At 32.2% G+C, this 144,179-nt stretch overlaps 3 protein-coding genes across 5 annotated transcripts; all 3 read left to right on the top strand.

Annotated features, from left to right (window-relative positions):
• Positions 1–8,647: 8,647 nt before the first annotated feature.
• Positions 8,648–10,210, top strand: LOC149957343 (uncharacterized). The gene has a single exon (XM_090166981.1). It carries the CDS (start codon positions 8,648–8,650, stop codon positions 10,208–10,210), a length of 1,563 nt encoding a protein of 520 aa, XP_090023107.1.
• Positions 10,211–10,311: 101 nt separating this feature from the next.
• LOC149957342 (uncharacterized) lies at positions 10,312–12,130 on the top strand. Its single transcript, XM_090166980.1, has 3 exons — positions 10,312–10,502; positions 10,551–11,057; positions 11,116–12,130. The coding sequence occupies exons 1-3, from the start codon at positions 10,312–10,314 to the stop codon at positions 12,128–12,130; spliced, it is 1,713 nt and encodes a 570-aa protein (XP_090023106.1).
• A 37,629-nt stretch (positions 12,131–49,759) lies between these two features.
• Positions 49,760–126,498, top strand: LOC149957341 (secreted frizzled-related protein 5-like). Of its 3 annotated transcripts, none has more exons than XM_090165523.1 (4): positions 49,760–50,151; positions 80,496–81,159; positions 121,918–121,989; positions 123,141–126,498. In XM_090165523.1, exons 2-4 carry the CDS (start codon positions 80,565–80,567, stop codon positions 123,659–123,661), a joined length of 1,188 nt encoding a protein of 395 aa, XP_090021649.1. In that variant the 5' UTR covers positions 49,760–50,151; positions 80,496–80,564; the 3' UTR covers positions 123,662–126,498. The 3 variants fall into 3 exon arrangements, with proteins under 3 accessions (XP_090021649.1, XP_090021650.1, XP_090021651.1); XM_090165524.1 differs by lacking the exon at positions 49,760–50,151 and adding an exon at positions 60,090–60,149; XM_090165525.1 differs by lacking the exon at positions 49,760–50,151 and adding an exon at positions 77,031–77,114.
• The last annotated feature ends 17,681 nt before the right edge of the window (positions 126,499–144,179 follow it).

The following is a 144,179-nucleotide window of genomic DNA, read 5'->3' as shown; positions in this document are numbered from 1 at the left end:
CGGGCGGTGCCTACTTCGGGACGGGCGGTGCCTACTTCGGGACGGGCGGTGCCTACTTCGGGACGGGCGGTGCCTACTTCGGGACGGGCGGTGCCTACTTCGGGACGGGCGGTGCCTACTTCGGGACGGGCGGTGCCTACTTCGGGACGGGCGGTGCCTACTTCGGGACGGGCGGTGCCTACTTCGGGACGGGCGGTGCCTACTTCGGGACGGGCGGTGCCTACTTCGGGACGGGCGGTGCCTACTTCGGGACGGGCGGTGCCTACTTCGGGACGGGCGGTGCCTACTTCGGGACGGGCGGTGCCTACTTCGGGACGGGCGGTGCCTACTTCGGGACGGGCGGTGCCTACTTCGGGACGGGCGGTGCCTACTTCGGGACGGGCGGTGCCTACTTCGGGACGGGCGGTGCCTACTTCGGGACGGGCGGTGCCTACTTCGGGACGGGCGGTGCCTACTTCGGGACGGGCGGTGCCTACTTCGGGACGGGCGGTGCCTACTTCGGGACGGGCGGTGCCTACTTCGGGACGGGCGGTGCCTACTTCGGGACGGGCGGTGCCTACTTCGGGACGGGCGGTGCCTACTTCGGGACGGGCGGTGCCTACTTCGGGACGGGCGGTGCCTACTTCGGGACGGGCGGTGCCTACTTCGGGACGGGCGGTGCCTACTTCGGGACGGGCGGTGCCTACTTCGGGACGGGCGGTGCCTACTTCGGGACGGGCGGTGCCTACTTCGGGACGGGCGGTGCCTACTTCGGGACGGGCGGTGCCTACTTCGGGACGGGCGGTGCCTACTTCGGGACGGGCGGTGCCTACTTCGGGACGGGCGGTGCCTACTTCGGGACGGGCGGTGCCTACTTCGGGACGGGCGGTGCCTACTTCGGGACGGGCGGTGCCTACTTCGGGACGGGCGGTGCCTACTTCGGGACGGGCGGTGCCTACTTCGGGACGGGCGGTGCCTACTTCGGGACGGGCGGTGCCTACTTCGGGACGGGCGGTGCCTACTTCGGGACGGGCGGTGCCTACTTCGGGACGGGCGGTGCCTACTTCGGGACGGGCGGTGCCTACTTCGGGACGGGCGGTGCCTACTTCGGGACGGGCGGTGCCTACTTCGGGACGGGCGGTGCCTACTTCGGGACGGGCGGTGCCTACTTCGGGACGGGCGGTGCCTACTTCGGGACGGGCGGTGCCTACTTCGGGACGGGCGGTGCCTACTTCGGGACGGGCGGTGCCTACTTCGGGACGGGCGGTGCCTACTTCGGGACGGGCGGTGCCTACTTCGGGACGGGCGGTGCCTACTTCGGGACGGGCGGTGCCTACTTCGGGACGGGCGGTGCCTACTTCGGGACGGGCGGTGCCTACTTCGGGACGGGCGGTGCCTACTTCGGGACGGGCGGTGCCTACTTTATTTTTTTCTCAGGGAAGAAACCACTTTAATGAATGAACCTTTGGATACACTAGTGACGGATAGTCGATTTAGTCGACGTTGGTTAAGAACTTTTATTTTGAAATATAACCGCGAAGTTCCAATTTTTATGCTAAATTCGAGGAAATTCATACTAATTTAAAAATTTCGATCGGCGCCCCTGTATCGATTAAGGAGCTCGCACCCTAATAGATTTCGTAATATAATAAACATCGGCGGTTATTAGCTTAAATTGTTAAACAAAAACACTAATATAATATTACCTTGAAAAATAAATAGTTTCTGTCTGGGGTCAACCATGGCGGGTATAATGTAAAACGGATCGGACAAGTGACTACTGAACCTAGATTCCAGTTCCTCCAACAAATGTGATCGCAGTCTTTCAAATTTGGTGGTGGTATTCTCGTATATAGTTTCGAACGTTTCCAATAATTTCATAACGACCAATGAAATTTGCGGACCATCGCCTTGAAGGCAATCTGTGGCATTTCGTAAAGGAGACAGCAAACCTTGAATATCCCTTATTTTATTGAACAAACCAGGCGAAGGTGCAGTTGTTATTCCACGTTGGGCCAATGAAGTTTCTTTAGCGTTTATAGCTTCCATTATTACCTTCGTAATGGCACATTTCATGTCGGGCTTCGTGACAATATACAAAAATGTAACATCGTACAACCGTACTAGTGGGTAAAAACGTTTGATCCTTTAGATTTTGCAATTGAATTTTGGACTGCTAACCTTAAAGGACATACGTTCAAACAGTGGCGTAGCCAGAAATTCGTCAAGGGGGGTACAAGTATGTGAATATTAAGAGGTGGGTCAAGAAGGGGGCGGGAATTTACTGCAGTCAAAGGTAAGCCCAAGGGAGGGGTTCTGACACGGAAACCCCCTTGTCTACGCCACTGCATTTAAACACCTTAAGAGTCAGAACTTAAAAAAATATATTACCAACACGTTGGTGGCATTTCTATAATTTCTATATAACCATTTCGAGAAACCCAAAGCTTTAATTTAATACTGCCCCTAATAATAATATCAATATTGTCGCTACCATTGGGTTCCATGTTTGGCCAGTTCCGCCTTTGACTAAGTGTGTTTTTTCTTGTAAGGAAATTGGTGGTCACCCCATAAAAAGCGCTTTGGAAGTAATGTTCCCATTAAAAAATCGGGTCATTCCATGTCAAATCGAAAGGTTGGGAGGCAACACCTCACCAACTTGTAAATTGATTGTTTGTGTGAAAGAAGGCATGAAATAATGACTAAAATTTGATCCCTCTAGCGGTAAAAGTGGCCGTTTTATGAATAATTGAAATTTAGTCCCACCAAATGCTCCGAGCACCTAAAACGTTGAATTTTTGACCAACGCTTCCATTTAAATAACTTTTCACTGCGACAAATTTATTTACTAGACCTACTTTTGACGAGGAATTAGAATTTGGTTTCAAAATTCACCTCCGACTCCTGGATTGGGAGATATTTGAGATTCCAGGGGGTTCAACTGACCCCCAAAAATCGGATATGACGTCACTTTAGATTTTTTTTAATTTTTCAATATGTTAGAACTATTGACCAAACAGGCATATTCTGAATTCTTCAACAAAGAGTCTGGTTAATTTTTTAAAAAAAAAATCGAATTGATTTGGAATTTCTAAATCTATTAGTCATAGAAATCATTAGTGAATGACCTTGAAAAAACCTTCAAGGTCATCAAATACTATCATTTTCGTAGGAAAAATTTAAATGGTCAGTTTGTCCGAAAAGTTTAATCTCAGTTGCACCTTTAGTTTCAGATTTATAACATCTGAAATGTATGTTCTTAGACATTTGTATTTTTATAGTTTTTAATATAAAGTTTTTAAACTGCACATTTCTCGCTTTATCTTAGAGACAACGCTAAAGAAGTCACACTTCAAGGGCAATACTTTTAAACCTCAGGGAAACCTTAACGATATATTAACCATTTAAAGGTGTATAGGATAATAAATTGTGGAGGACCTTGAACATCTTTTTCAAGGTCATTTTTCATTTGTTCTTTGGTCAACAGATTTGGAAATTTAGTTTCCATTCTAAATTCTGTTAAGAATTGTTAACTAAATGTTTCACATTGATGAAAATCTAAGCATATGCTTCTTGGTTCAATAGCACTAACATATTAAAAAATGAAAAAAAAACGAAGGTGACGTGATATCAGATTTTTGGGGGTTGATTGTACTCACCGAATCTCAAATATCTCCAAAATCCAGGAATCGGAGGTAAATTTTGAAATCGGATTAAAATTTCTCGTCAAAAGTAGGTATAGGAAAGTAATTTGTGGCAGTAAAAGATATTTAATTGGAAGCTATGGTCAAAAAGTCTAATTTTTGGGCCTTTGGTGGAGCTCAATTTCAATTAAATATAAAACGAACAATTATACGGCTAGAAGGACCAAATTTTGGGAATAGCCATTATTTTAAGCCAACTTTAACACAAACCATCAATTTACAAATCGGGAAGGTGGTACCTACCAGCCTCTCGATTTGACATGAAATGACCCAATCGCCACTTTCCTATTTAATTGAGTGGCTGTCCTCTCTTTTCAAATTCGACGGGTTGATCGAAAGTTTCACCAAGTTTTGATAAATGAAATAGAATGCCTCCATATTTTGGGGGTTATTCCAAATAGTTTGACTCATTTAATTTTGATAAAATGAAATAATTACCATTAAGAAACTCTCCATGGCAAAGCATAACGAATTCCACCGGGTTTTTACAGGACAAACCAAATCCAACCCGTTCGTTAAAGCGCGTAGTTTTTCCGTCCATTTCGTAGACTTGCGAAAAAACATTACGACCCCAGTGACGTATTGGCAAACTATTTTCGATGATTCGTCTTTTTTTAGGCTGTCGACTACTACCAACTGCAGCGTATGGGCGACACACCCTAATCTATTCCACTTATCGCTTGAAATTGTGCTTTGAATCAGCATCCAACTTTCATCGTTCCACGCTAAATAAACGATATGAATTACTTATTTTGAAATAAGTCTGGCGTTAACCGATCATGAATGTATTTTTGCTGGGGTTAAAGATTTATGTGACTTCAATAATAATACCACGTTTCAAAGAATGATTTTAACAAAATGCAGACTCACTGCTATTTACCAGTATCTAATTGATCGTCAGCGTCAGACTCGTCAGCAGAATCCTCAACCTCCCAAGGTTCCGAGTATACTGCTTGAAGGTTGAAGGCTTTAACCATGTTGCTGGCGTTATCAGCACAAACTGTGACAATCTACTTAAGTAAATGTTTGATAATTATTTTTAAAAGAGCATATAGATAATTAAGTACCTGCGTTGACATCACGCCTAAGTTGAGCAGAATCTGTTCAAGTTTTGCCAGAATGTTTTCCCCTGTATGTGCTTCTTCGAAATGTGTGAATGCAAGTGTGCGATTTACCAGTTCGAACTCATTATTTATAAATTGGAATTTTACACCTAGAACGGCTTCCCTCGATCGTGCGCTCCATATGTCGAGCGTCAGGTGTAAATACGACTGGTTTTGAAGCAAATCTTTTAATTTCGGTGTTATTTCATTGGAAACAACCATTTTTAAGTCCCTCGTTACGGTTCGACGACATTGAATGTTGATTTGAGGTAAGAACATCGTAATGAACGCTTGAAAAGCTTTTCCTTCGATAAAGCTGAGAGGAAGGCCATCGACAGCCACTAAATCCACCATCGACTGTTTGAAAAACAATTGCTGGGCTGATGTCAATTTAATTTTTTGAACTTGCTTGCGTGGTAACCCATGACATTGTAAGAGCTCATGGCCATTTTCCAAGCTGCCACGTGGTACGAGTGCAACGTCTTTGTGTTTGGCCTAAAATATCCAATGAAACATTACATAACATCAGGTCTACCCACCTCGACGAAATTCTACCAACCTCGACGAAATTCTACGGTAATAGTTAGTGTTGGGAGCTGTCGGCTAGCTCGCCTGGCATGAAGGGCTTGCCCCCACCCTCCTACGCATTTTAAGATGACATAAGCATGTGGTGGTGCCTAGCTAATTTTACTATTATTATTATTCTACGGAATTATACCCAATTCTACGGTTGGTCGCGTGCATCAATTTCGTTTCGTAAATCGCTTGTATCAGAGTAATGAAAGAACATTAAGGTCTATTTAAAATTCGGACAACGTACCTGAATGTGCCGTTCAAAGTTTGATGCTCCGTCCCCTCTCTTGTTTTCGTTACATAGTTTGCAAGTTAACACTTTGTTTGATCCTGGGGTATTTGTACCAGTAATTTCAATAGAACCTTTATAATCAAAGTACTTATGGATATTGAACTGCCTGAAATTCCCTGTATCGAATTTATCGATAAAAACTGGACATTTTATTAACTTAGGAGCTTGATTTTGTTGGTCAGCGTTACTCGTGGTAGCTCGATTTAATTCGTTGTCTTCGTTCATCGTCGACTATCAATAATTGAGGATGCTTACTAATCGCAAACCTTCCACCTTCATTGACACGAATAATGTAATAGCCGAATAGAAGGTCTACTAATCTTTTCAAGGAGCAGTAAACACTCGCCACACGATACTAAATTAAAAGTTAGATAATATTATTTTAAAAAAAATACCTATCTGGTCCTTTTTTATCTCGAACTCAAGACGTGTTTCGGTATTTATTTTTTACAAGAATGTAAATTATTTAATGTCCAGATATATTATCGTACGGTTTACTGGTGATTAAATATTTATTTGTCAGATAACAGCGGTAATTTTGGTGTTCGAAACCAATATTAATATTTTCACGTCGTGATCGCCGGTAAAAATTATTCAAATAATAATTCACGACCGTAATTTTGCCTATAAGTCGTAATTAATATATTCTAAAATGATCAATCTGAAAACTGACTATTCAATAACAAATCTTAGGTAGATATAGAGCTAAAGGTCATTTTACGAAGTGATATCCGTAAAACTATTTAATAAGTGTGATATCTAATAACATTCACTCAATTATATGACAAAACATAATTTTGGTAAGAAATAGTACTTTATTTGGGAATGTAATATTTCGTTCTCTGATCTCGGTTTTCTTTGGTTCGTGAACAAAACGTGCCCATCTTTGGTTTTGTGGTAAAAATTAGCCTCGCGCTAATGACTTTTGTTGAGGCAGCAGTGCTTCCACTTTGAGGGTATTTTACCCTTTTTCGCGTAAAATGGACCTCGAGAGGGATTTTGTTTCGAGATTGAGGGTAATGGGTAAAATGAGGGTATTTTGAACATTTCATGGGAAATTTAAGGGTATTTAAAAATTTTGAAAATAATCTACCATGAAATATAATTTCCCTTTTTGACAAAGTGTAACTAAGTTGGCCGTAAGTAAAAAACTGTTTTTGCTTATGTCGAGACCTTTTTAGGTTCTTTCTCTGTTGTCAGCTTTGCCGATTGGAGCAGACAAAAATATTGTTTTCGTCCCTAATATAGCGAATTGCATACCTACCATTAATATTAGTGTCTTTTTCTTTGTAAAAATTAAAGAAAAAAACTGTGATAATTAAACTACATTTTTTAAATCGGTGTTTTTTATGGGAATTTTAATGGTATTTTTAAATTAAAAATGGGTATCAGTGGGTATTTTATTGTTTGATTCTTGTGGGAATTTTAAGGGTATTTTGGAAATTTGGAAAGGGTAAAAGTGGGTATTTTTCAGCTTATGTCTGGGTAAAATTATCTTTTTGAAGTGGAAGCACTGTGAGGCAGTTATATTTTAAAAGGTGTAAGAAGCGGCGTTTCAAAAAATGTCTTAGCTACCTTTATTTTGCGCGTTTTGTTAGGTAGTTTTGGTTTTCGGTATTGGAAATAAATGCTTTGTGTTGCTTTAAATGTGTGGTGTTTATCATTTGGATTTCTTGATCATCAAGTAACTAGTCTCTCGTTTTTCAGTCGGCGATTGACTTTGCGCGGATCTTATAACTAATTGCTCTCCCACCTTAGTGTTAAAGCTTTTCGCATCATTTTTTGGTGCCGAAACCCGGGAACGGTGATCAAGAAACTGAGTGGTGAGTCGAACGTGCAGTTAAATTAATTTGTTGGAGCGGTATTAACAATAAATAGAATTATGACGAGTGAAGAAAAGAAACTAGCGCGCCTAGTTAGCCAGCGGGGCTCGGTAAAGGCGTGGGTAACAAAAACCATAGAAAAAATCGAGGCGAGTTTGAAATTAGCGGATCCGGACTTAAACTTGCTAGAAGATTGGGTCGGATTTTGGACGCGAAAGAAAAGGATCTTCTAGCCTACGACAAGGAAATCCAGGAATTCTTCGAAGTCGAGAAGCTGGAATTGGAATTAGAAGCAGCAATGGTATACAACGAGCGGCTTATCATCGTGCTGAATCGAGCTAGACGGTACCAGCAGCGTCACCAACCGTTACACCAGTCGGCAGACCAGCGAGGACCCCCGGATCTCAGGCGCGAGGAAGACAATCAGGCTATGGCGAGCTTGACGACGGCGAGCGTGATGACGGCGGCCGTACCTACAGTGCGCCTCCCAAAATTGGAAATACCACGGTACGACGGAAACTACCTTAAGTGGCAAACCTTCTGGGGACAATTCAAGACAGCGATCCACTCCAGAAAGGACATTGGAAAATTGGATAAGTTTGTTTTTCTTAGAAGTTATTTAGAAGGGAAGGCCGCTAGGGCCATAGCTGGCTTAGCTACCTCGGAGGAAAATTATGACGCGGCCATCGAGCTCATTCAGGATAGATTCGGGAGACCGGAGCTTATTATCGGTAAACATAAGAACAATCTCATACAATTAAAACCAGTTTCGAACTCTAATGACATTCAGGCTTTAAAAGATCTGTATGATTCTTGCGAGGTAGAAGTACGAAGCCTAGAGGCATTGGATGTAAATGTTGAGAATTACGGTAGTTTCTTAGTGCATCTTATCGGCGGGTTACTACCGGAAGACATTGTATTAGCTTTTGGTAGAAGTCAGGTTCATAAGCGATCAGAATAGGAATACAGAAATTTATTAAGTTATGTCCAAACCGAAATTGCATGTATGGAAAGAGCGCGCTCCCTTAAAGAACTGATCCTCAATCTAGAAATGTCCGGGATAGACCAAATTATCAAAATAGTAACTATGGCCCTAGATCCGTAAGATTGAATAACAATAATAAGAGCGGCTTGCCTACGGCAGCGTCCTTGAGGGTAGGGGTCGACCATAAAATGTCTAATGTCAGAAATTGCCCATTTTGTGAAAGCGCGGATCATCTCCCACACCTGTGCGACAAAAGTGTTACGGAGCGCAGGGATGTTATTTTGAACAAGCGGCTATGTTTTATATGTTTAAAGGGTGGTCATATGGCGGGAAATTGCCATCAAAGATGGCGTAAATGTAGATTTGGCGGTAGGAAACACCACCCGGCGGTATGCGTCAGCAACCAAAATAGTGCCCCTAAACCGCCGATCAACCCCACGGGAGGAACGGCCGTAACCAGCGCGTGCGTCGAACGGCCCAAGAAAGAGGTACTACTACAAACAGCGCGAGTGTTAGTAACCGATACGAGAGGAGAAACATTAAAGTCACGCGTGTTTTTTGACAGCGGTAGTCAAGTTAGTTTCATCGGCGAAAGTCTGTCGCGAAGGCTTAATCTCGAGGTCCTCGGCGAAGAGACCGTAGACGTGCATCGGTTCGAAGGCGGGTCACCTATTCGGTACAGGCGTAAAATCATGCGGGTAAATTTGAGCAACATCCGTTTTCCGGAAAAGCGGCATTCCATCGTCGCGTTGGAAGCGCGAAACATCTGTAACGCCAAATTTAATTCGCCGCCATCAGATGTTATCGAAGAAATGACCAAGCGCGGTCTACAACTCTCGGATGCGGACGTATCAGCGCTCGGGGTTCAGGAAGACACCCCCATCGAAATTTTAATCGGTACGGATTACCTGTGGTACATCATCAATGACCAGGAGACGGAAAGATTAGGACCGGGTCTCGTCGCTTCGAATTCGCTCTTCGGGTGGACCATCAACGGCCCGACTAACTCCACAGCGCCTTCTATCGGGGTCAATTGCGTAACGGTAATGCGGATAAGCATTGACGAAGGGCAACTCTCCTCTCAATTGCGCTCGTTCTGGGAGCTGGACGCACTCGGTATTGAAGACAAGTCCACCAATCAATCGGAAGAAAATGAACAAACGATGCTGGCTTTCGAGAACTCAATCACCCAGAAAGATGGTAGATATCAAGTGGCGCTGCCCTGGAAGGACAACGTTGGAAAAATGGGCGACAACTTCGAAGTAGCCAGTCGTCGAACGCGGAATCTACTCACGAAACTGAAAGCGAACCCCAGCGTATTCAAAAATTACAATAAGGTCATGACGGAGCAGATCAAAACTGGAATCGTGGAAAAGGTTCCAGAAAGCGAAGTAATTCCTCCAGCGGGGAGGCCAGTTTATTACCTTCCTAACAGAGCGGTACTACGGGAGGGAAGCCTTACAACCAAGCTCCGGATTGTTTATGACCCGTCCTGCTTTGCAAAAGGTACATTGCCATTAAACGATTGCGTAAAATCGGGACCGAATCTCTTACCAAAAATGTTCGAAATCTTGGTCAGGTTTCGAGAGAAGAAAATTGCGGTAATAGCCGATGTCGAAAAGGCTTTCTATCAAATAAGCATCGCGCCGGAAGATCGGGACGCGCTCCGATTTTTGTGGATTACATTGGAACCGAATCAGGGAAAACAAGAGCTTGAGATCTATCGACTAAAGAGAGTGCATTCGGGGTAAATGCGAGCCCCTTTCTGCTTTCAGCGACCATCAGGCATCACGTTCAAGGCTACAAGGAGAAATATCCTATCACCAGCGAAGCAATTCTCCGAGAAATATACATGGACGATTTTCTATCGGGTTCGGACAACGTCGAGAACGCCTATAAACTGTCAAACGAAGCGGGAACTATTTTTTCGGAAGCTGGTATGACGCTACGGAAGTGGAGGAGTAACTCCGCGGAGTTACTAGAGCGCCTTGGGGTTAGTAACGATGAAAGCCAGGGCTCCCAGGAAAAATCAACCAAAGTTTTGTGACTCTCTTGGAACGAAGATAATGACGTTTTGCATTTTGATCACAGCGCATTAACGGAGTTTTTAGTCGATCGGAAGAATACCAAAAGGTGGGTCTTGAAAGCGGTAGCGAGGGTGTTCGACCCTTTGGGCTTCCTGGCGCCTTTCGTTATGAAGGCTAAATTTATCATTCAAGAACTTTGGGCAGAAAAGAGCGAAGGGGATAAAAAACAGAAGCAGATCATCGCGTGGGATGACGAACTGCTACCGGAATTGTCCGAAAGATACAATAATTGGTGCGAGGACCTCCAAAATTTTCGACTAATTAAAATTCGTCGACACATTTTTGATGGAAAGCTGGAAGAAGTAGCCCCAGAGCTACACGTATTTGTTGACGCGAGCGAGAAAGGTTACGCCGCGGTCACCTACGTCCGGTACCGGGAGCATGGCGGGAGAGTTCGTACTGCCCTCATCGCATCGAAGGGCCGAGTTGCGCCATTGGAAAAGAAATTAACCTTACCTAGGCTTGAATTGATGGGCGCCCTTATCGGATCTCGTCTCGCAAACGTTTTCCGGTAAATTCGAGCATATACGGTTTTACACGGATTCGACGATTGTACTGAGATGGATCAGGGTAAAAGAAATTCATCAATTAACGGATCCTCTGAATTGGAGACATTGCGAAGGGAAAACCAACCCGGCAGACTTGCCGACAAGAGGGAAATCGCTATTGGAGTTATCTAAAAGTCAACTATGGTGGTTCGGGCCAGATTGGTTTGTAAGCGGTGGAGAACTCACTTCGGGAATTCAGAGCGGAAAAATGGATACCAAATTAGCGGAAAAGGAGTTAAGGGCGACCTACAGGGAAGCAATCCAAGCCGTTTGCCTCATTCAAAATTCTATTGGTCCAGTACTGGAGCTGGTCCGATACAGCGCGTTAAAGGTTGTTTTAAGAATCACGGCTTGGATAAGAAGATTTGTAAAAATTGCTACGAAGAAGCGACCGAGAGGACCTCTGTCGCCGATCGAAGCGGAGGAGACGATAGAGGTGGAGGAATATTGGGTCCGAGTCGTCCAAGAGCAATCGTACGCGGATGAAATGGCTAATTTAACAAATCAAAAACCAGTCCGGAGGGAGTCGTCTCTTTTAACTCTCCAGCCACAGCTAGACGAAAAGGGAATCATGCGCCTAGGAGGGCGCTTGACAGGAGACAATTTCACCGACAGGGAGAAGCATCCTCGTATTGTAGCGCCCAATCATCGTTTCTCAGAGCTATTGGTCAAGCACCATCACGAGCGGTTGATGCACGGCGGAGTAAATGACACCTTGGTCGAAATAAGAGAAAATTATTGGATTCCCCGAGCGAGGCAACTGACTAAAAGGGTCATACGTGATTGTCCCGTCTGCAAGAAGTTCAAGTCCAAGCCTTCCAGCGTCGTCATAGCGCCCCTACCTACCACACGGACTACTCCGGGGCCACCATTTGAATTTACGGGAACAGATTTCGCGGGTCCCCTCTACTCGAAGGACACGAACAAATGTTACGTGGCGCTTTTCACGTGCGGGGTAACGCGCGCTATACATTTAGAGCTGGTGTCGGATTTATTTCATTTCACGGCGCGGAATAATTCGGGTTATGTACAGTGATAACACGATGACCTTCAAAAGAGCGGACGCCGACTTAGCCAAATTGTTTGAAAATATCCGGAGTCCGGAAGTTTTGAATTTTTTCGGTGCTCACAAAATTTCGTGGCGGTACATCGCTGATCGCGCCGCCTGGTGGGGTGGTTTTTGGAAGCGTCTCGTGCGCTCTGTTAAGGTAGCTCTCAGAAATGTGCTCGGAAAATCTAGATTGAACTTTGAAGAAATTCCAACTGTACTAACTGAAATTGAAGCGACTATTAATTCTCGCCCACTCACCTTTGTTTACGGGGACGCTAATGAGCCAATACCTTTAACCCCCGCCCATTTCTTAGTGGGTCGTAGGTTGACCGTTCTACCTTCTCAGGTTTTCCGGAAAAACGAACATTTAAACCCCAAAGAGGAACAATTAAAAATTCGGTTAAAACACCGTCAAAGTTTGTCAGATCAATTTTGGGCTAAATGGAAACATAATTATTTGTTAGAGCTGCCTTCCGCGCACAATATTGGAAAATGTAAACCTACAAAAGAGTTAAAAATTGGTGATTTTGTTTTAATTGAGGAGCCTAAGCTACCTCGTCTAATGTGGAGATATGGTTTAGTTGATGAGTTTGGTAAAGGGATTAGATCATGCATGGTCAGGTTACCAAATGGAACTAGGATTAAACGGCCTGTTCATATGTTGTACCATATCGAGTATTAGTCTTTAATTTTTTGTTTTTATATTATCTTGGCCATTCTGGTCAAGGGCGGGAGTCTGTTAAAAATTAATTTCATGCCCCACTTCTTGTAAATAAAAATTAATTAACCCATTGTTTAATTGCATTACGTTTAAGTGTATATAATTGTCAGTGTGTAAATTTTGTCATTTGTATTTCATTCTTGTAATTGCATTTTAGTTTTATATTTTTCAAGTTTCATTTCATTGGTGTAATTTTGTATTTTTGTTAACTGTATTTTTTCACGTTGGAAATCCGTTTCAGAAGACCTCGGATTTTCCATCGCGTCAGGCTATTGTTGGGGTCCCAATCCTTTTTCGACGTCTCGGTTTCGGAATGTTGGGAAACATTTCTATGGATCTTGACCAATGGGAGCGCGGAGTAGCCTCGCTGCCCAAAATTCCGTTTTGTTGTAAAAATTAGCCTCGCGCTAATGACTTTTGTTGAGGCAGTTATATTTTAAAAGGTGTAAGAAGCGGCGGTTTAAAAATTTCTTAGCTACCTTTATTTTGCGCGTTTTGTTAGGTAGTTTTGGTGCTTTGTGTTGCTTTAAATGGGTGGTGTTTATCATTTGGATTTCTTGATCATCAAGTAACTAGTCTCTCGTTTTTCAGTCGGCGATTGACTTTGCGCGGATCTTATAACTAATTGCTCTCACACCTTAGTGTTAAAGCTTTTCGCATCACCACAGTCTTCATACGCCTACGCCAGATGTTGAATCTTTTTGCGTACAACGATATCTTCATCGAGGGCGAGTGTTGAAGAAAATTGGAAGCGATAAACATATGCGATGTGTAAACAAAAAATATATTTTTATTGTGTAAATATATTTTTTAAGCATATTCTATTTGTCGCACCGATAACGTTTTATTCTTCAATGTTTTTTAATAGTTAAATTTTCAGTATAAAAACCGCCAAGCAACTCAGCAACGTGGTCTGCAAACCTAGGCTTAGCCGTGTTTTGTTTTTGATAGAGGTCAGTGGAACTGTGGAACGCGGTAGCTGCAGCTAAAAGTAAATAAATTTAAACCTTTTTAACTATTCTTACCAGACCATTTATGTATGAAAGAACAGAGAAATACTTAAGTTTTATTAGAATTAGAAAATATACAAATTACTTAATGGAGCTACTTAAGATATATGAAACCCAGATAAAAATATTTAGGCCTGCAGTAGCAAAGAATATGGGAAGACCAAAGAAACAGAAGGCTACGGAAGAAGAAGAAACTGATATAAACCACGAGAAAATAATTAGTAGAAATAAGCAATAGAAATGATGATTTCGTTTACGAGTAAGGCTACCTTTACGTTGCTATTCAGTTTTATATTTCAAATAAAACAAGTACAATTATTTTAACAAAATAATACAAATATTTATTGTTTATAATTCTTAACGTAGTCAAGTTAGTCTAGTTTTTATTAGTCGTTAACTGGGCTTCATTAATTAATAACAACTGATTACGATGATATTTGTTTGAACTATTCTTTCCTTGGACGTTGCTTCTTCCATTGACACTTCTTCAATGGGAGTTAGGTCGATTTCAATTATCTTCATTGAGTGAATTACACAAAAATGAAAATTTCCGAATATTCTTCTGAAGTTTCATAACGTGTTACTGCGCTTGCAATATTGTAAAACGGTGTCATTGTTTTACCTTTAAATATTTACACAAATAATTATTGTACGACATTTGATATATTTAACTTAAATTAATAAATTTAATTTGATATATTTAACTTAAATTAATATATTTAATTTGATATATTTAACTTAAATTAATATAATAATTTGATATATTTAACTTAAATGAATATTTTTAATTTGATATATTTAACTTAAATTAATATATTTAATTTTGATATATTTCTCTTAATTCAATATATTAATTTTGATATATTTCTCTTAATTCAATATATTAATTTTGATATATTTCTCTTAATTCAATATATTAATTTTGATATTTTTCTCTTAATTCAATATATTAATTTTGATATATTTCTCTAAATTCAATATATTAATTTTTATATATTTCTCTTAATTCAATATATTAATTTTTATATATTTCTCTTAATTCAATATATTAATTTTTATATATTTCTCTTAATTCAATATATTAATTTTTATATATTTCTCTTAATTCAATATATTAATTTTTATATATTTCTCTTAATTCAATATATTAATTTTTATATATTTCTCTTAATTCAATATATTAATATATAATATATATATATATATATATATATATATATATATATATATAATATTCTTCCATAAGTTTGTCACTTTGGGGAATATTTTACTGCGAGCTAGTAACAAAGTGACGTCATCACCAGAACAAAACTTCCCCTCTAGCGAGGCGCTTTCAAAGGCTACGTGTCTTGTGAATAGCTCTCAATAAAACCTTGAATGTGAAGCATAGGAAGTGTCACACTTAATTTCCAATATTATACACTTATGATTTCACATAAATTAATAAATTAAATTTTAAATATTTCCCTAAATAAATTAAATTTAAGATATTTCATAAATAAATTAAATTTAAAATATTTCCATAAATAAATTAAATTTAAAATATTTCCATAAATAAATTAAATTTAAAATATTTAAATAAATAAATAAAATTTAAAATATTTCCATAAATAAATTAAATTTAAAATATTTCCATAAATAAATTAAATTTAAACTATTTCCATAAATAAATTAAATTTTAAATATTTCCATAAACAAATTAAATTTAAAATATTTCCATAAATAAATTAAATTTAAAATATTTCCATAAATAAATTAAATTTAAACTATTTCCATAAATAAATTAAATTTAAAATATTTCCATAATTAAATTAAATTTAAAATATTTCCATAAATAAATTAAATTTAAACTATTTCCATAAATAAATTAAATTTAAAATATTTCCATAATTAAATTAAATTTAAAATATTTCCATAAATAAATTAAATTTAAAATATTTCCATAAATAAATTAAATTTAAAATATTTAAATAAATAAATAAAATTTAAAATATTTCCATAAATAAATAAAATTTAAAATATTTCCATAAATAAATTAAATTTAAACTATTTCCATAAATAAATTAAATTTTAAATATTTCCATAAACAAATTAAATTTAAAATATTTCCATAAATAAATTAAATTTAAAATATTTCCATAAATAAATTAAATTTAAACTATTTCCATAAATAAATTAAATTTAAAATATTTCCATAATTAAATTAAATTTAAAATATTTCCATAAATAAATTAAATTTAAAATATTTCCATAAATAAATTAAATTTAAAATATTTCCATAAATAAATTAAATATAAAATATTTCCATAAATAAATTAAATTTAAAATATTTCCATAAATAAATTAAATTTAAAATATTTCCATAAATCAATTAAATTTAAAATGTTTCCAGTAATTTAAAATATTTTATTTGATATATTCATCTTAATTTAATATATTTAATTAGATATATTTTTCTCAATTTATATATTTCCATTAGTTTAATATATTTCATTTGATATATTTCTCTTAATTTAATATATTTAATTAGATATATTTTTCTCAATTTATATATTTCCATTAGTTTAATATATTTCATTTGATATATTTCTCTTAATTTAATATATTTAATTAGATATATTTTTCTCAATTTATATATTTCCATTAGTTTAATATATTTCATTTGATATATTTCTCTTAATTTAATATATTTAATTAGATATATTTTTCTCAATTTATATATTTCCATTAGTTTAATATATTTCATTTGATATATTTCTCTTAATTTAATATATTTAATTAGATATATTTTTCTCAATTTATATATTTCCATTAGTTTAATATATTTCATTTGATATATTTCTGTTAATTTAATATACTTAATATAAAATATTTCCATTAATTTAATATACTTAATATAAAATATTTCCAGTAATTTAATATACTTAATATAAAATATTTCCATTAATTTAATATATTTCACTTAATTCAATATATTAATTTTGATATATTTCACTTAATTCAATATATTAATTTTGATGTATTTCTCTTAATTCAATATATTAATTTTGATATATTTCACCATATCTATAATATTCTTCCATAAGTTTGTCACTTTGGGGAATATTTTACTGCGAGCTAGTAACAAAGTGACGTCATCACCAGAACAAAACTTCCCCTCTAGCGAGGCGCTTTCAAAGGCTACGTGTCTTGTGAATAGCTCTCAATAAAACCTTGAATGTGAAGCATAGGAAGTGTCACACTTAATTTCCAATATTATACACTTATGATTTCACTTAAATTAATAAATTAAATTTTAAATATTTCCCTAAATAAATTAAATTTAAGATATTTCATAAATAAATTAAATTTAAAATATTTCCATAAATAAATTAAATTTAAAATATTTCCATAAATAAATTAAATTTAAAATATTTAAATAAATAAATAAAATTTAAAATATTTCCATAAATAAATAAAATTTAAAATATTTCCATAAATAAATTAAATTTAAACTATTTCCATAAATAAATTAAATTTTAAATATTTCCATAAACAAATTAAATTTAAAATATTTCCATAAATAAATTAAATTTAAAATATTTCCATAAATAAATTAAATTTAAAATATTTCCATAAATCAATTAAATTTAAAATGTTTCCAGTAATTTAAAATATTTTATTTGATATATTCATCTTAATTTAATATATTTAATTAGATATATTTTTCTCAATTTATATATTTCCATTAGTTTAATATATTTCATTTGATATATTTCTCTTAATTTAATATATTTAATTAGATATATTTTTCTCAATTTATATATTTCCATTAGTTTAATATATTTCATTTGATATATTTCTCTTAATTTAATATATTTAATTAGATATATTTTTCTCAATTTATATATTTCCATTAGTTTAATATATTTCATTTGATATATTTCTCTTAATTTAATATATTTAATTAGATATATTTTTCTCAATTTATATATTTCCATTAGTTTAATATATTTCATTTGATATATTTCTCTTAATTTAATATATTTAATTAGATATATTTTTCTCAATTTATATATTTCCATTAGTTTAATATATTTCATTTGATATATTTCTGTTAATTTAATATACTTAATATAAAATATTTCCATTAATTTAATATACTTAATATAAAATATTTCCAGTAATTTAATATACTTAATATAAAATATTTCCATTAATTTAATATATTTCACTTAATTCAATATATTAATTTTGATATATTTCACTTAATTCAATATATTAATTTTGATGTATTTCTCTTAATTCAATATATTAATTTTGATATATTTCACCATATCTATAATATTCTTCCATAAGTTTGTCACTTTGGGGAATATTTTACTGCGAGCTAGTAACAAAGTGACGTCATCACCAGAACAAAACTTCCCCTCTAGCGAGGCGCTTTCAAAGGCTACGTGTCTTGTGAATAGCTCTCAATAAAACCTTGAATGTGAAGCATAGGAAGTGTCACACTTAATTTCCAATATTATACACTTATGATTTCACTTAAATTAATAAATTAAATTTTAAATATTTCCCTAAATAAATTAAATTTAAGATATTTCATAAATAAATTAAATTTAAAATATTTCCATAAATAAATTAAATTTAAAATATTTCCATAAATAAATTAAATTTAAAATATTTAAATAAATAAATAAAATTTAAAATATTTCCATAAATAAATAAAATTTAAAATATTTCCATAAATAAATTAAATTTAAACTATTTCCATAAATAAATTAAATTTTAAATATTTCCATAAACAAATTAAATTTAAAATATTTCCATAAATAAATTAAATTTAAAATATTTCCATAAATAAATTAAATTTAAACTATTTCCATAAATAAATTAAATTTAAAATATTTCCATAATTAAATTAAATTTAAAATATTTCCATAAATAAATTAAATTTAAAATATTTCCATAAATAAATTAAATTTAAAATATTTCCATAAATAAATTAAATATAAAATATTTCCATAAATAAATTAAATTTAAAATATTTCCATAAATAAATTAAATTTAAAATATTTCCATAAATCAATTAAATTTAAAATGTTTCCAGTAATTTAAAATATTTTATTTGATATATTCATCTTAATTTAATATATTTAATTAGATATATTTTTCTCAATTTATATATTTCCATTAGTTTAATATATTTCATTTGATATATTTCTCTTAATTTAATATATTTAATTAGATATATTTTTCTCAATTTATATATTTCCATTAGTTTAATATATTTCATTTGATATATTTCTCTTAATTTAATATATTTAATTAGATATATTTTTCTCAATTTATATATTTCCATTAGTTTAATATATTTCATTTGATATATTTCTCTTAATTTAATATATTTAATTAGATATATTTTTCTCAATTTATATATTTCCATTAGTTTAATATATTTCATTTGATATATTTCTCTTAATTTAATTTATTTAATTAGATATATTTTTCTCAATTTATATATTTCCATTAGTTTAATATATTTCATTTGATATATTTCTGTTAATTTAATATACTTAATATAAAATATTTCCATTAATTTAATATACTTAATATAAAATATTTCCAGTAATTTAATATACTTAATATAAAATATTTCCATTAATTTAATATATTTCACTTAATTCAATATATTAATTTTGATGTATTTCTCTTAATTCAATATATTAATTTTGATATATTTCACCATATCTATAATATTCTTCCATAAGTTTGTCACTTTGGGGAATATTTTACTGCGAGCTAGTAACAAAGTGACGTCATCACCAGAAGAAAACTTCCCCTCTAGCGAGGCGCTTTCAAAGGCTACATGTCCTGTGAATAGCTCTCAGTAAAACCTTTGCATGTGAAGCATAGGAAGTGTCACACTTAATTTCCAATATTATACACTTATGATTTCACTTAAATTAATAAATTAAATTTTAAATATTTCCCTAAATAAATTAAATTTAAGATATTTCATAAATAAATTAAATTTAAAATATTTCCATAAATAAATTAATTTTAAAATATTTCCATAAATAAATTAAATTTAAAATATTTAAATAAATAAATAAAATTTAAAATATTTCCATAAATAAATAAAATTTAAAATATTTCCATAAATAAATTAAATTTAAACTATTTCCATAAATAAATTAAATTTAAAATATTTCCATAATTAAATTAAATTTAAAATATTTCCATAAATAAATTAAATTTAAAATATTTAAATAAATAAATAAAATTTAAAATATTTCCATAAATAAATAAAATTTAAAATATTTCCATAAATAAATTAAATTTAAACTATTTCCATAAATAAATTAAATTTAAAATATTTCCATAATTAAATTAAATTTAAAATATTTCCATAAATAAATTAAATTTAAAATATTTCCATAAATAAAAGAAATTTAAAATATTTCCATAAATAAATTAAATATAAAATATTTCCATAAATAAATTAAATTTAAAATATTTCCATAAATAAATTAAATTTAAAATATTTTCATAAATAAATTAAATTTAAAATATTTCCATAAATAAATTACATTTAAAATATTTCCATAAATAAATTAAATTTAAAATATGACCATAAATAAACTAAATTTAAAATATTTCCAGAAATAATATAAATTTAAAATATTTCCATAAATAAATGAAATTTAAAATATTTCCATAAATAAATTAAATTTAAAATATTTCCATAAATAAATTAAATTTAAAATATGACCATAAATAAACTAAATTTAAAATATTTCCAGAAATAATATAAATTTAAAATATTTCCAGAAATAATATAAATTTAAAATATTTCCATAAATAAATGAAATTTAAAATATTTCCATAAATAAATTAAATATAAAATATTTCCATAAATAAATTAAATTTAAAATATTTACATAAATAAATTAAATTTAAAATATTTCCATAAATAAATGAAATTTAAAATATTTCCATAAATAAATTAAATATAAAATATTTCCATAAATAAATTAAATTTAAAATATTTCCATAAATAAATTAAATTTAAAATATTTTCATAAATAAATTAAATTTAAAATATTTCCATAAATAAATTACATTTAAAATATTTCCATAAATAAATTAAATTTAAAATATTTCCATAAATAAATTAAATATAAAATATTTCCATAAATAAATTAAAATTAAAATATTTCCATAAATAAATTAAATATAAAATATTTCCATAAATAAATTAAATATAAAATATTTCCATAAATAAGTTAAATTTAAAATATTTCCATAAATAAATTAAATTTAAAATATTTTCATTAATAAATTAAATTTAAAATATTTCCATAAATAAATTACATTTAAAATATTTCCATAAATAAATTAAATTTAAAATATTTCCATAAATAAATTAAATATAAAATATTTCCATAAATAAATTAAAATTAAAATATTTCCATAAATAAATTAAAATTAAAATATTTCCATAAATAAATTAAATTTAAAATATTTCCATAAATAAATTAAATTTAAACTATTTCCATAAATAAATTAAATTTAAAATATTTCCATAAATAAATTAAATTTAAAATATTTCCATAAATAAATTAAAATTAAAATATTTCCATAAATAAATTAAAATTAAAATATTTCCATAACCAAATAAAATTTAAAATATTTCCATAAATAAATTAAATTTAAAATATTTCCATAAATAAATTAAATTTAAAATATTTCCAGAAATAAATTAAATTTAAAATATTTCCATGAATAAATTAAATTTTAACTATTTCCATAAATAAATTAAATTTAAAATATTTCCATAAATAAATTAATTTTAAAATATTTCCATAAATAAATTAAAATTAAAATATTTCCATAAATAAATTAAATTTAAAATATTTCCATAAATAAATTAAATTTAAAATATTTCTATAAATAAATTAAATTTAAAATATTTCTATAAATAAATTAAATTTAAAATATTTCCATAAATAAATTAAATTTAAAATATTTCCATAAATAAATTAAATATAAAATATTTCCATAAATAAATTAAAATTAAAATATTTCCATAAATAAATTAAATTTAAAATATTTCCATAAATAAATTAAATTTAAAATATTTCCATGAATAAATTAAATTTAAACTATTTCCATAAATAAATTAAATTTAAAATATTTCCATAAATAAATTAAATTTAAAATATTTCCATAAATAAATTAAATTTAAAATATGACCATAAATAAACTAAATTTAAAATATTTCCATAAATAAATTAAATTTAAAATATTTCCATAAATAAATTAAATTTAAAATATTTCTATAAATAAATTAAATTTAAAATATTTCTATAAATAAATTAAATTTAAAATATTTCCATAAATAAATTAAATTTAAAATATTTCCATAAATAAATTAAATTTAAAATATTTCCATAAATAAATTAATTTTAAAATATTTCCATAAATAAATTAAAATTAAAATATTTCCATAAATAAATTAAATTTAAAATATTTCCATAAATAAATTAAATTTAAAATATTTCTATAAATAAATTAAATTTAAAATATTTCTATAAATAAATTAAATTTAAAATATTTCCATAAATAAATTAAATTTAAAATATTTCCATAAATAAATTAAATTTAAAATATTTCCATAAATAAATTAAATTTAAAATATTTCCATAAATAAATTAAATTTAAAATATTTCCATAAATAAATTAAATTTAAAATATTTCCATAAATAAATTAAATTTAAAATATTTCCATAAATAAATTAAATATAAAATATTTCCATAAATAAATTAAATTTAAAATATTTCCATAAATAAATTAAATTTAAAATATTTTCATAAATAAATTAAATTTAAAATATTTCCATAAATAAATTACATTTAAAATATTTCCATAAATAAATTAAATTTAAAATATTTCCATAAATAAATTAAATATAAAATATTTCCATAAATAAATTAAAATTAAAATATTTCCATAAATAAATTAAATTTAAAATATTTCCATAAATAAATTAAATTTAAAATATTTCCATGAATAAATTAAATTTAAACTATTTCCATAAATAAATTAAATTTAAAATATTTCCATAAATAAATTAAATTTAAAATATTTCCATAAATAAATTAAATTTAAAATATGACCATAAATAAACTAAATTTAAAATATTTCCATAAATAAATTAAATTTAAAATATTTCCATAAATAAATTAAATTTAAAATATTTCTATAAATAAATTAAATTTAAAATATTTCTATAAATAAATTAAATTTAAAATATTTCCATAAATAAATTAAATTTAAAATATTTCCATAAATAAATTAAATTTAAAATATTTCCATAAATAAATTAAATTTAAAATATGACCGTAAATAAACTAAATTTAAAATATTTCGATAAATAATATAAATTTAAAATATTTCCATAAATAAATGAAATTTAAAATATTTCCATAAATAAATTAAATTTAAAATATTTTCATAAATAAATTAAATTTAAAATATTTCCATAAATAAATTACATTTAAAATATTTCCATAAATAAATTAAATTTAAAATATGACCATAAATAAACTAAATTTAAAATATTTCCAGAAATAATATAAATTTAAAATATTTCCATAAATAAATGAAATTTAAAATATTTCCATAAATAAATTAAATATAAAATATTTCCATAAATAAATTAAATTTAAAATATTTCCATAAATAAATTAAATTTAAAATATTTTCATAAATAAATTAAATTTAAAATATTTCCATAAATAAATTAAATATAAAATATTTCCATAAATAAATTAAAATTAAAATATTTCCATAAATAAATTAAATATAAAATATTTCCATAAATAAATTAAATATAAAATATTTCCATAAATAAGTTAAATTTAAAATATTTCCATAAATAAATTAAATTTAAAATATTTTCATAAATAAATTAAATTTAAAATATTTCCATAAATAAATTACATTTAAAATATTTCCATAAATAAATTAAATTTAAAATATTTCCATAAATAAATTAAATATAAAATATTTCCATAAATAAATTAAAATTAAAATATTTCCATAAATAAATTAAATTTAAAATATTTCCATAAATAAATTAAATTTCAAATATTTCCATGAATAAATTAAATTTAAACTATTTCCATAAATAAATTAAATTTAAAATATTTCCATAAATAAATTAAATTTAAAATATTTCCATAAATAAATTAAAATTAAAATATTTCCATAAATAAATAAAAATTAAAATATTTCCATAACCAAATTAAATTTAAAATATTTCCATAAATAAATTAAATTTAAAATATTTCCATAAATAAATTAAATTTAAAATATTTCCAGAAATAAATTAAATTTAAAATATTTCCATGAATAAATTAAATTTTAACTATTTCCATAAATAAATTAAATATAAAATATTTCCATAAATAAATTAAATATAAAATATTTCCATAAATAAATTAAAATTAAAATATTTCCATAAATAAATTAAATTTAAAATATTTCCATAAATAAATTAAATTTAAAATATGACCATAAATAAACTAAATTTAAAATATTTCCATAAATAAATTAAATTTAAAATATTTCCATAAATAAATTAAATTTAAAATATTTCTATAAATAAATTAAATTTAAAATATTTCTATAAATAAATTAAATTTAAAATATTTCCATAAATAAATTAAATTTAAAATATTTCCATAAATAAATTAAATTTAAAATATTTCCATAAATAAATTAAATTTAAAATATGACCGTAAATAAACTAAATTTAAAATATTTCGATAAATAATATAAATTTAAAATATTTCCATAAATAAATGAAATTTAAAATATTTCCATAAATAAATTAAATTTAAAATATTTCCATAAATAAATTAAATTTAAAATATTTCCCTAAATAAATTAAATTTAAAATATTTCCATAAATAAATTAAATTTAAAATATTTCCAGAAATAAATTAAATTTAAAATATTTCTATAAATAAATTAAATTTTAAATATTTCCATAAATAAATTAAATTTAAAATATTTCCATAAATAAATTAAATTTAAAATATTTCCATAAATAAATTAAATTTAAAATATGACCATAAATAAATTAAATTTAAAATATGACCATAAATAAATTAAATTTAAAATATTTCCCTAAATAAATTAAATTTAAAATATTTCCATAAATAAATTAAATTTAAAATATTTCCAGAAATAAATTAAATTTAAAATATTTCTATAAATAAATTAAATTTTAAATATTTCCATAAATAAATTAAATTTAAAATATTTCCATAAATAAATTAAATTTAAAATATTTCCATAAATAAATTAAATTTAAAATATGACCATAAATAAACTAAATTTAAAATATTTTTAGAAATAATATAAATTTAAAATATTTCCATAAATAAATGAAATTTAAAATATTTCCATAAATATATTAAATTTAAAATATTTCCATAAATAAATTAAATTTAAAATATTTCCATAAATAAATTAAATTTAAAATATTTCCATAAATAAATTAAATTTAAAATATTTCCATAAATAAATTAAAATTAAAATATTTCCATTAATAAATTAAATTTGAAATATTTCCATAAATAAATTAAATTTAAAATATTTCCATAAATAAATTAAATTAAAAATATTTCCATAAATAAATTAAATTTAAAATATTTCCATAAATAAATTAAATTTAAAATATTTCCATAAATAAATTAAATTTAAAATATTTCCATAAATAAATTAAATTTAAAATATTTCCATAAATAAATTAAATTTAAAATATTTCCATAAATAAATTTAATTTAAAATATTTCATTAAATAAATTTAATTTAAAATATTTCATTAAATAAATTAAATTTAAAATATTTCCATAAATAATATAAATTTAAAATATTTCCATAAATAAAATAAATTTAAAATATTTCCATAAACAAATTAAATTTAAAATGTTTCCAGTAATTTAATATTTTATTTGATATATGTCTCTTGATTTAATATACTTAATATAAAATATTTCCATTAATTTAATATACTTAATATAAAATATTTCCATTAATTTAATATATTTCATATAAATAATTTAAAATATTTTCATTAATTTAATATATTTCCTATAAATAATTTAAAATATTTCCATTAATTTAATATATTTCATATAAATAATTTAAAATATTTCCATTAATTTAATATATTTCATATAAATAATTTAATATATTTCATATAAATAATTTAATATATTTCCATTAATTTAATATATTTCATATAAATAATTTAATATATTTCATATAAATAATTTAAAATATTTCCATTAATTTAATATATTTCTTATAAATAATTTAAAATATTTCCATTAATTTAATATATTTCATATAAATAATTTAAAATATTTCTATTAATTAAATATATTTCATATAAATAATTTAAAATATCTTAATATATTTCATATAAATAATTTAAAATATTTCCATTAGTTTAATATAAATAATTTAAAATATTTCCATAAATAAATTAAATATAAATAATTTAAAATATTTCCATAAATAAATTAAATATAAAATATTTCCATAAATAAATTAAAATTAAAATATTTCCATAAATAAATTAAATTTAAAATATTTCCATAAATAAATTAAATTTAAAATATTTCCATGAATAAATTAAATTTAAACTATTTCCATAAATAAATTAAATTTAAAATATTTCCATAAATAAATTAAATTTAAAATATTTTCATAAATAAATTAAATTTAAAATATTTCCATAAATAAATTACATTTAAAATATTTCCATAAATAAATTAAATTTAAAATATTTCCATAAATAAATTAAATATAAAATATTTCCATAAATAAATTAAAATTAAAATATTTCCATAAATAAATTAAATTTAAAATATTTCCATAAATAAATTAAATTTAAAATATTTCCATGAATAAATTAAATTTAAACTATTTCCATAAATAAATTAAATTTAAAATATTTCCATAAATAAATTAAATTTAAAATATTTCCATAAATAAATTAAATTTAAAATATGACCATAAATAAACTAAATTTAAAATATTTCCATAAATAAATTAAATTTAAAATATTTCCATAAATAAATTAAATTTAAAATATTTCTATAAATAAATTAAATTTAAAATATTTCTATAAATAAATTAAATTTAAAATATTTCCATAAATAAATTAAATTTAAAATATTTCCATAAATAAATTAAATTTAAAATATTTCCATAAATAAATTAAATTTAAAATATGACCGTAAATAAACTAAATTTAAAATATTTCGATAAATAATATAAATTTAAATTATTTCCATAAATAAATGAAATTTAAAATATTTCCATAAATAAATTAAATTTAAAATATTTCCATAAACAAATTAAATTTAAAATATTTCCATAAATAAATTAAATTTAAAATATTTCCATAAATAAATTAAATTTAAAATATTTCCAGAAATAAATTAAATTTAAAATATTTCTATAAATAAATTAAATTTTAAATATTTCCATAAATAAATTAAATTTAAAATATTTCCATAAATAAATTAAATTTAAAATATTTCCATAAATAAATTAAATTTAAAATATGACCATAAATAAACTAAATTTAAAATATTTTTAGAAATAATATAAATTTAAAATATTTCCATAAATAAATGAAATTTAAAATATTTCCATAAATATATTAAATTTAAAATATTTCCATAAATAAATTAAATTTAAAATATTTCCATAAATAAATTAAATTTAAAATATTTCCATAAATAAATTAAATTTAAAATATTTCCATAAATAAATTAAATTTAAAATATTTCCATAAATAAATTAAAATTAAAATATTTCCATAAATAAATTAAATTTGAAATATTTCCATAAATAAATTAAATTTAAAATATTTCCATAAATAAATTAAATTAAAAATATTTCCATAAATAAATTAAATTTAAAATATTTCCATAAATAAATTAAATTTAAAATATTTCCATAAATAAATTAAATTTAAAATATTTCCATAAATAAATTAAATTTAAAATATTTCCATAAATAAATTTAATTTAAAATATTTCATTAAATAAATTAAATTTAAAATATTTCATTAAATAAATTAAATTTAAAATATTTCCATAAATAATATAAATTTAAAATATTTCCATAAATAAAATAAATTTAAAATATTTCCATAAACAAATTAAATTTAAAATGTTTCCAGTAATTTAATATTTTATTTGATATATGTCTCTTGATTTAATATACTTAATATAAAATATTTCCATTAATTTAATATACTTAATATAAAATATTTCCATTAATTTAATATATTTCATATAAATAATTTAAAATATTTTCATTAATTTAATATATTTCCTATAAATAATTTAAAATATTTCCATTAATTTAATATATTTCATATAAATAATTTAAAATATTTCCATTAATTTAATATATTTCATATAAATAATTTAATATATTTCATATAAATAATTTAATATATTTCCATTAATTTAATATATTTCATATAAATAATTTAATATATTTCATATAAATAATTTAAAATATTTCCATTAATTTAATATATTTCATATAAATAATTTAAAATATTTCCATTAATTTAATATATTTCATATAAATAATTTAAAATATTTCTATTAATTAAATATATTTCATATAAATAATTTAAAATATCTTAATATATTTCATATAAATAATTTAAAATATTTCCATTAGTTTAATATAAATAATTTAAAATATTTCCATAAATAAATTAAATATAAAATATTTCCATAAATAAATTAAAATTAAAATATTTCCATAAATAAATTAAATTTAAAATATTTCCATAAATAAATTAAATTTAAAATATTTCCATGAATAAATTAAATTTAAACTATTTCCATAAATAAATTAAATTTAAAATATTTCCATAAATAAATTAAATTTAAAATATTTCCATAAATAAATTAAATTTAAAATATGACCATAAATAAACTAAATTTAAAATATTTCCATAAATAAATTAAATTTAAAATATTTCCATAAATAAATTAAAATTAAAATATTTCCATAAATAAATTAAATTTAAAATATTTCCATAAATAAACTAAATTTAAAATATTTTTAGAAATAATATAAATTTAAAATATTTCCATAAATAAATGAAATTTAAAATATGACCATAAATAAACTAAATTTAAAATATTTCCATAAATAAATTAAAATTAAAATATTTCCATAAATAAATTAAATTTAAAATATGACCATAAATAAACTAAATTTAAAATATTTTTAGAAATAATATAAATTTAAAATATTTCCATAAATAAATGAAATTTAAAATATTTCCATAAATATATTAAATTTAAAATATTTCCATAAATAAATTAAATTTAAAATATTTCCATAAATAAATTAAATTTAAAATATTTCCATAAATAAATTAAATTTAAAATATTTCCATAAATAAATTAAATTTAAAATATTTCCATAAATAAATTAAAATTAAAATATTTCCATAAATAAATTAAATTTGAAATATTTCCATAAATAAATTAAATTTAAAATATTTCCATAAATAAATTAAATTAAAAATATTTCCATAAATAAATTAAATTTAAAATATTTCCATAAATAAATTAAATTTAAAATATTTCCATAAATAAATTAAATTTAAAATATTTCCATAAATAAATTAAATTTAAAATATTTCCATAAATAAATTTAATTTAAAATATTTCATTAAATAAATTTAATTTAAAATATTTCATTAAATAAATTAAATTTAAAATATTTCCATAAATAATATAAATTTAAAATATTTCCATAAATAAAATAAATTTAAAATATTTCCATAAACAAATTAAATTTAAAATGTTTCCAGTAATTTAATATTTTATTTGATATATGTCTCTTGATTTAATATACTTAATATAAAATATTTCCATTAATTTAATATACTTAATATAAAATATTTCCATTAATTTAATATATTTCATATAAATAATTTAAAATATTTTCATTAATTTAATATATTTCCTATAAATAATTTAAAATATTTCCATTAATTTAATATATTTCATATAAATAATTTAAAATATTTCCATTAATTTAATATATTTCATATAAATAATTTAATATATTTCATATAAATAATTTAATATATTTCCATTAATTTAATATATTTCATATAAATAATTTAATATATTTCATATAAATAATTTAAAATATTTCCATTAATTTAATATATTTCATATAAATAATTTAAAATATTTCCATTAATTTAATATATTTCATATAAATAATTTAAAATATTTCTATTAATTAAATATATTTCATATAAATAATTTAAAATATCTTAATATATTTCATATAAATAATTTAAAATATTTCCATTAGTTTAATATAAATAATTTAAAATATTTCCATAAATAAATTAAATATAAAATATTTCCATAAATAAATTAAAATTAAAATATTTCCATAAATAAATTAAATTTAAAATATTTCCATAAATAAATTAAATTTAAAATATTTCCATGAATAAATTAAATTTAAACTATTTCCATAAATAAATTAAATTTAAAATATTTCCATAAATAAATTAAATTTAAAATATTTCCATAAATAAATTAAATTTAAAATATGACCATAAATAAACTAAATTTAAAATATTTCCATAAATAAATTAAATTTAAAATATTTCCATAAATAAATTAAAATTAAAATATTTCCATAAATAAATTAAATTTAAAATATTTCCATAAATAAATTAAATTTAAAATATTTCCATAAATAAATTAAATTTAAAATATTTCTATAAATAAATTAAATTTAAAATATTTCTATAAATAAATTAAATTTAAAATATTTCCATAAATAAATTAAATTTAAAATATTTCCATAAATAAATTAAATTTAAAATATTTCCATAAATAAATTAAATTTAAAATATGACCGTAAATAAACTAAATTTAAAATATTTCGATAAATAATATAAATTTAAAATATTTCCATAAATAAATGAAATTTAAAATATTTCCATAAATAAATTCAATTTAAAATATTTCCATAAATAAATTAAATTTAAAATATTTCCATAAATAAATTCAATTTAAAATATTTCCATAAATAAATTAAATTTAAAATATTTCCATAAACAAATTAAATTTAAAATGTTTCCAGTAATTTAATATTTTATTTGATATATGTCTCTTGATTTAATATACTTAATATAAAATATTTCCATTAATTTAATATACTTAATATAAAATATTTTCATTAATTTAATATATTTCATATAAATAATTTAAAATATTTTCATTAATTTAATATATTTCCTATAAATAATTTAAAATATTTCCATTAATTTAATATATTTCATATAAATAATTTAAAATATTTCCATTAATTTAATATATTTCATATAAATAATTTAATATATTTCATATAAATAATTTAATATATTTCCATTAATTTAATATATTTCATATAAATAATTTAATATATTTCATATAAATAATTTAAAATATTTCCATTAATTTAATATATTTCATATAAATAATTTAAAATATTTCCATTAATTTAATATATTTCATATAAATAATTTAAAATATTTCTATTAATTAAATATATTTCATATAAATAATTTAAAATATCTTAATATATTTCATATAAATAATTTAAAATATTTCCATTAGTTTAATATAAATAATTTAAAATATTTCCATAAATAAATTAAATATAAAATATTTCCATAAATAAATTAAAATTAAAATATTTCCATAAATAAATTAAATTTAAAATATTTCCATAAATAAATTAAATTTAAAATATTTCCATGAATAAATTAAATTTAAACTATTTCCATAAATAAATTAAATTTAAAATATTTCCATAAATAAATTAAATTTAAAATATTTCCATAAATAAATTAAATTTAAAATATGACCATAAATAAACTAAATTTAAAATATTTCCATAAATAAATTAAATTTAAAATATTTCCATAAATAAATTAAAATTAAAATATTTCCATAAATAAATTAAATTTAAAATATTTCCATAAATAAATTAAATTTAAAATATTTCCATAAATAAATTAAATTTAAAATATTTCTATAAATAAATTAAATTTAAAATATTTCTATAAATAAATTAAATTTAAAATATTTCCATAAATAAATTAAATTTAAAATATTTCCATAAATAAATTAAATTTAAAATATTTCCATAAATAAATTAAATTTAAAATATGACCGTAAATAAACTAAATTTAAAATATTTCGATAAATAATATAAATTTAAAATATTTCCATAAATAAATGAAATTTAAAATATTTCCATAAATAAATTCAATTTAAAATATTTCCATAAATAAATTAAATTTAAAATATTTCCATAAATAAATTCAATTTAAAATATTTCCATAAATAAATTAAATTTAAAATATTTCCATAAACAAATTAAATTTAAAATGTTTCCAGTAATTTAATATTTTATTTGATATATGTCTCTTGATTTAATATACTTAATATAAAATATTTCCATTAATTTAATATACTTAATATAAAATATTTTCATTAATTTAATATATTTCATATAAATAATTTAAAATATTTTCATTAATTTAATATATTTCCTATAAATAATTTAAAATATTTCCATTAATTTAATATATTTCATATAAATAATTTAAAATATTTCCATTAATTTAATATATTTCATATAAATAATTTAATATATTTCATATAAATAATTTAATATATTTCCATTAATTTAATATATTTCATATAAATAATTTAATATATTTCATATAAATAATTTAAAATATTTCCATTAATTTAATATATTTCATATAAATAATTTAAAATATTTCCATTAATTTAATATATTTCATATAAATAATTTAAAATATTTCTATTAATTAAATATATTTCATATAAATAATTTAAAATATCTTAATATATTTCATATAAATAATTTAAAATATTTCCATTAGTTTAATATAAATAATTTAAAATATTTCCATAAATAAATTAAATATAAAATATTTCCATAAATAAATTAAAATTAAAATATTTCCATAAATAAATTAAATTTAAAATATTTCCATAAATAAATTAAATTTAAAATATTTCCATGAATAAATTAAATTTAAACTATTTCCATAAATAAATTAAATTTAAAATATTTCCATAAATAAATTAAATTTAAAATATTTCCATAAATAAATTAAATTTAAAATATGACCATAAATAAACTAAATTTAAAATATTTCCATAAATAAATTAAATTTAAAATATTTCCATAAATAAATTAAAATTAAAATATTTCCATAAATAAATTAAATTTAAAATATTTCCATAAATAAATTAAATTTAAAATATTTCCATAAATAAATTAAATTTAAAATATTTCTATAAATAAATTAAATTTAAAATATTTCTATAAATAAATTAAATTTAAAATATTTCCATAAATAAATTAAATTTAAAATATTTCCATAAATAAATTAAATTTAAAATATTTCCATAAATAAATTAAATTTAAAATATGACCGTAAATAAACTAAATTTAAAATATTTCGATAAATAATATAAATTTAAAATATTTCCATAAATAAATGAAATTTAAAATATTTCCATAAATAAATTCAATTTAAAATATTTCCATAAATAAATTAAATTTAAAATATTTCCATAAATAAATTCAATTTAAAATATTTCCATAAATAAATTAAATTTAAAATATTTCCATAAATAAATTAAATTTAAAATATTTCCATAAATAAATTAAATATAAAATATTTCCATAAATAAATTAAATTTAAAATATTTATATAAATAAATTAAATTTAAAATATTTTCATAAATAAATTAAATTTAAAATATTTCCATAAATAAATTTCATTTAAAATATTTCCATAAATAAATTAAATATAAAATATTTCCATAAATAAATTAAAATTAAAATATTTCCATAAATAAATTAAATTTAAAATATTTCCATAAATAAATTAAATTTAAAATATTTCCATGAATAAATTAAATTTAAACTATTTCCATAAATAAATTAAATTTAAAATATTTCCATAAATAAATTAAATTTAAAATATGACCATAAATAAACTAAATTTAAAATATTTCCATAAATAAATTAAAATTAAAATATTTCCATAAATAAATTAAATTAAAAATATTTCCTTAAATAAATTAAATTTAAAATATTTCCAGAAATAAATTAAATTTAAAATATTTCCATAAATAAATTAAATTTAAAATATTTCCATAAATAAATTAAATTTAAAATATTTCAATAAATAAATTAAATTTAAAATATTTTCATAAATAAATTAAATTTAAAATATTTCCATAAATAAATTAAATTTAAAATATTTCCATAAATAAATTTAATTTAAAATATTTCATTAAATAAATTTAATTTAAAATATTTCATTAAATAAATTAAATTTAAAATATTTCCATAAATAATATAAATTTAAAATATTTCCATAAATAAAATAAATTTAAAATATTTCCATAAACAAATTAAATTTATAATGTTTCCAGTAATTTAATATTTTATTTGATATATGTCTCTTGATTTAATATACTTAATATAAAATATTTCCATTAATTTAATATACTTAATATAAAATATTTCCATTAATTTAATATATTTCATATAAATAATTTAAAATATTTTCATTAATTTAATATATTTCCTATAAATAATTTAAAATATTTCCATTAATTTAATATATTTCATATAAATAATTTAAAATATTTCCATTAATTTAATATATTTCATATAAATAATTTAATATATTTCATATAAATAATTTAATATATTTCCATTAATTTAATATATTTCATATAAATAATTTAATATATTTCATATAAATAATTTAAAATATTTCCATTAATTTAATATATTTCATATAAATAATTTAAAATATTTCTATTAATTTAATATATTTCATATAAATAATTTAAAATATCTTAATATATTTCATATAAATAATTTAAAATATTTCCATTAGTTTAATATAAATAATTTAAAATATTTCCATTAATTTAATATAAATAATTTAAAATATTTCCATTAATGTAATATATTTAATATATTTAATTTTAAATGTTTCCATTAATTTATTATATTTAATTATTAATGTTTCCATTAATTTAAAATAATTAATTTAATTTAATTTAATATTATTAATTTAATATAATATTATTAATTTAATTTAATATATTTAATTTAATATTATTAATTTAATATAATATTATTAATTTAATTTAATATTATTGATTTAATTTAATATTATTAATTTAATATAATATTATTAATTTAATTTAATATTATTAATTTAATTTAATATTATTAATTTAATTTAATATAATTAATTTAATTTTATTTAATATATTTAGTTTATTTTAATTTTATATAATTCATTTAATTTAATTTTATACAATTACTTTCATTTAATTTTTTATTATTATTACGCAAAAAGTCCTCAAAGACCAATGTTTTAATTGTTTCCCATTGGAAATGCTTTAAAATGACCAAACAGGTTAGATTTTAGGTCTTTGACAGAAACGATCTCACACCAGACTGTGGCTATCCTTTTAAATTAAACGGTCACGCGAATTTTATCTCCTCTTCGCTTAACATATTAGGCGTTGGATGTCCTCGTTGTGTCCAGCGACTACTACTATCAAACTGGTAATTGTAAATGGAAATCTATGTTATGGTTGTCATTAAGACGTTTTCGACTGTCACCAAGAGCTAGCTGACAAATTTAAAAACTCGTCATTTACCATTGAATATTGTACCGTTGCTATCGCTGGGCTGAATAGTTATCGTGCTTGGAATGGGATTCCTAGCAAAGGCCCAATATCTCGTTGGCCGTGATGAAATGTATATAGTATAATTCAAGCCATCGAGGTTCAGTAAAATTCGAAATAAATCGGCGTCCAACATCTCCAGTTTTTTTTTTTTTGAGATACACAAACATCGGTGTCGACCCGAGGCGTTAGACACCAGCACTCACACAATAACTGATTAATCAGGGTGATATATGTGTAACGGCCACGCCAACGGGGTGATACGTTTGGACAGGGGCGGGAACACCCGTGGCGGAAGTATCCCGACCACCCGTTGGGGGATTGGTAGTCGTCCTCACACGGCCTTCCACAAAATCTGCCTCCCGGACGCCTGGGATTACAGTAGGGAGCCACTACTCCCGGCAACATCTCCAGCTTCAAGAATAAAAGTGAGATATACCTTGAAAATTCCGTTTCCACGGTTCAGAATATATATAGTTAGAACGAAGTCCGTCTATGTAATACTTTCTTACAATTGGCAACCGCAAACGTTAGAAACTAAGAGACCCTAGAGTTAACTGCAAACCATTGTTAGTTTTAATAATAATTAAATACTCAATTGATTATCTAACTGTGGTACGACAATTATTATCATATCGCTATGTCAGGAAGTCACTATAAATGCCCTTTGTGTAACGAGCCATTTAAAGGTGCCCAAAGCAAGTTACCCTGCTAATACATAGTTTACATCCCTACGTCACCAATGACGCAGTTGCAAGTATAGATATATACACCAAGAATAAATATGTTATTTGAGCAAGAATGAACCGTTCAAGGCCGCCATTTTGCTGGTGTAGATATACAGTATATTTATCAGTAAAACGCGAGGGTTAACAGTTTCAATCGTCTGTTTGGGGATTTTAATTATTTTTAAATGATTAAGAATTTAGATTCACGTTAAAATTGGTTAACTGCCTTGTTACAAATTGTTCGAGTAGTTCAATTAGAAAGGGTGCTCGAAAATTGTTATTTTATTCGATCACCACCAACTTCTTTTCGTAGATATTTCAGTCGTCATTTGCTATTTTGTTTAAGTAACCCGGGTTTAAAATCTTCTCTGGTTTGGTTTAGGGCCCATAGCAATATTAATTTAAAAAAAAATTGAAGCATAAATTTAATTTTCGTACGTTTTGTCGCTTTGTTGCGATGACCAACAAAATGGCTACCTATTTAGTAGCTACGCGCGAAATGGTTTGAATATTTGATCTCCCCTCTCGGTTTCCATGGAGACCATAGGCCCCTCCCTTAGGTGCAAACTATGTATACTGCAACGAAAATTTCCATGCCCTAAAAAGTCTGGAGATATCTAACAAGGATCTACCTAAAATATATGACAAAATGACTGGAATAAATAACTATACGTGCAATAAATGCAAACTTATCGAACACAAGCAGTCCTCGGAACAGATCATTACATCGAAAGTAAATGACGAAGATTCTATTGTAGCTGCTAATCTAAGTTCCTTTGCTAGTGAAGACACAATTGTCAAACAATTATTCAACACAGAGCCACAAGATTCTACCGTAGTCCATTCTCAGCATATATCTTCATCCTTACTCAATATGATAACAGAGCTTCAGAAGTGAGAAACTGAGACCAGAAACGAAACATCTATTCTCGAACATCTGGGACAAACTATCGCTAATCTATTATCTGAAATGGAATTAGTGAAATCTGAGCTCTACTTGGTAACTAATCAAAATACTACGTTTTTAAGGAAAATTGAAGATCTGGAATCGGATGTTGGTGATCTAAAACTGCAAAACATATCAATCAAGGAAGAGATTAAAAAGGGAAATAGCCTTCTACAAGCTATAGCATTCTCCCCTCAAAATACGATCATGTCCAGTCATAGTAGCGAAAACTTACCATCCCATTTAATAAATAATTTTGGCGTAGGAAGTAATATTGAGACTGAGGTAACAAAAAGCTGGGCAGTAGTTACACGGATAAATATTGAAAAGAAACCCAATAAAAACGCCCATTATCAGAAAAGAAAACCGACTCAAGCCCGAATAATAATAGGCGAATCCAAAAACTATAAACATAAAGCTGCTCGATCTGAAAAAAATCACCATTTTAAAGTAATACGCCGTCTTTGCCACAAGCTACGACAAGTGACGGGAAAAAACTTTTACTCGCCAAAACCAAATTTACAACTCTAAACATCTACAAGCTAAAAGCAAAATACGACACCTACACTCTTAGAAATCGCAGTTCCGAAACAGTTCTATTGGAAACTGGCCAGTTTTAAATAGAACAATTTATGTTCTATCTTGGCAAACACTGTTCCCGTGGTCGAAAATAGTTCTACAAAGAACTTGGGACTCATTGACAACTGTACTATGTTCTAAGAAGATCACGTTGATGTTCCGTACATCATTTTTACCTCTCCAACTCCCCGAGTGCAATTTGTTCCCTAGGAGAGGTTTTACAATTACCGTGTCTATATAGCCGCGTTTACACCTACCCTCTGAAACGTTGCAAGTGCTCCCGGAACGTTTGGATGGCTTCGTGTGAACAGTGACCGTTGCGCGTCCCAGCGTTGCAGATCGCTTCGGCTGAACGGCTTCGTCGACCAGTTTGGCAGCGATTCGTGAACCAATAGTCTTTCCACTTTTGGTCTATTTGTTTAAAAAATATATAAATGTCTTCTGTGTGGGTGTATTTTTAATTTTTAAAACGTTACTCAAATGCGTGAGCAGATGAAATTATAATTATATTTCTAGACTACGCATGCTCAATTTTCATCAAAACTCACTGGAAATCAAACGTGTGAACAAAAAGATTTCCAAACGCTAAGAACAGCAGCGAGATCGAAACGAGGCAAAACGTGTGAACGCGGCTTATGACTGGGCTGCGAACGCGTTTCGGGGCAAAGCGTAATAACTGTGTGCGCAGTTTTTGGAAATTAAGGAAATTATTTTTCCAAAAGTCCTTTTTTCATTGGGTGTAAAGTGACGAATTTTGCAGTGTTTTTTGCGCAGTCATTAACTGTCAGGACGAATCGCACGCTGAGGGTCTTAAAAACCAAATGGCAGGGCTTCCAATGCTTTCTCTTCGTTAATTTTAAATTAATTAATTAATTGAACCCCGGGCCCTCCTGCATGGCAGGCGAGTGTCCTACCACAGAACTACCGACACTTGCAATTTGCAATTCAGTTTAATTGAAAGCGTAGATTAATGGTGTTTTATGATTCGCTTCTTATTTAAAAAAAGACTGAAAAAACGAAATAAATTACAAAAAACTAACCATCTTATCTGCTGACTGCGCTAAAACAAGATTTGACCTTTAAACTTTCTTACGTAAAACCATGGAGAAAGAAGGGAAGGAGGTGTTTTGTACGGTCCTTTTAGCTCCCTACCCGTAATAAATAACTCCCACAGGCGGGAGAGCAGGGGGATAAAAAAAAGAGGGAAGCCTGGTAAAAATAAATCACGTGAGCATATTGAAAACATTTGTTCGCGCCCTCTCTTCACCTACCGAAGAATTATTTAACGAATTTTTTTTTGAATTTCGTGTTAACGCTTTTTCCACGCGGTCCTCGGACTCCTCGGTTTCTAAACAAAGCGCGTTTTAAAATAATAACAACGATGGAGCCAAATGATCAAAATTATTTCAAAATTGGTATTCGTAAGAAAAATACTAAAGCAATGCAACGAAAGATAGAACATCGTAATGAGTGTTTATATCCACTCTGTTAATCGCTTTAACCCATAACATACATTTTTCAAAGTTTTTCTTTGGTTTAGGTACAGGATAATATTTTATTTCCTGACTTTGAGATTGATGAGCGGTTTTGTAATTCCTACATCTTCTATACACACAATATTTTCCCATTATAAAGATATTTTAATTAAATTATACCTAATAAAATCCTACTACGCCATCCTCCATGTTTTTTTACACTCGATTTTTTGTTTTACAATTCCAGCTAGATGCACTAGATGGCGCGAGCTGACGAAATCGGCCGCCTGTTGAGATTTTACCAGGATGCGCTCCCCACGTTTTCAACCCTCCCCATTCTCCCGTTTGTGGGAGGCTCACATCACGAGCCTGGGAGAGTTTCCCTTTTCAAAACACCTCCTTCCCTTCTTTCTCCATGGTAAAACATTTATCAAACATTTAGACTTTAAAAAGTTCACAAAAATTAAAAAACAAAGTTCAATAAACAATATCTGTAATAAACAATATCCACAGATATTGTATTCATCCGTTTAGTAAAAAATCCCGCCGTATCATAATGGTTCCTTTACTTAAATATTTTCCCTAAGGAAGTCAGTGGCTCGGCGGTGAACTATCCGCATGGTCACAATGCGACCCGAGTTCAATTCCTGATCACGATCAAATTATACATTAAAATACTTAAATATTTAATTAAATATAAGATTAATATAGTTATTAAATATAAGATTAATATAGTTATTAAATATAAGATTAATATAGTTATTAAATATAAGATTAATATAGTTAATAAATATTTAATTAAATATAAGATTAATATAGTTAGTAAATATTTAATTAAATATAAGATTAATATAGTTAATAAATATTTAATTAAATATAAGATTTATATAGTTAATAAATATTTAATTAAATATAAGATTAATATAGTTAATAAATATTTAATTAAATATAAGATTAATATAGTTAATAAATATTTAATTAAATATAAGATTAATATAGGTAATAAATATTTAATTAAATATAAGATTAATATAGTTAATAAATATTTAATTAAATATAAGATTAATATAGTTAATAAATATTTAATTAAATTCAAGATTAAAATAATTAATAAATATTTAATTAAATTCAAGTTTAATATAATTTATAAATATTTAATTAAATATAAGATTAGTATAATTTATAAAAATTTAATGTAGATTTAATTAACAAGCGTCGGTGGCTCGGTGGTTAGAATAAATCTCTTACACGCAGTAGACCCGGCCAATAAATCGACGAACAATTGGTGGAAACCCTGCCATTGGACGTTGAGAGGTTGCCATAACACTCAGCACTCGGTCCAGGGCCGGATTAACCAATAGGCCGAATAGGCCTGGGCCTAGGGCACCAAGCCTACAAGGGGCACCAAGAGGGTTCGAAAAAATAAAAGTACAAAATTTTAATCATTTGCTTTTCACAAAATATTTTCCGGAGTAATTTTAGTAAATGCGTCCACCCCTATGAACCAAAAACGTTTGATTGTCACATTCTCTGACGGACTGCCGTCTAGCCCCTGACGACAAACTAAATCTGGCAGCAAAATGAATTTTCCTTCCATGTCTCAATTATAAATTGAGGAAGCGCAAGACGTTTATATATAATATACAACGTTTCATGATAAAACAAAATCTGGTCAGTTCAATATGGCTTTCGATTATGAATCGGCCAAAAAAGGGTTTTCGCAGAAGTGTTGTATTCTTAATAAGAGAATTAGGTCTAAATAGTTTAATAATCAATCTAAAAAAATATCTGTATATATAAGCTGAATATAAGGGTGGGGTACGAAGAATTAAATGCTGTCTAGTGCTCACTGCTCAGACGTGACGTCAATGAACACCTAGACCTACAAAGTACAAAGCCGGTTTTTACTAGAGTTCGGCGAAACGCCAATATTTCAATTAATCATAAAAATGGAGGTTAACTGTTTATTTAGGGATATCCACGGATAAAAACGATAGATAATGGGAAAAAGCCAACAAATAATGGATTTTTCAGTAAATTTTAAGTTTTGGATATTAAACAAATAAACGGTTATTTTTATCCAAACGCCGACCTTAATTTTTTAAGAAAGACTGTACAAATTAGACACGGGGAAAGTCGAGTATGTCGAACTTTGTATCTTCAAAAACCTTTGACACCCCCTCCTTTTCCTTAAATATATCAAAGATTCAAGTGATAGGTGATGAATTTAATAGCTCGGTATTTTTTATTTCCTTTTTTTAAGTGGCCGTTTTTTACGGATATATTGAATATTGAAATTTAGCAGTGTTTAGTGTTGTGATTTTTATTTCAAGTACCTGAACATACCACCACATGACACTTTGTAAAACTATTCACCCCTTCGTGTCCCTATAATTTTAAAAATACCCTGCTTTCGTTCAATCACCCGCCACCAGGTCGGCACTAGCGGCGAGAGTAGAGGTCAATATAGAAAACTAAACTAAAATCTGTTTTAGAATTGGAACATTTGTTGTGGGGTCATCTACAAAATATATCAAAACCGTTAATCAATATCGCTAGAACATTACGAAAGGCTTCTGATGCCATGGATATTGAACCAGAAGACAGATTTGAAGGTAATCACCAAAGGCGAATCCTAGATTTAATTTCTGGGGCGGGGTTATTATTAACTATCATAAACTGCCAATGTAATGTAGTGTAATTTCCAGGTTATAAGCACTTTATAAAATGTGTATCTTTTTTTTAATTCCGTGATCACGGTCGCGCTTTGGGCGACCTCTGGAAAAAATTAAAAAAATTAAAACTAAATGAAAGCGCGTGATCACTGAAGAGAAGGATATATATTATATTGAAGTGGTTATTGCATTTGCTCGAGTCTGGCTCCTTGACTAAAATTGTTTTTATACATGGGTTTATCATATTTAGATTGTGAAGCTCTTGTATCACTCCTCTTATTGCCAATCGCTTTGAAGGACAACCACAAGTTATTGTACGCTATTCAAGATGTAAGCATGCCTCAAAAATATTTTAAATACTTTTCGTAATTTAATGTAATTATTTATTTAATTCAGGATGATAATTTGCCAGTAACACCGTTATTGGTTTTTGAATCGAAGAACGTTTTGTCAACGAACGTCACTGTGACGTTCGAATATCAAGACTTTTTTGCACGAATTCAAAACGAGTGATTATTTGTATGTTTAGCGCATATTACGCTTTTCATCTTCAATATCCCCTCAAATTAAAAAAATCTATGGAATATGAACAAAAAATTATTTTCGGACTTGAGCCCAAAAAGTATCAATTTCTGTAACAAGTTTTGTCAACAGGATTGCTTAAATAAATTGTCATTTATTAATTTTCAAATGGTTTTTACGAACAAAGTGTAGTGTAGTACGGGAATTGTATACAAATTTGAATAGAACAGTATGAAGTTCCTTACGAGAACGTCATTTCATTCCAAATGGAACGGTATAATGTTCCTCCTAAGAACGTCATTTCATTCCCAATAAAACGGTGTAAGTTCCAAATAGAACCGTATGAAGTTCCGCCGTATAACATTATTTAACTCCAAAAGGAACAGTTTGAAGTTCCTCCTAAGAACGTCATTTCATTCCAAATGGAACGGTAGAATGTTCCGCCAGAGAACGTTATTTCATTCGAAATAGAACCGTATAAAAATCCGCCCGAGAACGTCATTTCATCCCAAATAGAACGATATAAAGTTCTGACCGAGAACTTTGTTTCGATCTAAATGGAACAATATAAAGTGCCGACCGAGAACTTTGTTTCGATCCAAATGGAACCGTATAAGGTTCCGCCTGAGAACGCCATTTCATTTTAAGTTAAACTTAGTATAGTTTAGCTCGAGAACAGTATTGCAATCTGTTTTGAACGGCATAAAGTTAAGACCGAGAACGCCATTTCACTCCAAATAGAACGATATAAAGTTCCGCCCGAGAACTGGGTTTCGTTTCAAATGGAACAATATAAAGTTCTTCCGCAGAACGTTATTTCATTTTAAGTAAAACATAGTATAGTAAAACCAGAGAACAGTTTCAAATTCACAATGGAACAGTATAAAATTCTGGCCAAGAGCGTTATTAAGTTCTAAGTAAAACATAGTATAGTTTAGTTCGAGAACGCCATTAAATTCTAGTTTGATTAGTATGTAGTTCGGTCGGGGAATACTATTTAGTTTCAGATAGAACCGCACTTCGCTACTTTTAAGAACATAATTTTTTTCCAGAGATAATAATATATCCTTCTTTATTGAATTATAAAGCTTTGAAATGAGAACGACAAGCGGTTCAATATAGAATAAGCCTAAGATCTATTCTAAAAACGATATTAAGTTCTAATTCGAACAGAGCCTTGCTGTTCTAAGTGGAACAGCGAGAGTTATGTTTCGAAAAGAACAAATATTTGTACCACATACGGGACAAGCACTCAGAACAACATTTTGTTCTAAGTCCACTTTAATTTTCTAAGAGTGTACGCTTAATTTTATATTTCAACCGATCTGGCCGACTATCACGAGCTTCTATCGCCAACGCTCTGACCCAAAAATATCCTAGTGAAGGAATTTAAAGGCCGCCTTTACCTTAATCAAACAACTGAGAAAACCACACTCGAAAATAATGAGCCAATGAGGGATACTTATCAGGTAAACAACAGCGGGAATAACGAAGAAAATCTGAGCAAATCTGTTATTGTTGAGTCCTAGTGCGCTCTTGAGTTTATACACCCTAGTGTACACCTATTAAGTCTCCGCAATTATGAATAGTGATAAAATAAATATAACGCACCAAAATGTCAGAGGGTTAAGAACAAAACTATTTACCCTCTATACCAACCTTTTAAGCGACGACCAGGACGTCGTTTGCCTTACTGAGACTTTCCTGACAGACTTTCATTATAGAAAGGACTTTGTACCAGAAAAGTACAACTGCATGCGAGCGAACAGATACGCCAACTTGGGAAGTCTGGCTAGAGGAGGAGGTGTGTTGACATTATTAAATCGTAATTTAAAGACTGTACGTAGAGAGGACTTGGAGCTGACGCCAGAAGTAGTGTGGGTCGAAGTTTTTCTCTCGAGACAATAGAAACTGCTAATCGGGAATCATTACTTTGCCCATACGAGACCAATAAACACCATACTAGAATGCTACTCTAAAATTCTGGAGACGCTGTTGCCGCATCAACACGATATTGTTATGATTGGAGACTTTAACCTTCCTGATACAGACTGGTCCAATCTTAACACAGATCTCTGCAACTCAAAACTACTAATCAACGAAAATGATGTCCGTGAAGCCATCAAAAAAATTGAAACCCAAAAAAAAAGTCTGGCTTTGACCAGATACCCACTATAATCGTTAAGGGCTGTCAGGACGTCTTCACGCCAGTACTTTGTCATCTCTATAATCTATCGTTAAAGAAAGGTTCATTTCCTGATAGCTGGAAAAAGTCTTTGATAGTCCCCGTCTTCAAAAAAGGCTACAAAGGCAGTGTACTAAATTATCGCCCAGTTTCCATACTAAACGTCTTCTCCAAAATCTTCGAAATAATAATTCATAAGTATCTGGCAGCCTGGTTCAAGTAGTTCCTCAACGACCAGCAACATGGTTTCTGCGAGAAGCGTTCGACCACAACGAATCTCATGTCATTCCTCAATGATGTAATGCCTACAATTGAACAACAAGGTCAAGTTGACGTGGTCTACATCAAATTGATTTCAGTAAAGCTTTTGACAGAATGGACCATAGGATCTTTATCGAAAAAATTGCTAGCTACGGTTTAGGTGGCAGCCTTCTACAATGGATCGTCTCATACCTAAATGATCAACGAAATATTTAAAAAATTAATGGCGTAGTTATTGAAACAGTTTATACATCAAATCGAGGGGTCCCTCAAGGGTCCGGTTTACGTCCACTATTTTTTTAAATTTTTTCAAACGACATTCCTCAATCTATAAATGAAACTAATATAATAGCGTTAGCTGACGATAACAAGATCTATAAAACCATAAGAACCTCAGAAAACTGTAAAGTTTTGAATGAACAAATTAAGAAGATATCGGACTGGGGAGTACGTAACGGTATTCCTCTAAATGGATTAAAAACGAATATAATAACCTTCACCAGAAAAACTACTAGAACTATACTTTAGCAATATCAAATTGATAACGCGCTTCTAGAGAGAAAATCATTCATTAAGGATTTAGGGCTGTATCTAGACCAAAAACTACTCTTTTCAAAGCATATAAATAATGTCAAACTAGATTGTAATGGGAAACTCTACGCGATACTAAAAATCGCTACTAATCTGCGCTCCCACAGAGTTTTCTTGATGCTTTATAAATCTTTAGTAAGGTCTAAAATTGAATATTGCTCCCAGGTCTGGTCCGGCTGTACCATCTATCTCCATATATTATAGAAGGCATTCAAAACAAATTCGCCAGACTGTACTCTCTAAATTTCTATCCTGTACAAAATTACAGATACAAAACCATTATTGCAAAATTTAAACTACCATCATTGTGTAATCGAACTAATTACCATGAAATTATGTTCTTATATAAATTAATCAATAATTGTATGGACTGTAAAGATCCGCTCTCCCGCATCAACCTGCGCGTACTCAGTACAAACACAAGATCAAAGGAAACTTTTTATGTCCCTGATATTTGTAATAACCCCATTAAAAGAACTCAAAAAACTTTCAAATCGAACTTTAAAAATCTGGATATATTTGAACCAAATCATCTAAAATTCCGCAAATCTTTGTTAAACGAGTTAAAAATAAGCACGAAAATGAAATAGAAATAATCTTAATATAAAACCACTCTAGTATAACTAATTTTTGGGTCATAAAATTAATCCCGAGGTCAAACCTTGTTAAATCTTATAGTAGTTATAGTAGTTGTAGAATGAGACAACAAATGTATTACATCTATTTTATCCGACAATGTCATTTAACTGATTACTTTTTAGAATTTTGCTCACTTTTGCTGACTATGTTGTTGTATAACGTATTTTGGTTTTTGACGTAGAAGTTTTATATTTTTCTTTCGTTCCTGTAAAATTGTAAAAAGTGTGCAAGCACGTACGTTATCATACAGGCAATAAACACCTTTTGAATTGAATAATTAATTTAATTTCATTTAATAGAATTAATTTTATTTTATATAATTAATTTCATTTCATTTAATATAATTAATTCCATTTCATTTTATATACCAAATTTCATTTCATTTTATATAAATTATTTCACTTAATTTTATATAAATAATTTCATTTCATTTAATATATTGAGTTTATTTTAATTTTATATAATCCACTTCATTTCTTTTAAAATGTTTTGTTTATTTTAATTTTACATATTTAGTTTTTTATTTTAATAAAATATATTTAGTTTAGTTTATTTCAATTTTACATATTTAGTTTAGTTTATTTTAATTTTATATATTTAGTTTAGTTTAATTTATAAATATAGTTAAGTTTATTTTAATTTTATATATCTAGTTTAGTTTAATTTATAAATTTAGTTAAGTTTATTTTCATTTTATATATTTAGTTTAGTTTAGTTTATTTTAATTTTATATATTTAGTTTAGTTTCGTCTATTTTAATTTTATATATTTAGTTTAGTTTAGTCTATTTTAATTTTATATATTTAGTTTAGTTTAGTCTATTTTAATTTTATATATTTAGTTTAGTTTAGTCTATTTTAATTTTATATATTTAGTTTAGTTTAGTCTATTTTAATTTTATATATTTAGTTTATTTTATTTTAGTTTTATATATTTAGGATAGTTTATTTTAATTTCATAAATTTCATGAAAAAATATGATTAACATATTGTAATTCAGCGTTATAGCAAAAGTATTTCTTGGAAAATAAGGATTAACTTTCCTACATAGCATCACTATGTTTCCCAGGAGGCAGGCACTCGCTTATTTAAAAAGACAATAATTTTTTGAAAAAAAAATTTTTACTTCGAAATTCATCATATCCTACCTGCAAAAACTATATCTTGAAAATATGGTATTTAAATAAGCTAAAGTGACATAAGACCCAAAACTGTGTCAACTCTACCTTTGCGCCTTTCCCTTTGAAATATTAACGGAGAACTAGTCTCACAATAGATTACATAGCCTACAAGTTAGAATAGCCTTCGTGCGTAGTTTTGATTTTGGTCATAAGTATCGCCGCCTACCGATCGGGTTTTAAATTGAATATGTGAAAGCTGTCTGCTCGTTCAAAATTATCTCTGTTCAACAGCTGAAAATTCAACCAAAAAAATAAAAATTCAAAAGTTATCTGCTATTGCTTCACATATTTAGTGACGGATATTAAGGCAGATGGCGCTATATTTCCTAAGCCCATAGTACTAACAAACGCTATATTTAGGCTGCGTTCAGTAACTCTAAAAAAACTCAGAGCTGACTTAGCGCTGAGCTCAACGGTCAGCGGTTTTTTACTGAACGGGTTTTTTGACTTCCGGTTTTGACGTCATATTGCCCGTCCGTTGAGCAACGAAGTCCTAGGCTGTAAGAGCAGGTTTTTCCGTTGCTTTACGGTCACGTGACGTCGCAGCACGGAGTAAGGATAGCTGCAGACAACACAACAGACTATATTTTACAAAATTTACAACAAGCGTAAAAAGCGTTCAACAAGATCCTATGGTTTCAACGCCAATAATTTTTCAGATTCTTCGTTGAGAGTTACTGAACGCAGCCGTAGTCTATGGTCTGGGGCGATTTTCTATCTTCAATTTACTCGCCCATAGACATACGAACTAAAAATCCTCACTCGGCGGCGCTGGAGTGGAGGAATATTTAAACTTTGTGGACAAATTTTTAACCCCCTCACCCATTCCCTCTTTTAACTTCGCGAGCAGCGCTCATTAAAAATTATACCGTACTGACCATTGAGTTGGGAATATTAATCTAGAGGTCCAATCAAAACGTCGGATTTCAGTATTTCGCGAAACAAGGTTTTAAAAAATAAGAATACTGCCGTCTGCTCCAAAATGACGAGAAAACTTTATCATTCTACCCGTGGCGCCGTCTATCTCTCAATGGTTCGTTCAAATAAGACGCGTTTTCTGGCAAAAAGATTTTTTTTCAAAAATAATGGATGGCGCCACGGGTCATATGATAACGTTTTCGCGTCATTTCAGAGGAGACGGCTCATTCGTAATTTTCAAAAACTTATTTTGCGGGGAGCAGATTTGATTGGATCTCTAGATTAATATTCGAAACTCAATGGTACTGACACACTTTTGGGTAGAATAATGCAGTGTAATTTTAACATTTTACACTTCCGCGATTTGGCGGGAAATTCGCGCCCAACAAAATCTACGTCGAGCCGGCGAATGTACAAGTTTCATTTTTATAGCCTAGTTTGATACCTCTATGGTGAGAGCTGAATTATAACCATAGCCCCTTTAAAGGCGTATTTTTTTAAGTGGAAATAAAATAACATTAAAAAATGGTATGTATTTCTTGATGATTTAAAGGGAATATAACACCAACGTTTGCAGCTCTGGCCGCCCTTGCTTTTGTCCTTAGAAATGTTCGGCACCACTGTACAGGGTTATTTTAAAAATTGAAGGGGTCTTCCATAAAAATTGCTTTAAAGGTTATATTCCCTTTAAGCAGATGTTTTCTCTAAAAGGCATAAATGAACATTTGATTGAAATATATTTAAAATATCATACGCAGAAAATCGTGGAGGTTGTGAAAATATTTTCAACATATTAATATTGATATTGATATTAATATCATTAAAACTTTAAAGTAAAAAATAAGGAATCACTGATTCTGATCACTAGAAAACAAGACCAAACCGCATTCCCCGACGTAAATCTTTTCGTCTTAAAATTTTCGAAAATCTAGTGGGAAACAAAATGATACATAAATATTATTTTTGGGTCAATATTTTTTCCGGGAGAATTTGGACATTTTAAAATATTCCTGGGAAAGTTGAAAATACACGAAGCTGCTATAAAAAAATGCGGGCGAAGGAGGGTGGGGGATTTTGGGGAGGGGGTAATGCCCGGGGATAAGGCGATATTGAGAGATACGAAGTAGAGAAGAGAGATGGTTCGTAGTGCAGCGGCGCTCGCGAAGCGGGAATTTCAGGTGGACTGTCTTTCTGGCCACCCGATCTCTCCCTCCTGGATCGCTCCTCAGGTGGCGTTAACGCGCGTCTTCTCCGATAGAGGGCCGGAGACAAGGTAAACGTACAGATAAACGGAAGGCGAAACTTTACCGGGGAAACGCGTTTTGTAAAAGTGAATGCCGTTTAGACAAACATCGGCAACTGGCTGGGAGTGCCGCGCTGTTTGCTTAACGGGCGTTCTCTCTCTCTCTCTTTCGCGTCGTGAGCTCGCGCCGAGAGGTCCAAACAAACCGAGCAAACATCGATGATTGAAATAGAGTGAAGAATTCCAGGCCCGCGCCAGGAATGGCTGAGATCCGCGCTCGTTTTTAAAATATTTATTCGGGCGAGATCGGCGATTCCGCGGTGCCAGTGGATCTCCGTTCCGCCTCGGCGACCGACGCAGTTGTCCAAGTCCAAACGGCGGGAACAAGCAACTGAGACAGAAGTCACGGACCAGTGCCGTCTGATTTGGATCATTTTCAACCAAAGTACGAATATTTCATTCTCATTTACGTTTAAATTATAGGGATTAAACGCGCGTTACGATAAATGACACGTGTATCAAGAATGTGTCTAATTTGTTACGAATTGATTCTTTTTGTACTGGCTAAATAGACAGGTTAAGTTCGCTTTAAGTAATGGCTAGGGCGAACGTGTACGAGTGTAGACGTAGCTTTTATTGGGCGTAGACTGTTTAATTTACACGTTTCAAATAAGTGTTATTTATAATAAGATTTAAATTCTAAAAATTTAAATTAACGGCACTTGTACATTAAAATTCGTTGATGAGTGAAACCACAATATTAGATTGAATCTGATTTTGACGTCTATCGTATTATTACAATTCAACGTAGTTTAATTTGATCATTTAATAATCATGCCCAGGGCCGTTTTAACCTTTCCGTAGGCCTTTGTCAAAAATCTCTCATTTACCGACTTTTCGGACCCTCGAAGGCCCTATTATACGGAATCGTACGCCCTAATGTCTCCTAAACTTTTCATTGGCCCTAGGCACTTTGCCTAGTCTGCCTTATGGATCATGCCCAAAAATATTACCGATGAGGTCAAAACTTTAAGTTAATTATTGGTAGTCCCTGATTAACTCAATCGGAAAATGATGTGTGAAAGAACTTTTTAATATTTAACATTGGTTTCGCCGTTAATCATACACTGAAAGAACCTTTTGTATTTATCATTGGTTTCGTTGCTAGTCGCAAACTGAAAAAACCCCTTGTTAGTATTAATCGTTTGTTTCGTTGTTAGTCGCAAACTGAAAGAACCCTTGTTAGTATTTAACGTCGGTTTCGTTGTTAGTCGCAAACTGAAAGAACCCTTGATAGTATTTAACTTTGGTTGCTTAGTTAGTAAGATACTGAAAGAACCCTTGTTAGTATTAATCGTTGGTTTCGTTGCTAATCGCAAACTGAAAATCCCTTGTTAGTATTAATCGTTGGTTTCGTTGCTAATCGCAAACTGAAAAACCATTGTTCGTAGTTACGTGGGTTTCTTAGTTAGTCACAAACCGAGGGGTTAGTCACTCAAGGATAACCTGCACACCGAGTTCGCGTACTTAGTGCTGTTAAAGGTACGGATTTTAAAGAGTTCACGAACTCTTATTAGCACATGTCACAAACTGAAAGAACGCTTAATATTTAACTTTGGTTTCGTCGTTAATTATAAGCTGAAAGAGCCTTTTATTATATATCGTTGGTTTCTTAGTTAGTTACAAACTGAAAGAACCCTTCTTAGTGTTTATCTTTGGTTTAGTTCCAAACTTAAAGAACTCTTTAAGTATTTAACTTTGGTTTCGTCTTTGGTCCGAAATTGAAATAGTTCTATATATTTTTCACAATCTTTGCTCAAAATTTAAATCCGATAACAGTATCAGAAATCAATAGTTAATAGGGCAATGTTTACTTTCTAAATTTATTCTTTTTATACGTTTTTATGAACGCATAAATGTGTTTTGGGTTTCTCTAGAAGTTTGACTGGTATCTGCCTGGGTTTGGTATTACTATTTAAGCACTATTCTTCAGCATTGGTTAAAGGATTGTTACGATACTGGCCGATATATCGACTATTCGTGGCCGATAATATCGTCTGATATTAACAAAGTTATCAGTAGTGTATATGATAAAATCATTGTTAAAGACGGTTCAGTATACGGTCGTACCATTTTATTCTAATTTCTCATGAAAAGTTTGCAAGAGCATATACGAATATGTTTCTTTTCAATTCACTGGATACATATTTTCTATCACAAATCGAATATCGTTGTTTTTTATTTTTTTACAATCCTAACCCCCTGTCTAAAAAAAGGTATGATCTAGCTTCTGAAGTCTGGCGTACGTGGCGCGGGCAATCAAATAAAATATTATCATTAGTTAGTTAATCGATAGTTCGTTTATTTTTAAATATTTTTATGAAAATATTTTTCCCTAAATATTATATATATAATATAATTATATAATTATAATATTATAATTCTCTAAATATAATTGTGATTTAAAAATAAATTCCATTTTGATAAAATATCCAGTGACTGAGCCATATTTACTTTTAACAGATTGATATGAAATTTGTTAACTTAAAACATTGTTGTCGTTAACCTTCGGCGGAGAGTCGTTTCGGAAATAACAAGTCAGAGCTGCCACAGGTCAAGGAAAGTTATGAAACAGTAAAATAGAACTAAGAAACCAATGAAAGGTCAGATAATTTTAAGAACTTGTTAAAAGTCGCAGAAAAATCCGGGAATTTTATTTTATCTTGAAAATTTAATTACAGTGATCTAAAGAAATGTATAGTTTGTAAACGTTGTGATAAACTATTTTCAATTATACCATAACATTTTTTTACTGAACTAGTAGCGGAAGTAAATCGATGAATTACTGATACAAGTGAAATTTAAAAGTAAAAAGGGTCTAATTTTTTCTTTTAAAAAGTCAGGGAAAATCTATCAAAATTGTCAGGGCATTTTGATCTTAAATATTGCAGCAATCCTGTTAATTAGGGGAAATAAGTAATCAAATGAACCTAATTTCTAAGAAAAAAAAAGCTGTTAGAACAAAATAAACAAACTGCAGCTGAATCATTGTCGTAGGTGTCATTTTCCAAGTGATGTAGTGTCTAGAATAATAACAAATTAAAAACTAGAAAAACAAGGAGAGGCCGGCTGAAATACCAAAGTTTTAATTTCGAATTTATTTCCTCTTCAGACGTTATAAATGAAGGCATTTTAAATCGAAAAATATTTTACTACAGGGTCGCCATAGTACATGGAAATCCTGCGAAACCTGGGAAAATCAGGGAATTTTAAAAATCAATTGAAAAGTCCGCGAAATGTCAGGACATTTTAATAACAAGTTAAAACGTTAGGGTATAGTCATAGAGTTTAAATAACAAGTTCAAACGTCATGGAAAAGTCAGGGAATTTTTATAAAAAATAAATGTAACGGAAAAATCGGGGAAGTTTAATAACAAATTAAAATGTCGGGGAAAAGTCATGGAATTTTAGTAACAATCTAAAACCTCAGGGAAAAGTCATGGAATTTTAGTAAAAATCTAAAACCTCAGGGAAAAGTCATGGAATTTTAGTAACTATCTAAAACCTCAGGGAAAAGTCATGGAATTTTAGTAAAAATCTAAAACCTCAGGGAAAAGTCATGGAATTTTAGTAAAAATCTAAAACCTCAGGGAAAAGTCATGGAATTTTAGTAACTATCTAAAACCTCAGGGAAAAGTCATGGAATTTTAGTAAAAATCTAAAACCTCAGGGAAAAGTCATGGAATTTTAGTAAAAATCTAAAACCTCAGGGAAAAGTCATGGAATTTTAGTAACTATCTAAAACCTCAGGGAAAAGTCATGGAAATTTAGTAAAAATCTAAAACCTCAGGGAAAAGTCATGGAATTTTAGTAACTATCTAAAACCTCAGGGAAAAGTCATGGAATTTTAGTAAAAATCTAAAACCTCAGGGAAAAGTCATGGAATTTTAGTAACAATCTAAAACCTCAGGGAAAAGTCATGGAATTTTAGTAACTATCTAAAACCTCAGGGAAAAGTCATGGAATTTTAGTAAAAATCTAAAACCTCAGGGAAAAGTCATGGAATTTTAGTAACAATCTAAAACCTCAGGGAAAAGTCATGGAATTTTAGTAACAATCTAAAACCTCAGGGAAAAGTCATGGAATTTTAGTAACAATCTAAAACCTCAGGGAAAAGTCATGGAATTTTAGTAACAATCTAAAACCTCAGGGAAAAGTCATGGAATTTTAGTAACTATCTAAAACCTCAGGGAAAAGTCATGGAATTTTAGTAAAAATCTAAAACTTCAGGGAAAAGTCATGGAATTTTAGTAACTATCTAAAACCTCAGGGAAAAGTCATGGAAATTTAGTAAAAATCTAAAACCTCAGGGAAAAGTCATGGAATTTTAGTAACTATCTAAAACCTCAGGGAAAAGTCATGGAATTTTAGTAAAAATCTAAAACCTCAGGGAAAAGTCATGGAATTTTAGTAACAATCTAAAACCTCAGGGAAAAGTCATGGAATTTTAGTAACTATCTAAAACCTCAGGGAAAAGTCATGGAATTTTAGTAAAAATCTAAAACCTCAGGGAAAAGTCATGGAATTTTAGTAACAATCTAAAACCTCAGGGAAAAGTCATGGAATTTTAGTAACAATCTAAAACCTCAGGGAAAAGTCATGGAATTTTAGTAACAATCTAAAACCTCAGGGAAAAGTCATGGAATTTTAGTAACAATCTAAAACCTCAGGGAAAAGTCATGGAATTTTAGTAACTATCTAAAACCTCAGGGAAAAGTCATGGAATTTTAGTAAAAATCTAAAACCTCAGGGAAAAGTCATGGAATTTTAGTAAAAATCTAAAACCTCAGGGAAAAGTCATGGAATTTTAGTAACTATCTAAAACCTCAGGGAAAAGTCATGGAATTTTAGTAAAAATCTAAAACCTCAGGGAAAAGTCATGGAATTTTAGTAAAAATCTAAAACCTCAGGGAAAGTCATGGAATTTTAGTAAAAATCTAAAACCTCAGGGAAAAGTCATGGAATTTTAGTAAAAATCTAAAACCTCAGGGAAAAGTCATGGAATTTTTGTAAAAATCTAAAACCTCAGGGAAAAGTCATGGAATTTTAGTAAAAATCTATAACCTCAGGGAAAGTCATGGAATTTTAGTAAAAATCTAAAACCTCAGGGAAAAGTCATGGAATTTTAGTAAAAATCTAAAACCTCAGGGAAAGTCATGGAATTTTAGTAAAAATCTAAAACCTCAGGGAAAAGTCATGGAATTTTAGTAAAAATCTAAAACCTCAGGGAAAGTCATGGAATTTTAGTAAAAATCTAAAACCTCAGGGAAAAGTCATGGAATTTTAGTAAAAATCTAAAACCTCAGGGAAAAGTCATGGAATTTTAGTAAAAATCTAAAACCTCAGGGAAAAGTCATGGAATTTTAGTAACAATCTAAAATCTCAGGGAAAAGTCATTGAATTTTAATAACAAATTAAAATGTCAGGGAAAAGTCATGGAATTTTAAAATTTTAATAACTAGTTAAAACGTCAGTTAAACTGTTTTTATGGGCAGCCTGGGAGCCACCTAGAACCTATCTCGCTTTTTTCCATTGGTCAGGGGAAAATGATTTTAGACGGGTAGGAAAACCTGGAAAGGTAAAGGAATTTGGAAATGGAAAATCTTGGCAACCCTGTACTAACTTGACTAATTAAACCGGCTTTTTCCAAAAAGAAAAAACCGGTATAGTTTTAACCGGATATATCCTGGAAAAGTCGGGGTATTTAAAAATATGTCTAAAAATCAGTGAAAAGTCAGGAAATTTTTAAATGTGACTAAAAATCAGTGAAAAGTCAGGGAATTTTTAAATGTGTCTAAAAATCAGTGAAAAGTCAGGGAATTTTTAAATGTGTCTAAAATCAGTGAAAAGTCAGGGAATTTTTAAATGTGTCTAAAAATCAGTGAAAAGTCAGGAAATTTTTAAATGTGACTAAAAATCAGTGAAAAGTCAGGGAATTTTTAAATGTGTCTAAAAATCAGTGAAAAGTCAGGGAATTTTTAAATGTGTCTAAAAATCAGTGAAAAGTCAGGGAATTTTTAAATGTGTCTAAAAATCAGTGAAAAGTCAGGGAGTTTTAAAAATTACTATAAACGTCAGCGAAATGCCAGGGAATTTAATTTTGGTTGCAAATACTTCAAAAATGGCCAAATTTGGCATAAATTAAGTCAGGAAATAGTTAGGAAAAAGCCGGGAAAATCTGTAAAATGGTTGCAAATGGGAAATATTTTTTTATCAATTGTAAAATTTTGGCATAGAATAAGTCAGGGAAAAGTCAGCTAGTGAAAACCTGGAATAGTCAGGAAATTTTAATGCCAAAAACTGTGGCAACCCTGAACCTTCACTCCTACTAGTTCGTTTATTTTTATGGTTACTTGCTTAGACCACCTAAATATGTATATAAATAACATCAGAAGTACACATATATCATACGATTTAAGTATCCATGTAAGTCATTCAAATTATCAGGCTCCTAGCACTTCTATCGGGCCCAGGATTGTAAGCTAAACCGCGGATGCGTGCACCGCATCGAGGCTCAAAATTTACCTTGTGTATTATTCCGCTTCCAGTGTAACATGTAAAAAATATACTTCTTAAGAAATTATAAATCATACAGGGTTGCCACGGTACTTGGAAAACCTGGAATTCCTGGAAAAGTCAGGGAATTTGAATATGGGTATACAAATCAGGGAAACGTCAGGGAATTTGAATACGGGTATACAATCAGGGAAATGTCAGGGAGTTTAATTTCGGTTGTATATAGGAAACTATTACTAAAATATAGGTAAAAAAAATACAAAATCTTGGCACCAAATAACTCAGGGAAAACCTGGAAAAGTCAGGGAATTTGATTGTGAAACAAACTGTGGCAACCCTGTTATATACGATTTAAACGTTCTAGAAATTTTATACATTACCTATTTCCCGCAAAATCATTGGGAACTTTCGAAGTCACATGTTTCAAGCGAATAACACAAGCAGTATAGATATATGAATACCGTTCTGAGAAAATTACATACTTATGTCAACACCAAAAGAAATCTCCTATCAAATTGAAGATAATGAGATACAGCGCAAATATAGACAAAGCCCTCGATAACTTACCAAATATCTGATAAATAATGCCCTAAGTAACGTAATATCCATAAGTATTGCAATAAGCAAAAACATAATCACCGAACCGATTTTCAGAGTTATTACACAATCACCGGCCTAGCCCCCTAGCGTCTAAATACAGGGCTGATACTTAGTCACTTTTTTTTAACTAAAAGTCATTTTTTTAAACCAGTCACTAAAAGTCACTTTCTTCAAATTTGGTCACTATAAGTCTTTTTTTTTCAAATTTGGTCACTTAAAGTCACTTTTTTTTTCAAATTTGGTCACTAAAAGTCACCTTTTTTTTCAAATTTGGTCACTAAAAGTCACTTTTTTCAATTTGATAGGTTTTCTCTACAAAAATATTTTTCAGAGTGAAATTTCATAGGGAACTTTACTACTAATCTAGCAAAAATTGTTAATCTAACTCAAATATATCAAAACTCTTTTTTTTAAATAGGATATTTTTCCTTCAAGGTCGATTATCTTATTTCTACCTTAATTATTTAATTACTAATATGTTTAAGAAAATTTAAGGAAACACTACTTTTAAGAAAAAGAAAGTTACTATTAAAATGCTGTGAGTTTTACTTTACTACACTTTTTTTAGTGACGTTTTGATCACTATTTAGTCACGTTTTGGTCACTATTTGCGCTGAAATTTAGGCTAACTGAGATACACGACTGGATGAGATTGTCAGTGCTAAGAAAAGCTTCGATCCGAAAATTAGTATTAAAAACATTGAAACTGTCATACTTACGCTTACTACGTTACTTACGATAATACGTTCTGGTAAGATAGGCGTTGGTCGGAGGTTGGGCTTGAGAGTAGAATTTCACGAACTCCTTTAGATATAAGTGATGGAGCTAGGGGGGAACGGAGTTCTCCCCCCCGCCTTAGAGTTTTCCATCGAATACCAGTTTCTGATAAGGGGGAAGTTGTTGAAACTTTTTGATAAGGCCAATATTCATAAAGGCCTCTCATTACAAACTGTGAGACGTCAAGCCCGATGATTGCCAACGCGTGGGTGAACACTGCGGCTGCCCCATGGTAAAACCTTATAACCACCAAATTTTTGAAAAATTAGATTTTTACGCATCAGTTTTACTAAGGCATGTACAAAAGTACTGTAAAAGTTTCCGGTAAAAGTCCTAAATATTTAACTATTTATGACTTAAAAAATGGTTTTGGATTTTATAATTTTCGCATTAAAAACCACGTTAAAATCTTATAACTTAGGTTTTGAAAAAGTCAAATATCTCAAAATTACGATCGTGGTGGTTAAAAGGTTTTGCCATGGGACAGCCGACTAACTGACGGGGGTAGCGACGGGGGACACACTCGGTGAAAGACGACGAGCAAACTTACAAAGAGACAGACATAACATCTTACATGTACGCGGAACAGAACCCCGTCTCGGAGTTATAACCTCGTATCTCCGTCTCACATTCAAAATTTCTACCGTCTTCCAAGTGTTTCCAGCTAGCAATAAGTAGTAGTATATTAGGCTGAAAGTTTTACTATATACTTCCAGGGTGACCATTCTTCCTTTATTTTATAATTTTTCCTATATTTCAATGCTTTCCTTTATTTTCCTATAATTTAACCATTTTTCCTATATTTTCCTATAATTAGATATTATTTTGTATTTCGTGCGGTTTTTACGAATTTCCCGCGTGCCTAGTTCGCTTTTTGTAATACAGATGTACTTAAAGCCTTCGATAAAATGTAAACTGCTTCTCTAAAGAACTGCACTGAACGGAATTAAGAATATCGTAGTCTGCTTAAATAGTTTCTTTTATATTAACACAAATTTATATTTTATTTATGCAAATTTTCCTATATGTTACTATATTATCAAAGATAATACTCCTATATGTTCCTGTTTTTTTTTAAGAAAATACTCTTATATTCTCCTATAAATCGACTGTTGAATTTCCTATATTCCTATAAATTTTTTGGAGTTTTTCAGTAGTCACCCTATACTTCTGATAATACGAACAATTTATATTCTACGATAACAAGGGATAGTGGAATGTCTATTATTTTATTAATTATTTTAATTTATTAATTATATTATATTATTTTATATATTATGTATATATTATATTATATATTATGTATATATTATATTATATTATATTATTATATTATTTTATATTATATTATTTTATAACATTTAAGTATATTATTTAATTTTACTTTTTATTTTATTTTTATTTTTATTTTTATTTTAATTTTCATTTTATTTTTTATTTTGTATTATTCTATTTTATATACAATTATTTTATTTTATTTTAATTTTATTTCATTTTATTTTATTTTATTTTATTTTATTTTATTTTATTTCATTTCATTTTATTTTATTTTATTTTATTTTACTTTATTTTACTTCATTTTATATTATATTATATTAAATTATTTTTTTTTTAATTTTAATTTTAATTTTAATTTTATTTCTATTTAATTTTTATTTTATTTTATTTTACATTATATTATATTATATTAAATTATTTTATATATTTTTTTTATTTCCATTTAATTTTTATTAAATTTTCATTGAAGTAGTATATTGCTTTGGAAAATATAGTACAAAGATCTAGCTCTATGATTTACTCAAGTATTACCTATTTCCATACCTAAAAACTTAGGTATTATGTATATTTGTGAGGGGTTCCAAATTGATCGGAACTTCGAAGTGAATTTTGTCGAAGTTACGGTTCTTTTACACTGAAGTAAAGGTGGAACACATTTACATATTAGACAGATTGAGACGTTGACGTTCGAACGGAAAACGGCTACATTGTTTCCACGGGTCCCTTCGCGCACGTTGAGTCCAGTTATCGTGGCAACGCTATCAAAGTTCCAATTTTAACCGTCCAATCTCGCCACTGCGCGCCCGCGTATAATATTCATAACCCCGTTTCGCCATATAACGCCAACCCAAACTAGTTCTCCGCGGTAGAAGCGAGGCTTAATATTCGAGTTTACGTACGTACGGATGCAACTTCGTATCCACGTAGTACTTGGCTTCCAGGAGCGCTTTTCCTCGCGTTTGCCGTTCGATATTTTATTCAATAGCGTTTTCTTTTTCATTTTTTTATTAATTTTTGCGTGTGTGGATGGGGTGAATAATCCATGACGTTTAAATCGGAGATGCGTTCACCTGGCGATCACGGTGGTTCCATGCCTGTGTTTCGATTGAGCACAGCATTTCCGTTACAATGAAACGAGGATTCCGTGGGAGGCGAATATCCAAATCCCGGATGTGTCCTCAAAATTTACCGTCTTTGTTACTTCGTTTTAAGGTATAAAATGTAAAAATTTCACAGTGTAGGGATATTTACCTATTAGTAAACCATATTTTCCCGATAAAACCGTATTTGAAAATCATTAATCAGCTATGTTAATACCTAAGGCACCCCCTTAGGCCTAAGTCATCTAGCGACTTTTAAAGCCAGTAATGCAGGTGGCCGGGTTACAACGCGTAGGAGGGTAGTGGCAAGCCCTTCATGCCACGTGAGCCAAAAGCTCCCTACACTAACTATTACTCGATCAGCGGGTGCCTGTGAAGATGCATGTTTCAACGATTAACATTAGTAAGATAGACACGGTGGCCAAACTTCTGGGAAAACAGGGAAAAGTCCGGAAATTCAAAAACGAGCCTAAAAAGTCGGGGAAAGGTCAGGAAAGTTTAAGAATTTGTGAAAAATCAGTGAAAGGTCAGAAAATTATAAGAATTTGTAAAAGTCAGGGAAAGGTCAGGAAATTTTAAGAATTTGTAAAAAGTCAGAAAATTATAAGAATTTGTAAAAAGTCAGAAAATTATAAGAATTTGTAAAAGTCGGGGAAAGGTCAGGAAATTTTAAGAATTTGTAAAAAGTCAGAAAATTATAAGAATTTGTAAAAATCAGGGAAAGGTCAGGAAATTTTAAGAATTTGTAAAAAGTCAGGGAAAGGTCAGGAAATTTTAAGAATTTGTAAAAAGTCAGAAAATTATAAGAATTTGTAAAAGTCGGGGAAAGGTCAGGAAATTTTAAGAATTTGTAAAAGGTCAGGAAATTTTAAGAATTTGTAAAAAGTCAGAAAATTATAAGAATTTGTAAAAGTCAGGGAAAGGTCAGGAAATTTTAAGAATTTGTAAAAAGTCAGGGAAAGGTCAGGAAATTTTAAGAATTTGTAAAAAGTCGGGGAAAGGTCAGGAAATTTTAAGAATTTGTAAAAAGTCGGGGAAAGGTCAGGAAATTTTAAGAATTTGTAAAAAGTCGGGGAAAGGTCAGGAAATTTTAAGAATTTGTAAAAAGTCGGGGAAAGGTCAGGAAATTTTAAGAATTTGTAAAAAGTCGGGGAAAGGTCAGGAAATTTTAAGAATTTGTAAAAAGTCAGAAAATTATAAGAATTTGTAAAAGTCAGGGAAAGGTCAGGAAATTTTAAGAATTTGTAAAAAGTCGGGGAAAGGTCAGGAAATTTTAAGAATTTGTAAAAAGTCGGGGAAAGGTCAGGAAATTTTAAGAATTTGTAAAAAGTCAGGGAAAGGTCAGGAAATTTTAAGAATTTGTAAAAAGTCAGGGAAAGGTCAGGAAATTTTAAGAATTTGTAAAAAGTCAGGGAAAGGTCAGGAAATTTTAAGAATTTGTAAAAAGTCGGGGAAAGGTCAGGAAATTTTAAGAATTTGTAAAAAGTCGGGGAAAGGTCAGGAAATTTTAAGAATTTGTAAAAAGTCGGGGAAAGGTCAGGAAATTTTAAGAATTTGTAAAAAGTCAGAAAATTATAAGAATTTGTAAAAGTCGGGGAAAGGTCAGGAAATTTTAAGAATTTGTAAAAAGTCGGGGAAAGGTCAGGAAATTTTAAGAATTTGTAAAAAGTCAGGGAAAGGTCAGGAAATTTTAAGAATTTGTAAAAAGTCAGAAAATTATAAGAATTTGTAAAAGTCAGGGAAAGGTCAGGAAATTTTAAGAATTTGTAAAAAGTCAGGGAAAGGTCAGGAACTTTTAAGAATTTGTAAAAAGTCGGGGAAAGGTCAGGAAATTTTAAGAATTTGTAAAAAGTCAGGGAAAGGTCAGGAAATTTTAAGAATTTGTAAAAAGTCAGGGAAAGGTCAGGAAATTTTAAAAATTTGTAAAAAGTCAGGGAAAGGTCAGGAAATTTTAAGAATTTGTAAAAAGTCGGGGAAAGGTCAGGAAATTTTAAGAATTTGTAAAAAGTCAGGGAAAGGTCAGGAAATTTTAAGAATTTGTAAAAAGTCGGGGAAAGGTCAGGAAATTTTAAGAATTTGTAAAAAGTCAGGGAAAGGTCAGGAACTTTTAAGAATTTGTAAAAAGTCGGGGAAAGGTCAGGAAATTTTAAGAATTTGTAAAAAGTCAGGGAAAGGTCAGGAAATTTTAAGAATTTGTAAAAAGTCAGGGAAAGGTCAGGAAATTTTAAAAATTTGTAAAAAGTCAGGGAAAGGTCAGGAAATTTTAAGAATTTGTAAAAAGTCGGGGAAAGGTCAGGAAATTTTAAGAATTTGTAAAAAGTCAGGGAAAGGTCAGGAAATTTTAAGAATTTGTAAAAAGTCAGAAAATTATAAGAATTTGTAAAAGTCGGGGAAAGGTCAGGAAATTTAAAAAATTTGTAAAAAGTCGGGGAAAGGTCAGGAAATTTTAAGAATTTGTAAAAAGTCGGGGAAAGGTCAGGAAATTTTAAGAATTTGTAAAAAGTCAGGGAAAGGTCAGGAAATTTTAAGAATTTGTAAAAAGTCAGGGAAAGGTCAGGAAATTTTAAGAATTTGTAAAAAGTCGGGGAAAGGTCAGGAAATTTTAAGAATTTGTAAAAAGTCGGGGAAAGGTCAGGAAATTTTAAGAATTTGTAAAAAGTCAGGGAAAGGTCAGGAAATTTTAAGAATTTGTAAAAAGTCAGGGAAAGGTCAGGAAATTTTAAGAATTTGTAAAAAGTCAGAAAATTATAAGAATTTGTAAAAGTCGGGAAAAGGTCAGGAAATTTTAAGAATTTGTAAAAAGTCAGGAAATTTTAAGAATTTGTAAAAAGTCAGGGAAAGGTCAGGAAATTTTAAGAATTTGTAAAAAGTCAGGGAAAGGTCAGGAAATTTTAAGAATTTGTAAAAAGTCAGGGAAAGGTCAGGAAATTTTAAGAATTTGTAAAAAGTCGGGGAAAGGTCAGGAAATTTTAAGAATTTGTAAAAAGTCGGGGAAAGGTCAGGAAATTTTAAGAATTTGTAAAAAGTCAGGGAAAGGTCAGGAAATTTTAAGAATTTGTAAAAAGTCAGGGAAAGGTCAGGAAATTTTAAGAATTTGTTAAAAGTCAGAAAATTATAAGAATTTGTAAAAGTCGGGGAAAGGTCAGGAAATTTTAAGAATTTGTAAAAAGTCAGGGAAAGGTCAGGAAATTTTAAGAATTTGTAAAAAGTCGGGGAAAGGTCAGGAAATTTTAAGAATTTGTAAAAAGTCGGGGAAAGGTCAGGAAATTTTAAGAATTTGTAAAAAGTCAGAAAATTATAAGAATTTGTAAAAGTCGGGGAAAGGTCAGGAAATTTTAAGAATTTGTAAAAAGTCAGGGAAAGGTCAGGAAATTTCAAGAATTTGTAAAATATATATCCCGTAGTTACGATGATGATTTTAGTGGTGGCGCCACGATTGTTTTGTCCGGGTCGGGAAACAGGTCGTTGGACCCTATTTGTAAGACGACGAAGTTGGACTGCTCGCTTTCCATCTTTTCTATTCGGGCAAAACGACCCAAAATGGAGCTTTGCAACGCCATTTTTTTTTGTGGGTCTTGACTTTTGAAAGTCCGAACCTTGCCGTTGCCAAAGCAACGAGGTCAAGATACGAGAGAACCTAGTGGCCGAAATTGTCTGAACTAAAATGACAGAAGTTAGTTGAAGAAATTTCTCGGGCACTAGACTAAATAATAACGTAGGCAACTGTATATATGACTTCCGATATTTCGTATATTTTCCTTTATTTTTAATGCCTTTCTATAAATTCCTTTAATTTCACCTATTTTCCAATAATTTCACGGTCTTTTGAAAATGAAAGAACTTTTTCTTACGTGTCATAGAACATCTAGTGAAAGCACTGCCACTAGGGAGCTAACAGCCGAGGGGTCGGACATTTTCCTGTTTTGTGTACGGGATTTTGGATTTTTTAAAAATCCAGGATTTTTTATTGTGGATTTGTCATACAAAGTCTATGGGAGCAAAATTCTTGGATTTTGGATTTGTGGATTTTTTCCTAAATTTTGTACGGGATTTGGCCAAATGACCGACCCCTCGTAACAGCTTTGCGTCACACGACGTACCCCATGCTTTTTCCTATTGAAAAAAAAAAAAATTCTACCCAAAGCTACGGAGTGTTAGTTCCCTAAAATCAGTGAAAAGCAGCGAAGGTTCATGTTACTTAAAAATATTGGAAGACAGGAATACATACCTCTACTTGGAATGCTTATCGCGGCAGATTTTCGTCACGATGTGGCTGATGGTTTTTTGACGTCAAAATGTTAACTTAACAAACAACCACGTGAGAGGGAGCGCGTGCAAAGGGGATTTTTTTCTCTGGCAGGCGGGGACAAAGCCGTCTGAGTGATCTTACGCAACGCGATAACATTCAAAGTAGAAGTATGGATTCCTGAGGACGATGAATACTTGTTTTCTTAGATATATATTATCAGAAGTACGTAATATAGGGTGTTGCGAAAGGTTAAGCAAAAATTTTGAAGGAGTTGTAGGGGGTGAGTTGAGAAGTATGCCTGTTTTTTTCCTTTCTCCTACGATGAGTTAAAAGAGCGCCAGAGAGCTTCAAAGTGTGGCCTACTAGCCCCTGGAAGTAGGCTACAACAAGCAAAAAGCAAGCAGCAGGGAAATGCGATTTCAGGGGTACGATAAATATGCGAATGCGTGGGAATTGAGATAAATAACAAAAAGCAAATAAGTAAATAAGAAATGTGCAATGAGTTTAATTAAACTCAGAAGAACAAAGTAGGAAAATGTGTATTTTGTACAAGTTACAATAAAAGTTCGAAGTTTCTTGTTGCAGCCGGCTTCCAGAGGCTAGTAGGCCCCACTTTGAAGCTCTCTGGCTGAGGGGTCGGACACTTGCCATTTTTTTGTAGGGGATTTCGGGATTTCGTAGAGATTTTGGCTATTTTATCATTACTTTTTGAAGTGATTTTGGGATTTCAATGTTAATTTACCATTGAGAGAGTTAAAAGATTTTGCGATTTTAGATAAAGTGTACGGCATTTTGGTAAATATCCGACCCCATGTCTCTGGCGCTCTTTTAACGCATCGTAGGAAAATGGGTAAAAAACAGGCATACTTCTCAACTCACCCCCTAATGCAACTCCTTAACATTATTGCATAACCTTTGAAACATCCTGCATATCTCTTACGATGTTATTTGCTAGATTTGGCTTCCGAGTGTGAACACGCGTCAAACAAGCTTAGATACGATATATTTTATTCATTTTTTCACGATGTGTTTTGGAGTGGTTTTTCTATTTCCGGCTTTGCTCGCGCCCTAATGGTGCGAGCGCATTATTTGTCCCTGAAATTATTATTGTCGTGAAGATATTCTTTCCAACAAGTCTTCACTCGGTTACCTACCTAAAATAGAAACAAAATGGGATCTTCCCATTGCGCCGAATTCCCATTGCGCCGAATTCCCATTAGACCGAATTCCCATTAGACCGAATTCCCATTAGCCCGAATTCCCATTAGACCGAATTCCCATTAGCCCGAATTCCCATTAGCCCGAATTCCCATTAGCCCGAATTCCCATTAGCCCGAATTCCCATTAGACCGAATTCCCATTAGACCGAATTCCCATTAGACCGAATTCCCATTAGACCGAATTCCCATTAGACCGAATCCCCATTAGACCGAATCCCCATTAGACCGAATTTCCATTAGACCGAATTTCCATTAGACCGAATTTCCATTAGACCGAATTTCCATTAGACCGAATTTCCATTAGCCCGAATTTCCATTAGCCCGAATTTCCATTAGCCCGAATTTCCATTAGCCCGAATTTCCATTAGCCCGAATTCCCATTAGCCCGAATTCCCATTAGCCCGAATTCCCATTAGCCCGAATTCCCATTAGCCCGAATTCCCATTAGCCCGAATTCCCATTAGCCCGAATTCCCATTAGCCCGAATTCCCATTAGCCCGAATTCCCATTAGCCCGAATTCCCATTAGCCCGAATTCCCATTAGCCCGAATTCCCATTAGCCCGAATTCCCATTAGCCCGAATTCCCATTAGCCCGAATTCCCATTAGCCCGAATTCCCATTAGACCGAATTCCCATTAGACCGAATTCCGCCAATGTTTTTGATGAAATTAGCCCAAAGGCGGGTTTTGTATTTTTCTAATCGACCTACGGAATATTCACAATTGAGCGACCGCAAAAAAATAAGTTTTTCTTTCTACTCCTTTTGATTTTTTATGGAAGCGTTTTAATAAATTTTTAAGTCTGTTGGAAACTATTTTTTGGTCTTTTTTTAATTAAATATTTTTTATTAATGCTATAAAATTTTAAGTAATTTTGTTAAAACGTAATACCTTTATGGTACGCTCAGTTACGCTCAGTTCGCAGTTTGTTGAAATGGAACGTATAGCAAATAGAGGTGGATTTGTCTACTTGCACAACGGGGATTTATTTAGGTTTATAAAGGTTAGGTTAGGTTAGGTTAGGTAACACTGAATGCTGTTCTGACAGATGCTGAAACGGATAAAACTGAATCCTAAACCCGGAGAAGTGCGGGTGTTTCGGTCGAATGGAACAATCCCATTAGACCGAATCCTAAATCCGCCAAGGTGCGGCTTTTTCGGTCGAATGGGATTGGGTTCGGTCGAATGGGATTCGGCGCAATGGAACAGATTCAACAAAATGGCTGCCAATTGAAAACGGTCAAAAATATTTCATCAGTCATATCAAGACATTTTTACATTTTACATCTTGCAAAATTTTGTACCGTGATGCGGTGTTCATATCCGTGATTTGGCGGGGGTGTGGCTGGTGTTCGTTGCCATGTTAACGCGTTTAGATCAACCATGCTATTAAGATGCCCATGGTGGTCACGTGATTATTTGGCAGGATCGTGGCGCGTTTCGGCTCGTGATCTGTGACGTAAAATGAATGATTTTTCTCAATCACTCTGGTATGGCACCTCACGCAGAGGTATTCCTTGGTTTAAATGAAACTTCGAAGGTCATGGTGGCCGTTTCAAGGCGGGGCTTAGCTTTGACTTATACTAACGACGCTACGAGCCAGCTATTTGGGGTGGCGGAGTGGTTAGCACTTTCGCCTCGCAGCAAGAGGAGTCGGGTTCGATCTTAGCTTGTGGCACTGGGTGAAAACTCAGAACCACTTCTTCGGCGTTGAGTATGCAAGTTATCTCCCCACTCTTCGATTTCCCTTCCAAAAAAAAACTTGTTGAGGTTAACGGTAATAGTGATCGGCGTTTGGATAAGAATTAATCACTTCATCTTTTTTTATCCACAGCCGACGATTATCCGAAAAATAAATAATTTTTTGCATGTTAAATCCCTTTCGATCCGTAGATAATATCTATAAATAAACAGTTAACCGCAATGTTTATGGTTAATCGATATTTTGGCAGTTAATTTATCTGTTTTGCCCACCTCTAAGTTAGTGTTGGGAGCTGTAGGCTCGCGTGGTATGAAGGGCTTGCCACCACCCTCCTACGCATTGTAACCCGGCAGGGTTCGAAAAAACCCGGGTTTTATCCAAAAAGCCCAACCCAGTGGGTTTTTTAGTGGGTTTTTCGTGTTTTTTTTATTCGGGTGGGTTTTTTATTTTAGTATACTATTTCCATATTTGTATTACATGATATGTCAAAAAAAAAAACCCAAATCAAGAGAAATTAGAAATGTCTTATGTCGAGCCCTGCTAAAAAAGATTGTAGGGACTAGATATCGTCTGCTAGGTAGACTGCTTCACTTTTTTTGTGTCAGAAAAAGCTGAAAAACGCCGGGAGTAGTGGCTCACTCCTGTAATCCCAGGCGTCCGGGAGGCAGAGTTTGTGGAAGGCCGTGTGAGGACGACCACCAATCCCCCAACGGGTGGTCGGAATACTTCCGCCACGGGTGTCCCCACCCCTGTCCCCGCGTATCCCCTCGTTGGCGTGGCCGTTACACATATCTCGCCCTGATTAATCAGATGGATGAGAGGACTGAATTGTCCCACACGCTACAATCGAATAAAAAAAAAAGCTGAAAAGCTTGTAAAAGTGTATAGATACTGCAAAGGCAGCAAAGCTGAACCAAAGGACTGGTAGAAATCTGAAGTTATAAGTCTCAAGTCTCAACCATTAAGTTAACAAGCCGGTTAACTTTGTAAATTACTATTAATATATATATATATATTAAAGTGATCATTGCAACTTGAAAAAATGCCTTTTCATTAAAATATGAAATTTCAAAGTGGGTTTTTCTCAAGTGGGTTTTTTGGGGTGGGTGGGTCCAAAAAAACCCACTTGGATTTTTGGGTCGGGTTTTTTTTCGAACCCTGTTACCCGGCCACCCGAATTAATGACTTTAAAAGTCGCTTGATGACTTAGGCCTTGGGTATTAGCCTATGTGATTATTATTATTGTTATTATTATTATTATCATCTAAGAGCTGAATTATATACTTTCTGATATTATATTCTTGCGGTCTTCCAAAATCTATTGTCTCTTGGTGTACCGGAAACTGTGGTCTCCACAACTCAACAAGACTTCGAATTTCATGAGAACGCTCTAAAGCAATATATGTCGATAATAATAATAGTTTTGGCTTATCATTTTCTTATCATTTTACCCCCGTACCATCAAATCCTGATAATGAAATCATTATCCTACCATTTTGTGCCGCGGATGGGAGGAGCTATTACTTACGTTAAAGGGAGCCGTTGATAGAAATTGATATGTGAATTCTTGTTTTACCGGTAATAGAGTAATTTTTGGTCTAATCTCTGGCCAAAGATCAGTTCTTCTGTATTCGCGCAATCGTCGAAGCGGCCATGACGTCTTTCTAACGATTCATCTTCGCTAATTAGCCATCCGAAGATCATTCGGAGGCCCGCGACGCTGGCCAATTTAATGGTCGTATGACCATTAGGGAGCGTACTCGATCCTCCATAGAGTCACGCGGCGCTCTTAATTATTTTATTGTGGAAATCGAAATATCCTTGTTGTACTACGAATATTCTCACGTCCTACGTAATATTGGACTGATCATCGCGGCCAAATAGGCGCTTAAATAAAAAAATCTTCAAGGAAATAGCCAAGAAGTAATATTTACGAGAGCCAGGACCTAAAGTTACTGTAAACAGAACGTCGTGTTTTTTCTAAGCCGTAAAAAGTCAAAAATAAAGGTACCTGGCTAAAATTAAACGCTTGTTACATACTGTACAGTTGGAAAGTTAACATTATTTCAACAAGCACTATATTAACAGCAACAGGTCGGAAATATTGCTTATTGCAGGCCTAATACTGAGTAAATTTTATCACTTAAAATCACTTTTTTTAATCTGTCACTTTTCCCAAAATTAGTTACTATTTATCACTTTTTTCGAATTTTTAGATTTCCTTAGCATTGAACGTTAGAAAACTGTATAACAATCCCTTTTTTTACAAATAATAAAACAAAATCAAACTCCGTTCGCTTTTAATTTTTTTCATTAGCAAATAATCGGTTGAAAAAAGCTATTAGCAGGGTTTGCACAGATTTTTACACGGTTTTTTTCACCTATGGTTTTCCTGTTAAAAACCGTGTGGAAAATCGTACTTCCATAGTTTTTCCACCTCTAGTGGCAAAATTCAATACAAAAATAAATAATAAAAGCAGTATATTCTTCTATTCTATTCACTCTTCTTCTGGCTTTTTTTCCATCTCTCCTATTTGCTTAATAGATATATTAATGTTTAATTTAGCATGAAAAGAGTTTTATTTATTTTTTTCAGGTTTTTTTCCATTTTTTCACGGTTTTTACCAGTTTTTCATGTCCCGGCAAAAACCTGTTTTTGCCAACCCTGGTTATTAGTGATAAAAACTTTGTAGAAGTGGAATAGGTGATTATGAAAAAGAATTGCGCGCAGAGGCTCACGGGAGTTGGTTATTTTTTGACAAAGCGTCGGCTGCTTAAATTCGTCTGCACCTACCGAGGCCCGCGGCCGTCCGCGTTTAGTAAAAAGCACCAACCATGGATTGATTGTTTGAAAAGTTAGTATTTTTTAAAATTATTTAAAATACATAAAGTTAACAAATTTATTATATATTTTTTTTATTTCTTATAGTTCTAGACCAAGTATTGATAAAGAAACAAGCCCAATTTTAATAGAAGACACGAGGTTATATTTACATACATGTTTCCATTATTCCTGAAAATGAATTAAAATCAATTTGGATAGAATTTAAAAATATTTCATTTAATAAATCAATTACCTTAATTTAACGACTTTGCAAACTTCTCTCAAAACGGAAAAGGAAAAATTGAACAATGAAATAATAGAAATCTCGCTAACCCTTGCCCAACTAGCCAGACGAATTTACAAAAAGGGCCAATTTTGATACTTTCAACTTGGTAGTACTTAACCAAATCACGTGACCACCGATATTTTTCATAATCACCTATTAGCTCAAGTGATATAACTTCCTATGGTTATATAGTTACTATTTTGGTTGTGTAATTAGTCAAAAAACGCAACAAAACAGTATTTTTTTTACCATTCTTGGTAGAATTTCAGTCACTATTTAGTCACTTTTTTAAACCTTTTAGTCATTAAACTCACTAAACCTAATCACTAGTAAGTACGTCATAATTAAAAAGGTGAGCTGGTTAAGGTGATTTTGCAAAACAACTTTATCTCGTCTTTCTGGCTTTGACAACCCATAGTTTACCTCGTGCCTTGTGATCACGATTTTTTGTTTCCATGGCAACCTTTCAATAGCACCAGGATTATAATAATTTTCCATTAACTAATACCATCAGAAATTAAAAGTTAAAAATGTTTTTATCCGTGCGAGCGAACGCAGCTAGCCGTTAAACACGCTAACGAATGGTTGTGTACGAATTTCATTGTAGGCGTCACGAGCCTTTACGCTGAACGTTTTACGGGCGGGTGGGGAAGACAATTTCCAAATTTTCCCCTTCCGACGGCAGCAGGCGCTAAAGCGTGTAGCCAATGAAAAATGTACGGGTTGCGTTCTCCTTGTGTGGGGTGTTGTGTTTGTTGCTCCTAGGTGGCGCGATCCGCTGTTACCCTATGAAAATATAAACGTGTCTAAACAATATTAAAAAGCGCCATATGTATTGTCTAAAAAGTGAATTTTGTTTTCGTGTACCCGGGCTTACAGCTAAATATCTCTCCTTGTATATTCGTTCCGATTTCGTCCTAATTGTACAAGGATTTAGTTGCACTCATTGAATCGGGAATAGTGCCGCTAGAATAACGGTTTCAATCTGCCTTTCGCGAAATTGAGAACTCTATCATTTGTTGGTGGCGCCATCCGCTGTCAGCGGCGGGAACTATATACTATACAATTGAATAAATAGTACTAATGTACTTTGAAAGTGAAAAATGGCGCAACCCGTAGAATGATAGAGTTGACGGCTGAGCGCACCGAGTCGAAATTTCAGAATTTGTTTCGCGAAACTACGACTCCCGAACGCGCCTAGGTCATTCTATAGCGGCACTATAAGCTTCGTGCGTAGTTTAAACTTGGATCAGAAGTATCGCCGCCTATCAACTGAGTTTTAAATCGAATGTGTGAAAGCTGTCTGCTCATTCAAAATTATCTCGGTATAAATGATAAACGTTTCAGTTAAAGAACATTCATATAGGGTTTTCCATTTGACTGCTCTCAAGCGCTTTAGATCACTCCGATCAACATTTTATGTTCCATTAGCGTGCTCGGATCTCCCAAAACTGATCAGCCGATGTCGACAGATCAAGAGATCGAGATCGAGATCAGAGCAAATTTTTGCGTGTTCCTTTTAGTGATGTAAAATACCCGGGTATTTATAACGCAGGGTAAATACCTTAGGTACTTACCCGGGTAAATACCCAAAATACATAAATACCCAGGTGTTTATAAACACCTTTAATTTCTTTGTTAAATATTTTTTAATTTATTCAATTAAGAATACGGTAATTGAAAAACCCACAAACACATCAAGTTATTCTCATATTAAATATTAATTATTGTTTTTTTACTTTTTTTGCAAATTTTACATAGTAATATTACATATGAGATAACTATTAAATATTATTTATTCATTATCTGGATGATCACTTGAAAGTTCAGTCTCTGCTGCCCCTGGCTCTCCTCAGACTCCTCATCATGACTATCTTATTACCCGACTTAACACTAACAGTAACATGAGCAATTAAGGATTTTATTCATTTCATGTGGGCCATTAAAACATTTCCTGATATACTTTGTCATTTTGTTGACATTAGAATGTTTGTATTCCTTACAGCAATATATATGAAAGCAACACCTTTATTTTTATCTTTGAATAACTCCCAGGCTAGAAATAAAATTGACTAATATAAAACTGCTTTTAAAAATGTAGTTTGCCCAAATTGCCCTACCTAATAAGCCCAAACCAAGCAAAAGATGTAGACAAGGAGGATAACAGATAGCTCCACTCGACCCGATACTAACTAATGCCCTAATCATAAAAACCCTAGTTTTGGGTATTTACCCGTGCATGGGGTAAATACCCGGGTAAATACCTATTTAAAAATACCCTACCCACTGGGTATTTACCCGACTTACATCACTAGTTCCTTTTAGATGTTTTGCCAAAATGGGAGACCAAGACGCGAAAATTCAAATTACTAGCAGACGAAAAACAACAAAGCAGTTTTACTCTAGTCGATTGGAGCGAGATCTATGACGTGAGAGACAGATTCGGAGCGAATCTCGTGCAATCAAATGGAAAACGCTAATATTCAAAAGTTGTCTGCTATTTCTTCACACATTAAGTTGACAGGCATTAAAGTAGATGACGCTATCTTTTCTAAGCTCGAAGCCTATTCCCAATTCAATGGTCGAAACAGATCCTCTGATCGAGTTTACAGTTTCGTGTACTGTTTTGGTACTTCATTTACTTAAGGATTAATGCAATTATTTTGTCCAGTAACAAGAAACAAGATTTGCCAAACCATTTTTAAAGGTAGTCAGGTTGAAATTTGGACAAACACTAATAATAATAAAATAATAATAATCAGCTAGGCTAATACCCAAGGCACCACCTTAGGCCTAAGTCATCAAGCGACTTTTAAAGCCATTAATTCGGTTGGCCGGGTTACAATGCGTAGGAGGGTGGTGGCAAGCCCTGCATGCCACGCGAACGAGCCAACAGCTCCCTACACTAACTATTACCGTTAACCTCAACAATTTTTTATGGAAGGGAAAACCGAAGAGCTCGGGGGAAAACCCCTTAATCAGTGGGGAGCGAACGATTAAGCCTTGGCGTTGCTAACCCGGCTGCCAGTACTTGTAGTGATGACAAAACTCAAACGGCTAACGAGACATTCAACTATGCAAACTATTTTAATTCAAAGGGGCGTTACAAAAATCAAATGGAACCTTGGATAAATAATAGTAGTTCCTACCTGGATATATCACTCTAGCGTTCCGCGTACATTTGCTAAGTGTTTGTTACGGGTTCGGCCTTGTTTACAGACTACGTGTTACGGGAGTTTCGGAAATTCTCCGTTAACTTCGTCGAAGCGGCGCTGCTGTCGCAAAAGCCATTTTCTTGTTAGGTTTTTTTCCAAGTGATAAATCCAGGTAGGAATTACTATTATTAATACAAGATGGGACTAACGAAAGCTTTGCGCAGCCAGATGTATCTTCAGAAACATTAAATCTAGACTCGGGTGAAACTTAACCTTAGAGAGGCAGATGAGAAACAGACGACACGAACTCTAACACACAAAATGGTTTTGCCATTTTACTTACGTCATTAAGCAGTTGGTGTAACCATCCGCGGTTTCCCGCCAAAAGTGCTCTCTAAGAAATCACGCGAAAAATCGAGCAAGTGGTTCGAAATTTCGTAAGAAACGTACTTCCGCCCTATTTTTTTCTGGTTTCATTAATTTTTTTTCTGTGGAAATGTTAAACAGAGGGTTAATTTTGAGTATTTATGTTACATATGCTATCACGCATCCAGTTCAAGTAGAATGCTGTTCACTGAATATTTTGAACCAAAAACTATATTTATAAATAGTTAAAAGGAACCACCTATGGACTGCATTGTAAAGGATGATAAAATTAGCGAATAAGTAGATTAGTCCATTATAAAAAAGGATAATAAAGATAAGCCCTAAACAAATTTGAAGAAATTTAAAAACTTACAAATAGCTCGTACCGATAGGTCTTCGAGCAAACAAAAAGACGCGAAACTCGGACCAAATAGATCTTCGAGTTAAAATTTTTGTTTGCTCGAAGACCTATCGGTGCGAGCTATTAGTAAGTTTTTAAATTTCTTCAAATTTGTTTAGGGTTTAGCCATATTGATAAATAGTCGCATTGACATTATTTTACGTCACACTTCACGAGGCAAAACACCACGCGATTAAGCGGAATTTATTATTATTGAAAGTGTGCTAACAGCGTAGGTGTAACGCGGTGGTACACTTTCGACCTTTGGTTGAACAGCGGGGAACGTATTATCCCTTAGATTACCGATTTCGCGTGAAAATGCGTACGTTAGGTTTCTCGAGTGAATTTCCAAGTATATCCGTTTTTCCCTGCAGCGAACCGAGGGGTTGGTCACTCCGCGAACTCGGTGTACAGGTCATCCGAGAGTGACTTACCTCTCGCAGCGAACCGTCCTCTTAAGAACACGCTCGCGCAGGTGCCCCAGCTTTTGTCCATCCGCGGATGAAAGAGGTGTATCATCCGCTTTGGAACGGTACTAAGCTTTAACTTGTCATTCACCATTCAGAATGGAATTTCTTTCGCCATTCTCAGAATCGCCAGTTGAATGCTTTTAAGCTGTCTTTGCGTGTAGATTTGAATGTACTAAAGTGATGACTAAAGGAGGTATTTATTTATACTTAGGGAGGATGACTATTTCGAGTTTATTTTTAGTGGTTTTTCCCTAAGCCACCCTCATGATCTACATGCATAACAGTAAGCTTCTTTACCCTTATTTCAATGACATCAGCCCGGATGTATCTCATTGGTTCCCTAAATCTTACTTCTTTCGACGAGGTTCAAGCACTCGCTGGTGAAGTTCCCTCACTTTTGGACCATGTTGAAATTTTCCCCCTCTTGGACCATGTTGAAGTTTCCCCCTCTTGGACCATTTTGAAGTTCCCTCCCTTTTGGACCAAGGTGAAGTTCCTCCGCCTCTTGTACCATGGTGAAGTTTTTCCCCGTCTTTTGGACCATGGTGAAGTTCCCCCCCTCTTGGACCATGGTGAAGTTCCCCCCCTCTTGGACCATGGTGAAGTTCCCCCCCTCTTGGACCATGGTGAAGTTCCCCACCTCTTGGACCATGGTGAAGTTCCCCACCTCTTGGACCATGGTGAAGTTTCCCCCCTCTTGGACCATGGTGAAGTTTCCCCCCTCTTGGACCATGGTGAAGTTTCCCCCCTCTTGGACCATGGTGAAGTTTCCCCCCCTCTTGGACCATGGTGAAGTTTCCCCCCCTCTTGGACCATGGTGAAGTTTCCCCCCCTCTTGGACCATGGTGAAGTTTCCCCCCCTCTTGGACCATGGTGAAGTTTCCCCCCCTCTTGGACCATGGTGAAGTTTCCCCCCTCATGGACCATGGTGAAGTTCCCTCTCTCTTGGACCATGGGAAAATTCGATCATGGTTGCAATAAATACCTTCTTGCTATAAATAAAGTTTGATGGGTTTAAAGGTAATAGTTAATGTAGGGAGCTGTTGGCTCGCGTAACACGAAAGGCTTGCCACCACCCTCCTACGCAGTATAACCCAGCTACCCGATTTAAAAGCATTGAAAGTCGCTAAATGACTTGGGCCTAAAGTGGTGCCTTGGGTAAAAGCGTAACTGATAATTTCACTCTTGGTGACACGGGTTATCTTTTAGTAGTTAAAAATCAACTCTTTAATTACAATAAAACCATTAGCAAAATTAAGATTAAATTTACATTACCCTTATACAGGGTTTTTACAAAAAAAAGAGCCACGGCGAATATCTCAAATCTGTTTTAGGTACAAATTTGAAATTTCCAGGTCACATAGAATGTCTAGGGGGAACACCTACTATGAAAATGTCGATGACCTTGAACCATGCCTTCAAGGAAGTTGGTTCCAATTAGAAAAGTATTCCTAGTCACGTTTTAGATCTAAATAGCTTGAACCTGGTCGGATTTGACCAATTAGGTAGTCGAGAAAATATTTACTAAAATCACAAAGGTCGTAAAAGAGAAAATTTCAGAAATACATGGTTCAAGGTCATCGACATTTTCATAGTAGGTATTCCCCCTACACGCTCTATGCGACCTAAAAATAACAAATTCGTACCTAAAACAGATTTTGAGATATTCGCCCTGGTTCATTTTTTAGTGGGCACCCTGTATATATATTTAAATTGCCGGTTTTCTAAGACATTATCTACGTCATTAGACGTATTACTATAATATTGTTCCATATGTTTGTCACTTTGAAGAAAATTTACCGAGACCTAGTAACGAAGTGATGTCATCACAAGAAGAAAATCTCCCCCTAGCGAGGCGCTGTCAAGGCTACGTGTGACGCGTTAGTAAGCGGACGCAAAACGGTGCCGAAGCCCGTAATGCAGTCTGTCTTGTGAATAGCTCTCAGTAAAACTTTTGCATGTGAAGAATAGGAAGTGTCACACTTATGTTACAATATTATACATTTACGCTATTCCGTAGACTCCTTCGTGTCGTGCTTTACATATTCTTTGAAATAAGGTGTCTCAACTTTGTACCTCTATAAAGAATCGCGTGTCGAAAAACGACTAAATTAGGAAGCGTCTGACGGTTTGCGTATTTATGGAGCACGCTGGCAGCCAGCAGCCCACGCCCGTAGCTGGTGTCCGACTTCTTTCCTCCACTGGCGCGTCCCACGCACGTCCGTTTTCGAACTCAATGAATTTCCATCAAAATTAATCCGCCATCCTGTTGGCGACACTTACCGCTTCTTCGTGTCCCGCGAAGATTTCTCGTCAATTTCTCCTCGTTATATTCTCTTTTAATTGGTTCGACCAAAGTGAAGGCTCATTGTGTGTCCGTGGAGGCTATTGCGAAGTTATATCAGGTATATCATTTATTTTTTGCGAAACAGGTATACAGGGTGTTTCAAAGGGTTATGCAAAACTTTGAAGGAGTTGTAGGAGGTGAGTTGAGAAGTATGCCTATTTTTTTCCTATTTTCCGACGATGAGTTAAAAGAGTGCCAGAGAGCTTCAAGTGTGGCCTACTAGCCCCTGAAAATAGGCTGCAACAAGAGCAAAACCAAGCAGCAGGGAATTTAAATACTGCTTAAGTTTACGCTGGTTACCTCGATTTGTTTAACATTTTTACCTATCACACGGCATTTCCCTGCTGCTTGGTTTTGCGCTTGTTGCAGCCTATTTGCAGGGGCTAGTAGGCCACACTTTGAAACTCTCTGGCGCTCTTTTAACTCATCGTAGGAAAATAGGGAAAAAACAGGCATACTTATCAACTCACCCCTACCACTTATTAAATTTCTTGCATAACTCTTTGAAACACCCTGTATACTTAGGGAGAATAACTTTAAGCGCTTCCAACGGGAAACTGATCAAGTTATTCAGGTCATAATTCTCGTATATTTGAAGATTACCAGTTAGTTACTTTCCCCTCATCAAAGTAATCTAATCTCCAATTATATCTGATTCGAAAAAACCGACCTGATCAGATCTGCTATCCTTAATATAACTGGATTCAGTTACAGCTGAACAGGTATCTGACTAAAGCTGGTTTCACACTCGACGGAAAATTAGCAGCGTAAAGTTGAACGTTAGCGGTATATCGAATGGGAATCAATTTTCAGCTCGACGTTTATTATCGTCTTTCCGACATATTTTCCGTCGAGTGTGAAACCAGCTTTAAGCTGGTTTCACACTCGACAGAAAATTAGCAGCGTAAAATTGAACGTTAGCGGTATATCGAATAGGAATCAATTTTCCGCTCGGCGTTTATTATCGTCTTTCCGCCATATTTTCCGTCGAGTGTGAAACCAGCTTTATGCGTTTTGTATATATACAATCTTCCGCCCTACGTTTCAGAAACGCATTATCTCCAAAAATGGCACTTCGACGTACATCGATTTTTGTAATTGTGAAAAATAACAAAACTATCGTATTTAGATAACTGAAACCCAAGGTTCGTAAAAATGCTTGCCGCACTACACCTAGTTGTTAGTCCTCAATCTAAATATGCAACGGCCAACGCTGAAGAAATTAGAGCAGACAAAATTATACGAGATAAAGACTCTTATTGGTTAATAACGACATAATACGTTTCTGCTAATTATCGACGATCGTTATTGCGTTTCTGCGGAGTACTTTTCGAGTTTAATGCGTTTTTGCATTTTCAAATTTCAGAAACTAGACCAGATAGGAAAAAAAAGTTTAGATTTAGAATGAGCGCCCTAAAATTAGTATGAGGGATATGTAAAATCCGTAACTGTGAGACATCTGAAATCTACTCGCAATATCTGTCGGTGTTGGATGATTTCAGATTAGTTTCGGGTTTAAACGGTTTGTCCCATGCAAACTGATCTGAATCATCTGATAATAATCGTACGTAAAATCAGATAATCTGATATCTGATACAGGGCTCCCAGAGTTCCTATAATTCCTATAAATTCCTATAATTTCAATATGCTCCTATAATTTCCTATTTTCTCAAAATTGTTCCTATAAATACCTATTTTTTTCGAAATTTTCTAGCTTTTCTATAAAGCAATATCTAGAAATTCCTATAATTTAAAAAATAATGTATTAGAAAACAGCCTTAACGTTTGGGAAAAATTTGCCTCCTAAATATAGCTTAGCTCGGGCTTAGGTCCGGTACTCCCGAAAACGTCAACGGTTGGGCTCCCAGAGTTCCTATAAATTTCTATAATTTCAACATACTCCTATAATTTCCTATTTTTTCAAAATTGTTCCTATAAATTCCTATTTTTAGCTAAAATGTTCCTATAAATTCCTATTTTTAGCTAAAATGTTCCTATAAATTCCTATATTTTCTATGAAATTTCCTATAATTCCTATAATATTTAAAAAAGTAGCTGGGAGCCCTGTATTGTAATAATTTAATCGGATCAGATGACGCAACTGTTTACTTAATTTACTAACCATATTTTACCATAAGCCTTTCAACCCTAAGTTTGAATCGAAAGGCAGTGTTGGTTCAAGCTAACGACTGTCGAAAGTACAGCGCTAAATCCACCCGGTGGCGGAAAAGAGAAACGTAACGCGTCCCGCAATGCATGATGCCAGCTGCTTTGGTAAGAGAGAGGTGCGCAGAGAGAGAAAGGAGGAAGGAAGAAGCTTCAATTTATCTCTACCAGGTGCCGATACTATCGCCTGATTTCTTCTTTTTCGCCCGTCCAGTGGTGGTACAAAGGGCGCTATGCGCGTTTCAAACTTAGGGTTGATAGGCTTATGATTTTACCGATGATATTGTTTGAGAAAGTCATTATTTCGCCATGCAGTATTTTTGGTTCCGAAAAGTCTTTTGAAAAATCCGCGGGAGTCTGTTATGATTACTTATCTCTGAGAATGTTATTGTTTACTTCTGCTAATAAGCTAAAATTGTTCATAGTAAGGAATTTCCGGGATACATTTTGAAGGTTGCCATTTTCAATAACTGCATTTTTAATAGATTAAATAAATAAGTTACGCGTTCTTTCAAATGTTTACATTTTTTTAACTGTACTTCGCTGATCGCCCCTTTTAGGAATCATTCTACCCTAAACTTAAAAGGAGTATAAACTTCCATAATTATACCACCAGGTTTAGATAATCTATAGAATATTCGCCTGAATTAAAAGCTTTTAAAGTCGCTTGATAACTTAGGGTCGAAGGTGGTGCCTTGAGTATTAGCCAAGCTGATTACTATTACGATCACGTGAAAACCAAACGAAGCGCAAGTTAACAGACGATTTATCGATTTTGTTCATACTCCCTTTAAAGATATTGAGCAATATACCAGGGTTGGCTGATTTAAATCATGATTAAAATCAAGATTTATATCAACTGATTTTATTTTATAAATCATTGATTTAAATCACACAATGTATTTCAATGGCGAAATAAAAAATGCCAAAAAATATATCCTTAAGAAATTAAAATACATAGAAACTCTGAGCAAACTAAAACGTTAAATATTAATTAATTTAATTAAAATTTTATTTCATTCAAGATTAGCTTACTGATAAAAGTAAAATATCCGTTAATTATACAGGAAAAGAGCTATAAAATCAATAAATTCAAAAATTCATAAAAAATGATTGATTTAATTTTTATCAAAAAAAAATCAAGAAAGTGCCAACCTGCAATATACGTTGTAGACCTTTAATGGGAACGCCGTAAAAGTCGAGTTGTCAATCTCTTGTGTTCCAATATTTATTTTCAATAAGTTATCAAAATGTTTTTTCCTTTCCTAAATAGAATCGAGAGAAGTGAGAATTCCATCGAACTCGAATTGTCGGATGTTCCTGCTCGCCACTGCGAACGAAAATGACCGCCTCGACTTGGTACGCGCTTAGCGTCGAGTGGTGGCTGCGGATAGTGGTCCACTTCGCCATCTTCATCCAGCCGACGCCAGTTTCGGCGAGCGCCCAGGGCTCGTCGGCGTACTTGACGGAATGGGGGCTAGTCCAGCCGGGGGCGCACCACCAGCGGGAGTCTCCGCAAGACCCGGTCGGTCACCTTCAGCACGCGGCGTCGGGCACTGGCCGCCTGAGCCAACCGGCCTGCGTCGCCATACCGGAGAACTTGACCTTGTGTCGCGGCATCGGATACACGCAAATGCGGCTGCCCAACCTGCTGGAGCACGACACGATGGCCGAGGTCAGCCAGCAGGCGAACTCTTGGATTCCGCTCTTCAACCTCAAGTGTCACCCGGACACGCAGTTGTTCTTGTGTTCGCTGTTCACGCCGGTCTGCTTGGACAGACTCATCTACCCGTGCAGGTCGCTGTGTGACGCTGTCCGCCTGGGCTGCGAAGGCCGAATGATCACTTACGGGTTCCCGTGGCCGGACATGGTCAAGTGCGACAAATTTCCCGTCGACAACGACATGTGTATATCGGTTCAATCTCGACAAGCCACTGGTAAGGTTATTATTTTACTTTAACAAAGTGCTTCAAAAGGTTATGCAAACATTTTAAGGAGTTGTAGGGGTGAGTTGAGAAGTATTACTGTTTTCCCCATTATCCTACGATGAGTTAAAAGAGTGCCAGAGAGCTTCAAAGTGTGTCCTACTAGCCCCTGGAAATAGGCTGCGACAAGCTCAAAACCAAGCAGCAGGGAAATGCGAACATTAAGGTTTGGGTTCGTGTGATAGGTGAAAAAGGACGTTGTAAACAAATTTTCGATATAAGTATGGATATAATTTGGGTATAATTTTCTATATAATTTTGAATATAATTTACTATCTAATTTTGAATATAATTTACTATATAATTTTGAATATAATTTTCGTTATAATTTTTATATAAATTTGTAACTAAATTTTGTATAAAAATTTAGAAAAATATTTTGGATACGATTTTGGAACAAAATTTTGTACATAAATTTGGAAACAAATTTTGTATATCATTTTGAAACAAAATTTTGGATATAATTTTAGAAACAAAATTTTGGATATAATTTTCGGTATAATTTTTTTACAAAATATTCTATATTAATTTTGGAAGCAAATTTTGGATATAATTTGGAAGCAAATTTTGTATATCGTTTTGGTACATCATTTTTGAAAAAAAATTTTGATATAATTTTAGAAACAAAATTTTGGATATAATTTCGGTATAATTTTGGAATAAAATATTCTATATTGATTTGGTCCAACTAAATTTTGGATATAATTTCGGATAAAATTTCGATATAATTTTGGAACAAAATATTGTATATAAATATAGAACCCAATTCTGGATATAATTTTCGATATTATTTTGGAAGCAAATGTTGGATATAATTTAAAAATCGTCGATTTTGTTTTTAAATTTATAATTAATTTTATAGTTAATGATCAGACGTGTGTTTTAAAACCAACTTAAACTCAAATTCCTTTTTCCAAACGAAGTGATACGCGCGGGTATTCCATCTGACTAGCATCGTCCACGTATCATTAACTTTTCCAATCAAGTTATCTGTATCTCTAGAACCAGGAAAGATATATACTCGACCCGCTTGGCAGGATAAGTGATGGTTTTACAGATCAGATCGTCGACAATAATTATTAATGATTTATTTGATCGTTCATAATATATGGCCTTCTGAACTAGGCTTAGAGACACTCTCTTCCAGTTCAGACCAGAGCATTCAATTCTGATCGTAAGTCTTTAACATCGTACCATAAGTATGACACTGAGAGGTATTGGCGACACAGACCTGGGGATGGTTAAATTACCTAGAAAAAAATCTTTTAAATAATGGACCTTGTAACAAAATGGCTCCTAAGGCCTCAAATATTACGTTATAAAAATCACGCTTAAAACAAAATGGCACTTAGGGCAACAAACATTACCCCCCCCCCCCATGAAAATAAACATACTTTTACATAATGGGCCTTATTAAATTGGTGCTTAGGGCAAGAAACATTACCTCTTAAAAAATTTATAATTAACATACTTTTACATAAAGGGCCTTATAAAAAATGGGCCGGCGCTTAGGGCAACAAACATAACTCAAAAAATGAAAATAAACATACTTTTACATAAAGGGCCTTATAACAAAATGGCGCTTAGGGCAACAAACATAACTCAAAAAATGAAAATAAACATACTTTTACATAAAGGGCCTTATAACAAAATGGCGTTTAGGGCAACAAACATAACTCAAAAAATGAAAATAAACATACTTTTATATAAAGGGCCTTATAACAAAATGGCGTTTAGGGCAACAAACATAACTCAAAAAATGAAAATAAACATACTTTTACATAAAGGGCCTTATAAAAAAATGGCGCTTAGGGCAACAAACATAACTCAAAAAATGAAAATAAACATACTTTTACATAAAGGGCCTTATAACAAAATGTCGCTTAGGGCAACAAACATAACTCCAAAAATGAAAATAAACATACTTTTACATAAAGGGCCTTATAACAAAATGGCGCTTAGGGCAACAAACATAACTCCAAAAATGAAAATAAACATACTTTTACATAAAGGGCCTTATAACAAAATGGCGCTTAGGGCAACAAACATAACTCAAAAAATGAAAATAAACATACTTTTACATAAAGGGCCTTATAACAAAATGGCGCTTAGGGCAACAAACATAACTCAAAAAATGAAAATAAACATACTTTTACATAAAGGGCCTTATAACAAGAAGGCGCTTAGGGCAACAAACATAACTCAGAAAATGAAAATAAACATACTTTTACATAAAGGGCCTTATAACAAAATGTCGCTTAGGGCAACAAACATTACCCCCCCCCCCCCATAAAGGGCCTTATAACAAAATGACGCTTAGGGCAAGAGACATTATCCGCATAAAGGGCCTTATAACAAAATGGTGCTTTGGGCAACAAACATTACCCCCCATAAAGGGCCTTATAACAAAATGGCGCTTTGGGCAACAAACATTACCCCCCATAAAGGGCCTTATAACAAAATGGCGCTTTGGGCAACAAACATTACCCCAAAAAATGATAATAAACATACTCTTACATAAAGGGCCTTATAATAAAATGGCACCCAGGGCAATATCTCTCGTTAAAATATTTCCCTAAAAAAATACTTACGATTTTACGAAAGTATATTATAGACTTATGATAAAGCTCATCGTTGTATTGACTGTTCAACTAGCCTAACAAAACTGACTTGCGGGCTCAATACGAAAAAACCCTCAATTAAAGTGTTGATTGATTTGTGGATACTTCCTTTTGGTATATAACTCGTTACATTCTTCCATCGCTTAGACAGTAAATGTCAAGCGGCGAAATCGGTCTCCAAGTTTTTCAGGAGTGCAGTGGAAGGAAAATATTGGCTGGGGTACAATAGTAAAAATCCGGATCAGCCCTGCACAGCGTTTTGATAAAATGACGGATTTGAAAGGAATATTTGCTAGTGATTTTCACGACAATAGAACGGTGTTTAGCAAATAGCACGTCTAATTCAGTATTTAATTTAATCACTTTCTTAATTTATAGAATTATATCAATATAATAAATTTATGTTTAGTATAATTATCAGTTCTGGGGGCTTTCGATAGAGAGCACGCATTGATGCAGATAAAAATTTGGAAATTTGAACACCACGTGCGAAACGCTCGGGCCAATAAAGTACTATCGAGTTTAAGCTCGTGACATAGAGAAAAACATTTTTTTATTTTATGGAAACACATATTCTGGATTAAGAAAGGATTTCAAATTAAATGAATTTTTCTGGAGATTTTCGATTAACTTTCGTAATTTTCTCGGTATTGTCAAAACTTTAATAATAATCAGCTAGGCTAATACCCAAGGCACCACCCTAGGCCTAAGTCATCGAGCGACTTTTAAAGCCTTTAAATAAATGACCGAAATTTTGGTTAATTTCTAAAAATAAATATATTTCCAATTCATTAGCGTAAAACATTAAAATGGGTGTTTTTGAACATGAGATGTTCTACCAGAGGCATATATTGGGCGTCCTTATTTAACCCGATCCTGATTCCGTAAAGGGTTTATAGAAAGTAATTAAGAATTGACTTTTAATTGAGCTTGATACATCTGATTTTCACTTGATTATGTCCAATTATTATATTAATTATTTTATACTTAATTATTGTGGTAATTATGGTGCAATGTATTCATTAATCTTGAATATAGTCATTAATTCAATTTGACAGATGTATTACCGAATCCAATTAACTCTAGTTACTGGAAATTATATAGCCCACGAGCATCGCTGCTTTCTCAAAATCCCAGTACTATCAGAAGTACGTTAACTTAGTCTTACTTTTGAAGTTTCTACACACAGAAAAATATTATTGTAGGTTTTACAGTAAGCTGCGGTCAGCATAGATGCCAGCAGAATGCTGTTAATTTCACAACCAACTCTGACTGGTTTTTTTATTGTCATGCTTCCTGTTAAATTTACTCGACACTCTGCTGTTTAAAAATTCAGCAAGATAAAGTTATATTTACAGAGTATTGCTGTTTATTTAACCTTCATTCCAGACGTATTTCATACGGTAAATGCATGCAGTTTTTACAATAAAATCCAATGTTTGTAAAATTCCAGTGTTTGCCGTAGTTTTAGTTATCAAACGTATTAAATACAGAACCTATTCACAACCTTAAATTCATCAACATTTTTACGGATCAGACATTTTTTACTCATAGAGACCCATAGAATGCCTATAGAAAATTTCGGTACTCTTATCCGTAACAACCTGTAAACCTTACCATCACTCAAAATTCAAGAAGGGCTCGGAAAAACTTCTATTACAATTAACTACTGACTGATACAATGACTACGTCTGCCGTAAGAGATATATTGTAAACTTTTGATACTACGGTTAATTTCTCACGTAAGATACACTTGTGAAACAATGAAGACTTTGGTCGTAAGATATATATTGTAAACTTGTAATACAATGGATGCTTCTGTCGTTAGTTATTTTGTAAACTTCCGTTACAATGGATACTTCTGTCGTTAGACATATTTTCTTAACTTCTGTTACAATGGATACTTCTATCGTTAGAATTATTTTGTAAACTTGTGAAACAATGAAGACTTTGGTCGTAAGATATATATTGTAACTTGTAATACAATGGATGCTTGTGTCGTTAGTTATTTTGTAAACTTCCGTTACTATGGATACTTCTGTCGTTAGACATATTTTCTTAACTTCTGTTACAATGGATACTTCTATCGTTAGAATTATTTTGTAAACTTGTGAAACAATGAAGACTTTGGTCGTAAGATATATATTGTAAACTTGTAATACAATGGATGCTTCTGTCGTTAGTTATTTTGTAAACTTCCGTTACTATGGATACTTCTGTCGTTAGACATATTTTCTTAACTTCTGTTACAATGGATACTTCTATCGTTAGAATTATTTTGTAAACTTGTGAAACAATGAAGACTTTGGTCGTATAAGATATATATTGTAAACTTGTGATACAATGGATGCTTCTGTCGTTAGTTATTTTGTAAACTTCCGTTACAATGGATACTTCTGTCGTTAGAGATATTTTCTTAACTTCTGTTGCAATGGATACTTCTGTCGTTAGAGATATTTTCTTAGATTCTGTTACAATGGATGCTTCTATCGTTAGAATTATTTTGTAAACTTGTGAAACAATGAAGACTTTGGTCGTATAAGATATATATTGTAAACTTTTGTTACAATGGATACTTCTGTCGTTAGAGATATTTTGTAAACTTCCGTTACAATGGATACTTCTGTCGTTAGAGATATTTTCTTAACTTCTGTTACAATGGATACTTCTATCGTTAGAATTATTTTGTACACTTCTGTTACAATGGATGCTTCTATCGTTAGAATTATTTTGTAAACTTTAGTTACAATGGATACTTCTGTCGTTAGAGATATTTTGTAAACTTCTTTTACAGTGGATACTTCTGTCGTTAGAGATATTTTGTTAACTTCTGTTACAATGGATACTTCTGTTGTTAGAGATATTTTGTAAACCTCTGTAACAAGGAATACTTCTGTCGTTAGAGATATTTTGGAAACTTCTGTTAAAATGTATACGTCGGTCGTTAGTTATTTAGTAAACTTCCGTTACAATGGATACTTCTGTCGTTAGAGTTATTTTGTAAACTTCCGTTACAATGGATACTTCTGTAGTTAGAATTATTTTGTAAACTTCTGTTACAATGGATACTTCTATCGTTAGAATTATTTTGTACACTTCTGTTACAATGGATGCTTCTATCGTTAGAATTATTTTGTAAACTTTAGTTACAATGGATACTTTTGTCGTTAGATATATTTTGTAAACTTCTTTTACAATGGATACTTCTGTCGTTAGAGATATTTTGTTAACTTCTGTTACAATGGATACTTCTGTTGTTAGAGATATTTTGTAAACCTCTTTAACAAGGAATACTTCTGTCGTTAGAGATATTTTGTAAACTTCTTTTACAATGGATACTTCTGTCGTTAGAGATATTTTGTTAACTTCTGTTACAATGGATACTTCTGTTGTTAGAGATATTTTGTAAACCTCTGTAACAAGGAATACTTCTGTCGTTAGAGATATTTGTAAACTTCTGTTAAAATGTATACGTCGGTCGTTAGTTATTTTGTAAACTTCCGTTACAATGGATACTTCTGTCGTTAGAGTTATTTTGTAAACTTCCGTTACAATGGATACTTCTGTAGTTAGAATTATTTTGTAAACTTCTGTTACAATGGATACTTCTGTCGTTATTTATTTTGTAAACTTCCGTTACTTCTATCGTTAAAATTATTTTGTAAACTTCTGTTATAATGTATTCTTCTGTCGTTAGAGGTATTTTGTTAACTTCCGTTACAATGGATACTTCTGACGTTAGAGTTATTTTGTAAACTTCTGTAACAATGGATACTTCTGTAGTTAGATATATTTTGTAAACTTCTGTTACAATGGATACTTCTATCGTTAAAATTATTTTGTAAACTTCTGTTATAATGTATACTTCTGTCGTTAGAGGTATTTTGTAAACTTCCGTTACAATGGATACTTCTGTCGTTAGAGATATTTTGTAAACCTCTGTAACAAGGAATACTTCTGTCGTTATAGATATTTTGTAAACTTCCGTTACAATGGATACTTCTGTCGTTAGAGATATTTTCTTAACTCCTGTTACAATGGATACTTCTGTAGTTAGAATTATTTTGTAAACTTCGGTTACAATGGATACTTCTATCGTTAGGATTATTTTGTACACTTCTGTTACAATGGATGCTTCTATCGTTAGAATTATTTTGTAAACTTTAGTTACAATGGATACTTCTGTCGTTAGAGATATTTTGTAAACTTCTTTTACAATGGATACTGCTGTTGTTAGAGATATTTTGTAAACCTCTGTAACAAGGAATACTTCTGTCGTTAGAGATATTTGTAAACTTCTGTTAAAATGTATACGTCGGTCGTTAGTTATTTTGTAGACTTCCGTTACAATGGATACCTCTGTCGTTAGAGGTATTTTGTAAACTTCCGTTACAATGGATACTTCTGTCGTTAGAGATATTTTGTAAACCTCTGTAACAAGGAATACTTCTGTCGTTAGAGATATTTTGTAAACTTCCGTTACAATGGATACTTCTGTCGTTAGAGATATTTTCTTAACTCCTGTTACAATGGATACTTCTATCGTTAGAATTATTTTGTAAACTTCTGTTACAATGGATGCTTCTATCGTTAGAATTATTTTGTAAACTTTTGTTACAATGGATACTTCTGTCGTTAGAAATATTTTGTAAACTTCTGTAACAATGGATACTTCTGTCGTTAGAGATATTTTGTAAACCTCTGTAACAAGGAATACTTCTGTCGTTAAAATTATTTTGTAAACTTCTGTTATAATGTATACTTCTGTCGTTAGAGGTATTTTGTAAACTTCCGTTACAATGGATACTTCTATCGTTAGAGTTATTTTGTAAACTTCCGTAACAATGGATACTTCTGTAGTTAGAGATATTTTGTAAACTTCTGTTACAATGGATACTTCTATCGTTAAAATTATTTTGTAAACTTCTGTTATAATGTATACTTCTGTCGTTAGAGGTATTTTGTAAACTTCCGTTACAATGGATACTTCTATCGTTAGAGTTATTTTGTAAACTTCTATAACAATGGATACTTCTGTAGTTAGAGTTATTTTGTAAACTTCTGTAACAATGGATACTTCTGTCGTTAGAGTTATTTTGTAAACTTCTGTAACAATGGATACTTCTGTAGTTAGAGATATTTGTAAACTTCTGTTATTATGGATACTTATCTGGCAAGAGTTCCTAGCGACCGAAGCAAAGCTGCTCGTATAATTTGGCGGGCGGATCAGGAGCTTCCCAGACAACGCCTTAATTGCTAGTCATCTGCTTTCATAGTCTGACAGTTCAATTTAAATTCACAACAAGGATATATGAGCCATTATATAGCTCAATTCATCGGGATACCTAAAAGTTACAAAAAAAAGCACCCAATTTGCCGGCCATGTTTTTATATTTCCAGACTGAATTGGATTTCCAAATACCGGTATACTCAAATAGTAATTTGCGCGCGGAGGGAGGAACATCCCAATCATTTTAACGATGGGCAAAGTATCTCAGAGGGCCTAAATCAAGCAGCATTTAGAATCGCGTAATTTCTACTTCCAAAATTGCAATTAGCGTTAATTACATTTCTCGTTTTAATGACAATCAATTGGTTTTTTTTCCTCTTGGTTCTTTATTGAAATGTACCCACTGTTATTTTAACAGTATATTTAACGTCGGCCCCTTCGGCCTAATCGACTCAGACGGAGGACGCTCTCAGAGCGAAAACATTTTAACTTTGCAAAACTTCTTTTTTTAGCGAACTGCTATTTTTAAAATTGGAAGCTTGTTAACTGCTTTCAACATTCAATTGATCGGGTTACTCGGCTCACCATTGTCCAATTTCTGAAGATAATCAGTTAGTTATATCAGGTTTATCTTTTATAATCCCCTCACAAAGCTATATGATCTCAATTGTATCTGGTTTGCTATAGTTAATTTTACCAGATTTAGGAAATATACAGTATATACATATATATTTCGAAATCTGCGTCTGTGAGGCCTCTGAAATTTGCTCACAATCTGTCAGTTGGTTTAATATTATTTTGGGTTTAAACATTAGGTCCTATCCGAAGGTAAATGCTGATAATCTGATATTTGATTGTAGTGTTGTAAGTCGGAAAATTTCCCGCTCGGAAAATTACCGAGGCCTTTTTTCCGGAAAATTTTCCGTATTTTTCCGGAAAATATTAAAAACGTTTTCATTCCATGATTTGTCTAATATATTGTTTGCAAATTTAAATAAAGCGGCATTTTCACCTCATTTTTTCTAATCTAAAAGTAAAACTAAACCTATAGACTAGTTTAAACTGGTTCAGGGTTCGTACACGACCTGGAAAACCTGGAAAAGTCAGGGAATTTGAAAATGTTTCCAAAAGGTCAGGGAAAAGTCAGGGAATTTGAAAATGATTCCAAATGGTCAGGGAATAGTCAGGGAAATTTAAAATGGTCCAAAATAGTAAGGGAATTTTTAAATGACCCCCAAAACAAACCCGGCAAATAAATTATTGAAAAAGGTATTAAAAACACACAATTGACATTTTCAAGATTTTACCTCAAAACATAAATTTATTCTACAAAAATGGTCAGGGAAATTTGGCAATTTAGTCAGGGAAAACCTGGAAATGTCAGGGAATTTAATTCCGGAAATTTTGTACGAACCCTGTGGTTGAAATGTAACACTATTAATGTTTTGTAGTATGTTTACTGATATTAGTCATTTTAAATCGATAAAAAGTTTAAAACATTAAAAACCCTTGAAAAGTAATTTAGGTTTAAATTTTTTATTTTTCCGATTTGCGGAATATTTTCCGGAAAATTTTCTGGAAATTTTTCCACATTTTATTTTTCCGGAAAATTAACAACCCTATATGATTGTAATAATTTGATCGTATCGTTTAACGCAACTGTTATCTGAGAATCTGTTGGAAACACTTTGATTATAAAAGAAGTAATAATAATAATAATAATAATAATAATAATACCCAAGAACCACACATAACTAAATCAACTAGTTCCTATATTTCCAATTTTTTCCTATAATTTAACGACTATTTTTCTCTCCTCTCATTAAATTTCCTATAATACCCGATATTTTAACTCAGAAGTCTGAAGATATTAAAAAAATAGATATTTTCCCTTAGAACTCTTTAAATCGTTCTGGTTTTTAACAGGGTTGCCACACGTCAGGGAAAACAGGGAAAAGTCAGGGAATTTAAAAATGGGCCTAAAAAGTCAGGGAAATGTCAGGGAATTTTAAGAATTGGTAAAAATCCAGGGAAACGTCAGGGAATTCAATTTTATCTGGGCACTTTTTGAAGGTAATTTAACTCTAGATGTATGACAAATTCCACGATTATCATTTATTTCCTTGAAAGTTTGGCTAATTTTTTTAACATTGCAATAACCTTTTTACTGAAATATAAGGCCATCTAAATTTATTAAAATATAAAAGTAAAATATAAAAGAAAAAATTTGGCCTTAATAAGTCAGGGAAAATCTCTTAAAATGGTCCGGGAAAACAGGGAATAGTCAGGGAATTTGAATCTGAAAATTTTGTGGCAACCCTGTTTAAAGATGCTTATTTCTTAAGCTCGAAGCCTATAGCTCCTGTGTTACGTTGCTTTACCGACGCCCCAACCCATTTCAGTTTCCATCTTGATTTTAAGTCTAAAGCGCCATCTCTTGTAAGGAAAGATTATTCTTCAGAATAATTTTAAATATAATATGAATATATAGCGTTTAAATTACACTTAATTCAAATTATTTTGTTGTTATTAATTAATAAAATAAATTTGGACGGCTTCAAGCACTTCTTTATGCAAATCGGTTCTTGCTAAATATAATAAAATACATTCTTAAGGACCGATTTACATAAGGAGGAACTTGCAACCGGCCAAAGTTTCATTTCCATGTAGTTCCATTTATTTATTTTTTGTACGACTTAGTCGCCGCACCATCTATTGACCAATTAGAAAGTATTAATAATGGCTACTTTCACAAATAAACATTTTTCGAACTTACTAACTGCGTCTTAATATACTTTGGGAAAATACTGTAACGATAATGTTAAATTCTAAACGAGTTTATGTTTTATTCAACTTGTTAAAAAGTTCCACGAGCGTCTTGATATTTTAGCGTAAACGGGCACTAGCATTTTACGCAAAAATATTAATAAGTGCGTGGAACTTTTTAACAAGCTGAACAAGATATAAAGAATTTACGTTAGCGACTATAATTCGCGATTAAAATTACATTATACATAATTAAGAAAACCACAAAATAATGGGAATTGTAATTAATACGCTATATATTTACACAGGATTGCCACTGTATCTGGAATTCCTGGAAAAGTCAGGGAATTTGAAAATGGGTATAAAAATCGGGGAAAAGTCAGTGAATTTGAATATGGGTATAAAAATCAGGGAAAAGTCAGTGAATTTGAATATGGGTATAAAAATCAGGGAAAAGTTAGGGAATTTGAATATGGGTATAAAATTCGGGGAAAAGTCAGTGAATTTGAATATGGGTATAAAAATCAGGGAAAAGTTAGGGAATTTGAATATGGGTATAAAATTCGGGGAAAAGTTAGGGAATTTGAATATGGGTATAAAATTCGGGGAAAAGTCAGTGAATTTGAATATGGGTATAAAAATCAGGGAAAAGTTAGGGAATTTGAATATGGGTATAAAATTCGGGGAAAAGTCAGTGAATTTGAATATGGGTATAAAAATCAGGGAAAAGTTAGGGAATTTGAATATGGGTATAAAATTCGGGGAAAAGTTAGGGAATTTGAATATGGGTATAAAATTCGGGGAAAAGTCAGTGAATTTGAATATGGGTATAAAAATCAGGGAAAAGTTAGGGAATTTGAATATGGGTATAAAATTCGGGGAAAAGTCAGTGAATTTGATTATGGGTATAAAAATCAGGGAAAAGTCAGTGAATTTGAATATGGGTATACAAATCAGGGAATTTGAAAATGGGTATAAAAATCAGGGAAAAGTCAGTGAATTTGTATATGGGTATAAAAATCAGGGAAAAGTCAGGGAATTTGAAAATGGGTATAAAAATCAGGGAAAAGTCAGGGAATTTTGTAAATGAGTTTAAAAATCAGGAAAATATCAGGGAACTTAATTTCGGTGGCAAATAGGAAACATTTACTAAAATATTGGTTAAAAAATACAAAATCGTGGCACAAAATAAGTCAGGGAAAATTTCCGGAGATGGTAAGGGAAAGCCTGCAAAAAGTCAGGGAATTTGATTGTAAAAAAACTGTAACATCACAAAATATAATGTAGTTTTAAAAATAATATATTTATAATAATTAAGTAATATAATAATTCTTAGGAATAATGTTTCGTATCTTTTTCAAGAGATGGCGCTCTAGACTTAAAATCAAGATGGAACCCGAATAGGGGCGGGGCGTCGGTATAACAAGGTAGGACTGGAGCTGAAGGCCAGTTCCGCGAATTTCTCGATGAAATGTTGGTGTCCAATAAAGAGTGAAATTGGACTTAGTACGTTTTGGCATTAGCATCGGCCGTAATAGCAGCGGCGAAGATAGACGCTACTTCCAATTTCCCACGAATGTGATTTGGCTCGTTGGAAGAAGTTATAATTCATACTGATTAACGAGAGAGTAAAGCGAAGCCTCGGGCCAACATTTAAATTCAGCCCCGGCTTCCATCCATCAATAATATAAATGCCACCTTATTGCAACGTTAGCCCTACTATTTAATTTTCAATCCCCGGGATCGACTCCGAATTGATAAATTAAAAAATAAAGAAAAATAATGTAAAAAAATATATAAAAACGTTCAATATCAAAATGAAAGAATCTTTTATTTATCGACGTGTACAGTTTCCTCCACGCAGCGGCCGAGCGTCGGTTACCGAACGCCAAACTCGTTTCACTTACGCCGGATTTCAGAATTGACTAAACCCCGCGGGGGGTCGGAATGAAATAAAAAACGGTATTTCCAAATATGGGCTTTATTATTTATTGATTTTTCGACCGATTCTAATAAAATTCTGATAGGAATGATATTTAATTCGATTTTGATTAGAATACACTAAAAATTCTGATTAGAATACACTAAAAATCCTGATTAGAATACACTAAAAATCCTGATTAGAATACACTAAAAATCCTGATTAGAATACACTAAAAATCCTGATTAGAATACACTAAAAATCCTGAACAGAATGAAATTCAATTCAATAGTAAATAGAATGAGTAAATTCTGAATTGAATGAATAAATTCTGAACAGGACGAGTAAATTCTGAACGAAATGAGTAAATTCTGAATAGAATGAATAATTTCTGAATAGAGCGAAATAATTCTGAATAGAACGATGACATTCTGAAAGAAATGAGTAATTTCTGAATAGCATGAATAAATTTTGAATAAATTTTGAATAGAACGAGTAAATTTTGAATAGAACGAGTAAATTTTGAATAGAACGAGTAAATTTTGAATAGAACGAGTAAATTTTGAATAGAACGAGTAAATTTTGAATAGAACGAGTAAATTTTAAATAGAACGAGTTAATTCTGAATAGAACGATTTAATTCTGAATAGAACGAATTAATTCTGAATAAAATGAGAAAATTCTGAATAAAATGAGAATTCTGAACAAAATGAGTGAATTCTTAATAGAATGAATAATTTCTGATTAGAGCGAATTAATTCTGAATAGAACGATGACATTCTGAAAGAAATGAGTAATTTCTGAATAGCATGAATAAATTTTGAATAAATTTGGAATAGAACGAATAATTTCTGAATAGAACGAGTAAATTTTGAATAGAACGAGTTAATTTTGAATAGAAGGAATTAATTCTGAATAGAACGAATTAATTCTGAATAAAATGAGAAAATTCTGAACAAAATGAGTGAATTCTGAATAGAATGAATAATTTCTGAATAGAGCGAATTAATTCTGAATAGAACGATGACATTCTGAAAGAAATGAGTATTTTCTGAATAGCATGAATAAATTTTGAATAAATTTGGAATAGAACGAGTAAATTTTGAATAGAACGAGTTAATTCTGAATAGAACGAGTTAGTTCTGAATAGAACGAATTAATTCTGAATAAAATGAGAAAATTCTGAATAAAATGAGAAAATTCTGAACAAAATGAGTGGATTCTGAATAGAATGAATAATTTCTGAATAGAGCGAATTAATTCTGAATAGAACGATGACATTCTGAAAGAAATGAATAATTTCCGAATAGCATGAATAAATTTTGAATAAATTTGGAATAGAAAGAATAATTTCTGAATTGAACGAGTAAATTTTTAATAGAACGAGTTAATTTTGAATAGAACGAATTAATTCTGAATAGAACGAATTAATTCTGAATAAAATGAGAAAATTCTGAATAAAATGAGAAAATTCTGAACAAAATGAGTGAATTCTGAACGAAATGAGTAAATTCTGAATAGAATGAATAATTTCTGAATAGAGCGAATCAATTCTGAATAGAACGATGACATTCTGAAAGAAATGAGTAATTTCTGAATAGCATGAAATTTTTTTGATTAAATTTGGAATAGAACGAGTAAATTTTGAATAGAACGAGTTAATTCTGAATAGAACGAGTTAGTTCTGAATAGAACGAATTAATTCTGAATAAAATGAGAAAATTCTGAACAAAATGAGAAAATTCTGAACAAAATGAGTGAATTCTGAATAGAATGAATAAATTCTGAATAGAGCGAATTAATTCTGAATAGAGCGATGACATTCTGAAAGAAATGAGTAATTTCTGAATAGCATGAATAAATTTTGAATAAATTTGGAATAGAACGAATAATTTCTGAATAGAACGAGTAAATTTTGAATAGAACCAGTTAATTCTGAATAGAACGAATTAATTCTGAATAGAAAGAGTTAATTCTGAATAAAATGAGAAAATTCTGAACAAAATGAGTTAATTCTGAACAAAATGAGTGAATTTTGAAAAAAATGAGAAAATTCTGAACAAAACGAGTGAATTCTGAACAAAATGAGTGAATTCTGAACAAAATGAGTGAATTCTGAACAAAATGAGTGAATTCTGAACAAAATGAGTGAATTCTGAACAAAATGAGTGAATTCTGAACAAAATGAGTGAATTCTGAACAAAATGAGTGAATTCTGAACAAAATGAGTGAATTCTGAACAAAATGAGTGAATTCTGAACAAAATGAGTGAATTCTGAACAAAATGAGTGAATTCTGAACAAAATGAGTGAATTCTGAACAAAATGAGTGAATTCTGAACAAAATGAGTGAATTCTGAACAAAATGAGTGAATTCTGAACAAAATGAGTGAATTCTGAACAAAATGAGTGAATTCTGAATATAATGAGAAATTTCTGAATAGAGCGAATTAATTCTGAACAGAACGATGACATTCTGAAAGAAATGAGTAATTTCTGAATAGCATGAATAAATTTTGAATAAATTTGGAATAGAAAGAATAATTTCTGAATAGAACGAGTAAATTTTTAATAGAACGAGTTAATTTTGAATAGAACGAATTAATTCTGAATAAAATGAGAAAATTCTGAATAAAATGAGAAAATTCTGAATAAAATGAGAAAATTCTGACCAAAATGAGTGAATTCAGAACGAAATGAGTAAATTCTGAATAGAATGAATAATTTCTGAATAGAGCGAATCAATTCTGAATAGAACGATGACATTCTGAAAGAAATGAGTAATTTCTGAATAGCATGAAAATTTTTTGAATAAATTTGGAATAGAACGAATAATTTCTGAATAGAACGAGTAAATTTTGAATAGAACGAGTTAATTTTGAATAGAACGAATTAATTCTGAATAGAACGAATTAATTCTGAATAAAATGAGAAAATTCTGAACGAAATGAGTAAATTCTGAATAGAATGAATAATTTCTGAATAGAGCGAATCAATTCTGAATAGAACGATGACATTCTGAAAGAAATGAGTAATTTCTGAATAGCATGAAAATTTTTTGAATAAATTTGGAATAGAACGAGTAAATTTTGAATAGAACGAGTAAATTTTGAATAGAACGAGTTAATTCTGAATAGAACGAGTTAGTTCTGAATAGAACGAATTAATTCTGAATAAAATGAGAAAATTCTGAATAAAATGAGAAAATTCTGAACAAAATGAGTGAATTCTGAATAGAACGAGTTAGTTCTGAATAGAACGAATTAATTCTGAATAAAATGAGAAAATTCTGAACAAAATGAGTGAATTCTGAATAGAATGAATAATTTCTGAATAGAGCGAATTAATTCTGAATAGTACGATGACATTCTGAAAGAAATGAGTAATTTCTGAATAGCATGAATAAGTTTTGAATAAATTTGGAATATAACGAGTAAATTTTGAATAGAAAGAGTTAATTCTGAATAGAACGAATTAATTCTGAATAAAATGAGAAAATTCTGAACAAAATGAGTGGATTCTGAATAGAATGAATAATTTCTGAATAGAGCGAATTATTTCTGAATAGAACGATGACATTCTGAAAGAAATGAATAATTTCCGAATAGCATGAATAAATTTTGAATAAATTTGGAATAGAAAGAATAATTTCTGAATAGAACGAGTTAATTTTTAATAGAACGAGTTAATTTTTAATAGAACGAGTTAATTTTGAATAGAACGAATTAATTCTGAATAGAACGAATTAATTCTGAATAAAATGAGAAAATTCTGAATAAAATGAGAATTCTGAACAAAATGAGTGAATTCTGAACGAAATGAGTAAATTTTGAATAGAATGAATAATTTCTGAATAGAGCGAATCAATTCTGAATAGTACGATGACATTCTGAAAGAAATGAGTAATTTCTGAATAGCATGAAAATTTTTTGAATAAATTTGGAATAGAACGAGTAAATTTTGAATAGAACGAGTTAATTCTGAATAGAACGAGTTAGTTCTGAATAGAACGAATTAATTCTGAATAAAATGAGAAAATTCTGAATAAAATGAGAAAATTCTGAACAAAATGAGTGAATTCTGAATAGAATGAATAAATTCTGAATAGAGCGAATTAATTCTGAATAGAACGATGACATTCTGAAAGAAATGAGTAATTTCTGAACAGCATGAATAAATTTTGAATAAATTTGGAATAGAACGAATAATTTCTGAATAGAACGAGTAAATTTTGAATAGAACGAATAATTTCTGAATAGAACGAGTAAATTTTGAATAGAACGAGTTAATTCTGAATAGAACGAATTAATTCTGAATAGAACGAGTTAATTCTGAATAAAATGAGAAAATTCTGAACAAAATGAGTTAATTCTGAACAAAATGAGTGAATTTTGAAAAAAATTAGAAAATTCTGAACAAAATGAGTGAATTCTGAACAAAATGAGTGAATTCTGAACAAAATGAGTGAATTCTGAACAAAATGAGTGAATTCTGAACAAAATGAGTGAATTCTGAACAAAATGAGTGAATTCTGAACAAAATGAGTGAATTCTGAACAAAATGAGTGAATTCTGAACAAAATGAGTGAATTCTGAATATAATGAGTAATTTCTGAATAGAGCGAATTAATTCTGAACAGAACGATGACATTCTGAAAGAAATGAGTAATTTCTGAATAGCATGAATAAATTTTGAATAAATTTGGAATAGAAAGAATAATTTCTGAATAGAACGAGTAAATTTTTAATAGAACGAGTTAATTTTGAATAGAACGAATTAATTCTGAATATAACGAATTAATTCTGAATAAAATGAGACAATTCTGAATAAAATGAGAAAATTCTGAACAAAATGAGAAAATTCTGAACAAAATGAGTGAATTCTGAACGAAATGAGTAAATTCTGAATAGAATGAATAATTTCTGAATAGAGCGAATCAATTCTGAATAGAACGATGACATTCTGAAAGAAATGAGTAATTTCTGAATAGCATGAAATTTTTTTGAATAAATTTGGAATGGAACGAATAATTTTGAATAGAACGAATTAATTCTGAATAGAACGAATTAATTCTGAATAAAATGAGAAAATTCTGAACAAAATGAGTAAATTCTGAATAGAATGAATAATTTCTGAATAGAGCGAATGAATTCTGAATAGAACGATGACATTCTGAAAGAAATGAGTAATTTCTGAATAGCATGAAAATTTTTTGAATAAATTTGGAATAGAACGAATAATTTTTGAATAGAACGAGTTAATTTTGAATAGAACGAATAAATTCTGAATAGAACGAATTAATTCTGAATAAAATGAGAAAATTCTGAACAAAATGAGTGAATTCTGAATAGAATGAATAATTTCTGAATAGAGCGAATTAATTCTGAATAGAACGATGACATTCTGAAAGAAATGAGTAATTTCTGAATAGCATGAATAAATTTTGAATGAATTTGGAATAGAACGAATAATTTCTGAATAGAACGAGTAAATTTTGAATAGAACGAGTAAATTTTGAATAGAACGAGTAAATTTTGAATAGAACGAGTTAATTTTGAATAGAACGAATTTATTCTGAATAAAACTAATTAATTCTGAATAAAATGAGAAAATTCTGAATAAAATTAGAAAATTCTTAACAAAATGAGTGAATTCTGAACGAAATGAGTAAATTCTGAATAGAATGAATAATTTCGGAATAGAGCGAATTAATTCTGAACAGAACGATGACATTCTGAAAGAAATGAGTAATTTCTGAATAGCATGAATAAATTTTGAATAAATTTGGAATAGAACGAATAATTTCTGAATAGAACTAGTAAATTTTGAATAGAACGAGTTAATTTTGAATAGAACGAGTTAATTTTGAATAGAACGAGTTAATTTTGAATAGAACGAGTTAATTTTGAATAGAACGAGTTAATTCTGAATAGAACGAATTAATTCTAAATAAAATGAGAAAATTCTGAACAAAATGAGTAAATTCTGAATAGAATGAATAAATTCTGAATAGAGCGAATTAATTCTGAATAGAACGATGACATTCTGAAAGAAATGAGTAATTTCTGAATAGCATGAATAAATTTTGAATAAATTTGGAATAGAACGAATAATTTCTGAATAGAACGAGTAAATTTTGAATAGAACGAATAATTTCTGAATAGAACGAGTAAATTTTGAATAGAACGAATTAATTCTGAATAGAACGAGTTAATTCTGAATAAAATGAGAAAATTCTGAACAAAATGAGTTAATTCTGAACAAAATGAGTTAATTCTGAACAAAATGAGTGAATTTTGAAAAAAATGAGAAAAATCTGAACAAAATGAGTGAATTCTGAACAAAATGAGTGAATTCTGAACAAAATGAGTGAATTCTGAACAAAATGAGTGAATTCTGAACAAAATGAGTGAATTCTGAACAAAATGAGTGAATTCTGAACAAAATGAGTGAATTCTGAACAAAATGAGTGAATTCGGATTAGAATGACGAACTCAATATTACAACGATAATGGCTTATTGGGACCTTCTTGAATGAAATGAACTGTATTTAACTATTTAGAGCTCTACAAAAATGGAGACAAAAAGGACAACCGGTTAACAACGAACGATTAAAAATAGTAAAATCGCTGTGTCAAAATGACAATTTCGGGATCTACTTAAAAAAGTTCAGTTTAACAACGTCCATTTAGAAATTTTGAAATCATATTCTCAATAATAAGAACTGTCATCCGTCCTCGAATAACGAAAAAAAGTGACAAATTGGATTTTCACTTTCAACGTATAAACTCGAACAACTAGTGGCTTCCAACAACGCATTGTTCGTGGATTCAAAGTTGATCGTCTTTGACAGCGACGTGCAAAAAGGGATGAGGCGGATTTCGGGGTCGGACGCTTCCATTCTTCGCCGCCTTAACAACGTGATAGAGCAAATATTTTGTTGCTAAGCCTCGACAGAGCGCGAAATTCCCCTCGAGTTCCCATGGGTACTCGTCACAATGTATTCCACTTAGAGAATACGCGGCCAGGGATGCCAGATTTTGAATCCTAAACCCGCCAAAACAAAACTGAAAAGTAGCCCAAAAACAAGCCAAAAGATTTGCCGGAAATGTTTTATTTTATTATTTGAAAGTTAAAGACACATATAATACATGTAAATTGACGAGTTGTAGCTTTCAATCAAGTTTAATGGTGGCTGGAACTTTTGATGATTTTAATTGCCAGGCCAAATCTCAAGTACAAAACGCTTTCTAATAATTCCAGTCCCACGCGGGTTCTTTGTTCGTTTTTTAATTTTAATGGATTTTGGCTCTGGGCGGTTTTCTCAGTACCAAAAGCCCAAAATAAAAACACGAAAAGGTAAATTTCCCGCCTACAGCCAACCCTTCTATTTCCAGCCAATGTTCTTGAAAAGAAGCCCAATTGGCCGCTTTCCAGCCCAATCTGGTATCCCTGAATACCTCACCGCGACTGCAGCTCTCGCGCTTCGTGAACTCCGGGAGATATTTCCCGCCCACCCGGCCAGAGAGAGCCCGCCATCGTCCCGGAGTTCCTTCCCCCTTTCTGGCCGAGATTAAGCGGGGAAAGGCGGAGGGGCGTGGTTTATTTTCCGGGCGATCACGAGGCGTACAGAGTGGTGGGTATTCTCCGTGCCCGGACAACATTGTTGGTGAGTGGAGGGTTGCGTGCGGAGACGGCGGGTGGGGCGGCCTATGTAACAGGACCTCTACCCATACCCAGGGCCCAAGATAAATGAAGCGTATTGTACGAAAATATTTGGGTTCGGAGATACCCGAGTTATTTCACGTCGGGCTTTCACTCCTCACCGGCCCCCCCCCCCCCCCCCTTCAACGGACGCGCGAGCCCCGCTGGAAGGCTTGTAGCCCCGGGGGACTGTGTAAGTTGAGTTTCCACTCGGACCAATTTCGGCACATTGCCGCTTAAAGGGAAACGTTTTTCGTCTTTTCTTCTTGCACTTAAATTCTGGGTTCAGTCGAAATTAATTCTATTCAGCTCCTATATGAATTTTGAATCCTATTCCTATTTTTGGGAATATGAGATATTTTCAGGCGGTCTTACAATTCCTATAAAGTCTTTCATTTTTAAACCTATCCTAATTTCTTAAATATTTGAGTTTTTATGTTTCTGAAGTACGAATTTATTTAAATTCGTAATTTGTGATGAACATAACTTGGTTTGGCGACAATCGACGGCAATTGTTTAAAGCATATATAATTACGTATATTATATGAGTATAATTAAAACAATAGACTTCCAAACGTGTAGATCAATATAAAACTATAAATGTACATACATTTAGATCCAAAGGTCAGGGAAATGTCAGAGAATTTGAAAATGATTCCGAAAGGTCAGGGAAAAGTCAGTAAATTTTAAAATGATTTCCAAAGGTCAGGGAAATGTCAGAGAATTTGAAAATGATTCCGAGAGGTCAGGGAAAAGTCAGTAAATTTTAAAATGATTTCGAAAGGTCAGGGGTCAGTAAATTTTAAAATGATTTCCAAAGGTCAGGGAAATGTCAGAGAATTTGAAAATGATTCCGAAAGGTCAGGGAAAAGTCAGTAAATTTTAAAATGATTTCGAAAGGTCAGGGAAAAGTCAGTTAATTTTAAAATGATTTCCAAAGGTCAGGGAAAAGTCAGGGAATTTGAAAATGCTTTCAAAATTAACTACAGGGAAAAGTCAAGGAATTTGAAAATGGTCCAAAAGAGTAAGGGAATTGTATGGGAATTTTAAAATGACCCAAAAAAAAAACAGTCAAATAAATTTTTGAAAGATGTATGAAAAATATAATATTTTTTTATTTTAAGATTTTACCTCAAACCATTCATTTATTCTATAAAAATAGTCAGGGAAAATTTGTCAAATTGGTCAGGGAAAACCTGGAAATGTCAGGGAATTTAATTCCGGAAATTTTGTACGAACCCTGCCGTAGTTTTCTATAAATTTAGGTCAATTTAAAACCACAAATTTGCATAGATTTTTCAATTTAGGTACTGACCTTTTAATTAAATCTTTCAGCGGTTAAAACGAGAGAGCCACGTGTGCTCGACGGCTATTTTTTGCATTTTTCTTAACAAAATCCGAAGTTGGTCTTGTACTCGTTTGTAGATTTGTACAGAAAGGCCTATATAGTGATAAACAAATTGCTTACAGAAAGCCAACATTTAGAGCCACCCCACAAGAGAGCTTACATTTGAACGAAGCGACGCTTTTTCTCTACAGACGCATTCACATATTGCCTACAGGGAAATATGCAAAAAGGGGCGAATCCACCCGAGGTACCTTCCTATTTAATAATGTTTAAGGTAGATGGCGACACTATAAAATTTATGAAATATAAACTTTTTAAAAAGTTATTAATTAATTACTAAATTATAGTACTTTAAATTCTTATTAAAAATATAATTTTTGTAATTTAAATTAACAATTAATTTTAACAGAAGTTAACACTCCGCTTTAGATGGCCCTATAATAAACTATCCAATCAGGATAATTTTGTATTTTATCAGAGCGCCATCTACTAACAAATAACGCAATCACCTCGTTACCTCAGATGAATATTACCCCTTTAAAGTCGTCTTTGCGACTTAAAAATTGTAAATCGATCTATATTTCTCGTGCGCGGCCTTTTATAATAACGTAGGATAGCTTAGCAGTTCGATTTTAATACGTTTAGTTATACTAGATGTGGCCAATTTAAACTTTTTGCCGGATTTATTCATGTATTTGGCAAAATAACTTCGAACACTATCTTAAAGCAAGTGTCTGCTCGACGTCAAGTAGCTCTTTTTTCAACAGATGTCGCTATCGTCGAAATCAAAACAAGATGCTGAAGCTACATTTTGACCGAAAAGGCGGTACTTAAAGGTACCCCTCGCGTTGATTGGATCGTTTGTAAATTGGTCAATAACATAAATTGCAGTTATGTTAAACAATATATTTTACATGGAATATATACTTTTTATTTAAGTCCAATTAGTAGAGTATAAGTTGTCTAAATATAATTATCTACAATGGCTCTCTGACGACGTTATCATTTGGTTATGGCACCACGATCTCCACTAAATTTTCCTTTTTTTCGAAGAATCGGAAATATTCATGGCCATATCTAATAACAGGGCCCTTTTCAAAATGCAGGTGGCAATGATAGAACCGACAGGTGCTTTAAGCAAAAAAAGAAACACAAAAATAGTCATATGTTAAGCGGTTTTTGGATAATTTAAAATTTCTATATTTCCGACTTTTGGCGCCATCTTGTAAGACATCGGGTATTTAAAAAATACCCTCAAATGGCGTTACACTTATCAAACGTGTTTCGTTCTATTGCTAAGAGTGAAACAAACAGTTAGAGCGAAGCCCTTAGAGGTTCAACTTTAATGCGTTTATTTATACTAGATGGTACCACCTTAAATCATTAAATACCTTTTTTTTAATGTTGAATACAATTTATAATTTATTTGTGTGAAACATGGTCAATTCGGAAAAGATATTTAAAAAAAAACAAGGATATTCTCAATCGTCAATTGCTTATGATTTATTTTTGTTAAAGGATTTATAAACCTTTTTGACACATGAAACTATATACCGGGTTTATGAAGTTAACCAATACGCCACAAGCGAATTGGGCGCTATGTGTAACTCCCAGGTAACGATGGCGAGGTATCTCCTTCATGTTATTTCGTACTCCCTTTAAGGTTTATGCGAATGTGAATTTGTCCAGTGTTCCGAAGTGGTAAATGTCAGGTGTTAAATATTATGGCAAAAAAAGGTAAATACCGACATGACGAATAATACTTTTACTGGCTAATATGCCAAATAGTGGCAAATGATAAATTTTAATAAAACTAAAAAAACATACCATTGAAAAAAAAAATATTTGTGCTATTTTAGACAAATATACTGGTTTAGTTGTCAGGTTTTGGGCTAAAAACTCAATTATAGTTATTTCGTTTGGCTATTTTTCAAAAGATTTTTCCTTAGTTTGAATTTGTCATCTATATATCTTTACGGTGTTTTTAATGGTTATTTTGTAAGAAACTGAAACATTATCTCACATGTAAGTGATGCTACATATCTGAAAGGTATTATTTACAGCATTTAAATGCATTTACTGGTTATTAGTCACTATTAATTGGGGTGGCGGAGTGGTTAGCATTTTAGCCTCGTAGCAAGAGGAGCCGGGTTCGATCCCAACTTGTGGCACTGGGTGAAAACTCGAAATAGGTCTTTTTTCGTTGAGTTTGTAAGTTATCTCCCCACTGGTTTAAGGGGTTTGCCTCCGAGCTCTTCGGTTTCCCCTCCCATAAAAACTTGCTGAGGTTAACGGTAATAGTGAGTGTAGGGAGCTGTTGGCTCGCGTGGCTTGCAGGGCTTGCCACCTAGGAAACAAACACAGCACTGCCCACACAAGGAGAACGCAACCCGTCAAAAGTCGTGGATTTTCTTGTGTACGTTTTTCATTGGCTAGACGCTTTAGCGCCTGCTGCCGTCGGAAGGAGAAATTGTCTTCCCCCCGCCCGTAAAACGTTCATCGTAAAGGCTCATGACGCTCGTCCAATGAAATTCGTACACAGCCCTTCGTTAGCGTGTTTAAAGGCTAGCTGCGTTCTCCTTGTGTTTGTTGCTCCTAGTTGCCACCACCCTCCTGCGCATTGTAACCTGGCCACCTGAATTAATCGCTTTAAAAGTCGATAGATGGCTTCGGCTTAAGGTGGTGCCTTGGGTATTAGCCTAGCTGATTATTATTATTATTTGCCACTTTTTGCCACTGAAATTTACTTTATTCTAAAAAAGTGACACTTAGGTAACACTGAATTTGTCGTTGTTCGTTTTCGGTTTGAACGGAAAATCGGTGCCGCGCGAACGGGGCTCGTAGCGCGCGATTCAACCTACGGTGAGCGACAGCTCTAGAAGCGACCAGGAGATAAATTGAGCGCGAAGGGGCAAAGCGGATAATAATAGGTCGAGAAGAGCTTTGAAAGCGAGAGGGGGGCGGGCGAAGGTAGAGTCCTGTTCTGCTTATCCCGGCATCTGGATGCTTCCCTCGATCTCCTCCGCTGCTCCACTTTCTTCTGCTTTTTTGTGGAAAGGGTCGCGCGCCTCTTTCGACCTTCGCTCCACACCCACAGCATCTCCCCAAACTGCCATCATCCAATTACCCTGATGCCGGGGAAAGCCTCTCCAATTTATGCATGGACATTCTGTATATTTATAAACTATATACATCTAAACATATATATATTTAAGCAATGGGGAATCCATTATTACCGGTTATAGCAAATCTCTTCGTGAAAAATCTAGAGGATACCATATTGAATCCATATCTGATAACCCGATTGCGGATAAATTAAAAATTAAAAATCAGTTAATCGAATCGGATTATCCAAAAACACTTATAGAAACCATATTTGACAGAAACTTAATCAGTATGCCTCCTGATATGAAAAGCAAACCTAAAGAGGAGGTTTTAGTTTTACCCTATATACCTAAAACCACAGAGAAACTTAAACGAATTTTGAAAAATTATAAAATAAACTTAGTATCAAAAACCACTAATATTCTAAAAAATCCAATTTCTCATTTTAACCTAAAATAGAGGATTATGGCATTCGAGGCGTTATTTATGAAATCCCTTGCTCATGTGGGAAAACGTAGTCAGCGAATCAAAAACTTCTATTCTTGGAAGTAAAGGCAGTGTGCCCAAAAAACAAGATTCATTTCAAAATTATTTCGAGGAAGAAGACCAAATATACAGAAACGATCATTTATTCGATATTTTAATTCAATCTAGTATAATACTTTGTTGGTTTCATTCACCTCAGAAGTTTAAATAATAATTATATCTAAAAAATATAAAATTCGGTATATTAAATAATTATTTTAACCCAATTTTATCGATTTTACCCAATTGTTTTGCCAACAAACCGTGATTTTGTCATGCTATTTTACGTAGAGAAAGTTTAAAATTGAGTTGTGAAAAACATTTTTGGTTGCCATGGCAAAACGAATGGCAATTGAAACATTTCCCTTTAGGAGCTTTCAAGGTACATGAAGGTCTACTTAACCCCCGAGTTTGAAAAAAAATTAAAAAGTTTTAATTTATAGATATACAACGGAAATGTAGAATGAACTGAGAAAACAATCAAATTTATTTTTAAAAATCTGCTTAAACCATAAAATGATTTCAATTTCTATTGATAACGTAAACTAAATACGTGTAAAATATTTGGAAAAATATTTTCGTACTACAAAATCGGAAACGTACTTTAAAAGTCCTATTGCATCGGCCGGAACACCACTGGCTGTAATCCATTCTCATGAAGTAGAAATTATAATATGTAATAATAATATCCATTAATTAATTAATTAATTAATAATAATATCATGACTAAAAATTTACCGTCCGTATTACTTAAAAATGTAAAATGTAAAAATTACACTGCGTAGGGATATTTACTTCACGTGGGCTAGAAAATCTAACTTTTTTCGTGGAACTCTAGCTCGCGCTCGTAGATTCGTAAAGGAGACAGTGACGTCAGGGCAACGTTGAAACAATATGGCGGCTTTACTCGATAACAAAATCTATTTTCTAGCAAAATGTAAAATGGTAAAGTTAAAAAAAAAACGCCACTGTATGCGGCGTACCATAGAGTTAAGACACGCGCAAAAAACATCGTCGAAGCAAAGAGTATAAAAACTACGTAACCTAGAGATATAATGAAGGTCGAAAGCAGTAAAGGAAGTTGTAGCAACCGGGGGGGAAGGCACTCAGTGAATTTGCACTTCAAATTTCGGTAACGCAGCGCCACTACGGCAGTATTTAGTACAATAAATAATAAAACCGGAGAAAAATGGCAGTTACGGTGTTGCGGAGGTGCTAAATTTGGCATTTTGGATATTTAATTGTCTAATATCTGTCAATTCAAAAAAGTGACAGTAATTGGTTACTGTTTCGTGATTTTTTTAGTTAGAATTTGTGGATTCGTTGTTTCGGTGTTTATTTTCAAAAAGTGAAGAATAAGGCGTTTGTTCTCTAACGTTGCCAAGTTCTAAAGGTAACCAATTCCTTAAGGAATTTTCAAGAATGTTGAACTAAAACAAAATGATTGCCACTTAAAACTGCCGTAGTGGCGCTGCGGTACCAAAATTTGAAGTGCAAATTCACTGAGTGACTTCCCCCCCCCCCCGGTTGCTACAACTTCCTTTACGGCTTTCGACCGTCATTATATCTCTAGGTTACGTAGTTTTTATACTCTTTGGTCGAAGCACGTTGAAGCAGTCAGCGCCATCTGGGCTCTCGAGACGCTACAAAAAATAACCCCAACGAATATTAAAAATGGAACGGCATTCTTACTGCGTTTATGCGTGGCTGTGTTTTTTTTCTCCCTTTCGTATCCCAATATATATTTAAGGTCACGTATGTTCCCCTTTTTTTGAAGGAGAAAAAAGTTTCGTTTTGCATATCAACCGCCTACTTGCAAAATTTAAGACTGCCAAATTCGCTCTTTGATTTATTCTCACTGTCAAGAGTGGTTTTTTTTTCGTTCAGGCACCGTCTTTTCGAGAACCGGCTGCCCAGAACCAACTTTTTCAGCCGTTCTTTGAAAGTTCAACGGAGCTCTGTATTATTTCGAAGAAGAAGTACAATTTCTTCTCCGGAAAATCACGTCATCCGTTTATGATTAAATAGAAAATTATATACATTTAGAAATATTACGAAAGGAACGTGGATAAAAGTAACTATGTAACAGTGTGACAGGGTTGCCACCGAGGGGTCGGACATTTACCAAAATCCCGTACACTTTGTCTAAAATCGCCAAAATCTCTACGAAATCCCGAAATCCCGTACAAAATAATGGCAAGTGTCCGACCCCTCGGTTGCCACCGTACCTGGAAGAGCCGGAATTACTGGTAAAATTAAGGAACTCAAACACGAATTTTAGCTTTTCCAGGTACTGCGGTTACTCTGTCGCGCAGTTGCCCGATTACTTTTTTGTTTTACTTATTTTCATATTTGAAAATAAGTGAAAAATTAAATAACAAAATAACCAACGAAAATTATTTTATAATTTGTAAATGAGCCTATAAATAGAGCTCGGCGTTTGAATAAGAAATAATCACTTTATTTATTTTTATCCACAAACGAAAATTATCCAGGGAAAAACGATTATTTTACATGTTAAATTGCTATATAGCCGTGGATAATATCCATGGGTAAACAGTTAATCGTAATTTTTATGGTTAATCAAAACTTTAGCGGTTAATTTATCTGTTTCGCCGAGCTCTACCTATAAACGTTAGGCAAAAATCAGGGAATTTTAAGGACCAGTAAGGAAGGGAATTTGAAAAAGGGTCTTTAGAAGTCAGGGGAATATCAGGGAATTTTAAGAACCAGTAAGAAAGTCAGGGAATTTGAAAAGGGGTCTCTAGAAGTCGGGGGAATATCAGGGAATTTTAAGAACCAGTAAAAAGGAAGGGAATTTGAAAAGGAGTCTTTAGAAGTCAGGGGAAAGACCAGGGAATTTTAAGAACCAGTAAGAAAGTCAGGGAATTTGAAAAGGGGTCTTTAGAAGTCAGGGGAATATCAGGGAATTTTAAGAACCAGTAAGAAAGTCAGGGAATTTGAAAAAAGGGGTCTTTAGAAGTCAGGGGAATATCAGGGAATTTTAAGAACCAGTAAAAAGGAAGGGAATTTGGAAAAGGGTCTTTAGAAGGCAGGGGAATATCAGGGAATTTTAAGAACCAGTAAAAAAGTCGGGGAATTTGAATATGGGTTTTAAAAATCAGGTATATCAAGGTTGATTTTGAAATGCTTCGGTACATGTATTTTTCTTGATTTAATTTCCTGGTCTAGCAAATTAAATTTTGAGGCCATTAAAACAAGTTTCGACCGACCGCTAAAGGATAAACGTCAACGTGAAGAAACTCTTAATTTCGCGTTACTAACGCTGCCTAATGGAATAGGTGGTTACTGAACGCAATAAAACCATCCGCATGATTACAAACAATCCACTTCCGCTTGGTCCAGTGTTGACATGGGGCTGTTTCTAACTTCTTTGAAGTAATTCGTCGTCTGCTATGAGGAGTAGAGGAGAAATGCATTATGTCGTTATTAACCAATAAGAGTCTTCATCTTCTTCAGCTGCTTTTCCAATAATGGCCGTTACTCAGTATTATTATAACACACAATGGTTTTCTACAAAGAGTTTTAGCCAAATATTAACGTACAAATCGCATTATGTCAAATTATTCTGAGATTTACTAAATTTTTGAGATATTCGTTGTCATATTTAGATTGCGGACTAAACGAAACCGATAACAATTAGTTTTCAGTTACCTAAATACTGTAGTATAGAGTGTTATCGTCTGATACGATTTTGAAAACTTGGAACGTCACAGCTGTAGTGTTAATAGTGGCCGCCATGACAGTTACCGTTTTTTATCAATAGGCAAATTACAATGGTGACGTCGCAGGGTTTCAGATGACAACACTCTATTGTTATTTTTCATAAGAATGAAAAAAAAATCGATTTATCTCGAAATTCCATTTTTGGAGATAATGCATTTCTAAAACGTAGGGCAGATTTGTCCAACTCCCATACAAAATTTTTATAAAAATCCACAAATCCAATATCCAAGAATTTCGCTAACATAGACAAGTTAGTATGAACTAGGAGCAACAAACACAGCACCCCACACAAGGAGAACGCAACCCGTCAAAAGTCGTGCATTTTCTTGCGTACAGTTATCATTGGTTAGACGCTTTAGCGCCTGCTGCCGCCGGAAGGGGAAAATTCGGAAATTGTCTTCATCCTTTCCGCAAAATGTGCAGCGTAAAGGTTCGTCGAATGAAATTTGTACACAACACTGCGTTACCGTGTTTAAAGGCTAGCTGCGTTCTCCTTGTGTTTGTTGCTTCTAGGTATGAATGACTTTGTTGATACGATATTTTAGCGTTGCCCTCAATCCCCCTCACGCACCTCCCCCTCACGCACCTCCCCCTCACGCACCTCCCCCTCACGCACCTCCCCCTCGCGTACCTCCCCCTCACGCACCTCCCCCCTAAAACTGTGCAATCTCCTTGATGCCCCTACACCTACGTGTCCATACTCTATTGAAGGACCTTTTTCCATGATGACCGCGAAATGTCTCCCGAAGTATAAAGAAATACGCTCTTGGCTCGCCATTTGGCGGGAAAACGAAAATAATTTTTATTGTATTTCGAAGCAAATAATCTGAATCTAGAAAACACTGTTCCCTTTTCCAATGTTTGCCTGGCAACGATGTTCCACAACATCGAAAATGATTCTTGCGAGTTCCTTAGTAAGCCCCCCGTTTTATGTTAACGGTAATAGTTAGTGTTGGGAGCTGATGTCTCGCGTGGCAAGAAGGGCTTGCCTCCACCCTCCTACGCATTGTAACCCGGCCACCTGAATTAATCGCTTTAAAAGTCGCTAGATGACGTAGGCTTAAGGTGGTGCCACGAGTATTAGACTAGCTGATTAATATTATGTCTTCCGCGTTCAACTGGAAAACTGATTGATTTATGAAATCTACGTGAAAATCAAAACGGAAAAAGTGCTGTTCATAATATATGATTCGGAAATTCGACTTGTATAAGTGTTGTATATGTGTAGATGTAATGTGTGTTTGTGTATATATATATATATATATATATATATATATATATCCAGATATATCTATATATGCGAGATGGACACACGTATATGTATATATATGTAATATGTGTGTGTATTCTAGTGCTCGATGTCCTCAGGGACAGATTCCCATGTCAGCGGAGGGTAATTATTTTTAATTTATCCGTCGGTTACGTGCCGTCGTGGACCATTCCCAGAAGATCAGCTCTCCGCGAAACCGGCGTGCGGTTTTGGGCGCGCATCGGCGCACGTGCAAACGCTCGAAGGACATCGAACCGAACGGCGATCGAGAAAGCTTCTGATTGAGACAGTTCGTAGTTGCAACCGCGCATCTCGCTTCTTCTTCTGGAAACTTTCCAAGTACTAGTTCTTTTATTTTTCATACACCTTGAAAGTCGTTTATTAGCGAATCGAAGGTTTGGCGGGGGGGGAGAAAAAGGGGGAGATTAATGGATTTAATCAGCTTGTTAGAACTAGCTGAGCTTTTGGAAGCGAAAGGCGTAATTTAGTGAGCCTTTAATGGCCGAGACAGAGCCAGAGGCCGAATTTAAATGGTCGTCTGATACTTGTGCCGATTCCGCCGAGGCTGCTTTGGCTGCCCTCACACTGTTTTTATTCCTCCAGACTGTCTTTACTGTACAAACGTGATACGCCTTCTTATGGCCGTTTAACACGTTCCTTCCAATTTAGCCGTTTGGAGCTGCGCCGATTATCATTTCCAAACTCGTCTGATTTAAAATGCAAATCTGACAGCGGGAATATTCGCGTCAGTGTCGTTTTATTTTCACGTTGCCATCATTACCGAGAATGAAACAGGCAGTTTTTATACTATTTTCTTACTATTCAAGCAGGGTTCGTACGCGACTTTTAAAACCTGGTAAAGTCAGGGAATTTGAAAATGATTCCAAAAGGTTAGGGAAAAGCAAAGACTATATATCCGCTTCGCTTACTAGACAGGCGTCTCCATACAAAAAACCTGTTAACACTTTCGAAACACGGGAGAAGCCTTTGAGTAGCCGTTAGAGGCGCCACTAGTAGCACTGCTGAAGCGGGGGAAATTTTGACCAGCGTCTGCTATCGTACGCAAGTTGAGCCATTGAACACGGCAGTCTATTTAGCGAAGCGTATATATAGTCTTTGGGGAAAAGTCAGGGAATTTGAAAATGATTCCAAAAGGTCAGGGAATAGTCAGGGAATTTGAAAAGGTTAGGGAAAAGTCAGGGAATTTGAAACTGATACCATAAGGTCAGGGAAAAGTCAGGGAATTTGAAAATGATTCCAAAAGGTCAGGGAAAAGTTAGGGAATTTGAAAATGTTTCCAAAAGGTTAGGGAAAAGTCAGGGAATTTGAAAATGATTCCATAAGGTCAGGGAAAAGTTAGGGAATTTGAAAATGTTTCCAAAAGGTTAGGGAAAAGTCAGGGAATTGGAAATTGATTCCAAAAGGTCAGGGAATTTAAAAATGTTTCCAAAATGTCAGGGAAAAGTCCGGGAATTTGAAAATGATTCCATAAGGTCAGGGAAAAGTTAGGGAATTTGAAAATGGTCCAAATAAAGCGACTAAAATAGCCTGCTTTTCCTCTAAAACAAAAATGCGCGACAAAACCTAATTTTGAAATTGGTCATTGCTTTAATATCCGAGATATCATATAAAAAAAGTATATATTTATCACAGTATTAACTTATTACTGTATATGAAATATCACATTTTCACAGGTAAGAGTCTGATAGAATGACGAAAATAGTCGAAAATATAATAATGGTAAATCTATCATTTATGTAAATTTAATACCTTTTAAACAACCTTTTATAGGAACTGATTTAAATCAACGATTTAAAAAAATAATTTGATTGCAATCACGATTTAAATCGCTTATTTAAATTAAACAACCCTGTTAATATTAAACTGATATACTCCTTACAAAAAAATATATAATCCAACAAATCCATTTTAAAACTTTGGGCGCCACTTTAGCGCCCCCTAGACACTGGCGCCTAAGTTGCCATAAAAATTTAAGTTTCAAATTCCCTGAATTTTCCCTGACCTTTATTGAGGCCCAATTTGATCATTTTGGAACTTTGTATTTTACTTTTATCAGATTTGAAATTTTTTACTTTTCTTAAATTCTTAAAATTACCAGATTTTTTTTGATTTTGCAGGCCTACTTCCAAACTCGCTGACTTTTTCCTGACCTGGGGCCTTGTAGGATTATTAAAGTAAATTAACAGTAAATTCAATCTACCATTGCTTCGGAGTGCCTAGACACTTTGAAAAAAATACACCCGATTTATTATTTCCAAATATTTATATTTTCATAATAATTATTCGATAATTCCCATATCTATCCGATATTTACCGTGCGTATTCGATATTTCCCATATCTATCCGATATTTACCTTGCGTATCCGATATTTACCTTGCGTATTCGATATTTCCCGTATATATTCGATATTTCCCGTATATATTCGATATTTCCCGTATATATTCGATATTTCCCGTATATATTCGATATTTCCCGTATATATTCGATATTTCCCGTATATATTCGATATTTCCCATATATATTCGATATTTCCCATATATATTCGATATTTCCCGTATATATTCGATATTTCCCGTATATTTTCGATATTTCCCGTATATAATCGATATTTCCCGTATATCGATATTTCCCGTACGCATTCGATATTTCCCATAAGTATTCGCTATTTCCTGTATATATTCGATATTTCCCATACTTGTTCGATATTTACCATACTTGTTCGTCACGAAGTTGAAAGTGACGTAATTAACGTGATATCCTCTAAAAAGGTTTCATTATAGAAAGTACATTTATGGCGTACTTACGCTACGAAAAAGTGGAAACACTAACAACAACAAAAATTAGATGGACTTTGGCAAATTTCGAAATATTTATTTGGCGAAACATTTGCGTAACATCTAGGAGCACCCCACATAAGGAGAACTCAGCTAGCCTTTAAGCACGCTAACGCAGTCTTGTGTACAAATTTCATTGGACGAGCCTTTACGCTAAACGTTTTACGGGCGGGAGGAAGACAATTTCCCAATTATCCCCTTCCGACGGCCGCAGGCGCTAAAGCGTCGAGCCAATGAAAATTGTACGCGAGTAAATAGCCGACTTTTGTTCTTCGGGTGTTTGTTGCTCCTAGGTTACATGATCCCGGCCACACTGGCTGGTTGGCGCAGTCTGACGAAAGCACTTTCTTCTAGTCGCTCTGTCCGAAGCAACGGGCCAATTTCTCTCTTCGCTCGGGGGCTTAGTAGCCAATTAATGTGGCTTAACTAATTATGTAGCATGTTCGCTTGCCACGCCCCTCCACTTACACTCAACGATGAATCTTTTGAGAACCCCCTTTTTCGAGTTCCCTTTAAAATTCCCTGGCGGCGGCCCCTGTCGAAGTGCTAGACGGCTGTAGGGAAATGATGTCGGGGGGCAGACAGCGTGACTTCGGGTTTTTCGCCTCTTTATTTCCCGGTTCTTTGGGGTGCTTTTCGCCCTCGGGCCAAGACGATCTCTGGGTAGCGCTGGGGGGTCCCTCCGCTTCTTTTTACGTAATCGAAAGAGAAAAAAATTCAAATCAATATAGACCCGCTTAGAACTAGACATCGTAGGTTTTGAATGCTTAACGAGCTGTCAGCCTGAAACTGGTGATGCTGCTAGAATCCACAAGCCAGAAAGAGATGGGCAATTTTACGATATTATCGCTCAGCTCGCGACTCTTTATAGATCGTTTCAGCAAGAATTTTTTATTTTTTCATAAGGATCCGTCAGCACCATGGTCGAATTTTAAACCGACACTCGAAGGTGGTTGGGCGTCCCCATGGTGTGATTCAGTTTTAGGGAACCAATTAAATATGGAGCTGATTTGGTTTTAGCAGGTTATTTTTTTTAACGTGTGGCGAATTGAAATACGGTGTCATCTGTGTGTTTCCAATAGGATTATTTAAAAGACTTACGAGTATAAACATAAGTGTTTAATATTGTTACATAAGTATGTGGTTTCTTTTCGCCTGTTCTCGGACTAAAAGTGCACTCTTTTTACGCTAAAACGTTTTATTCGCCTGTTCCGGAGATAAGAATTACTCTACCCAAATAATTATTCGCTTGTTCCGGAGTATTAGGGCTAATCTTCTGAAAAGGAGGTGTAAAGGAGTAAATCGGATTTGGTCGTTTGCTAGTCAGAATTGATCTACTAAAAAGGCCACAGACAGCCATTTTGGGAAAACGTTTTTACTCAGACTCAAACTATTCGCCACCAGAGAATAGGAGTAAAATTACGTCATAGCCTTTTTCTTCTTACCATAATGTGACATTTCCTATAGGAACTTGGCAGTGCTACGTCAAAGTTTTTTTTTTCAATAGTTTTTATCGTGGAGAGAAAAATATGACCACAATGGCGGCCATGGCCAAAGCTACGGAGTGCCAAGTCTCTATTCTTCACATGCAAAAATTTTACTAAGAGCTATTCGCAAAACAGACTGCATTACGGGCTTCGTCGCCGTTTTGCGTCCGCTTACTAACGCGTCACACGTAGCCTTTGACAGCGCCTCGCTAGGGGGAGATTTACTAGCTCACAGTAAAATATTCCCCAAAGTGACAAACTTATGGAATAATATTATATACTTATGGTATAACTCTTCCATTTCATACAAAGTTTCTTCAATTATGTATTATTATCTATTACATACGTTATATTTCAATTTAAATTTATTAATTTACCATAATTTTTGTTTACATTGGTGTTTATATTAGGATTCAAAATCTTTTCCTCACCTAAAGTAATTCCACCAACATTTTAAGGGGGCAGAAACATATACCCCCTCCAGAATCTGTCCGAGGACGGAGCGCCATTCTCCGTTGGCGGGAAATACCGAAACTAACGTACAGATTGGCTGAGCGGGGACGCGTGTTGTTCTCCCCTTAAAGGGCCACACCCGTGTTTGAATTTGACCTGTTCCAGAATAGTATTGGTCGTATTTGCTAGCACGTGCTTAATTCGAGCCGAAATTTTCAACCGCCGGTGTGGCCCATTACAGGGTTGGACGTAAGGATTTTTTTTGTTAATAATCAGCCTGCTATCTTAATTTATTTAAGTAGTCACTGACTAGTGGGGGTAAAGAATGGGGGTAAAAACAAGGACAGCCAACATTTTGCTTTCCCCGCCAGAATTAAAATATTAGTTTATTATCCCTTGAGTTACACGACTTTGGCCGATCACGACGAGTTTTTGACTAGTTTAAAATATGTTCATTGATAATATCGTCAAATGACGGATTAATTGGAGATCGAGATTCTGAATCAGAACCTGCAAGAGGTGCAGTGGACTCTCTGGACACTTGATTTTCTACAAGCATGTTGTGATTTCTTTTTAAATGGGATTGATAAGTATTTAGGTAGATCTTTGACTAGTGAGCCCCAAATTTCGATTAATTTTAGCAGTCAGAGCATGTCCCAGTTAGTTAAGAATATGAGAAAACATTAATTTTAAACGCACTAAATACTAAATCAGAAACTAGTTTTTAAAGTAACTAGCGCCAATCACCGTCATAAATAAAATAGGTGGTAGAACTTAAAATTGTAGGAATAAACAAATATACTAAGCCTTTGTAGCAGTGGAATAACTATGGTTTCCGGGATCGGAGCCCAACGAAAATCATTTTGGTTTGTCATTTATAACAAATTCCGTTAAGGGGGAAGCTTTGGGACCAGTTTTTAGAATCAGTTAAATACGTTAATGGCTAATACTAATTTTCATATCCTTAAAAGGAAGACAATGTCGAATCTCATTTACTTCCAATCCACCTTACGGTGTGCCCCTAACCCTAGAAGTCAATCAAATGAGGCCGATATTCTATTGGTTACTTAAAAACTGACCCAAATTGACCCTGGTGCACGCCAGTAGTATCGATCGGATTTTGGTTCGCTGGGGGGAACATAATTGAGAGATAAAAATAATATAAACAATTGTATATACAACCCTTCCTTTTTGGTTTGGGCACATGACTCCTGTGCACCAGTGGCTTAGCCGAGGAAAGGCGCAAATAAGTTTTCTCGATCATCGCATTAGTTAAAATTAACTCTGCTCGATTAAAAATGTGGCTCAATTCAATTGAGCACACTCCTGCGGGCTCGAAAACGAGGGGAGCGCGGCCAGCTGACCGCTGGCATGTAGTGATTACCTCTTCGTCAACGGCCTTCCCGCCCCTCCTGGGCTGCCGCGTCCCTTTGGGAGCGTATTTAGAGCTGGCAGTGTTGGCGCGTGATCTGAAAGGTAAAATGCGGACGATCGGAGATGACAATCTCTGATTAAGAATTCCGATCCACGGCTGCCTATTTTAAGCATGGTTACCGTATCTCGGAGGTAGACGTCTTATTAAAATGTTGGTTTTTAAGACCTCTTGATAAATGGTCTCATAGTACAGCCACTCTCAATCGCTCGCCTTCTGGCTTATTTCATTTTTTTAATTCACATAATACCATAAGTAAGATATCATTGGTAAAAAGTTAAGTATGCCAGTACTGCACGATTTGGATTAAAGTGTCGCAAAATAATTTGAATTATTCGTAACAAATTTCAGGTAGCACCTCCCCGTCATGAGAGCGGATGCAACGACTGATAATTTGGCATTTTAATAATCAGTTAGGCTAATAACCAATTAAGGCACCACATTAGGTCCAAGTCATCGAGCGACTTAAAATGCCATAAATTCAAGTGGCCGGGTTACAATGCGTAGGAGACTGCTATAAAGCCCTTCATGCCACGCGAGCCGTTTAACTATTACCGTTAACCCAAACAAGTTTTTAAACTCTAAAATAATTAAAACCCACTTTTCTACAATAAACGTTTTATTTAATAACTTTACAACTAGATTCACCGCTTCATCAACCTGATAATTTGGCAAAATAGTGATTCAATAATTCATCACTATTTGGACAAATTAAAGGTTATTTTTCCTGGTGCAAGCTTTTTAATTTTCGAATAGCGTGTTTAGGTTTCAAATTAGGGTTGAATAAAACCCCATTTAAAAAAAACTCAAAAACCCGGTCTTAAACACTGCTTTATTTTACTTTTAATCTATTTTTAACTTTCGTTTAACCTTGCATACATATTACATATTAACTAAAAATTAAGTCTCACGTAACCAGAACAAAGTTTTAGTTTTAGTTTAATTTTTGATTTTGTATAAATGCAAGGTGACCAGGAAAATGCCAAATTTTATAGAATAATTTTTAAATTTTCAAGCGAATTAAAGGAAAATATAGGAAAAACCATAAACAAAAAAAATAAAGGATGAAGAAGGGTTCACGGCGATAGAATGTTTTTGTATACTACATGAGAAAATCTAGGGGGTTAATAGGAAGGTATTGACAATATAGGAAATGTGATCACCTTGTAAATGTTTTAGAAATGTAATCATTTCGGTAAGAAATTTTACAAACATTTTGGAAAAATTGTTAGTTAAAAAAACCAAATTATTACATACAATCTTTAGGGATTTGTGTGTATTACGATCACCTACTGTGTAGCCGCCGCCGCCGCCGTACACACAATTGCTCGCGGTCAGTGGTGCAGTCCTAAAAAACAAAGAACCGGGGCGCTACCTGGGTACGGCCAACTTCGATTTCGCGCATAATCGAAATTGGCTGTACCGCCCGCTATAAATTTACGTCCAACTTCGATTATTGGCGTGATCGAAGCTGGCCGTTACTAGGTGACTATTTGAAATTGTTATGGTATTTCCCTGCGGACAAAATTTATAACAAATTCACAAACCCTTTATTCGAAAAAAATGAATTACGAAATAGAAGCAAAGCGCGCTCTGGCAAGTTGAAAAAAAGAGGCAGGGCACGCCCTAGCAAAATGGAAAAACCAAGGCGGGGCGGCGCCCTGCCTTCGAAAAAAGCACCGGGGCAACGCCCTGGCCCGACTACACCACTGCTCGCGGTACGTTAGTGGTACAAAGGCAATTGATATCTTAATCGGTAGGCACTATTATAACCTCGACGGGATTTTCATATTTTTTGGGATCGTGGCCCTGGAAGTGGGGTATTTGCCCATTTAAGTTATTTTTGGCGATTTTCGTCAAAAAATGTATTAAAATTGAGAGTTTTTGGCCAATTGATACAGGTAACAGGCACCATATAACTCGTTTGCGTTTCGCTACCTTATTTCCATAACCAGGTAACTCGAAAAATTTGATTTGTCTAAAAATTAATTTAAATGAACGTGTTCACGTATCGCTACCTTATTTCCAAAACCAGATAACTTGATAAATTCGTTTTCGATAAACTCCCTCTTGGGTTTAAAAGTTAAAGTACAAAATGATTGGAAATTTGTTCAAATATAAATTTAATATTTGAAATATAGTTAATACATGGGGGGATTGTGTGTACTTAAGTATCCGGGACATCTTGTTTAAAAAAGAAAACACACGGTTTAAATCATGCCAACCCTGTTTCAAATAGACGTTTCAATAAATGCCGTTCTCTCCCGCCCACCCCCTCCTACGCGCGTGCGCGCGAGTAACTGAATAAAATAATAACGTGTTTATGTTAGATTTATTGTTAAAAATGAGAGCGCGCGCGTTTTTTTCTTTCAGGAGGCGCGTGCGAAATTGAACGAGCCCTTTTATATTGAAATATTAAGCAGCACGCTTTTACAAGTATGTCCTGGCTCTCGGTATTACTACTTCTAGGCAAATCGCTGAACAGGTTTTATTTAAGCGTCTATTGGAAAATAACCAACTTCTGAAACTATCGCAATAGCAGGGCTCCCACCAAGTCCCTTAAATACCCAAAAGTCCTTATTTTTCTTCAAGGTCAATAATCTACCCGTAAAATCGGGATTTGGTCCCAAAAGTATCCGGTTTCATGAAATTCAGGGAAACCATCATAGGCTTAAAATATTTTTATACATCTGCTCAAGGACTGTTTGCAAATTAGTCACATCCGAGAATTAACGATAAAATAGCAAATAAGGGAGCGCCACAAGCTTGGTAACAATATTAAATTGAAAGTCAGTTTTGGAATTTAGTTAAAAAAAGATGTCATTTTGATTTACATTTGTACCTATTTGGTTCGAATTTTGAAAAATTTGGTCCCTATTTTTGCTAGTATTTATTGCAAAAGTACCAATTTTCCCTAATTTTTTTATAGATTTTGGTGGAAGCCCTGCAAGAGTCAAATTTACCTGCCAATAATTTATTTAGCCGAATAAACTTAACTTTTACCAAGCTTCAGCTTTGAATGTGACTTGTTATTACACAGGGTTGCCACGGTACCTGGAAAACCTGGGATTCCTGAAAAAGTCAGGGAATTTGATTATGGGTATAAAAATCAGGGAAATATCAGGGAATTAAAAAATAGTCCAAAAATCAGTGAAATGTCAGGGAATTTAATTTCGTTGGCAAGTAGGAAACTTTTTCTAAAATATAGGTGAAAAATACAAAATCTTGGCACAGAATAAGTCAATGAAAACGTGGAAAAGTCAGGGAATTTAGTTGTGAAAAAACGGTGGCAACCCTGTTACACCCATATATCAAGAAGTCTTTTAGCACCCCCCCCCCCCCTCTTGAGTTTTTCTGTATCCGCCACTGGTTGAGATGATAGGCGGGTTTCATTGTCCAGCTTTCCCTCATCACGAGAAGGAGGGGGAAGGAATACTGTCACCGGTGTGCTCTTCAATTCCGACGCCAGTTCTAGGGAATCCATCAGATACCAAGTCGCTCTAATGGACTTTCAAATACAGCTCATGCATAGTTAGCTACGTAATGGTTTATATAATGATTGGCTTTGCGTGGCGTTGTGGAATTTTATAGCAAAATAAAGTGATTTTTAAAACAGAATCATGGAATTTATTTAGATAACTGGATGATTCTGGTAATTTACTTAGGTAAATTAATAATTTAAATAGATAATACTGGTAATTTATTTAGGTTAATTAAAAATTTAAATAGATAATACTGATAATTTACTTAGGTAAATTAATAATTTAAATAGATAATACTGGTAATTTACTTCGGTAAATTAATAATTTAAATAGATAATACTGATAATTTACTTAGGTAAATTAATAATTTAAATAGATAATACTGGTAATTTACTTAGGTAAATTAATAATTGAAATAGATAATACTGATAATTTACTTAGGTAAATTACTAATTTAAATAGATAATACTGGTAATTTACTTAGATAATACTGGTAATTTACCTAGATAATTCTGGTAATTTATATATATAAATATCGTAAATAACCTAAGTAATTCTGGTAATTTACATATATAACACTGGTAATTTACATAGATAGCTCTGGTAGTTTACGCTGATTTAACGTAAAAAATCATATCGAAGAAAATATTGTTCTATCGTGTGAAGGTAGTATGATAGCTACCTCTTTTATAAGACAGATTCTTGCTGTTTCATTGTTTCTTTCGCTAGTATTATTTTAATTTGATAAATATCTTTCTTTTCAGCTTCGTGTACTGTTTGCCAGCAGCCAGAAACGTACGAAAATATAATAGACAACTACTGTAGGGCGGATTTCGGTGAGTTTCACTTTTTATTGCAATTTGTTTCCACCTTCTCAGCTAGGAGCAACAAACACAAGGAGAGCGCAGCCAGCCTTTAAACACGCTAACGCAGTGTTGTGTACTAATTTCATTGGACGAGCCTTTACGCTGAACATTTTAGGGAAAGGGGGAAGACAATTTCCGAATTTTCCCCTTCCGACGAAAGCAGGCGCTAAAGCGTCTTACCAATTGAAAACTGTACCCAAGAAAATCCACGACTTTAGACGGGTTGCGTTCTCCTTGTGTGGGGTGCTGTGTTTGTTGCTCGTAGTTCTCAGTCATGAGTATTACATATCGGTTACGCATTATCCGCATTCAAGTTCCTGGTTGATCTTGACCTAGTCAGCTTCCAGATTAATTCACTTTCAGTGAATGTCTCCGTGTAACGTTTCTCGAACCCAACCATTTTTAACTTCAACTAGTCTAGAACTATCGATTCGCCAATTGCTTCAGGGAAACAAACATTTAGAAGGAAGCCTTTCGAGGTTTTATTTTAATGTTTTATTTCTACCAGATGGTGCCAAATTAAACCTATTTTCGAGAGATGCATAATACCCTATTCAGACGAGGCTAATAAAACTGGGTTCAGTAAACCAAAGTTGAATTTTTATAGCACATTGCAGTATAGCTAAATAAGCTCTGGTTTCAAAAACGGGATCTAAACCCGGGTCTGTAAAGAGTATTACAATGCTTAAAAATATTTTTCAAATGGTGAAAAATTCGCCGTACAAATTTTTTTTTCACTGTGTTTAAATATTTTTTTGTTTTACGTTTATAATGGTGGCGCCATCTATTAAGACTTCGGGTATTAAAATATCGACCCTTCAATGTAGAGCTCGGCGTTTGGATAAGAAATAATCACTTTATTTATTTTTATCCACAAACGAAAAATATCCGGGAAAAAACGATTATTTTACATGTTAAATTGCTATATAGCCGTGGATAATATCCATGGATAAACAGTTAATCGTAATTTTTATGGTTAATCAAAACTTTGGCGGTTAATTTAGCTGTTTCGCCGAGCTCTACTTCAATGGTATTTCACGGTGAAAAGAGCGTCTCCCTTCCCTTACGCGTATCGACCTATTAGGAAAAAATTGTCGTAGCATATTTTTTTGTCATTTCAGTGATAAAAACCCGAGTCAAGCGAATAAAGAAAACTCAGTTAAAATGCAAAAAGGGCAAAGTGTTAAAACTGCGAGATGGCATCTCCAAGAAGGACTTCCGTCGCCCGACGCTTCAGCACCGGAATTTCACGACGTGTTGCGCCAACGTCATCCGCAACGTCGGCAAAAAGGGCCGCCTCCTGATCATGGGAATCCGAAGTCCGCACAGCCACCATCAAGGTCTGCGCAGGAACACGATGCCAGCGGCGCCCCGGGAGCGCGGGCCGGCCACGAGCGCCCAGGACGAAGAGTACTTGCCCACCTTCATCATGGAGTGGGGCAAAACCAGAGACTTTCGCAAAGCCGTCAAAATGATGAGCAAAATTGACTGCGCGAACCCCAAGCTTCTCTCCGAGACCATGATCTCTGACAGCGGGATGGCGCCGAGGAAAGCGACACCCGCCAACCCCACCGGCGTCAAGGTCAAACAGAGGTCGCCCATTAGGAACGACAACAAGGACAATAAAAAAGCGAAACTGTGATCGAAGTCTCGAGGTGATTCCGCAAAGGGCACGTTGAAGATTTAGGAAAGAAGTACCCCCTTCAATTGGCTCTTTGTGGCGAGTTAATAGTGGACAGTGACGTTTGTTAACTGCTCGGCAAACGCCTGTTTTGTGAAAGTTCCTTTTTTGTTTTAATTCGAATCGACTAAATGGAAAGCTCCCATTTTTATTTCTTTTTATATGATAACTACAAGTTGAGATATTGCCCTAGGTTGAGTTCGTACCAACAGATTTTCTTACACTCGGTAGGAAGGCGTTGAATAATACCTCTTGGGAATTGTTAAAGTTCAATGTAATTGCTGCTGATCCGGATCGTTCCTAGCTATAAAAAGTTGCTGGACACACGATCGCCAATAGTGCGCGTGGACAATTAGACTAAAAAATATTAGTAAGTGGTACAAGACAAGGAGGAAGTAGTGAAATTCATTATAAGATGGCTACTTATAGTAAAGAAATTTGGAATGAACTTTGAGCTTGTGTGAAGTGCTCTTTCTGTTCTAATACGTTTGATACCGAACTTAAAAGAAGTTATTCGCGGTGTACTGCGAGAAAGTTAATAATGAAGAACCATGGATTTTTCATAACTGCCCCTTCACGTGAAAATAGAGAACCATATAAAGCATCCAGAATGTGTAAGGGTTAACACAGAATATATGGGCAGTTAATTTAGTACTATGCTTTCAGTGAGAAAAGCGTAACAAATAGTTTATTCGCGACCCTCAGCGTGACGATGCACTGACAAATAAATATAAGAAACAACCGATAAAATATCGGACATTTGAAAAATGCTTTTTTTTGTAAATTACAAGAATCGTGAGAGAATGTCTTCGTTTTTTAATCGATCTCACGCGCAGTTGGTCTCCTGTTTTTAAAGATGGACTTCTTTGTTGTTAAAGAAAATATTTTAATCGTGAAGTGTTTCATATTTATACTTTGTTTGGTTTAAAATAATTCGGAAAATAATTTCACGAATTAATTAAGCAACGTGGCAAAATTTTGGAATTAGAGCAAACTAGTCTCAATACTTAATCCTCAATAGAATATTAATTATTTCTGATTTAAAAATTAACCGAAGTAATGACTTAACAAAATTTTTGTTTAATCTTAGATTATCATTTTTCGTTTAAATGTTTTACCGTTCTTTTTACCTTTATGCATTTATATAAAAACATTTTGCCCAGATAATTATTTTCTGTTCGTAAAAACTGTTCGGATGATTATCATAGAACCGTTAAAAACTGGCCATCCCAACACTAACAATCACTCCATTATTTACAATCCTTCATCTAGGAGACAAGGATATTGGATTATACGATTATTATATCATTATCCGTTATCCGATACAAACGCATTTCGGAATTATTTATTATTGAGTGCACGAAGTTTTCCAATATACGCGGGTGGTAAAAAATCAATTCCGACTGATTGACATTTTCGACAATTGTTGTGTATGGTTGTATCAGTGGCTCTCGGATTACTGTCGTTTCGTATTTTAATGAACTATAAAAAAGATGTCAGCTTATAACGTTGTACCCGCGATTATTCTTAATAACTTACATGATTTCTTATAAAGTAGAGGATCTGCTTGAGACGGATAATTACAAAATCATTAGAAATAAGAATAGCTATATATGTATATATTTTTTGAATGAACGATGGAAAATCGAGGGCCACCTCCATTTAGCAGGTTTTTACGCCATCCTGAGTTATTTCATAATTCGAGGCAAGTTACCGAAATATGTTCCTTTTTAAAAGACAACATATTGTGAAAAACGTGAAAAAAACACTTGTTAAAATTGTAAAATAGTTAGAAAATAGCCGATAGAAAAATCATAATATTGGAAGGTTTTGCTTACTAGGATCGAAGAAATAGTGACGGTCCAGCAATTCTTGACTCCTAAAAAAATGTGGTTCTCCATTCATTTTCTGTTGGAATAGAAACCCAAACTAGTAAAAAAAAAGTTGTAAAAATAGTAAATGTAGGATAGGAAAGCTTGTTCTTTAGCCGCTGGATTTCAGTTTGCTAAGCAGACGATTCGTCATTTTAAAACTTTGTGAATAAAAGTTGCTACGGTTTCCAGTTTTCATTGGTCAATAATACTGTCAACCAAAAGACATTAGCATTCATATCCAAAATTAATTTAACCTAAACCTAACGCAAATTAATCACAACAGACGAAAAACTAAGACTAGCCATAAATTCTCCATTTTCATTGACCCGGAGGAGAAACAAGATGACGTATTCCACAGCCGATGAAATTGGGAACCACAACTACGGACGCTGGGTGGTTCCGTGTTCACTGATAAAACTAATTGGTAGTAACCTTTGAGCGAGGGTAGTTTAGGATTACCGAAAGATTTAATCGACGTCTTCGTAATGAAAAACTTATATTTATATTATTAACAAATGTGACTTCGAAGCATTTCAGAGAAAGGGTGGCCCACTGAAAGAGGACAAATATATTTTGGAAGTTTGGAGCTGTGGGCTGGTGGAAATTATTGAATGTTCGTACGCTTGGTGTTGTCGGTACACCTTAAAAATGTATTATTTTGGAAATTAACGACATATTAATTGTTCTATTTTACGAAATTGGTGCCAAACGATTGTATTCAAAGCGCTTTTGGGAAGAAGTGACTTTGGTTCGTGTAAAATATATGAAGTGGATTTTCGTTTGTAAATTCGAACTGTTATCGTCATTTCGTTCGCTATTGTCAATTTGTGCCATAATGTTCTAAATATATATATATATATATATATATAAGAAAAATTGAAATTAAAAAAATGTGCGAAACAAATTAAAAAGCTTCCATCGTATCTCGTCCTATGTTGTAAAGTTTCTTCGATGTTTCTATTTTTATATAAATAAAGTACTTTTAATGTTCAAATTTGGTATCACACCCACATTCTTTCATTGATTATTATTATTTACAGGGGTTCTAATTTCATGTCAAAGTTCGACTTTTGTTCGGATAACCTAACAGATTGACCATTTTCAACTTCTCAAATGACGCATCTAAAAAGTAAAATTTCTGGCATAATAAATTTCTTGCATGCGGTATTTCTGGCATAAGAAATTTCTTACATGTGGAATTTCTGGCATAAGAAATTTCTTGCACGCGGCATTTCTGGCATAAGAAATTTCTTGCACGCGGCATTTCTGGCATAAGAAATTTCTTGCACGCGGCATTTCTGGCATAAGAAATTTCTTGCACGCGGCATTTCTGGCATAAGAAATTTCTTACATGCGGTATTTCTGGCATAAGGAATTTCTTACATGCGGTATTTCTGGCATAAGAAATTTCTTACATGCGGCATTTCAGGCATAAGAAATTTCTTGCACGCGGCATTTCTGGCATAAGAAATTTCTTACATGCGGCATTTCAGGCATAAGAAATTTCTTGCATGCGGAATTTCTGGCATAAGAAATTTCTTGCACGCGGCATTTCTGGCATAAGAAATTTCTTGCACGCGGCATTTCAGGCATAAGAAATTTCTTGCATGCAAATGTCAATTCTAAGCTATGAAATTTCTCGAATTTGAAATTCCGGACTTTAGGCATTTCTGGAATATGAAATTCCGGGTTTAAGGCATATCTGGAATATGAAATTCCGGGCTTTAATCATAGCTGGAATATTAAATTTCTGGCTTATGCCATTTCTGGAATATGAAATTTCTGGCTTATGCGATTTCTGAATAATGAAACTTTTGGCATATGGCTTTCCTGGAATAATATATTTATGGAATATGAAATATCTAGCATATGGCCTTTCTGTAATATGGAATTTCTGGCATATGGCAATTCTGGAATACGAAATTTCAGACGTATAGTCTTTCTCTAATAAGAAATTTCTGGCATATGGCAATTCTGGAATATGAAATTTCTGACATATGGCTTTTCTGGAATAAGAAATTTCTGGTCCGTAAATGGTCACGGTGTGCAATAACTGGTGGTTTTACCGGGGGTCGGGGTCCGGCTCTTGTAACATATAAAGACGGTGGCGCACTGGGATATGTTAGCTGTGATCAAATGGTCCTATCTCCAACTTCGACTTCGGTCAGGTATGTGCTGGAACTGGGTTTTGGCTCGGGCTAACGAAGAGGGTCCAGACATACTGGCCTACTTGGCGGAATTGGAAGCCTGCTGTGGGGCGGCGGCTCTTGGTATTAAGCGCTGTGACCCTGTTTCCCGGACCTTTGGAACCCGCGGGGATTTCTGGTGACAATTGTGGAGGAGCCTTTTCTCTTAAGGCACTCTACCTATATAGCAGATCTTTTTATTAACAATTACAATATTAGACAGATACTACATTAAATCTTACTCAAAAGGCAGAGAAGGAGAAGCTTAACCGAAACTATTCCTGACAAGAAGTTTCGAATTTGAAATAGTAACAGGCTCGCCGCCGGTGAGTGACTGAGAGTGTCAGGCTATGGTAGAATCGCAGACTTTTTTCAAAAATAATTTTCAAAGAAAATTCGTACTGCCCAAAAGTCGGCTCAATATTATTGACATGTACGACAGCAATCGTACGTTTGCTAACGCTATACAACGTGCAGTGCGAATACCAAAAATACTGTCGCACTGCAAAACCAACAGAGACCAGAGGAGAGTCACAAGACGTTAGATGGAGTTCCAAAACGAAAAGATGCAATGGCTAGTTATCCGTGAGTGTAGGCTCTCTCAGGGGCGTAGGAACCAGGGGGGGGGCAAAGGGGGAAATGCCCCTCCCTAGAATTTTGCTGGGAGGGGCAACTAATGTTATTGCCCCCTCCAACTTTTGGTCAGTTGAAATCTTCAAAAGGCTCAAATTATCATTTTAGAAGCATATAAAGATTATAGAACCTTAACTGTGTTTAAATTTCAGTCTTTTCCCGCCAATGTATATAGTAGAAAAAGTACACATGCATTCGAAGAAGCTACACTCCATTAAAATTTCAAAACCATTCTCCAGACCCCTTTTCGTTTCACTTTGCCCCCTCCAACTTCTAGATCGTTCCTACGCCCCTGGGCTCTCTGTCTCCAAGCAGAGATGACCGTTGTTGGATACTTCAAATATTTTGCAAAAATCAGACGGTATTTTGATTAAATCTTTCAGAAGGTTTAATAATAATAATAATCAGCTAGACTAATACCCAAGGCAACACCTCAGGCCTAAGTCATCAAGTGACTTGTAAAGCCATTAATTTAGGTGGCCGGGTTACAACGCGTAGGAGGGTGGTGGCAAGCCTTTCATGCCACGCGAGCCATCATCTCCCTACACTTACTATTACCATGGAAGAAAGATAAGGAAGGCTAACTCGCCCATTTTTATAAAAGGTGCTTGGCAGCACTGTAATCGATAGTGCTCAGTACAAATTCGAGATGGCGCTTTTAAGTTTAACTTATGATTTTAAAAAAATTGGGTTGATTTAGTCTGCTTTCCAAGGTTGGATGACAAATTAAATATGAAATCAATTAATTAGGTAAATATAATTTTTTATAGAAAATAATTGAAAAGATAAAAACTAGCAAATAATATTAAAATAGAAAATTTTGTTTTCTCGCACAATAAGTTTATGAATGTACAAGAAACAGATTGTTTTAAATTTCTCAGTATTAAATACCTTAGTATAAAGTAAAGTAAAATAAACAATTGCAAAATCGTTTCATTTATGGCCCTTTTTGTTTTCATTGCAGTCTCTGAGTAGTTGTAAACGTCGAGAATTAGAAAATAATTTGTTCTTGGGTATTTTACAGCCCACTAACTAACAATTTTGCTCATTGTTGGTGTACTAGGCTATTAAGGCACTTTAAATCATTGGAGATGCATTATATCTTCCCCTTGAAATTTCCTCCATGACTTTAATCGTATAATACTCCAAGATTCTTGAAGCTTATTAACACCAACTATTCGTGAGCAAGTTTCGCAAGTTAGCGAGCACCTGAGTCCCTTTTAGATTTTGAAGACTTTTTACACTCAGACTGTTGTTTCTCTCTTTATTTTCTCATTTTCTTTCCTTTTACTCTCTTTCTCCTCAAACAACCATCTGTTTTTCAATCGTATATCATGATGTATTCTAATTCCAAGGTAGAGCTTTATAAGTTTATTCTTGGTTTCTGTGCACATTTCTGGAAAAGAGATTTCATTTAGGCCAGTCAGAAGTTTTACAGCTATTCCTTCCTGGAAAATAATTTGACTGAAATTATCTTTATAAAACTTCTCCATTTTTTTCACTGTTTCATACAGTAGTCAGTCTTCCAACATCGATATTTTCTTCTGCACGATAAGACTTTAAAACTAAAAGTTTCCCTTGTGTAAGTAATTTGCTTTGTGTCTTTAATGATCGAATTTGGCAAATGTTACAATCATGAAGTGGTATTATTTTTTAACCATATAGCCAGCAATATATGTAACTATATTCGCATGTTTACCATCCTCTAGTTCTAATTTTTTTTATATCACTTAATGAAGTTTCATATGGTCCAAAACATGAAATTTTGTTTTGCGTAAATGAAATTGACTTACTCACAGCTCTGACACTTAACAAGTCACTCAAAAAATGCCCCTGCGTCAGAACTACCACTACAGTTGGCTGAATTGGGAACTTGGCACAGAGATGATGCCATTACTTTCCTTAAATGTAGTCGGAATAGATATGGGATTGGATTATCTGCACATCCACCTAGTCTCCTAATTTTACAAAAGGTGTTTTCCCAAACATCTTGGCTTATTCTTGAAGTGAATACAAAATCTAGACTTTCCTCTTCAAGCAGGTTTTCTGTCAATTGAATTATACAGGATAAAGATGTTTTCCAACCTTGAATGACTGGAGGTTGTTTGTCGCAGTCAAATTTTAGGTATTTGAACCAATCAAGTTTATCTTTAAGATATTCCAGATGTTTTGAATTTTTGTTTATTGCTGAGCGATATTCCTTCTCGTCGTACTTTCGACTTGAGTTAAGACAGTCAAACATTTTATCAAATTCTGCAACTAATTTGAGGTGTCCTGTGCTCCCAATGGTAATTTGTCAGTAATTACATAGAAATTGAACCCCATAGCAACCGAGTAGCTAAGCAGTTGGGTAGCTTATTTCACCTTCATTTTGGTAAAAGGTGCGAGACTAATATGTTTTAGGGTCAACTTTGGGGCAATTCGTAGAGGTTCTCTAGAATCAAGAAAAAAAACCTCTCTAAATGAGCCCAAGAAGCTCCGAGTTCTTTAATTAAGATATCATGATTTCTCAAGTTATTTCTAATGCCCTTGATTAGATGTGAAGAATCGTGCATACAATAGATTTTATGCTCATCTATAAATATAAAAGGTGTATCTTCATTGACATTAAGTCGCTTGTACACGCTTTTCTATTGTTTGATCCTTGGTCAATGGTCACACACAATTACCTTGACTTTTATCCCAATAGATAGCAAATGGCTTAGTATATCAATTAATATATCATGAAGGATGTCTTTATTCATTGGCCCTTTAGTTGAAAAATAGGAAACTGGCTGCTTCCAATTCGAGTCAATTCCAGAAAGAAGGAAAGCAGTAGCATGGTTTGCTAAGTACAATTTCCGTTTGGAATTGCCCAAGCCGCAAAATCCCTCAATCAAGTCTTCACCTTCGTTGTACGTTAGGCCTTCTTTGAGAGACATTTCATCAAAAGTTAACATTGCAAGTTTCTCTCTTTCAGTCATACACTTTACTTTCTTTTCCAAGATATCCCAAAATTCCTTCACAATGCCTGGCTTGCAAGGAATTTGTTTTAACCATGACTTTAATGACGCCTGGCTAGGCAAACGAATAATCTTTTTTAAAAGACAGTAAACTTTTGGTCCGTGATAGTGCAAAGTAAGGCACAGTTGCTTCTCTTTGGCTGACCATCGTCGTCCTTTTGGGTTTGTTGATGCAGCTTTTAATTGCATTTCAAAGAAGTCAGCTGACGACTTTGGAAGAAGTTTCCTCATTTCAAAGACTACTTGTGACTTAGATACTTTAGAACTGGATTTTTTTTTTAAAGTCTCCAATTTCCAAGGTATTGCTTTTGTAACAATAATTTTAGCTTCATCCTTTTAGGTGACCCTTTACCTTTTTTGATAATTTGTAACACAGTTTGAGATCCCTTCTTCACCTTTGGTGTTGCAAGTGAAGTTCTAGGTCTTTTTGTGGGATATGGTTCTTCTGGATCATAATCATGAGGCCTTTTCCTTGAGACTTCTTTTTGGTTCTTACTATGAGGTGTACCTTTTTCCAATGGTGTCAGACTAACAACTGAATCTACCAAAATTATAATTAAGTTTTTAAATTTATGTATCATGTTAATTATAAATAATATATATAATATATACCAAAAGTCATAGCTTTTCTTGTATTTTTATTAGATAGTGATGTAGACATAAAACTTGTTCGTTCTTGACTCGCAATCGGGGTTAGACTTCGCAAGGGACCAGATACAATCGGGGTTAGGTTGCGTACAGAACCAGATACAATCGGGGTAAGGTTGCGTACAGGACCAGATACAATCGGAGTTAGTTTGCATTTGGGAGGTACATGTGTATGCGTGACATCTTTATTAGGACTAGATGTTGATGGAGATCCTTCTTGGCTAACCAGAATGGGGGTTCGACCAGGGAACACTTAACAGAGGGAAAGGCGAAGACCCGGTGGAGAACGTCAGATAAAAGCGTCTCGGTCGTTTCTAAATGTTCTAGCGTTTATTGCTATAGCGCATGCGCGCAGCGGCGGCGATCGGAATATATTTCTGTGGGGGCACGGGCATATACTTAAAACTTCAGCAAGAAAATGTACAGCTCTAAATTTTTATAACTATATCTATTTTTCTAAAGCGTTCTTTCTTATATCTCATCCGTCAATGAATACATTGATAATAAAAGTCGATATCTTTAGAAAAATATCTGTGTATATGGCTAGATAATTAAGCCACATACTTTACGACGGTATTTTAGCTAAAATACGGTACACGACGAGGCGATTTTCTGTTTGGACGAATAATCTATCGAAATCAATTTTACGGCTATATCATCTTAATGCTACTGGCATCTGCAATCTCAAAATAACTTCTGTGAAAAAACCGAATTCGGACCCAAATAAGGGCAGTGAGATTATAAATTTTTCCCTGATTGCTATTTTCCTCAATTTTATATCTGTGGGGGCTCTGCCCTCGTTTGTTTTTCCCTATGGGGGCTCGAGCCCCAGAGCCCCCACGGGATCGCCGTCACTGCATGCGCGCTTTCCAAACCAGTACGTAGTTGAATACGTCATAGGTGTTCTATTGTCTTACACAGTGGAGGTTTTGAACTTCATGTCCGCGTTTTTCTTAATTTCTAAATATTTAATTACGTAAAATATTAACAATGTCAGGGGCAAACTGTTGCTACCGAGGCTGTAAAAACGACGCTCGATATAAAAAAAGACTATATGAAAGGGGTATTCTTTCTCCCTTTCCCAAAACCAAAGAGAAAGCTAGAACAATGTCAGCGTTGGATTGCATCCTGTGCTCGACCAGACTTTCTTATTCAAGAGAAAATAACTAAGAATAGGTATGCAAATTTAGAGATTAATATATGAAACCCAAATTATTGAATAATAGATTTTATAATTTTTTTCATTATACAGATACGTATGCTCTGTTCATTTTGTGGGTGGTGCTGGGCCCACGAAAAATCACCCCGAGCCTGTGCCATTGCATGATAATTGCACTGATGAGACTCATACCACTTGCAATTTCAATCTTTCCATGATTTGTGATAAAGTAGAAATGAATAATTTTAATGCTCTACCATCTTCAAAAGATAGTGCATCGGAAAATTTTATTCTGACGGATACTGTCGATACTGGTGATGCTATCATACTAAAATCTAATGCAAAAAATATTATAGAATTGGCCTCTACAGGGAATGATAATTGTAATGGTAATCAGCATTCACTCGAAATAGAAGACTGCAATGAAAAAGTCAACAAAACTGAAAATTCTTGTGAAACGGAGGAGCGTGTAAAGAAATCTGTTGCTCATTCTTCCAGTACTCCAACTATTTCATCAGACAACATTATCTCTAGCGTTCTTTCATTTAATGTGAATATTACGGGGGATCTTCAGCGAAAATTCATAGAATACCAGTTTTATGTAAAAGATTTTCAGGTAACCTGGACTATTTCACAAAATGTTATTACTTTTGAGCTAAGCATTTATAAACTCGGTACTTATCACATCACTGCTATTGAAATCAGAGTTTTAGTAAATATGAGTTGCAAGATATTTATTTATGGGAGATTCCTAAGCAACATTCAGTCTCTACTACAAATGGGAGAATTTGAACCAAAAATTTATAATTTAAATGATCTCTTAAAATTATTTAATTTAATTGATTCATTTCAATTATGTAATGGATGTGGTGATGAAGTAAAAGATGCACAATTTACTGGACGATGTGGCTTCGGGAACTACTTCACCGCAGCGCTACATTCTATTAAATGCGAGTTGCTGATTGCAAGGGGTAAATTCAGAAAAACTTGCTTGTAAATATGAAAAAAAACCATAAGACCTGGCCACAAATTTGGAAACATTTTAAGAAATGATATAGTTGCTACGCTTAAAGCAAAGAATATGGCATTGAATAAAAAAGCCCAACGTCTGCAATTGACCTTAAAGAAAGCTATGAACAAATTGAAGATAGCAAATGAAGAAAACAAAGGAAAACTTTTTACGCTTGTTATTGAAAGAACAACTCAAACTATTGAAAATGAATAGAAGGAAACCAAAGAAATGGCACCCAGCCATTATTAAATGGTGCCTCTACTTACGTACCAAATCTTCTTCTGCATACGAGACATTACGTGAAATTCTACCTCTTCCTTCTCGTAGAACGCTTTTAGACTATGCTTCAGAATTTTCTTGCAAAAGTGGATTTTCGAAAGAAACTATTTTAGAAATGAAAGGCAAAATTGATTTGGAAGGCTCAGCAGACCATCAAAAGTACTTCTCATTAATTGTAGATGAGATGAAAATAAAACAAGATCTCCTCTACAAAGCAAGTACTGGCGAGATAGTAGGCTTTTGCCACTCAAACGATTCAGGAGATAAGTTTAAAGAAGCTGAAAATGCAGGAAATACATCCACAGATCTTCCAATAGCAAGCCACGTATTGTCTTTGATGGTTCGTGGGTTGACCACTAATTTTAAACACACTTTAGCTTGCTTTCCTTGCCAGAGACTAATGGGTTTAAGATACTGACAGTAGTGTGTGATAAATCGGCTATCAATCAGAAACTGATTAGACTCAGTACGCAAGCTGAACCTCACTCGAACATCCACTACAGAGCCTAAAACATCTATGCCATGCCAGGAGATGAGCGGTATATTTACTATATTTCAGACCCTCCGCACCTCATCAAGACGGTCAGAAATTGCTTTTCTAATAGTGGGTGTAACAAGAAGTCAATTCTCTTAAAAAAAACAACAAACAGATCTTATGGTCTCATCTTATTGAAACGTTTAAAAAAGATTCTGTTACCCATTTACGCCTTTGCCCAAAACTTACGGAAAATCACGTACATTTAGGACCTTTTTACGCTATGCGTGTTAAATTCGCGACACAAGTAATGAGCAGCAGTGTCGCATTGGCCATGGAACAGCTTGTTGGCGAAGAGGTTTCCGAGACAGTTAATTTTATTCAATATTTTAATCGCTTTTTTGACATGTTGAACTCGAAAAATACAGCGCAAGGGAAGCAGAAAAGAAACAAAGATATTGAGCCTTTCCGTGATATTGACGATTGGAGGTTTAAAGTAAGTATTAAAATTTAAATAATTTTCAATAATGGAAAAACCCTAAAATTGATGTCTTTAGTGGCTTAAGGAATCTTTTCTGGGCTATCTTACTGATTGGGAAAAAGAAGTCAATGCGCGTGACATTCCAGACGAAGAAAAAGTAAAACAACAGCTTAGTAGAGAAACATTAAATGGGCTATACACTACTGGTATTGTAAAATTTTCCTCAAACTGTGTAAAGTTCATATTGACAATAAACGTTTTTCTTTTGAAGTTTACTCTATCGTGAAGCATTTGCTTGGTAAAGGGGCCTTATTCGTTCTTACAGAGAAGTTTAACCAAGACCCTTTAGAGATACATTTTGGTAAACACCGTAGATCTGCCGGGTGTAATGAAAACCCAGATTTGCTTACCTTTAGCTATAGCGAGAGGAAATTTAAAATAATGCGTGCTGTAATAAGCAAACCAAAAAATGGTAACACTAGCAAATGTAAAAGAAAGAAACTGTAGACTGTGTAGAGTTAAAAAATTATTAATCACATTAAACGGAGGAAACACATGGACTTTTAAAATTAAATGAATTAAAATGAGCTTGTAACCTGCAGGTTGAAAGCTCATTTTATTAAATTTAATTTTAAACGTGCATGTGTTTCCTCTGTTAAAAGTGTAATTATCATTTTATTAAAAAATATTGCGTATCCATTAATAAAGTAAAAACAAATCACAAACAAAAGGCTTCTGTTTTCAAAAACATACTAGGATCTTTAACTTTTTTTCCATTAAATAATGTCAGATTTAATGTAATTGTCCAGGATTTGAAATAAGGTTTTTTACGATAATTTCAACGCTTGGCTGCATGTCGTTGTTGCTAATAAAGTTCTCCATTCGCTTAGTAGCTTCAATAGATACACTTCGAATATGTTTATGAAAATAATCTTCATTAAAATCTGGAAATTATAAACAAATTAGAAGCCCAGAAAACTATTTTGGGAAAATGTCAATAATAAAAGGTTTTTACCAACCATTTGGATTAAATTTTTTTGTCGAGTACAGGCTTGACCTGCTGGGTGTTATTTTTTCTTTTAATTTTTTAACCGGCTCAGATTAGATCTAGTAATATATCGGAATAAAATTTTTGGAAATTCTTTAGTAACAATAAACTTTCCCACATTTGAATGATTATTTAAAATCTAACCATGAATGTGGAGGCTTATGAAATAATATTAAAAAAATATATAATATACTTACTGGGATAATACTTGCACGAGTATTACTAAATGGCAAAGGATCTGGATTTAAGTTAGTGGGTCCAAGTTCTCCAGGAAAATGTGATGAGCACACATAATGTGATTGTTTAATATCATGTGCTGAAAAGTCGCTTCTTCCACATGCTTTTAACCACCTCGTGCACTTTTCATATTTGGATTTTGGTTTGGGGAATGGAGTGAAAAATAATCCCTTCCCATCTTTTGACCTAAAATTACACCCTTTATAAAAACATTTCTTATTTACAAGCATAATAGCAACTGGCCCTCGTGTCGAACCTGTTCAAAAACTCCGCGCTTTGTTGTCTAAAAAATCTACAGTCGACTGAAATTGGTCACGTTGTTACGTACGTAACTGGCCGAAAAGGCGCGCCTGCGCTTTACCGAAAAGCGCTAGGTATTTGGGGAATCGGTAGCGCGAAAACTCAGCCGGCTTTATAACGTTGAGCCGCCTTTCCCTCTGTTAAGTGTTCCCTGGTTCGACTAAGTGAGGGACCTATAAAAGATTATTCAGCCTTTTTTAGTTCAGTCACATATTCATACTCATGCTACACCATTGACATTTCCTATATGTTGAGTAGAAATTACTTGATTATTAATTGATTGATAGTTCTCCACACGGTGGCGCTATATTATTACTTTGATATAGTTTCCGCGGGAGTTTTGAATAATTATACTTTTTCTAAGCGTTATTAAAAGGTAAAAAACCCGCCTTATCATAATGGTCTCTTTACTTTTTATTTTCCTATAGAAAGTCAATGGTTCGGCGGTAAACTATCTGCATTGTAACGATGCGACCCGAGTTTAATTCCTGAACACGATCAAATAAATTAAAATACTCAGATATTTAATTAAATATAATATTAATATAATTAATAACGATTTAATTAAATATAAGATTAATATAATTTATGAATATTTAATTAAATATAAGATTAATATAATTTATAAATATTTAATTAAATATAAGATTAATATAATTTATAAATATTTAAAATGATGTAGAATAAATTATAGTACCTAACGTTATAACTTTGTAAATGACATTCGCCAAAGCTGTTTTTTAGAAAAACACCGTCACTTAGCAAGCGTTGGTGGCTGAGTGGTTAGAGTAAATCTTTTGCACGAAGCAGACCCGAGCTCGATTCCCGGCCGGCGCCAATAAATCGCAAATTGATACTAAGACGAATACCGTGTTCAATTGTTGGAAACCCTGCCATTGGATGTTGAGAGGTTGCATAACACTCAGCACTCGGTCCGTCCCAAAGTCATTAAGAAGAAATTGGAGATAAAACGCCCGTACAAACACAACAGACTCAACATCTACAATCATCATAACACAAACACCACAAATTGAACACCCACAACCGTCATAACACGAACTCAACATCCACAACCATCGTAACACAAATACAACAAACTCAACACCCACAACCGTCATAACACGAACTCAACATTCACAACCTACGCATAAACATTACAATAACTAAATACCCAATCAAACTGAGTTAAAACCGTCACGACGGTGAGCGTTAACGAAAAAACACCATCCAAACCAAACCTAACCGCAAAATTATCCGTTAACGCTCACCGTCACACGCTGGTTTTGCCAACACTACGAAAAACTGCGAACGCAGCGATTTCGAGACATTGCGTACATTGATTAATCTTTGCACGGAAAATGCGAACGCGTTCGCAGGACACACACACCCACCCACAGACACGGTGATTGTATAACCCCTCCAGGGTACAAAGTACCCTCGGAGAGGTAAAAAGAAACCCCTGGCTTTTTTCTACCTTGGGAAGTGAACTTGTAAACTAAACGCTAAAGGACTGTTTCCGAGTTTTCACCCAGTATCCCAACCTGGGATCGAACTCGGCTCCTCATGCCGCGAGGCGAAAGTGCTAACCACTCCGCCACCCCACCTTCCATTTGTGCCCACATATAATTTCTACATCTACTACTTTACTTTCGACATTTCGGTCATTGTAATAGTTCTGGACCCTTGGAATATATTTCGATGTAGAACTAAAATAATAATATGGAAAGTTTGAAATATTTTGGATTTTTCGTGTGCCAAGAGTAGTCTGATTGAAATCATATTTTATAATTAATTAATTAATCTAGGTTGTCTATTATACTTCATTGCATATAGGAAAATTAAAAATATTTGTGTAGGAGTGTTAATATCTATTAACTATAAAATTAATTCAGCTTAATTTAAATTTTATTTCACATTTTCGGAGCACGACGATTACCAATCAATTCAATAAGAAAAATGTATTTAATATAATGCATTTTAATCAATAAATTTAAAAATAATTGAAACAAAAACGATTGAAGTCCAATAAATCGATTTTTTAAACCAAAAACAACAACCTCTACCATTCTAAACTTATGGTTACTGATTTTTATAACCATATTTGCTACATCTAATTTTTTATTAACAATTATATTATTACTAAACTTAGTTATTATTGGCGATATAATTTTATTTTCATTTTTAATATCATGTTCGACATCTTTATATTATATTAAACAAAATAACGCAGCTTCCAGTGCTTGCGAGGGGGCGTTAGTGGTGGAGATTCAGCTTTAAATAGACGATTGCACAGAAATATTATATTTTTTATATGGCTTCCAACGCTTAATGTTAAATAGTCTTATTGATTGAAATAATAATATAACATAATAATATAATATAATAATAATAACATGTTAAATAATAGATAGATATTTCCAGTCATGGCAGCACAAATTCGAAAACAGTTCTTAATAAAATAATGTGTAAATAATAATTATGAACACTGGGATTTTTTTCGTGTTGCGTGGCTGATTCATATTTAAATTTTAAGCTTTTAATACGGAAATTTTCTACAAAAATGGGAAAGTATAGAGTTTATAAAACTTGTAAAATCTTCAATGTCTCAAAAAAATCGCGTGCTGAAAGTTTAAAATAAATACCCAATACCAAAACCAAACGTTTCGAAAAGTGTATGGCTTGGGTTTCACACACGATGTTAGACCACATCATTTCGTGTGTTCTGAGCATTTTGTTGGTGGGAATGGACCCACGGCAGAATAGTCGAATCCTGTATACATAGTTTGCACCGAAGGAAGGGGCCTATGGTCTCCAAGGAAACTGGGAGGGCAATCAAAAATTCAAACCATTTCGCGCGTAGCTACTAAATAGGTAGCCATTTTGTTGGTAATCTCGTCAAAGCTACAAAACGTATTAGATTTATGCTTTAAAATTTTAAATGGGCCCTAAACAAAGCCAGATAAGATTCTAAGGCCGGGTTATTTAAATAAAATATCAAATTACGACAGAAATATCTACGAAAGGAAGTTGACAAAGCTTATCCAAGTTAGGCCTTTGCGGTCATCCTTTTTACAATTACCTTCGCTATCGAATAAAATAAACAATTTTCGCTCTCCTTTGGTAATTGAACTACTCGAACAATTTTTAACCAGGCAGATAACCATTTTTAACGTGAAACTAATTTCTTAATCATTTGAAAATAATTAAAATCCGCAAACAGACGATTGAAACTGTTAACCCTCCCGTTTTACTAAGAAATCTACACCGGCAAAATGATGGCATAGAACCGTTCATTCTTGCTCAAATTAAATATTTATTCTTGGTTCTTATATCTATACTTGGAACTGCGTCATTGATGACGTAGGGATGCAAACTATGTATAAGATCCTGAGCAATTAACATTTGGTCTTTTATGTAATTTATTATATTCATGTAACAGCTAAACAACGTATACCTTTTTACAAATAGGATCTTGGATTATTTTTATTCATATGTGAATGACAATGTCGACTCTTTGGAAAGACAGCAAGCTTCGTCTTCTCAATTATTTGACAAAAACATTTTTCGAAGACGATAATGAGCCAGAAACTCAAATTCCAAAAGAATCTGACCTATTGTGTTATATTATTTATGTTATTAAAGTAGGTAACAAGCGTTTACTTTTCAAGTTATTTTCCGAGCTCGTTGAGTACCACCTAACGAGAAATAATCCGCCATTGTTTTTGCGAGCTTTTAGGCTGCGCGACTGCCCTCGAACTTTCGCAACAAAAAAAAACAGAACGCAATCTTGTTATTTTTGGGATCGAGATGTCTCTGCACACCGATTTGGCGATTTTTCGAAACCGCGCCCACTTTCCATTAATTTAGCGAGGAATCGCTATTTTGCGATTCTGAAAACCGTCTCTGCACCGGGCCCTAAGAGTAGTATCAGGATGGTTACGCGCCTACTTTTATGTCACTGATAGCTAAACAAACATATTCATATTATTAGCATCAGTGAGAGTCCTATGTGCATGGCATACGTTGCAGAGGAAGAAACTTCCTCTCATGTCCTTTGTGTCTGTGATTTATATGCGGCTCAAAGGTTTGGGCATCTTGGTATGCACAGGCTGGAAACTAGCGGTCTTTCCAATATCTCGGCGAAGCAAATCTTGCGCTTTGTTTCGGAGACTGGGCTTTTTCATGTCTAAAAGGCTGGTGCTAAGTTGGGCTTGACCCAACCCTACTAATATTAATAATGATAAAATACGCGAAAAAGTAGATTAGTCCATAATTAAAAGGGATAATATATCTAAATCCTAAACAAATTTGAAGAAAGTAAAAAAACTTACTAATAACTCGTACCGATAGGTCTTCGAGCGAATCTCGGATCAAATAGATCTTCGAGTAATAAACTACATAAAAACTAAATAAAATAGCCAGAAATTCCAACGTTGGAATTTCTGGCTATTTTATTTAGTTTTTTATACCGCTATTGCACTCGGTTTTTTTATATTAATTACTGAAATTCAATATTTCTAATCTGTCGTTTATCGTATATTAATTAGACAAATAATGCGTGTGGATTTGCAAATGTTGTTTAATGCATATGAATTCACAAATTAAATTGATTTGATACATTTAACAAATATTTAATGAAATTAATAAGCCTTTCTATAAAGTCATTACGCTTGCCAAACTTGTTTTAATGTATCGCTTTCGTCACGAGATATGTAGGTGTTCAGTTCAGGGGGCCTATTCTGTAAATATTCGAAATCCAATTTTCGATCGAAAACTACATTTCGAACTTCGAGATCTCGACGAATGGTATTCGGTAAAGATTTCGAATAAGCATAAATCAATGCAAATTGTCGAAGTCGATCTCGACATGGTAGAGGGTATCGAGATCGAATTCCCATTCCATTTTATTAATAATTGCCCCCCTGGTTTGATGGTTAGATCTTTATAAACAGGGAAACTCGTCGAATTTTAATTTATGTCTTGTTCAACTTTTTCTAATGTTCCACGCGCTCTTTTAATGTTTTAGCGTAAATGACTTGCACATTTTTTATTTCAGGGAGCACGCGCGAAATCGCTCGAGCCCGTTTACGCTAAACTATCAAGACTCGCGTGGAACTTTTTAACAAGTTGAATAAGACCTAAATAGAGTTTATGCTAGCGGCTATTGGCTATCACGAGTGACGCGCCCGATACATCTAAACAATAAGGTCATTGTTACTTTATAGAAAGGCCTATACACTCTTTTATATCCTTATTTGTGAGAGCTTAAATTTTATTACAGGTCTGATTTAAAAAATTGCATGCAAGGCCTCTTCACGCGGCCAAGTGCACGCGACGTCTCGAGCTGATGAGCACGTGCAGGCGCCCTTGCCTCAAGGTCTGTAGAAAATAGACTAATAAAGGTTGCCTATAAAAGGCAGTTGTGGTTTTGATCACGTGACCTATTTGTGAGCAGACGAATCTGTGTGACGTGGTTGGAACCCTTTACGCGTTTAGTCAACAATTAAAAGCATTAGGGAATTGAATGAAACATTATTATTATTAATCATTTTAGGTATGTATTATTTAAGTAATTTAAAGTCTTTTTAAAATAATTAATATTTATTTCGCTCATAGAAAATGCCGCGAACACGCTGCTCTATTGGAATTTGTAACAACTACTATGAAAAAAAAACAAGGTTTAAAAGGGAAACGAAACATATAAGCTATCATCATTTCCCTAGAGACCCGAAATTAAAAAAAGTTTGGAAATCCTACTGTTATAGTACAGAGAAATTTAATATTAACAACTCGCGAATATGTTCCGAAACCCCAAAGAACATCCTGAAGGAAGGTTCAATTCCTTCAATTAATATTACCAAATATACTAAAGAAAACCAAGGTAATATAAGTTATCTGGCAAGAGAAACAAGAATTCAAAGACGAGAGAATAAGAAGACAGTTGAAGCCTTATTGAATTCTTACTCTAGTCATACAATTACCCAGCCTAAGGAATTTCAACGTAGCTTCTCAAATAACCTTCTCAGTACATTAAATTCTGTAGAAACATCACAACCTGCAATGTTTAGTTCACCTAAAGTACAAAAACCAACTAAGTCAACAGTATTAACTACAATTTCTCCAATTAAGGAGACTGCAGCTTCAGCAACTCAAATTATGTCTAATTTGTCAACCTCACTGCCTAATACGTCCCTTTTTGACAGTATTACAAGCAATGATAGCCGATTGTTTTCTGTTTCTGCAGTACTTGACCTAAGCCATTCTGATCATATCCAAAATCAAGATTTTTCCAATTTATTGAAGGATAAAACTGATATCGAAAATCATTACTCTATTGTGAAAAAACAGTTGAATTTAGCAGAGAAGAAGCTCAAAGATAAAGACACTACACTTGCTCAACAGTCCATTGCGATGAGTTCAATGAAAAGGGAGATTAATCGTTTGAAAAAACAACAAAAGTTATCTATTATTAACAAGAAAAAAAAGAATCATTACTTCCTAAGTTTCAGGCTATTTTTACTAAAAATCAAATTGAAATCATTGTTGGAAACAAAAAAAAGGGCACATTGGACAAAGGAAGAAATATCACAGGCTTTCACTCTTCGTTACTTCAGCAAACGTTCATATTTATACATGATAAATGAGTTAAAGTACCCTTTACCTGGAATTTCCACACTACAAAAGTATGCTTCAAAATAGATGTAACTCAGGGATTATTAAAAGATGTTTTAAAGATAATGAATATAGCTGGCCAAAAGATTTCCGACTTTGAACGATTAACAGTCCTAAGCTTTGATGAAGTTAAGATTAAAGCATGCTATGAGTACGATGCTAAACGAGATAAAGTTGTTGGGCCACACTCTCAACTTCAAGTTGTCATGGTTAGGGGGCTCTTTGGAGATTGGAAACAGCCTATTTACTTTGAATTCGACCAGAGAATGACAAAAAAATCCTCTTCAGCCTAATCACTGAACTTCACTTGATTAATTATCGTGTGGTTGCTTGCGTCTCGGACATGGGTGGTGGCAATCAGGGTCTATGGAGCTAGCTTGGAGTATCTTTCGCCAAAACTGCAATCTTCACTCCACCAACTATATCTCCAGAAACAAAAATTTTCTTCTTCGCAGATGCGCCTCACTTATTAA

The sequence above is a fragment of the Leiobunum rupestre genome, chromosome 2 (assembly GCF_980474605.1).
Source record: "Leiobunum rupestre chromosome 2, qqLeiRupe1.1.hap1, whole genome shotgun sequence".
NCBI lineage: Eukaryota > Metazoa > Arthropoda > Arachnida > Opiliones > Sclerosomatidae > Leiobunum > Leiobunum rupestre.
The sequence above is the reverse complement of the archived record's forward strand: the minus strand, read 5'-3'. Positions and strand labels throughout refer to the sequence as shown.

Bases quoted from the DNA above. Each gene is read 5' to 3' on its own strand.
- LOC149957342 (XM_090166980.1), top strand. From the start codon at position 10,312: ATGGACGATTTTCTATCGGGTTCGGACAACGTCGAGAACGCCTATAAA. The intron at 10,503-10,550 runs GTGACTCTCTTG...TTTTGATCACAG, and splicing joins GAAAAATCAACCAAAGTTTT to CGCATTAACGGAGTTTTTAG. The intron at 11,058-11,115 runs GTAAATTCGAGC...GAGATGGATCAG, and splicing joins CGTCTCGCAAACGTTTTCCG to GGTAAAAGAAATTCATCAAT.
- LOC149957341 (XM_090165523.1), top strand. From the start codon at position 80,565: ATGACCGCCTCGACTTGGTACGCGCTTAGCGTCGAGTGGTGGCTGCGG. The intron at 81,160-121,917 runs GTAAGGTTATTA...CTTTCTTTTCAG, and splicing joins TCAATCTCGACAAGCCACTG to CTTCGTGTACTGTTTGCCAG. The intron at 121,990-123,140 runs GTGAGTTTCACT...TTGTCATTTCAG, and splicing joins CTACTGTAGGGCGGATTTCG to TGATAAAAACCCGAGTCAAG.
- LOC149957343 (XM_090166981.1), top strand. From the start codon at position 8,648: ATGTCTAATGTCAGAAATTGCCCATTTTGTGAAAGCGCGGATCATCTC.